At 42.5% G+C, this 134,353-nt stretch overlaps 3 protein-coding genes across 4 annotated transcripts; 1 reads left to right on the top strand and 2 right to left on the bottom strand.

Annotated features, from left to right (window-relative positions):
* Nucleotides 1–21,842: 21,842 nt before the first annotated feature.
* On the bottom strand, nt 21,843–23,767 carry LOC119658222 (ubiquitin-like-specific protease 1). Its single transcript, XM_038065487.1, has 2 exons — nt 22,940–23,767; nt 21,843–22,853 (listed from the first exon to the last, which is right to left on the bottom strand). Exons 1-2 carry the CDS (start codon nt 23,765–23,767, stop codon nt 21,843–21,845), a joined length of 1,839 nt encoding a protein of 612 aa, XP_037921415.1.
* Nucleotides 23,768–28,750: 4,983 nt separating this feature from the next.
* Nucleotides 28,751–109,819, top strand: LOC119658353. Of its 2 annotated transcripts, none has more exons than XM_038065711.1 (13): nt 28,751–28,932; nt 28,997–29,688; nt 40,707–40,932; nt 40,977–41,368; nt 46,014–46,165; nt 46,216–46,346; nt 46,408–46,493; nt 77,312–77,473; nt 94,365–94,553; nt 94,607–94,722; nt 94,786–95,434; nt 108,975–109,201; nt 109,263–109,819. In XM_038065711.1, exons 1-13 carry the CDS (start codon nt 28,800–28,802, stop codon nt 109,414–109,416), a joined length of 3,309 nt encoding a protein of 1,102 aa, XP_037921639.1. In that variant the 5' UTR covers nt 28,751–28,799; the 3' UTR covers nt 109,417–109,819. The 2 variants fall into 2 exon arrangements, with proteins under 2 accessions (XP_037921639.1, XP_037921640.1); XM_038065712.1 differs by having other exon boundaries at nt 40,992–41,368.
* Nucleotides 55,372–57,297, bottom strand: LOC119658354 (J domain-containing protein DDB_G0295729-like). Its single transcript, XM_038065713.1, has 2 exons — nt 56,531–57,297; nt 55,372–55,639 (listed from the first exon to the last, which is right to left on the bottom strand). Exons 1-2 carry the CDS (start codon nt 57,162–57,164, stop codon nt 55,611–55,613), a joined length of 663 nt encoding a protein of 220 aa, XP_037921641.1. The 5' UTR covers nt 57,165–57,297; the 3' UTR covers nt 55,372–55,610.
* Nucleotides 109,820–134,353: the final 24,534 nt, after the last annotated feature.

Consider the following 134,353-nt stretch of genomic DNA (forward strand, 5'->3'; position numbering starts at 1 on the left):
GCAATCCATAGTGACACAGGAAGTCTGCGCCTAGTATGGGGAAGCTGACATCCGCCAGGATGAAACGCCACGAAAACGTCCTACGCAAGCCAAGACTCACGTCTACTTGCCTATACCCGTACGTGTTTATGCGGGAGGAATTTGCTGCCGCAAGTTTGAGCGGTTGAGGGAAAAGTTGATGATGCTGGGGTACGGGAAGAACCGAAACTTCCGCACCCGTGTCGACGAGGTAGTTGCGCCTGCTGAGGGGGTCGAAAATAGTTAGGCGACGTGGTGCTGCGTTCTGGGTGGCCGCCGCCAAGACCCCCCGCGGACCTAGTTTTTTGCGGTAGGAGAGAATCTACACGGTAGCGTACATCTTGTCGCTTTATCCCCGAATGTGCGGTGGTACCAGCAAATCCCTGGGTCCGTGGACTGTCTTGACGACCTGCTACCTGATCGCCCTTTTCGGATGGCAGACCGCGAGCGTGCTCGCGATCTGGCGCCCGAACGCTGAGCGTCCAACGTCGCCCGCATCTCGGCCATACTGGCTGTTAATGCAGCAATCTCGCGCCTCAATTCACCCACCTCATCCGACGGTGGTTGAACGGCCGCCAAGGTTGGGCGTACGTACACCTCCTGGACCTGGTCGGCCGTCGCTGTCAGTTCCTCCAAGGAACCGGAGACGCAAGCGAGGATCGCCTGGGTGCCCTCCGGGAGCCGACGCAGCCAGAGCGACTTGATCAGGTCGTCGCCGATCTTGCTCCCACCCAATTGCCTGATTTCACGAAGCAATTGGCTGGGAGTTCGATCACCCAACGTTAAACCCGCCAGCAAGTGGTCTAATTTTGCCGACTCGCTTGCCGACAGGCGCCTGATCAACTCGCTCTTGAGCTGCACGTACGATGTCGACTTCACCACGTCGGACACCAGAAGTATGGACTCTTCGTCCAGGCCGACCACCGCGTAGTTGAAACGTGTCGCGTCCGATGTGATGCCGGACATTTGGAACTGTGCTTCCAAATGCATGAACCACAGCTCGGGGTTCCGCCGCCAAAACGGAGGGACGCGTACGGCGAGGGCGGTCACTTGCGGGTCCGATGGGCCTGCTGCGTCTTTATTGTCAAAAGACATCTTGTTTCACGAAAAGTACGAGATTGAGATGCAAACGCGGTGAGTTTATAACGACACGGCAGGCCGCACCCACAAATGCACGCACGAACGAGAAAAAACGAAGCGGACGCTATCCAGCGCAGAACAAAAACACCACCTAAAATGGAGGACTCGCGATGCCAAACACCTCCACGCCGTCTCTTGCAGCGATTTCAAAATTTTTTTATTACTATTTTTTTAACTGAATAAATAAATAAATATATATAAATGAATAAATATAGCTCCTCGACGGTGGCGCTGGTCGAGTTTGTCGGCTGTAGCTGCGGCGTTGGCGGTGCTGGGGACGTCCGTTTGTTGCTGTTGTTGATTGTTGTGGCACTGATGTTGTTGTTGTTGATACTGCTGTGGTGGCTGTTGCTGCTGCTGTTGATTTTGTGGTGGTTGTTGTTGTGCAGGAGGGCGTTTTTCTTTCTTGCTTGTGCTCCGACTCGGGATGTGGATGGATTTCTATTACTTGACAATGGGAAATCATCTATGGCGCGAGTATAGTCCAGAGTATATTCAGCATCCGAATAATTGCATTCTTCTTCAGTTGACTCATAGTCTCCATTTATGATCTCAAAACGTTTCTTGAAAATATCACGATGTCTTTCTTCCAAGCTGCGTTCCAATTCATAGACCTTACGATGAAATTCGGCATCAAGATGTGTTGTTATCAGTTGTAACTTTTGAAGGGCACGAACTTTTTTTTAAAATCGGGGTCATCAATTAAGTATTTATTCAGTTTTATTAAAGCTATTGCATTATTGTCACTAAATTGTCTTTTATATACAAAAATATTTAATTTAATTCAAAAGAAAAATACTCGTAAAGCGAATCGTTTGAATTGACATAATCATAGAACTTATCTTTTTTACATTTTTCTAAAAACGTTAGAGGCAGAAGTCAGACTCACTTCATTTATTTCTTTTCTGCCCCTAATTCATGGCACACTCGCCGGACCTCCACTCCAGTGTCGTGCTCCGCAAAGTTGATAGATCCGCGCCATCTATTCGTTGGCACTCGCAACATTCGAAATAAATTTCGAATGCCGCGAATCCTGCCGCGCCACACTATGGTGGTTTTGGTTGGGTTGATCCGCAGTCCCACCTTCCTGCACCAGGCACTAGTAATCCCTTAATCCAGTTTGGATTCTATCACATAGGGTATCTTCATATTTGCCCCTACAGATTAGAACAATGTCATCCGCGTAGCCCTGGACTTGTATTCCAGTATTAGTTAACACGTCCAGGAGTTCATCCACTACCATACTCCACATCAGCGGCGATAGTACTCCGCCCTGTGGACAGCCTTGAGTGGTGTTCATGATAATAGAATTTGTACCTGTTTGTACCTCTATTTGTCTGCTTTCTAGCATTTTGCCCATCCAGAGTGCCAGGGTGTTTCCCACTCCTTTGCGGCTCAGGGCATCCTGTATCTCTGTGTGCGATGTGTTGTCGAATGCTCCTTCGATATCCAAAAACGCGCACAGTGCAATTTCTTTTGTTTCTATGGCGTCCCGTAGTACCTCTGTCAGCTGATACAGAGCAGTTTCAGTTGACCTTCCTGCCCGGTAAGCGTGTTGACAGTGATGTAAGGGATTACGCTTTAGAACGTTAGTTCTAATATAGTTGTCTATGACCTTCTCCACCGTTTTGAGTACGAACGATGTTAGGCAGATTGGTCTGAAAGATTTAGGGTGAAAAGGATCCTTTTTACCCGCCTTCGGAATAAAGACCACTTTTGCCCGTCTCCACCACCCTCAGAAGAGACTCTAAGATAATTCCTAGGCCTCTCTGGATAAGTGCTGGGAAAATGCCATCTGCTCCGGGAGATTTCATTGGTTGAAAGGTTCCTACTGCCCATCTTAGCCTAGCTTCTGAGCATACCTCTTTTGCTAGTTTTCAGCTCTCTTTCCTTCCCCTTTTATTCGTTGTTGGGGTGTCAGGCAGATTATTGTCGCCTGCCGCTGAGGGGTAGGACCCCGGGAAATGAGTTCTGAGAAGCAGGTGTACCCTGTCCTCCTCATTCTCGGTGAATGTCCCATCTTCCTTTTTCAAGCAGACAGAGGATATTCCCCCGTCTTTGGCTACAGCCTTGTACAGCCTGGTTGCTTCTGTGATCTGTTCAATCCCTTCACAGAATTCCCTAAAGCTGTTCCGTTTCGCTTCCCTGATGGCGTTGCTGTACGCAGTCAGTGCATTTTTATACCTCCGCCAGTCCCCGGTTCGTTTTGCCCGGTTAAAGAGTTTTCGTACTTCCATTCTCATTCTGGCTAAGTTCCTGTTCCACCATGGTACATCCTTTGATGACTTGACTGTCTTGGCCGGACAGCTGGCCTCATATGTGTCAATGACGATTGTGTTGAGGTCTTCCACCACCGTTTCTAATTCTAATTCGCTCCTGATGTCACCGCTCCCTTGAAGGTGGGCAATGTTGTTGCTCAGGTGCATTGTGTAGGATTCCCAATCCGTTCTCTTGGGATTCCTTATTATTCTTTTTATTTCGGAGTTACCCTCAATGTCGAATCTGATTATCCTGTGATCAGACATTGAGGGTTCATCCGACACCCTCCAATTCCTGACCATCCCGTTCATTAGGGTATTTCCTAGAGTTATATCTAGTACCTCTTGTCTGGTACTGGTCACAAATGTTGGAGTGTTCCCTACGTTGTATATTTCTAACTTATTACTAAGAATAAATTCGAGAAGGTACTCACCTCTACGATTAGTGTCACTGCTTCCCCACACTTCGTGGTGGGCGTTGGCATCGCAGCCGAGAAGAAGTGGTAACGCCCTCTCCTCGCAATACTCCGTCAGCTTTGCGACTTGTTCCGGTGGAGCCCGGCTCTTGTCTCCTGGGAAGTATCCCGATGCTACAACTACCTCTCGAGTGCTTCTCCTGGCTTCCAATGAGATTTGGATAGCCACAAGGTCCCCGGTTAAGAACTCTGAAAGACATATGTATTTTAAATTACGTTTGAGAATAATGCAAGCTCTTGGTTTTTCACAAGAGGAGTCCCAAATTACCTGCATGTCTCCTCCTTGCAGACCGCGAATCTGCCCCCGGTACACCCAGGGCTCCTGAGCCAGCACTATTCCAATGTTCTCCTTGGAATTTGCCCTTGCAATCACTGCAGATGCAGCTCTCGCATGGTGGAGGTTTATCTGGGCTATCCTAGTGCTGGCCATTGGCTCCGTTATTGTTTGGAGCTCTTCTCCACTGCGGAGTGTCACCCTCCTCCTCCGACATGGCGCTTTCCTGCGCGTCGCTGTCCACCCCGAGCCCTAGCAGTCCTAGGTCTAGGTCGTCCAGCTTCTGCTCTTCACTGGGCAGCAGGTCTATTTCCCTGGTTGATCCCGTTCTTTCCGCCTCTATGGCTTCCGCGACTTCTTCAGGGACCTCGGTAAGTTTTCCACACGATGCCTCCTCCGAGGTCTCTTTCCTTGGCTTTTCCTTGTGCACATGCACGGGTATGTTGCCAAATCGGTAGTTGATATGACAACTCCGAGGTTTAATTGCCTCTAGGGATCGGTCATCTACCCCGATCGTGAGGAGTTTACCCTTTCCCTCCACCTTGCTTCTGAAGACTCTCCATAGTCGAGTATGGAGATCTTTGTTTTGAGCAATTGGGAGTCTCATAAGGTCTTCTGTTACTATTGCCGCGGCCTTTGGGAGAAAAACTGTCACCATGTGGGCTCCTGGTATATCATCTCCAGCACATGTTGACAGTTCCACCCCTTCCCAGCCTGACAATCTATGAATTATGGTTCTAACCCATTCTGCGTTACCTTCCGTCGCGCAGTCCACCAGTATAAGGCCTGGTCGAAAGCGTATCCCGGTGAACACCAGTTTCGACGTCCAACCCTTGATCATCTGCTTGACGACAAGTTCTTCAATGATTTCCTGTTCCTCCCGAGTGAGTATTTGCTCGGGAAACCTTTTTGGCAGTATGGCCAGTCGAATGCCCTTGACCGCACTAGCATAGCTAATGCCGGGCTTCCTGGGTCCTGCCTTCACTCCTGACCTGCCCGGGTTTTCTCCTCCCGTGGGTTCAGGTCTGGGTTTTTTGGGAGCATTCCCTTCATGCGGGCTGATCTCTGCTGCTCCCCGCTTTCTCGGCTCCGGTAGAGATGGCTTAGGTCTGTCCAGAGCCTTCTTAAGGGCCTCTTCTGGTTTCAGGCCTTCCTTCAGATAGCGCAGGTACCATTTAACCCCGGCGCCACTGAGACCTGTCTCCTTCCTGACGTCTGTTATATTTATCTCAGACGTGCTTTTGCTGGTCCCTGCTCTTTGAGCAGTGGTTTTCGTTGGCTGTAGTCCACGCAGTATACCAATGCTCACCTTGGATCCACTGCTTGACGTCCCAACTTCTCCCTTCTTGGGTGTAGTCGCCTGGCTTTCAGTAATTCGGAGACGTGCCTCCGCCTGATTAACCAGTTTTGGTGCGGTACGGGGCCCCGCTTTTTTGGTTTTTGTTTTTTTTTCCAGTTTTGTACTCATTTGATTCCCGCGAGTATGGGGGTTAAGAGGTCCGCCGTGCCATAGCCCCCCGTAGCACGGTAAGATCTAACTTACTCACTGAGGCGACCAGGTATCAGTGAGGCTCCGTTCGAATACAGTCAGTTACCCCCGACTGCAAACTATCCAATGGGCACGGTTCGCATGACACCCTGGATTGGGGGAGGTGTTTTTCGACTCCCCAGTCTAGGTCCGCAGCGTTTTGTTAATAGTAGGGTCACCTCGTACAGGGTGTGGCTATCACCACTCACTAACGGTCTTGGTAGACGAGAGGCTTGGCCCCTGAAAAGGCACACACCGTCCCAGAGGAGAGACAACTCATCCTTAGAGAAAGATAGGTTGGCCTCAGGGAGCTATGTTCCGCATCAGTCTATCCTGCAGTACACTGCTTGACCCCGTAAAAATGGTTATTATTATTATTATTTTGTTAAGGGAAAGTCGCACCGCGTCCTTGAAGAACTATTGTGCCCCTTTTACTGGTTATAGTGTACCTGTTGATCATAGTATCTCAAGCAGGCCAGTAACCGTTAGGAACTTTAGTATGTTCCCCACTTCTAGAAGTTTCAGCTTTGCATCTGGTATTAAGTGTTCTCCCAGATGTATCGACCTACTTTGCACAAGTGCTGGACACTGTCCCAGGACGTGCATAGAGGTTTCGTCCTCCTCCTCACAGAACCTGCAGGCAGTGTCCGTAGATATCCCTAGCTTCCCTAGGTGGTACTTCAGCCGACAATGACCAGTGAGAATTCCCACTATGATTCGGAGGTTCTTTTTGGTGAGGTTTAAGCAATCGTTTGTGCGCATGGGTTCGTATCCCCCAATAAGCACCCTGGACTGCTCCATCCCTGGTAGGCCCGCCCAATATAGTTCCCTCAACCGTTTTACTTCGTTTCTTAGATTCATAGCCATGAAACCGTTTCCGATTCCACAGAAGGGTTCTGGCCCGTATAAAGGCATCCCTGCTCCCTTCTTGGCTAGTTCATCCGCTGCCTCATTGCCTTCCAGCCCAGCATGGCCTGGAACCCAAAGTATCCAGACCTTGTTGGACGAGCCGAGTGTATTCAGTCTCTCAAGGCATTCCCATACCAGTTTAGAGTTCACCTGGTTGGACCTAAGTGCCTTGATCGCTGCTTGGCTATCGGTGAGAATAGCTATGTTCTGCCCCCTGTAGTTCCTTTGCAGATTAAAGGAGGCACATTTGTCTATGGCGTAAATTTCCGCCTGGAATATGCTAGTGTACCTGCCCATTGGCTCAAAGTACATTTTCCTTGGACCAATGACACCGGCACCCGCTCCCTCTGCTGTGAGGGATCCGTCAGTGTACCAAGTAATCAGTTGCTGGTTTAAGCCGTATGTCACAGCCACGCTTTCCCAGTTTGTCTTGTTACTCCAACGTGTTTCAAACTTCTTATCGAAGTGAAACCTCGTTGTCATGTTGTCCCTCGGTATCAGTAATTCGGGATACCGCCTAGAAAGGATATCAATCTTCCTTCGATTTAGGCAGCTCCCCGCCTCACTCATGCTACCGGCCATCCTGAATATTGATCTCCTTGCCTGCATCTGTATGTGCAGATGGAGAGGGGTTAATCCCAGAAGGACCTCCAGGGATGCCGTTGGGCATGTCCTCATTGCCCCACTGATACACACGCAAGCCAGCCTTTGGAGCTTATGTAATTCCCTGGCTTGTGTGCTGAGTTGGGTTCTTTCTGCCCAGATTACCGCTCCATAGGTAATCATTGGTCTTACTATTGCAGTATATATCCAAAGTAGTATCTTCGGGCTACAACCCCATTTTTTTCCTGCTATGGATCTGCAAGTCATCAGAGCCCTCGTGGCTTTCCGACAAGTGTTTCCGACATGTGTCTTCCAGAGTAATTTTTGGTCTAGCGTGATTCCCAAGTATTTGACCTCTGTTTCTCGTTTCACCTCCATATCATGTAATGTTATGGCTTTCAGGTGATCCAGCTTACGCCTCCTAGTGAATGGTACTATGGTGGTTTTGGTTGGGTTGATCCGCAGTCCCACCTTCCTGCACCAGGCACTAGTAACCCTTAATCCAGTTTGGATTCTATCACATAGGGTATCTTCATATTTGCCCCTACAGATTAGAACAATGTCGTCCGCGTAGCCCTGGACTTGTATTCCAGTATTAGTTAACACGTCCAGGAGTTCATCCACTACCATACTCCACATCAGCGGCGATAGTACTCCGCCCTGTGGACAGCCTTGAGTGGTGTTCATGATAATAGAATTTGTACCTGTTTGTACCTCTATTTGTCTGCTTTCTAGCATTTTGCCCATCCAGAGTGCCAGGGTGTTTCCCACTCCTTTGCGGCTCAGGGCATCCTGTATCTCTGTGTGCGATGTGTTGTCGAATGCTCCTTCGATATCCAAAAACGCGCATAGTGCAATTTCTTTTGTTTCAATGGCGTCCCGTAGTACCTCTGTCAGCTGATACAGAGCAGTTTCAGTTGACCTTCCTGCCCGGTAAGCGTGTTGACAGTGATGTAAGGGATTACGCTTTAGAACGTTAGTTCTAATATTGTTGTCTATTACCTTCTCCACCGTTTTGAGTACGAACGATGTTAGGCAGATTGGTCTGAAAGATTTAGGGTGAAAAGGATCCTTTTTACCCGCCTTCGGAATAAAGACCACTTTTGCCCGTCTCCATACCCTTGGTATGTAACCCAGTGCTATGCTCCCCCTAACCACCCTCAGAAGAGACTCTAGGATAATTCCTAGGCCCCTCTGGATAAGTGCAGGGAAAATGCCATCTGCTCCGGGAGATTTCATTGGTTGAAAGGTTCCCACTGCCCATCTTAGCCTAGCTTCTGAGGTTGGCCTCAGGGAGCTATGTTCCGCATCAGTCTATCCTGCAGTACACTGCTTGACCCCGTAAAAATGGTTATAAACTTCTCCATTTTGGTAGTCTACACACTCAATACGGTGTTCGCATTGCCATCTCAGAGGGGTTCCGTGATGCCATTAAAGAAGTCAAATGATTTAATGATCGACTGATGAAGCTTACTATTGTATCGGCTGATCGCATTATTCACTTCATTACCACGTATGCACCACGGACAGGTCGACCTGATGCCGAGAAAGACGCCTTCTGGCAACTTCTCAATGAAAAAACCTGCACGTGCCCACGACGACTATATCATCCTCTCCGACCTTAATGGTCATGTGGGTGAAAAGTAGACGGTAACAGGTGCCAACATTTAAGCACTGTTACTGATTGCAAAGTCGTTCCCTATGAGACCATCACACCTCAACATCGGCAGTCGATTGCCGTCCTGCGAATTAAGCCATCGATAAAACAGCGTGAGGAACGCAATGGCCTACGGCGCATTAAATGGGGGCGATTGAGAGAAACTTAGGTTAGGTTTGTAGACGGACAGGAAATTAGTTAGTTCGTGACGTTTTTGCCGACTGACCACCGAATTTATGTTCAGTAATACTACTTTAGTGGACATTACTGGGGGACCCTTGGCAGAAGAAGGAGAGGAGAGCGAGTCTCTTCTCCATCGGCGAGGAAAGGGAGTTGTATGTGGGGAGGAATGAGGTGAGTTGGGAGGCTAGATGGGTGGTGAAGGTGTTGAAGAGGGAGTGGATCTCGGAGTCGAGGTCAAAGGTGGGGACTGGGCGCGAGGCGTTCCTGGCCATCGCAGCGTAAGAGAGTGGTGGGGACGTAGGGTTGTACGGGGCGGGGACCTGAACGGGTTTTGGTTGAGGACCGGGTTTGGTTGGTGGAGCAGGGTTATGCTTTGTGGGGGGGGGGGATGGTTGTGTTTGGCGGGCGCGAGCTTGTACGAACATCGGGCAGTTGCAATAATTAGCCTCAAACTTGACGATGAAGTGGAACATCGCCCTGGCTTTCGTGAGAGTAGGCTGCTGGAATTTGGGAGAAAACGTTACAAGGAAGAGGTGGAGGGGTTTCGCGTTTCGTCGGGAGGAACTAGTCTCGTATTGACGAACGCTGATGGCTTTGGAGATGCCGAGGCGGTGTAGCTCCTTGAGGATTTCATCGGGGGAGTATGTAAAATCTAGTCCCCGGAGGACTAGGTTCATTGGTTTGAGGTGTGACGGAGTATACGTGAAGAAGGGGTGGTTTCCTTCTTTAAGTAAGTTTTTTGCAGATTCGTAATCTGCCTGGGAGGTGGCGAGAACGTGGATTGAGCGTACTGATGTTTTTTTTAGGGATATATTGTTGGGGATTGTGGACAGAATTTTGTTTGTGATATCTTTAGTGGTTGTGGGTTCCGTGCGGATAATTAGCGGGGGGATTTTTCCTGACTTACCCTTGGTGGAGTGGATTTGGCTGGTTGAGCGGCTTGCTGCGTGGTTGTGGTGGTTGTTATCGGGATGTGTGTGGTTGGTTGTTGTAGCTGTCGGGCTGCATGTTCGGTGACATTCGTTGCTGTTGTAGTTGGATGGGGTGAGGGTGTAGATGCTATTGCTGGGGCTATTTTTTGTTGTAGCTTCGGTGTGGGGATTTCCATTTCTGTCATGGATCGTTCTCCTTGGTTCTCATGATTTGATGTAGTTGCTGTGTTGGGTTGTTGAGCTGACTTGTTGAGGGCGATGGTGGATTCCACCAATGAAAAGCTGAACAGCGCAACGAGACCGTCGTACCGGCTTGTCATCTCCTTCAGGGAGGTCCTCAGTTCTTGGACCTGTCTCCGCAGGGCGTCTTGGTCGTCGTCGGACGTTTCGCGAGCCATGTCCGACTCGCTATCTTCTCGGGCGGATTCCCGACTGGCTTCGGGACTTGATGGAGCCTCGCTTTCGATGTCCCCAAGGGGATGAATCCTCTTGGGCTCAGGATCCATCCCCTAGGGCGACAGTGACCTGTCGTCAACCGGGCGCTTTGACATAGCGCCTCGTCACTAAATGTTTGATCGAAAACACTACGGTCGCGATTGTGTTTTGTTTTTCACTCCGCACTTTGGATTTTTCACTCGACTTCATTAGCACACGTCCGACCGTCTCGGACGCTTGACACTGACTGGAAATTACTCTTACGTTTTTTTGATTCCGAGAAATCAAACGAATTTTCCGTTTTTCTGTTAATTCCGAAATTTTCTTTTGTAGCTGACTTCTAGCTCAACACGAATGATTTTCCAATATTGAAGGTGTTCAGGAACATAGTTTTACATACATATTATTTGCTTTGAGGTGATAGTATAAGGTACATTCTCAGTCTATCACGAGGTCGTTTTGTAAGCAGTACAGTAAGTAGACTGGCAATATAAACCCATTTTTCTCCCCACTTCATCAGCTAAAATGCATCAAACAGTTGCATCCTTGTTGTTTATTATTAGTTACATTTTCATCAATCTCATTTCAAGAGAGGCATTTCGCATAGTCCTTCCTCTGAACCAGAACGATCGTAATAGTGCACCAATTGCACCTGTACGGCGACAGTTTTTTGGTTAGCGTAGTTAATTCAATTTGATTCGTACCCTTGCCTGTAGAAATCTGTTCAGATAAACAAGTAATTCCTGCGGAACTTTGTGGTAGAAATGAATCCATTTCGGGATTACCTTCGAATATCATCGGAATACCATTTACTGTGTTTGCAAAAGTTGGTTGCTCGCTGGCGCGCTTCTTTGAAGCTAGCTTCACCATTCTCCTAGCTCGAGAAGACATGTTTATCTAGAAGAAGTAAGGCGACCCTCTAACCCAACACTTTCAAAATCAATCTGAAAGCAGCATCTACACGAAATGAAAATTTACCTTTGCGTGTAATTAAAGAAAAATTCCATTTTTATTAAGAACAATTAAGTGTAAATTTAATCACTCAAGGACACTAAATTCTCAGAAACACTATGAAAGTCAAAATAAAATCGCATTAGGGAGTTACCTCCTTTGAGTATGGAAAACTGTGTCGATGGAGTTAGCTGAATTTTGTGAGACCTTTTAAACGTCACTTTGTCAGTTATTTCTCAGCTATTTGTGATTGGTTCGATACGTCTTTAAATTTTCTTTGATAATCAAATAAAAAACGTATTTTGCCGAAAAGTGGAGTTAGCCGGTTTGCAAATTAGACTGACAATTTTCTTTGAAGGACGGAGCAATCCGTCGTGAAGCCACTAATTCAGCATTCTCACTCGTTAAAATCAAAGGCGTATTTCGGATAATAAGAAATTCTGAGTACCTGGTTCGTCGAAAGTTACAAAGAAATCCACTACTAAATGCAGCGGGCATGGCAATTTGAGGGAGAATTGTATTCTCCAACGAGAAAAAGTTTAATTGGGATGGACTGGATGGAGACAACTACTATTAACATAATAAAGTAGTAATGGATAGAATGAAAAATTGAAAAATTTTCATTACGGTCTAAACCGACCACAGTTTTACTAATCCTGATTGCATGTTAAATAATGCAATGATAAATAACACAATAGGATTTTGAAATGAAACAAGTGAAGCATTGGGAATTCCCGAATATTCGCTTGACAATCTCTTTCATTCGCTCATACGTAATTTTCATCACAATGATATCGAAAGGGTCTCATAAGTCATTCTCTCATTATCACTCTCGTGGAAAAAGAAAATATTTTAATTCAACTTAATATTGGAATGACTGGAAAAGTTATAGTAGAAAAATATGGTGTTCGCACCTCAAGTAGAAGTAGCTTAAGTACTGAGGAAGAGAGTAAGTAGCTTTCGAAATACGTATTTACTAACTATTAAAATATATTGTAGTAGGAGCAAGCTACCTAGGTTTATTTTTATTTTTACTTCCTATATCCACCGTGTCCCGTAAGGAACTGTGTTAGGTTGTAACTCAATTCTCTAAGTTCCGATTGACCTATCACTCTTCTTATTTTTTTTCAGTTTTTGTCCCGTTCGCAAGCGGGGTAGGCTCGTCGTGCTCGTTTTTGCCATTTGCAATCGGGAGGCATTCAAATCTCCATCCAGCATATCAAGCCATCGTTGTTTCGGCCAGCCTTTTGGTCGTTTGTCATCGATTTTGATGTTCAGACAATCTTGGCAAGTGAATTCTCGTTGGCGCGATTTGCGTGACCGCACCATCGAAGACGCTTCTCTTGTAATTTTTCCACGATCACTGCAACACCATATTGATTGCGGATATACTCCTTTCGGATATGATCAAAACGTGTCACACCACTAGTTCAACGCAATATCTTCGTCTCCATTACTGCAAGACGCCGTTCATTGTCTTTTATAGTTGGTCAACACTCAGAACCATAGAGAGCGACAGGACGGACGAAATTGCTGTAAGTTTTAGATTTGAGACGTTCGTTGATATGTCGATCACAAAGAACATCAGTTGTGGGACGCCACTTCATCCAGGTTGCGATAATGCGTCAAGCAATTCAATAACGCAGTTCTCTATTGGCTGATAGCGTTGACTTGAGATATTTAGATAGTTCTGATCAGGTCACTGCGATTTCCTTTGCTCCAAGCAATAATAGACGATATGTCCTCATTCAATGATCCAAACATACTCTCCCGGTTGACACGCAATGTACTAGGCCGAGAGTCAGCCGGCGAATCAAACGAATACGCAAAGTCAAGGGTTCTGTCATCAGCAAAGCTGTGGATTGGATTGAAAGTGCTATTTAAGGATTCATTAATGAAGGTGAGAAAGAGGGTGGGTGATAGAACAGTATCTTGAGGTACCCCGGCATTTTGGGTATGAAGTTCTGATTCAATTGAACGGCCATTGAGGAAGCTTTCAATTCATTTGATGAGCTTGTCATCAAGACCAAACGCGGGAAGTTTGGCTAGGAGGGCAGGGTGCCATACTCTGTCAAAAGCCTTCGAAATATCAAGGGTAACAGCTTTGGCCTCGCCGTGATTACGAATATAATCATTCTATTTTTCGGTGAGAAGTGTCATCAAGTCACCGGTCCAGCGCATACGCATACGCAACGAAATTCGTATTACTTGTCTTTGATAAGGTGGTTTGAGTCAAGATAGGTCCTTAATTTAGAAATGATAAGTTTCTCAAAAATTTTTGGCAGAATTGAAGTTAATTCTATTGGCGGTGGTTAGAGGGATCATAAGTCTCTCCTTCTTTAGGTATGGGCTGGACATGAGCAATTTTCCAAGCCGATGGAAAGATACCCTGAACGTAAGATAGAATAATTAGTCTTTGCGGAGGTCTAGCCAGAGGAGAGGCGCAGCTTTTTAGGAGTATGGGCGAGATATCATCAGGACCAGTAGATTTGGATACATATAGCCAGTCAGATGGTGTTCTACCTTCCTGAATAATCCGATTAAAGAATTCACTGAGCCACAGTGTTGCGTCCCAGCTCTTCGCTTTTCAGAGTTCAGATGCGATGTCGTCAGGTCCTGTTGCTTTCCCTGATTTCATTCGTTTTATTGGTTCCTCGAGCGCAATGCTGACCACATTGCGTCCTACAATGTACTGTAGTGTACCGTTACGGCCTTGAATGAAGGGCGCTAACACACTTCAAGGCCCTGATCCAACGAAGGCCCTGATCCTGATCGCCAACGATTATTACTATTATTATTATTGGTTCCTCGACTTCAGTTGTGCTGACAGGCGGAACTGTTCCAAATAACGGGAGAGATTGTTCCGAGCATATTGTTTCTAACGACATTGGATGCATTTTCTTGGTGGGCCTGTCACGGATCCTGTCACCAAGGGAGATCAGATATTATACTTTATTCATCTCTTTCGTTGATCTCAGCATTTTATTTTTGTTTTACTGACGATAGTATGTATTTATAAAGTACGTGGCCTCAAACCCTCCGCATGTTTTGTTAATAGCATGGCGGAATTTACCGCACACTGATGAGTACATACACAGGTATATCCCGATTTATCACACTTCAACTTATATCATTTTTGACTTATAACACTCGAAAAATTAAGGAGCTTGCTTCGAGTTAACAAGTTTTTGCTTCGACTTATCACACAATTTTTAGCATTATGTGCATTCATATTTTTAATTGTACGCGCTTTCATTGTCGGAGTTCGTCCGCTTAGATGAAAGTGGATTGGAGGCAATGTGCATAATATGTTCAAGTTAAAATATTTCTTTCAATTACTGGCGTCGTTTGGGCATACGTATTGAATATACCTTTGAATGTTCACATAAGCGGCCGGTGTTTTCGATTATTAGAAGTATTTGAGAGGTGTGCATCTGTTTTATTGATTCCTTGTTTTCTGGATTCTTAGTTACCTATAAACATATTTGTTGAAAAGAAAGAACTTGGTGAACGTGAACAAACTTCGATGGTTTTGAACAAAAGGAACCACCAACAAATTATTTTGGTTTATTATGGTTGGTTTGCAAGTTTACATGAAAACGTAAGGACATTAGGAGATTATTCTTAGATAAATATTGAGATACGGTCAAAGGGTAGTATAGGTCCCAGGACGAAACGTGGATTGGTACACACGATGGAGCACAAAACCTGGGAAACACCTGCTGAACCAACACCAACAGCTCTACTACCAAACTTTATCTCCATCTCCACGTGGTGATCGTTGGGAGTTCCTTCTTCATGAAAAACTGCAGACGGAGAAGGATGAAGGAGAGTCTCCCGCGCCTAAAAGCGGGACAAAATGTACCAACTGGTCCTTCAGGTTGGGGTTTGGGTAGGGCTGATAACTCTACACGGAAAACTGATGTTACGAAGCCACGGAACGAGTCTGGGACAAAATGGATTTCACAACGACGAACCCACACTCTGCGTTTGCGAGGCGAGTTTAGAAATATAAGCCTCTTAAACGTTCACGTCCCTACAGAGGAGACTGCAGAATCGGAGAAGGATATCTTCTACGAGGCAGTTGAACGAACCCTCGAAGCTTGTCCTAAGTATGACATCAAAATCATACTTGGAGATTTCAACAGTTAAGTAGGGACGAAGCTCGTATTCAGGCGATAAGTTGGCTCCCATGACTGCGGATTATTCAGTTAGTAGTATCGCAAGAAATGGTTGTTGGAAGTACCTGGTTTGTGTGAAAAGCGGTCCACAAACATACGTGCGCCTCTCCAAACGGGACCACTTTCAACCAAATTGACCACGTGCTGATTGAACGAGGCCACCTCTCAGCCTTGATGAATGTCAGAACATATAGGGAGGACAATATAGGCTGGGACCACTTTCTCGTTGGCATAGTGCTCCGAGCACGAATTACGACACCACCTCCCCTCTGACAATCAGATGAGAGTGAATACCGAAGCCATTCAGAACACAGCCCTCTGCAACACCTATAAGGACGAAATGGATGCCGCAATAACCGCAGTCAACAGAGATCCCGGAGATGAAGCATTAACAAATGATCTTCACAACCAACTGAAGAACGTTATCATTGATACAGCCGCAAAAATACTTGATCAAGAAAAGTCGGAACGGCTGGTTTGACGTAAGCTTGCAAAGGAACGGAAGAATGCTGCATATCGAGTAATGTTGCATTCCCAAAGAACACAGGCACGAGCAGAGACTTATCACGAACTCCGTCGAGCGGAGATGCGACTTCACAGACGAAAAAAGGAAGCTTGGAAGAACCAACGAAACGAAATTGATAAAACTGACTAGGCTGACGCTGACCAATGTGCGAGGCCAGATAAAAGCAGCAGGATCACTTTCGAGACCATTCAACATCAACAACGGTCTATGACAAGGGGATGCCCCATTATGCGTCCTCTTCAACCTGGCCCTGGAGAGAGTGATACGCGATGCCGATGTAAATGCGAGAGGCACATCCTCTCTCAAGTCCACCCAACTACTCGCCTACGCTGACGATATCGACATCATGGGAAGAACAACCTGATATGTACTGGCGGCGCGAGATCTTGGGTTGCACATTAATGAAGACAAGACGAAGTATATGGTGGCAACGTCAGCACCAAAACCAAAAGAAAGAACAATATCGAATCGCACTGGTCAACCGAAAACAATGAAGATAGGAGACTACAACTTTGAGACCGTTGATAATTTCTTTATTTAGGGTCGAAAATCACAACCAATAACAGCTACGATGATGAAATCCGCGGATGGTTGTTATAGACCAACAGAGCCCATTTCGCGCGAAACGTGTCACCATAGGATCAAAGCTCTTACTGTACAAAACTATGATCTTGCCAGTCCTCATGTATTCCTCGGAGATTTGGGTTCTTAGCAAGAAAAATTGCGAACACTTGGCCGCGTTCGAGAGAAGAATCCTCCGAAGAATTTTTGCCCCCCTACATGAGGAGGGACGATTTCCTATAGGTAGTCTTCATAAAGACGACATCTATGAGTGATACCACGACCGTCTAGTTGTGGATAAAATCCGGCTCAACAGGATACGGTGGGCGGGTCACTTAATCCGTATGGATGAGGATGATCCCACCCGGAAAGTCTATAAGAACAATAGCTATGATAGAAAAAGAAGACGAGGCAGACGTTTCTAAGATGGGAAGATGGCGTAGGTCAGGACGCCCGACAGCTTTTAGGGATATCGAATTGATGGACCTCGGCGCAAAACCGGGATGTCTGGAGTTCCTTATTAGGGCAGGCATAGACCGGATACCGGTTGTTGTGCCGTTGATGATGATGAAACATTGAGAGCGAGTTAGTTAATTACACTTTCAGATAACGCTGGATAAGGATCCGTTGCAATCAAACGCAAGTATTGAAAACCATCTAACTATGTACATAATTATCTGACACATAAATAAATGAGGCCTTGTTAGTTTTCATTCAATCTTGGTAGTAGAACTCAAGTCTAAGGGACGCCTAATACGATATTGATTTGATTTCGAGTAAAAAATTAAGGACTAAAACTTGGCAAGAAACTTTCTTTTTAAACGGACCTTCATATTTTAAGCGACAATATAGTTTTAACAGAAAAAGGATCAAAAACCCACATAGCAGTATGGATAAATGATACAGCAGCTAAAAAGAAGAAGCAGAGGCAAGTTATTAATTTGAAAACAAAAATGGAGATAACTAAAGGTTTGGACGAAGGAGAGAGAGCCGCGCAAATTGCTGTTTCCTTAGGATTGAAGGCATGTGCTATCAGATAGATAAAAAGGAATGCGGAAAAAAATCGGGAGCATATTAAGGCGGGCATTTCTTCATCAGGAAGTACCATAATAACGAAACACCGACTCTTTGTATTATGTAAATTGCTGTATGCCTGGATTATCTATATGAACCAGAGAAACATACCAACTTCAACTGCAGGCAGCCACGAAAAGGCGAAAAGTTTGTTCAATACCATCAGACGTGAAAAAGAAGCCTTTGAATTTAATGCAAGTCGAGGATGATTCGGCAAGTTCAAATCAAAATTTGGCCTGCATAATTTGAAATTGTCTGGAGAAGCAGCTAGTGCTGATTATGAAGAAGCGAAAAAATTTCCCGACATGCTTAAAAGTATTATTGACGAAGGCGATTACCGTCCGAGACAAGTTTTTAATGTCGATGAGATAGGAGTTTACTGGAAGCGTTTACCACTACGTACACTTATTTCTACGGAAGAAGCCAGAACACCAGGCTTCAAAGTCTCCAAAGACACTGGTTTTGGGCGGAAATGCCGCTGGCGAATTCAAACTGAAACTTCTACTGGCGTACCATTCGGAAAATCCAAGGGCCTTAAGGGGGTCATCCTGTGCCGTTTTTTTTGGGCTTTTTTTAGAATTTTTTTATGAAGAACTGGAGAAAGATACAAATGCGAATTTAGATAGATTTATTAATATCTTGAGCGTGCATAGTAATTTTTCCTGCCCGATCACATAGTTCGTTATTGAAATACAGAGCAATTTATACACCCATCTCCAAAAAAGGTGTTCTTCTGCTGCCACGCTAGAGGGCGCTGCGATCATCTTAGAGGAAAAAAAGTAAACGACGTTTTAACGTACAGACTTAACTACAGTCCGCCAACTAGAATTATTAAAAAATATTAAAAACTAAATTTTTGGTGCCGTGTTAAACTTTTTGTTAGAATTTTGGCGTTTTTTACGGCTTCTTCAATGAATAAAAAAAAACTACTAAATGAATCGCAATTATCCTAGTTTGCGGACCGTAGAAATATGTTCTGAGTAAGTCGTAAAAATTTCAAAGAATTTGATTGGATAGATTTTGGGCTATGGTGGCAGCCGATTTTCAACATGTGGTTTCGAGAAAAACGCATTTAAAAAGTAGAATGTGATTTGTAGCCATAAAATTTTAACTGACCATTAATCTGCTATACCTAGTCAATAAACCTTAGGTTTCTTGAAGAAACACATGTACGGCCTTGGCTTCAATTCTAGTCCTTTTAGCGAAGTCATTCGAATGTCATTCAGACCGATAAATACGAGCTTTATTACGGCGATCGACATAAATCTGACATGTGACTTATCACGTGTTTAACACTATAATTTCCGAATGACGCTGAATATCAAAAAATCTCTTTGTCCATATATTCTACACTATATCTAGATACAATTGATGCAAACAAAAAAATTCGATTCCGCGGATCCAACACGTGGTATGACCCCCTTAAAAAATATTTCGAAAACCACCCTGCCAGTTATTTGAAGACATAATAAAAAGGTTTGGGTAACTTCGACGTTATTCGCTGAATGGTTTAGAAATGAATTTTATCCAGGAGGATAAATGTAGGAAGAACAACTTATCGCACAAGGTTTTGCTAGTAGTCGATAATGCCCCTGGACATCCTGCAACTCTCAAGCAAAGCGATTAAAATGTGAAAATGGTCTTCTTACCGTCAAATATCACTTCCCTGCTGCAACCCATGGACCAAGATGTAATTGCTACCTTTAAAGCATACTATCTGCATCGTCCGTCCGGATAGCTGAGTGGTTAGAGCGCAAGGCTGTCATACGGAAGGTCGCGGTTCAAATCTCACTGGTGGCAGTGGAATTTGTATCGTGATTTGACGTCGGATACCAGTCCACTCAGCTGTGAATGAGTACCTGAGTCAAATCAGATTAATAATCTCGGGCGAGCGCAATGCTGACCACATTGCCTCCTAGTGTACCGTTACGGTCTTGAATGAAGTGTTCTAACACACTTCAAGGCCCTGATCTAACATGGATTGTTCCGCCAACGATTATTATTATTATCATTATCTGCATCGAACTTTCAGGCAGTTGGTAGAACGTTTAGACGATATAATATTATAGCATTGGGTAAAGATAGGCAATTATCAATTAAAGAAATCTGGAAAAATTTTGATATTCTCAAGGCTGTTGAAAATATCGAAGCTTCTTGGACAGAGGTAACTAGTGGCACAATGCACAAAACCTTGCGTAAAATTTGGCCAGAAACGGTTGAGTCTCCTTCTGGCATTGATATCGACAGCGATTCAGAAATCAATATTTCTCTGTTGAGAAAGAGTCTTGAGATTGCGAAAACTATAGGTTTTGACCAAATCGATGAAGAGGATATATTTGACGTAATTAATACCCCTAAAGTGCCACTTTCTAATGAAGAATTGTTGAATATTGCAACAGATGACATAGAATTAGTACAACAAAATTTAGACGAAGGAGAAAAAGAGTTTCCAGCCAAAAATTGAAATTTTTGGAATTGAGAAGGCGTTGGAGTATTTGAAGGATGAACGAGACAATGAAAGAAGGCAGACGGTGTCCTTTTCAATAAGTAAAAGTGTTGAATGTTATCGGGAATTATACAAATCGAGAAAGCTTAAAGCAAGTCAGACAACTTTAATTAAATTTTTCAAACCGTCAACATTTGACGACAATTAACGAAGAATTATACTTTTCTTTACCCTATGCATATGAGCATGTATTTCTTACGCTTCGACTTATCACATATTCACACTTTCATGGAACCAGTTAACGTGATAAGTCGAGGTATGCCTGTATATATCCATATACATATCTAAATTGATAGCACGCAAGTTTTGTCGTCGGACGGTTGTGGGAGTAAAACAAAAAGAACAAAAAGTATTCAAAGAATATTCTTCTTTAAATCTAATTAACTTTATTTAAGTTCTAAATAAATGACAATTGACTTTGTTCAAGTTCGAATTTTTTTTTTACGCGGGTAATACTCTTACCGATTTTAGAATAACGACGGTATGTAATCAGTTTACTTTTATACATTTTCAAATTGCAATGGTAATCTAAGACTAAGAATTTCCGCGGATGGGTAAATGCAAAACTGCGACGTAGCGTCTGGCAGATTTCCGTTGTTGGAATTTTCTCATGAAATTTCAGCAACGTTTGCATTTACTTGTAGAATATTTCTTATTTGTTTGGAATTTGGAATATTATACATAACTTCCCTCCCCTTATAAAAAGAATTCTCCTGAATTCTAACAATTTTCGAAATATCTTTTTCCAAATTTTCAAAATTATTTAACATGTTTTCGTAAAATGGTAAGTATGATGAAAATTACAATTGTTAAAATGGTAATAACAATAAAAATACTTTAAAAATTTATATAATTAAGACTTTTGTGAAATTGAAATTGACTTTTTTGTGAAGTTTTATTTCTTCTAAGTTCTCGAAATTTTTGAAATCAATATTTTCAATTTGAGATTTTCTGTAAAATTATTAGCTTCTTCGTCTGTGTAAAAGAATCTATCTATGAATTTCATATTTCTGTTACTCAGAGTTTCGTTCATTTTAATAGAACAATTATTTACATTTAGCATAAAATTTCCATTGAGTTTGATGTTCCTATCATCGCACGTATTTACTATTTCTTGATTGCACATATTTTTACATAATATGGTAGTTTCATCTATTATATTTTCCTTACCGTTGGTTGTTTGTTTACAATTAATTTGCAGTTATTATTCGTTATACAGTTGCTTAAAAGTTTTAATTCTCTTTTGTATTGAATATTTCCATTGAATTCATATTTTGTTTCATTTATTTCTAAGATGTATATATCTTCCAAAACAATTTCGAAATTTGATTCTGTAGGCATTGGAGTAATGAGTTTATAGTTTACAATTTTGTATGAATCTGGGATTTTGATTGCGATTACTATCGTATTTTTGTCATGTTCAAGAAGTCCTGTCCCTACGTTTTTCAATTTGTAAAAGTCCAAATTCATTGTCTTAATTTCGTCCGTTGTTAGTCGTTATGGGTTGTAAAGTCAGAGTTGCTGTTGATATTTGTACAAAGGATGCCACGAATAGTAGGAATATGATTGGTTTTCCCTAGGTAAATGGTTAATTTGTTATCAGTTTTGGTAATTGTGTATAAAAAAAATTTCAAGACATTAGTTTTCCCTCAAGTATCTCTAACAAAATTTTCTTTCTAAGATATGGGATGTTTGTCTGAGATAAGGTTATGTCCTTATTCTTAGCTATATTTTCTGCGAATAAACAGGTGAAAACTCCGCAATCATTGCTGTTATCTTGCTGTGGAGCATCAGATATAGTTTGTTTTATGAAAGGTGTGTCTAAAGGTTTGTTACGTTTTTCTATAGATTCGTCATTTAGATATTTTTCCAAAGCGTTTAAAATTTCTGGGATTGGTTCACCCATTGAATCATAATATTTAATGCTTTTATTTTTAAAGTCGATTACTGCTAAGGACCAATGTACCTGGTTTACATGCATCGGTATTAAAATTATGTCGTAGGAGAAAATGTCTATCTTCCTTGTCCATCTTCTCACTGGTTTATATCCCATCTGTAAAAGTCGAGTCATGAAAAACGTATTGGATGCGTAAACTTTTGGGGTGTCTTCTGGATTTTCTTGACTACTCCTTTCTGTTATTAAGTTCACATAAAAATTTATAATATTGTCATTGAGCCATTTTCCTTCTGACAATGTGGTAATATCACGTCTAGTTATATTTAAATGGAATTTTGAAATAAGGACTTTATCTTGAGATATGTCATTTAGTGCCGAATTTATTTTGGATTCCTGCTCTTCAGTAAACTCCAAAATATTTTCTGATAAATCATCTTCCTTTTCCTCAGAAATGTCCATAAATTTAGGCGGCCTTTTAATGTTTGACAGATGTACATTGTGTAATTTTGCCTTTCGATATTTGGCTCTTTCTTTATGTCTCACGGCCTTGTAGTTTTTTATGAAGCCTGTTGTTCGTGTTTCCTCGTAGTTTTCTCTCTTTTCGTTTAACTTAGTTATGATTTTTTTCTTCGTATTGTCCAAATTTTCTCTGATTTTTTCAAAATCAACTTGATGTCTCTGAACTTCATTTGGCGTATGTTTTATCGTAGAGTGGTAACGATCATTATAATTTCTGACAGCTTGCTGCAAAAGTCTCCTTGGTGAAACTTTTGGTTTGCCAAATGCAAGGATTCTAAATTTCTCGGCCACCGTATTGTGAAGTCTTCTACTTCAGCGATGCCTGTGTGACTATGTGGTTTTGTTATATGGAGATCGGATTCAAGAAATTCTTTCACTTGAACTGCATTTAATTCGTTTCCAGCAACAATTTTGCTTGGTTTGCCTATTTTGGCGAAGTGATCTTCCAGTTTTTCTATTATTGTTATATGGTTCCTGTCATTTAAATAGTATGCCGTTCCAAATTTAGAAAATCTGTCTATGACAGTCATGAAAGTATGTTTCATAATGAAATATATATCTACTTGGATGATCTGATTTATATCGCTCGTGGTTTCTGAAAATTCGAATTTAGGCTTGATTGGTTTTCTGTCATATTTGACTTGTTGACATACGTCGCATTGATTGATTACGACATGGATAATATCCAGTAGTTTAGGATAATAAATTTTGTTCTTTAGACTATGAAATGTCTCCTGAATACCCGAATGGAGGCTTTCCCTCACATGATAAAATGATATTTGTTTTACAGCTTCTGTTTCCGTAAGAATGTCTTGTGCTCTGTGAGAACATCTGATAAATTTGATGGTGCTATTGTTGGAGAACATTTGTCTCAGTTTTTCTTGGACAATGTTACATTTCGTGTCCGCAATTTCCGAATAGATTCCCGTGGTGCCTTTTTTAATGTATTTCCTGAAAATCTCCCCTAGGTTCTCAAAGTCATATTCAGCTATGTAAATTATTCGCTTATTGTGAATGATTTCTAGCTCTATTGTTTTGTTATTTGTAAGGATGATCTGAGTGCGGTATTTATTCACGATCTCTTCCTTAATTGGAATGTGGTCTAGCAATTCTTCTTGTGCAGAATGGATTGTAGTCATAGTTGCAACTTCATTGTCTTCGATATTAAACAAATTACCTAGTGTAGTTCTGAGTGATTTTCGACTTTAGATGTTTCTTCATTCAGATTTTGATCTTCTTCTGCATGTTTTATTCGGCTTAGAAAGTCAGCAACGCGATTTTCTTTGCCTTTGAGATATTCAATTGTAAACTGATATTCACCAAGTCTAAGAAGCCATCTTTGATGCTGTGGGGAAATATCTTTACCCCTATACTTAGCGTGTAAGTACTTGATCGGTTGATGATCAGTGAGTATGGTAAATTTATTACTATAAAGGTAAGGACTAAAATATTTTACGGCCCAAAATATAGCAAGGAATTCTTTGTCCGTTGCCGAATAGTTACATTCATGTTTATTTAAGGTCATTGAGGCAAAACAAACTGGGTATCCTTCTTGCGAGAGCACCGCTCCGATTGCATATCCAGATGCATCAGTAGTAAGTTGAAATGGTTTTTGGAAATCCGGAAAACGTAATATAGGATGAGTACTTATTAATGTTTTCAATTTTTCGAAGGCTTCGATATACGTCGGGTCTTTAGTATTTATTTTATTGCCCTTTTTCAGGTATTTTGTAATTGGTTGAGCTACTTCGCATAATCACGTATAAACTTTCGGTAGAAGCCTGTTAACCCTATGAAGCTTCTAATCTGTCTTTCGGTTTTTGGTAATTTTAGCTGTTCAATAACTTTAATTTTATCCGGATTCGGCTTCAATCCTTCTTTAGTGATTACATGCCCTAAGAAGCTCGTTTCCTTTCTCAGGAAATTGCACTTGTCGATTTGAATTTTGAGCTGGTTTGCTTCCAAAGCTCGAAAGATATCTGTCAAGGATTTAATATGTTCCTGTAATGAAGTACTGAATATAGATACGTCATCCAGGTAAACTACACAAGTTTTATTGATGTAGTCGCGTAGTACATCATTCATGAGATGCTGAAATGTTGCCGGGGCGTTTTTCAGCCCAAATGGCATCCCACAAAATTCGTATAACCCATGAGGTGTTACGAAGGCGGTTTTGTGACGATCTTCCTTTTTGACTAGTATCTGGTGATATCCCTTCGCCAGGTCTATTGTCGAAAAATATTGGGCCCTTCCGAGTTTATCCAACAAGGAATCCATATTGGGCAGAGGGAATTTATCGTCAATAGTTATTTCGTTGAAGCGGCGATAGTCTACGACTAATCTAAATTTTTGTTGTCCTGAATTATCTTGCTTTTTCGGGACAACAATAAGAGGACTTGAATATTTAGAGGAACTCTTTTGAATTATTCCTTGCGCCTCCATTTCACGAATTTGCCTACGAACTTCCTCTTCGTGTTTGGGCGGATACCTGTACAACTTCGAGTTGATTTGCTCGTCCGTGATTGTTTTAATTTCGTGTTGTACGGTATGAGTACATGTTAGCTTATCATCTTCTTTGAAAAATAGGTGATCAAACCTTTCTACAAGTTTCACGATTGCAGGATATTCTTCCTTATTTAAGTGGTTTAGATTTAGATGTTGTAGATAGTTATTGTCTATATGTTCCAGTTGAAATATTTGGTTAGTTGGTGAAGGGTTATTTAGGAATTTAATGACTTGATTATTTAAAGTTATAGTGTTTGTTTCAAAGTCGATAATTGTGTTTAGGGCATTTAATAAATCTGCACCTATTAAAAATTGATATTTTCTCCTTTTCAGAGATTTTACTTTCCATCTGATTTTAGCTCCAAACGGTAATTTAAATTCCGCAGGTGCTCGTGTTTGAATTTCGTATTCAATCACATCTTTTCTAGTAATAGTGGAAAAATAAATTGGTTCAATTTTAACACATTTAAAATCTTTGACGTTTTCGTCTACAAGACTAAATGATGAACCTGTATCTATGAGTACAATATATTTGTTGTTATTTAAAGAAATTTGAATAAGGGGTAAACTTTCCGAGGCTAATTGATAAAAAAATTTGAGTTTATTTCACGGTGGGTGTCCTCCGTATCCGAAATATTATTGTTTTCTCTATTATTTTGCCATCGTTCACTTTCATTTCGAGTATTAGATTGAATATTTTCAATTTCCATAGGTTCTTCTCGATTTTGCCTATACCTGTCTGATCTATGCTGAAACGAGTTACCATTGTTATAGTGTTTAAATTGATTACTATTATTATTCCATTTCCTTGAATTCTGTCTAATTTGGTAGGAATTTTGGGTTTCAGTGTTTTGATTTTTTGATCGATTACCGCTTTCATTGTCGTTATGTCTGTGCGGTCTTGATTGTCTGTCTGTATTTGTTTCCTGATAGTTCCCATTTGGAAAAAATTTTTTGGTTTTATTTTTATTTTGATAATAATTAGATGTTTGCTTTCTAAATTCAGGTTTAATGCATTCAACTTCATATCTCCGCAACCTAAGAATGCCTATAATTTTATCAATATCACTTTCATAAAAAAATTTATCTAATACGACTCCCTGAGTCATTTCTTTTACCGTATTCACTAAAATCGAATTCACGTTTCCTAAATCTATTCCTGACGTATCTTTATAATATATTATTAATTCATCCGTTTTGTATTTTATCTGTTGAATTTGTTCAGCTAATTCATCAATGGAACTAACTTTGAGGTTTGAGATCCTTGTATAGATGTTTACAGGTTCTGTATCCGGTCTATAACGTAGTTTAAGCTGGATTTTGATCAGGTCTCAATTATCTGGCTCTGGAATGTTGATTATAGTATCCTTTGCCTATCCCTGGATCTTCTCGTAAAAAATAGCTCGAACTGCAGCTTTCCGCACGTCTTCATTAGCTATTCCGTTTAGGTAAAATTATATATTGCTAACAAAGCTATTAATGGTTACTTCTCCTTTTCCTGAGAAGCTGCTCATATACTTGATTTCTCTGAGCACTTTTTCCCTATGCTCATTTGTTGCTTGCTGTAAGTTTAATTGTTGGAGGGCCGTAGCCAATTGTTGTACTTGTTGCTCCCTCTCCTGAACTCGTTGTTGGAGTTCTCGAAAAGCGTTTTCCATATTGAACTCGTGAATTAATTTGCGGCTGATATTAAATATTTCACCTCTCTTCCCTTTTCTCTCCACTTTTAAGAAATGTACTCCAATCTACCTTTCTTTCTACTACCTTGAATTTTCTGTAATTTTTTTTATATAATTTGGTCCTTGGTCACTCACTGTCTCCCACAATTTTTTTTCTTTTCACTGTTTGTCAAAGTATTTCACTGTTTATTACAATTTTTCACTGTGCTTTCTTTCTATTCACTTATTAGTTTAGTTTCACTATAATCAGATTTCTCTTTGCCAGCCTCAACAGAGAGTTTAAGCAGCCTATTATGGCTTATCCTTTCGGACTTGGCCGCTCTGGTTTTATAAAATTTTTGATTAATTTTATTAATGTTCGCGTCGCGAAGCCCGTTTACTACCGAGTAACCTCTTCGGTCTTTCGATTTAATTAGTTATGCACTAATTACGGACACGACACTTGAACAATATTCCGGGTTTACCGAGTGCGCCAGTCTTGTCGTCGGACGGTTGTGGGAGTAAAAAGAAAAAGAACAAAAAGTATTCAAAGAATATTCTTCTTTAAATCTAATTAACTTTATTCAAGTTCTAAATAAATGACAATTGACTTTGTTCATGTTCGAATCTTTTTTTTCGCGAGTAATACTCTTACCGATTTTAGAATAACGACTGTATGTAATCAGTTTACTTTTATACATTTTCAAAATGCAATTGTACTCTAAGATTAAGACTTTCCGCGGATGGGTAAATGCAAAACTGCAACGTAGCGTCTGGCAGATTTCCGTTGTTGGAATTTTCTCATGAAATTTCAGCAACGTTTGGATTTACTTGTTGTAGCATATTTCTTATTTGTTTGGAATTTGGAATATTATACATAACTCGCAACTAAAGATTTCCACTTTACTGCATGTACCAAAGCATACATAAGTACATATACAAGTATAAAAGTTGAATACCTCTGGTACACTACCTGCAAAGAATTGTGGCTGGCTACTGATGGCATTTTGCTCTGTTTTCATTTAATTCCAAATTCGACAAGAAGAATTATTGTTCAAAGCGCCAAGTTTGCATCTAGACTGGCTTCAGCTAATACAACTGTACCTGCCATCTACCGAAGAGTTGCTACTCGAATAAGTGCGTCACGCTTCTCAAATAAGTGCATCACGCCGTAATCTTCTATAACTTTTTTAGTAATAGTTGGATTGCATTCAAAGGTTCGAGAATTGTGTCTCACTTGTACTAAGGCCAAGTTTCGTACTTCTAGAATGAACCTACGGGGCGTTTTAGGTAAATTTCTAAAATATAGTAATATGCTATTTTTAAATGTATTTGAGCAAATATAGTAATGCGGCTTGCGACATCTATGCGGGGTTTCCCATCCGTTTTCAGTAGTAAGTGATTTTGTGCAACGTATTCTGATGTTATAATCAACAGAATGTATAACTTTATGAATGGTTTGGCCACGTATTATGCCAGCTCTTATCCAGTAATTCGTCGATTTTCGTTTATTTTACCCAAAATGACTCTAAATTCTCGATTAGAAAGTTCTTTTGGTTTGCTTCATTTCCCACAAATGCTTTATTTTTATATTTCGTAATGATATGGTATATTAGGTGGTTGCATCTTGGTGGAATCAACTACGATTTTCTCGATAAGATTTCGCTATTTGATACTGTTAATGAATATGATTTGTACTTTCCATATTGATTTTGTTCAATATTTTCAGCACATTTTATAGAAGACTAAATATATCCTACTAGGTTTCAGTAAATATGAATAAGACAACAGTATTTCAGCAAAAATTTCGTTATTCCAATTAAATAAGAATTATATTATAATTATACGAGTACATTATATTTATACATTTTTGTCTCTAGCAAAATCTCACTATTTTCATTTTTTTGTCCTTAACTGTATATATCGATCAAACGAAAAATGAAAATGAAAAAATTTACTTCGTATTCGTGTTGCTTCGAGTGAGATTCGATTGTGCTAAGTTTACGGAATGCTTTTCCAAAAATATTGCCGAAAGAAAAAAGTTGAAGTGAAGCCTGGTGCTATTTTGGACCAAGTAATTTCGCAGTCCTCATCTACTGCGAACAAATGCCTATTGTACAAATTGGCGAACTACAAACGAGGTGAGCCCTGTGAGAATTTTACAGTTTTCAATCTAATGAAGAAATTCGGATTTCTGGAATCCAGGTGGTGACCTCATTGACGCTATCCAAACCGGTGGGCAAATTGCTGTAGAGCAACTAATCCGTGAACAATTCAGCGTGTTCATGTATAATGGCGGTCGAGGACAGATTATCAACAGGGCGGAATTTCTGCGTTGGAAATATCGAGATAATTGCGAAGTTATAATTCCAATAGAGGCTTCCTTGTCTTATCATGATCCGCTTGGAAAATGGCAGGACCATAAGGCATGCTGGCAAATGCAATATCGAGGCTCATTGGGAGAGAGTTTATTACATGTTCTCATAATTTGTGACACGAAAATTCATACCAAATTGGCAAGAATTCTTCTGCGAATATTCCCTATTTTGGCACTCGACGTTATGGAAGGAGAAGAATATCTGGGAGCAAGTGCCCTCCATTTAGCCATTGCTTACAGTAATAATGAGTTGGTTGCTGACCTTGTTGAAGCGGGAGCTATAGTTAATCAACGCGCAATTGGCAGCTTTTTCCTGCCACGGGACCAGCAAAGATCAAAGCCAGCGAAATGTACAGATTATGAGGGTTTGGCATATTTGGGCGAGTACCCTTTGGCATGGGCTGCATGTTGTGCTAATGAAAGTGTCTACAATTTACTACTAGAGAACGGGGCGGATCCAGATTTGCAAGATTCTTTGGGTAACATGATATTGCACATGGTTGTTGTCTGCGATAAATTGGTAAGTCCCTTTTTATATGGATATAATATATGTATATGAAACTAAACTTACACGGTTCAGTTTTTAAGGTTTTGTGTAGATACAAAACCTTATTAAAGTCGATTCTATGTCTGTCTGCAACACCAGATTTACTCGATAACGGCTAAACCAATTGTCACGCAATTTAGCAAGAAGGTATGATCTGTGAATCCCTTTACATATAGCCAGTGGCGCCATTTGGTGTTGAGTTTGAGGGTGGGCCCCCAGACATATGAAAGGGGGGTGAACGTTTTTTTGGCAGATTTTGTCATGTGGGGTATCAAAGAAAAGGGCTTAATTAGTACTTTTCGAAAATGATTTTCCTTTTACATCATTATGGCCAAGTTGTATTCTCAAGCCCATCTCGTGAGGAGGACAGAATATGGAGGATATGTAGAAGAAAGAGAAGGGTTCTCTTTTTCTAACTCCGTTAAAAGACTGCGGTTACTATTCCTCTGAACGATAGGGTTTAATTATTTATTCCCGCAGTGTTAAAAGAGGTCCTCTCTCTTATGTGTTTGTTATGTTTCTACAGGGTGCGGCAGCATAACTTCCGTTTTCCAAAACTCAATAAAAACTATTGTATGCATCGGAAAATATTTATTTATTTTTTATAATGTAGGTACATGTCTAAAGTTTTTATTTATATTATTTTGAAGACCAAATCTGTTAGGTGACGTCCCCCATTCTCCATACATTGCGTAAACCGATTTCTGGCGTTTGTCATGACTCTTGTTAGCATAGCAGGTGTTATGTTGGCAATTTCTTCTTGGATGTTGGTCTTCAAATCTTGTAGGCTTCTTGGACGGTTCACATAAACACGGGATTTCAAAAAACCCCATAGAAAAAAATCACAATGGGACAGATTGGGAAAGCGTGCCGGCCATTCTAAATCTCCTCTAATTGAGATAAGGCGCTCTGGAAAGTGTTCCCTCAAAACAGCCATCGATGCTCTTGAAGTATGTGCTGTCGCACCGTCTTGTTGGAACCAAGTGTCCCCCAAATCCAAATTTTCTAGCCGTGGGGAAAAAAAATTCTGTAGCATGTTTCCATACCGGTCCGAATTCACTGTCACTGTAACCTCATTTTCCTCAAAAAACCAGGGACCAATAATTCCAGCTGAGGAAATTGCGCACCACACTGTGACTTTGGGTGAATGCAAAGGCTTTTCATGCAATTCTGGAGGGTTGGTGTCAGCCCAGTAGCGCATGTTTTGTTTGTTAACCGACCCATACAAATGAAAATGAGCTTCATCGCTAAAAAAAAAAACAATAGCACCCTCGGGAACGACATCAAGAAGAAGCTCACACGCGTTCATCCGAGAATTGAAGTCACGTTCTGAAAGTTCCTGCACTATCGCCATCTTATAGGGATGAAAATGAAGATCATCACGAAAAATTCTTCTCACAGAACGATCGGATAGTCCAAGGGCAGATGCATGTTTGCGTGCAGAACGCCGTGGCGATCGCAACATTGACGCTCTCACTGCTTCAATGTTCTCCGGTGATCTAACGGGCCGAGGGACTCCAGTTCTTCCTTTTGTCGCACTTGCAGTTTGTCTGAATGTAGTGACCCATGTAACAATTGATTTGCGATCTGGGACGGGAGCCAACGAGGCTAAATTAAAGCGATTCCGAAATGCACGCTGTCTTGCAATAACCGAACATCCGCTTGAAAAGTAAACCTCAACGGCAAAGGCACGCTCCTCACTACTCCAACGCATGATGGCGACTGAACCATGTCGGGACCACAGTAGATCTACTATAGGCAGTACCCTTACAAAAATGACCCCACTTGCAAATGTGCTTGCAGAAGCTTATCTGTACACATCAGAGACGCTAAACAAGGAAAAGGCATAATCTTCGTCAAATCGTATTGGTAAGAGAGAGATCGGTGAGCTTTTGCTATTCTGGTACTACGGCGTGCTCATCCATATAGCAAGAAGTTGTTTCACGTATTCACTTATACATAAGCAAAAACTTGCCAATCTCACCAATACATTGGCAGGTCCGGGCGGTATGTCAAACACAGCTGATCGGGTTTTCGGTACATCTCGCTCATGCTCAAGGGCAAAACAATTTGAAATCGTGTGTACTCGCACTGATTTCCCCCCTTGAGGGGCAAGGGGGAGTGAGGTAGCTGTCTAGTATCTAACTGTGGTCGTGGGATCTATAAGAGATTTGTTTTGCAAGTCTACCAGCAACCCATAGTGACACAAAAAGTCTGCGCCTAGTATGGGAAAGTTGACAAACAACTCAAAAATTAATTAATCATGGCCTGCTCCGCCACAGAGAACACCGATGTTGGCCACTGTCAATCGAATTAACAACATTCGAAATAAATTTCGAATGTTGTTAACCCCGCCGCGCCACATAACCATCTCCGAGAAAAATTCGTATGACTAATTTACATCTCCACCGGATGAAAATTATTCCAGTTCTACTGCTCGCCGATTTTGAAAACATAGTTTCAAGCAAAACGCGTTTGGAATTTAAAAACAACATAACATTCTGAAATCGCGACAATTTGGTTCATAATTTCTTTTAACTTAATTCTGCTTTTCTATTTGCGTCTTTGAGTCTATTAGCTATATTGGTTTTGTGTTTCCCTATGTGAGGGACTAGTATAGTGACTAGTATCTAACTGTGGTCGGGACAAAACTTTACAGTATCCCCTCTTGAACGAGACCACTAGCGCTCCGCTATGACATCAACTAACTGAGTGGCGCGCATTTTAAAAAAGGAAGTTATGCCGCACCCTGTATATGCGCAGATATTATTTGCAAAAGATCTCCGAAAGTATTTGTGTCCATCTTCAAAAATTTTTTAAAATTAAGAGGGGAAGTTAAATGTGTTTCTTAAGTTAGACCGGCTAACAGTCGGGCGAGATAATAATACAGATAGATGCAGTATCACTTTAATGGCATGTTACTCGTGCCGTTTCCAAGTTGTAACTAATTTTTGAACAAAATTTCTGTATCTGAGAAATAGAATAGCACAACGCAACGTTGTGCAACACACCTTTGCGCAATTCGTTTGACGGTGAATGCTATCGTCATAATGAAGTTTGAAAGGGGATAAAAGGGGTATGCAGGAAGAAGAGGAAGGTCCCTATTTTCTAGCTTCGTGGAAGAATAATTGCGATCACGCCAACTTAAAAAGTTATGGCGCTCCAAATTGGGGCATTTTTGGGGTAACTTTTTAATAATAATGCAATTTCTTTTAGACTTTGCAATAGTAAGCCGTACGCTGGGATGTTCGTTCTCGTTTGGGTAATCCTGGAATGAATCTGAGGTTTTTTTAATAAATTGTGGTAATTGTATATTATTATTAATTTAGTTTGAAAAGAAGTGGTTATGAGATGTATTTTGAGGCCTGGGTTTCATACAGCGACATCCTCATGTTTCTTTTTAGATTTTTTGTGTGGGTAGTCTCAGAATGAAACCGGTCTCATTTCAACCTCCATTCTCCTACTTTATCACAACCGCTATATTCCGGGCAGAGATTCTGCACACCCTCTTCACGTTAATGGGGATTCTCCTTTCCACAAATATGCCCAGTAAATTAAATCTCAATCGTTTAGCCGCTCCCTAGAAAGTGCGTGTGACGGGTAGACATTTAGACAAATAGTAAACTGAATTTAATAAGGTTTTATTTTCAAGTCGAAAAATTCTACAGTGACGTCCACTCTGTCGCCCTCTATGGTTGTGAGTGTTGACAAAAGATATAAACTATATATATAAAAGAGAAGAGATTGTAGCATATAATTTTTGTTGATTAAGACTGGCTTGCTAAGATTCGTCTGAGCATCGAAGTTGATGGGAAACGACCAAAAGGTCAGCCTAAATAGCGGTAGCTTGATACCTTAGATAGTTATTTGAAAGTCTTCCGACTGTATATCGTTTGGGCCTTCGAGAGAACAAAATGGCGTAACCGATTAAGACGAGCCGACTTCGCTTCTAAACGGGATAAAGGCTGGTAAACCTCAAGATGAGCCATCCTGCTAAGGGCCCATATGTCTATTGACGACGAAGTTAAGCAGATAATTACGATAGACTACTTCTTACCAATGAAGACTTTCAGGTGGGCAGAATGTGTTCCGTAAAGCTAGATCAACCATTAATGCCATCAGATTGGTTATTAATTTTGGCTCACAGAATGGGTAGTATTAGCAAAAGTGGTCATCCTTCATGTGAGAAATGCATTCAATTCGGCCAGTTAGAAACAAATGCGATAAAGGCTTTTGGTATATTTGTAGGTAACTTATAGCCAGGGTAGTGAGCTCACGCGGGCTAAATTTTGGAAGAGGTATTGCAGATCTCATCTTACGCTCATAAACTGAGTGCAGTCTACAAGAGGACAGCCCTAGGGGTATGCTTTGCCTTCAGGACGGCATTCATCATTTCGGGAATGATGCATCATCGTGGCAGATGAAATGACGAATACAAAGAATGTTCATTTCTCCTTTATTGTAGGCAAAGAAAGCCGAGAGGGGGAGATCTGTAAATAAATGGCATTAGCGGAGGAACATAGGCCGATACATATCATCAGGAAATGGTTGGCAATAGAGCATGCTGACACTAATTACAATTTCACTAAATTTCTCACGGGGCATGGAGAATGTCGCTTGTACCTGGGCAGGTTCAATTGGTCCCGGAGGATCCTTCTATTCTCCAAAATTCGTTGGAATCGGGGTGGTTTTATTCTCTCAAAATCGCACAGTGTCTTTTGAAGCTTTGCCCCTCCTCAAAATAAGGCGGGCAGATATACGAGCAGACAGTAAACCGTTTTTAATGAGGTTTTATTTTCCGTAAAACCTTAACAAGCCGAAAACCGGAAGCAAACTGCTTCAGGTATGTTAGACTTTTTGTGCATTTCTTCTGTAAGAATACTTTTATGATCAACTGTTCTATTTGTGTGTAATTCGTAATGTATATACATTTTGTGTAATGTATATTCATTTTAGTATGATATTGCGATTCATTGGCTTGAGGTTCAGTAAATTCATAAGAAACGGTTAACTTTGATCTGGAATAGCTTTGAAACCAAGGCGCTTGCCTAATTCCGAGAAAACAGACTCAAACTTCATTCCTGGGTCCGTGATGATTACGGCTGGTACACCAAAGCGCGGGATCCATCCAAGATTGAGGGCTTCGGCACATGATTGTGATGTAATGTCAGTCGGAGGTATTGCTTCAGGGCACCTACCTGCGATGATTGTGTGGCAATACTTGTATTGGTGAGAGCCTCGCAAAGGGCCAATTATGTCAAGATGGATGTTATGGAAGCGCTTGGTCGACCGAGGGAATACGCCTACTTTCTTTTTTATGTGCTTGTTGATTTTATACTTCTGGTCCTTGTTCATGGACCACTAGAAATATTTTCCCGCGACTAACTGATTTCTGATGCGTGGGTGCGCAAGATCGCGCACCACTTGTACAAATCGGCTGGAATGAATGGTCTAGGTCACTTGTCTGAGGTCCCGTAGAGTAAGTAGGAGTTTGAGCTGAAGATAGGAAACTCCTTAAACTTGTATATGGAGTTTGCCCCCGGGCTGTGAGGCTCTGTGTTGTCTTTCTGCGCTTCGGTGATTGCCGTATATAGCCCGCGGCGGGGACTGAGCCCTCCGAGATTCGAGACAACGCAACATTGTTTTTACCAGGTACCTGTTAGATGCCGTGTTGGCCCATTGTACTCGCCACCCCCATCTAACGGAATATTCCGGATTCGCTTACGTATCACAGGATTTCCGTTAGTTGATGTGATGCTACCCGTAGCAATTGGAGAACGACGGTACCAAAGATCTGATGACCCATTCACATAGGAAATGCTCCGTGGATTCCGCTTCCTTATTACAGGAGGGACACGTATCATCGTGAATAATTCCTATTCTGATTATATGCCCAGCTAGTGCATTATGGCCTGTCAGAAATGCCCACAATACTGCTGTAAGTCTTCCTGCTTTTCGACAGGATAAACTTTGTAGTACGTATGTTCAGTTCTGGCAGGAAAAGTTTGTTGTGTTTAGCAGGATTTAGGCTCTGCCAGTTGTCATTGTGGGAAGCTTCTTCCCAGTTTTTGAAAACAGCCTTAGCCAATGTTACTGGTCCCCTAATTGCTGGTTTCGGTCCCGGCAGGGGGGAGATTGGCCCCTCTTTCACTAAAGCATCCGAGATTTCAATTCCCTCTACGCCACAGTGACCAGGTATCCAGAGCAGTTCCACCATGTTGAATCTAGAGATAGAGTTCAAACTGCCGCAAACTCCAAACCTTCAACAAATATTTACCTTGATTTTGCGTATCAACACCGTCATCGCGTGTCAGTGCTGGGCATATTTGCATTCGTAAATACAAATACGAAGTTTAGTGAACTCGAGCACAAAGCGAAGACTGCTGTGTGCTTTGAAAGGACCGCGGTCTGCAAAAAAGAAGATGTGGCTCATGTTTCTGGTTCTGGGCGTTGTCAGGTCTTCAAGGAAGAGTTACAGAAAGCAAAAAGTCAAGCAAACATGCACACATTTGACGTAAATGTTGCTAAGGAGTCTTTAGTGTTAGCAGTCGATGTAAGTTACTGGAAAATTTCACAGCCAGTGATCATCATTACATTTCCTTCGACAATGAAAATCGGCTCTTCCGAATATTCTGCCGTCCGGCAAATAGCTACCGGTTGCACATCGGAAAAATCGACGTTGTTAAATTTGTCAAAACTCTCACAGGAGGGGTAAATCAGCGACAAGACTCAGGGGCAGACAGAAGAACTGCAACTGAATTGCTAATTCGTTCAAAAATGAGCCTTATCACCGGATCTTGTAATGCATCGGCTCCCAAAAGGAAACTGCGTCCCGGGAAATTATCCACACTGTGCACTGGTAGACAGTTGAAATTGCAGGCGTATACAGGAATTGCCTTAGACTCACTCGTACTCGGCGCATTCAGCGCATGTTTGACAGCTGGTGTTTTCCCTCCAGCGGTTCAGGAATCTATCCTTGGACCCTTGGAATGCCTTATACGATAGCCTTCTATGACTTCAGATGCCTAATGATCGCATCTGGTCGGATACGCAGACGATACTCCGGCAGTAGTTATCACACGTACGGTTGAGCAAGCTCAGTGCACACTGGGAATAGTGATGCGACGAGTAAGCAGATGGATGGCTGAGCATGAATTCTTCCTAGCTCTGAGAAAACCGAAGTCGTTGTGCTGACCAAGGAGGCAATTCCAACAGTCCTCCTTTTTCAGATTGGTGGAACCATGGTTTCGTTGAAGCCGGCGGCAAAGTACCTCGATATGTAAAAGAGGAACGAAGACGGCTACGGTTTCGTATCAGGGCAAAGGCACTCATCGGACGCTGCCTCACCTTCGCCCTAGGAGCAGAGTGACCGAAGCGGCTCGCAGATGTTATACGCTCCCTTTTATAATTCGCAAAACACAACAATGTTGTGAATTATATTAAAAGTAAATCCGCCCATAGTTCGGACCAAAGCTTGGCTCGAGCTAGACCCTTTTTTTTAGGAATTGGAGAGTCCTAAGTCCGCATCCTCTTGATGCTGGGGCGGGCCAAATGGAGAGCAACTTGCTCTCATTCTTTATAGTCCACGGACTCCTCATTTTGACTTTAGCAACCAGGTTTTTGAACCCTGAGAGGGACGAAGACGGCTCCGGTTTCGTACCAGGGCAGAGGCAACTCATCAGACGCTACTTCACCTCTGCCCTGGGAACAGCGTGACCGAAGCGGCTCGCAGATGGTTTACGTTCCCTTTTATAATTGGCAAACATGACAAGGGTGTGAATTATATTCAACGTAAATCCGGCCACAGTTCGGACCGGCTTGGCCGGAGCAAGACACTATTTTTTGGGGAATTGTTGTGTTCAAATCACAAAAAAATAGCTATGTCACAGTAAGCTAAATTAATACGTGCATCCACACCATGATCTAGTTATAAGCATTTTCGCACAAAGCAAATATTAATTATTACAAAAGAATATCAGTTCAAAAAAATGCTGAACATGCGCTTGTGCCAGAATGAATGAATAGGTCATGTATACATAATATGTAAATTGTAAATTGCTTAGTTATAAGATTTTTTGTATAAAAACAAACGAATAGCAATTAAGGTTCCAGTTCATTACAAGCAAAAGCAGTGCCAAAATCAGTGTGGTTTCTTTTATTTCTTCTTGCTTTTTCTGTGTGCAATAATCTAAGGATTATTGTATTTATTCCGTCAGCCCATCACAATTTGAGGATTGCTATCCGCCCTTTTGAACATGAGGAGTCCTAAGTTCGTGTCCACTTGATGCCAGACCGGACCAAATGGAGAGCAATTTGCTCCCACTGTTTATGGTCCACGGACTCCTCTTTTTGAGTTTAACACCCAGGTTTCAAGACGGCTACGGTTTCGAAATCATTATAGGCACGCAGATCAGCTTCTTCGAGCAGATTCGCAACAATGTTTGGGATTGGCGACTGAGATCCAATGTCGGAGGTCTCTAATTCAGCAGGCATCGTCCGTCCTCCTTTACGGTTCCGAAACATAAGCTGACTTTTTCAGTAAGGTAATGTACCGTAAGCGCCTAGCGCAAGTATAAAGACGAGGGGCTTTGCGAGTTGCGTCCGTCTATCGTACCGTCTCGGAGTCAGCTCTAATGGTTTTAGCGGGAGTTATTCCAATCACTCTCCATTTTTTTTTTTTTTCGAAAAACAACAATTTTTTACTTCCTAGAATGAGTGAGTATAAACTTATAGGTAAATTAGGGACTACCTTAACAGTTAAACTTAATCTAAGGTATAATATAAAGCTTAAACTAACTTATTACTAAAAAGGTTATATGAAAAAAATATTTACATTGCATTTTGGAGGAAAAGTCGAAAAAACCTCCACTTGTTGAGCATATATAAAAACAGGATGGGACTGGGAGGGAAAAAGGACTGGGGTAGGATGGGAGGCATGCGGGAGAGGGATGGGAATTAAAAGCTGGGAGGGGTGCTAATGATGGGTAGGTTTAAAAAATTGGGAGTCGGAGAAATTGCCTGTGTAGAAGACTACTCTACCTAGGGGATCGAACAGACGGTTCTGGGACTGGAGGGATAAAAGGATCTGGGGGAACAGATGAGTCCGGAGAAGGTTATCTTCAACGATCTCGATCTGCATGGCATTGGCGACAAGAGGATTGGGATGGGATTGGCACTTGACCAGGAAGTTGAAGGCAAGACGGGCAAGGTAGGCGTCGATGCGTGGGGTTTGGCAGGACTCATAGAGGATCTGGAAATGTACTTGGAGCGGTCTTCGATCTTAAAGATGTTGGCGCAGTGGCGAAGGATCCTGCGCTCTCTGAGGCGGAGTCGCTCCATTTGGGATAGGGAGCAATTGGACCAGAAAATGAAGCCGAAGATGAGGAGCATTTTTCCATTTGGTGGGGAAGTGAGCGTTGAGGATCCAGTGGTTGATGATCGAGGAGAGTGTGGTGGAAATGTTGGGGCGCACTTTTTTAAAACTATGGAAGGGATTTTGTCAAGACCCACTGATTTTTTGTTCTTGGAGGCTGCAATTGCAGCTTCCACTGAACTTGGGCTGATAAAGTGGATGGGAGAAACATTATCATGTTCATCGGGATGGATAAGGGGTTGAGCAAAAGGTTTAGGTTGGGACTGGGTTGGCAAAAACTTGGTGTGGATTGAAGTTTTTCTAGGGTTTCGCTCACAACACATTCGAAGTGTTGATCGCGAATGTGGGGGGTGCAATAGTGCACTTGAAGGAAGTGGTCGGTTAGGATGTTCACCTTTTCGGGAGTTGAGATATTCTGTGGGAGGATGGTGGTTTGCTGGGAGGACTTGCCTAGACGAGGACAAGTTTTTCTGAGTTCCCTGAAGGTATCAGGGTTCAGCTCAATGTTGGAGAGGCGTTTGTGGAGGTGGTTGGTGTAGAGTGTTCTATTGTGGATTGACCTGTCAAGGGAAAGGATTTCATTACGGAGAGGAAAGGATTGCGGAGAGTATCTATTCCTAAATAGCCACTGCCTTAGGGTACGCTTGTATTTGATAACCACGAGGATATCGTCTGGGAGAGAAATAAGGTTGCGGTAGTTGAGGGACCGAGAAGGTTTGTCACATACTTGCTGAATTGCTTCAGTGTACTGACGAACTGTCCAATCTATAGTGTCATTGGAAACTGTTTAGTTGGTAGGGAGGAGGAGTGGTTCAAGTCTGGATTTAAGGGTGCGATGGATGAGTTTCCAGTTCGCCTTCTGGAAGTCAGGGACTAAAGTGGGAGAGGGCCTGGTGGCTCCGTCGGGGAGTGAAATCTCTAAGACCACGGCATCATGGTCACTGATATCGGGGGCTGTTTCTAGGAAGGGATAAGTATTGGGATTGGGTTTGATGGTGAGGTTGTTGCTGATTAGGAAGTGGTCAAGGTAGGAACAATCACTCTCTATGCTGCCGAGTGGAGGCTTATATACCTCAGGAAAGGCGGGGGAAATAAGGAAGCTCTCGCTTGTAAAGAGATGGCCCGTATTCTCTGCCCATGGCGGGAACCTTGGGAAACAGAATCGAAAGGTAGATGGACCGCGCATCTCATAAAAGACGTGCGCCGAAAGCACGGTGAAGATGACTATTACCTAACCCAGCGCCTCAGCAGTTGAGAAGGTTATTTCCTTTATTGGCTAAGTATTTGGTGAAAAAAAGACAACTACAGACTTCAGTATTTTATCTTTTCTGAAACTGAAGAAGGGACAGTTGGCCACGAACTATTGTATTTATTCTTCTTTGTTTCACCAAATTCTTAGTCAATATAACGCGTGCAGGGTGCTTCGATGACGGGCAATCGCGAGGACGCTGGCGCGGAGTAAGACTCCGTTTCTGGCGTGTGGGCTGCGTCGGCGGCGAGCAATCGTGGAGCACCACATATCTCTCAGTTTGCTGACGTTGAATGCCTAAAGTAGTGCGCATATTTTAGTGTTGTTTGCTTATTAATGAAATATTATTAATACGACGTTTCTTTTAAGGATATGTTCGGCTATGCTTTGCGTCACCCTCGACATCCAGCGCGGAACGGAATAGTCAACACAGCTGGCTTAACACCTCTAACGTTAGCTTGTAAACTTGGCCGCGCTGAAGTTTTCCGTGAAATGTTGGAGCTATCATCTCGCGAATTTTGGAGGTATAGTAACATAACTTGCTCCGGATACCCGTTAAACGCTTTAGACACACTTTTGCCTGATGGCAGAACTAGTAAGTTATTCTTTCGAAAAGGAATAAACAATTCGAAAATAAAGTGACCTTAATCCTAGATTGGAACTCAGCCCTGTTCATAATTTTGAATGGAACGAAGGAGGAACATTTAGATATGCTAGACGGGGGAATAATTCAGCGGCTGCTCGAAGAAAAGTGGAAAACATTTGCAAGAAATCAATTTCTTAAAAGACTTCTTATACTTTTCATACATTTATTCTTTCTATCGATATCTGTTTACCTAAGGCCAGTTTCAGAAAACGTAGAAAACCGGCATTACACTGTGGAATCAAATGACAAAGAAGGAATTGATGTTAAAAAAATAATTCGTTACTGTTGTGAACTAGCTACAATTGCCGGCGTGCTGAGCTATGTTATCTTTCAGCAAGGAGATGAAGTTAAAAACCAAGGGATAACCGCTTTCTTGAAACAATTGGTAAATATGCATTAATTTTCATGTTGGATATTTTTTATTAGGCAAACTGTTTATTCTGAAATTAATTTAGATTATTGTTTTATTATTAGTTTTATTGTTTTAAGCTTATTTTTAAGTTTACGATACGGAATTTTTCTCATAGTGCTATAGGTGAAGTGAAAATAATGCAGACTTTCTTGAGGCACTCTTTTGAGTCGACCCAGCTAAGTGAGTAAGTCGAAATGACTCGACTGACCGAAAAGTGTCATATTTCTCACCAAACTTGTAAGTTAAACTCAGCATTTTTTCCCACCTTGTCTAAGTTCAAACGGTGATAAAATTCTAATTATTAAATGAACGCAATAAAAAAGGTTCTTTATCGAATATGGCAATAGAATAACTTCGAATCTACTATTTTAACATACAAAATATATAGATACTTCTCTTAAAAGCTCTCCAGGACATGCAAATAAATTTATCATCTCTTCTATTGTGTAGGAGCTATCCATTGCTTTACTTAAGTGACATATAATTTAGTCGCTGCTTTAGCTCGCTACAGTAAATTTTTTCGACTAAAGCCCGTCATCCACATTCAATTCGGCCGTCAGTTATGCCGGGAAAGCCCGCAATGTACCCGGCCGCCATTAGAGATGAAAAAATAATCCATGTCCGGTACAAACTGCATAATGAGTGGTTCAACTCTGGATGTGGAAAGCCTTGAGATCAAAATTTAAGATATTTTTGTGTGTAAGCATTTATCATTATTTATTTCAGAAATGTTCACCAGCGTTAAAGGTGCCCATTAAATTCTAGCTCAGAGCTTAAAGAAATATGAAATTCTCACTCACAGTCTAAACAAACATGTCTGGCCGGTTGGCCGAATCGTTTTTCATTCGATAGCCGGCCTCCTAAACAATTCAAGTTGGTAGAAAAACTACATACTACGGCCGTCGGTCAAATGCAGGCTTTTAGGGAGTAACTGACAGGCCACACAGGACGTGGATCGCGTTTAAGGAGGTCATCCCGTGTGAAGGCCGTTTTTTTTCGCCTTTTTTTGAAAAATTATTTTCGAGGACTGGATAAAGATAGAAACGTGATTTTTTCACCACATTTTTATTGATATCTCTAGTATATCTGATATCGTAGCTAGTTTTTGGAATACGTGTCAATTTATGCACCCATCTCCAAAAAAAGGTGTTTTTCTGCTGCCACGCTGGAGGGCGCTGTGTTCATCTGAGGAAAAAAAACTAAACGGCATTTTAATGTGGACAATATTCCAGGTCCGCAAACTAGGATAATTAGAAAATATTAAAAGGTAAATTTTTGGTGGGCTTTTAAACTTAATTTTTTGGATTTTGGTGTTTTTTACGGCTTTTTTTATGAATAAAAAAAACGACCCGTCCGATTGCAATTATCCTAGTTTGCGGACCGTAGAAATATGTATTAAAGAAGTCGTGAAAATATCAAAGAATTTGTTTGGATAGATTTTGAGCTATGGTGGCAGCCGATTTTCAAGATGCAGTTTCGAGAAAAATGCATTTGAAAATTTAAATGTGATTATCAACAGTAAAATTTTAATAATAATAATAATCCTTGGCACAACAATCCATATTGGATCAGGGCCTTGAAATGTGTTAGAGCACTTCATTCAAGACCGTGACGGATCACTACAGTATACTGTAGGAGGCAATGTGGTCAGCATTGCGCTCGCCCGAGATTATTACCCTGATTTGGCTCGGGTACTCATTCACAGCTGAGTCGACTGGTATCCGACGTCAAATCACGATACAAATTCCACTGCCACCAGTGAGATTTGAACCGCGACCTTCCGTACGACAGCCTTGCGCTCTAACCACTCAGCTATCCGGAATTTTAACTCACCATTAATCTGCTCTACCTGGTCCATAGAGAGCACCCTCCGTTTCTTTAAAAAAGTCTTGTAAGGCCGATTGTTGCTCTCTGGTTTCAATTCTGGCTCTTTTAGCGAGGTTAGTCGACCGTCATTCGGACCGCCAAATTCGCGCTTCATTACGGCGGTCGACATAAACCTTACATATGTGACCAGCTTGACATCCGATTGTCACTAGGATTTTGAGAATGACATTGAATCCTTCATTGAAAATAATTACAGCCAGAAAAGTGGCTATTTCTACGACCTTACCCCAGAATGAAGGTGTTTAGGAGCGAAAGTCCAGATCAATGCATTTAACGACTCATTGTTATTCTGGGTCTCTGCTCCTAAACATCTGTTCAAGAGATCATCTCGTGACAAATCTTCATTGATTGGTTTGATGACTGTTTGAACTTCTTCAGTCAAATGTACCTTCTTGTGGTGGAAACTATCCAGTTCTCCTTTAGCTTCCGCTTTGCGCTATTTGCACCAATGTCCTCGCCTGCTCGACAATTTTGATGCTGAGGGTTTTCATTTGTAGAATATTTATGGAAGAAATTTGCCCAAATTTCTTGCTTCATTCCTTCTATCGAATTTGCGTGTCGACGAATAGCTAGCCCAAAAAATGTAGTGAGGTCGTTAATAACCTTATCAGTAAGTTTTCCAGCCCCTTTTCCACCAATGCCTTAGTGATTCTTCTTTGCATTTCTAAGCCGCGTTCCCATTCTTTTCTCGACATGTCCTACGCATTCCTTTTTTACTGCTACGTATATTTTATCATTTGCAGAAATTTACAGAAATACCGGAGAAAACTCCAGCAAAATCCAATATACAATATACAAAACTTATCGCAATTGGAACATCCATGTTCATGCTTGCTAAAAGTTTCTTTGCTGATGTTGATGCGAAGTACTTTTTCTTCTCTGATAAGTATCGATTCCCATGAAATACTCGTTTTTTAGTGCGAGCATGACGTTGAAAATTAAAGCGATCTCCCTTCGTACAACCCATTTAAAAAAATCATTGAACACACAAATAGCACAATACTTACAACAAAATATAACTGAGCTATAGCTTGAAAGCCTTTCTGTGCTCACTCTAGTCTGGATTATCCTTTTTATTCCAAACAGAAAATAAGTTTAGACAATTGAACAGCTTTCCATCTTTTTATATTTATATCTGTGTTCGAATTTATAAGGCTCATGTAAAAAACTAACAGTTAAAAAAAGATTCGATGCTCTTTCTTATCGAGTACTCTAGTCGCGGCTGCAAACTCCTTACCTGTTTAACGCTGTAATTTCTGAACGACTCGGCATATCGGAAAATCCCTTTGCCCACGTATTCTCTACTATATATAGATACAATTCTTGCAAAAAAAAATCGATTTCTCCAACCCGACACACGGGATGACCCCCTTAAGTGATTAATGTCCCGACAACAGGTCCTCAACAATCTAGATCGAGCTGACCACCGGTCCGCCTTATCTCCCAGTTCAACTCCCATAATTTTCGCTGTCAAAATGGACCCCACCGTCCGCATTTTCGCTCTAATATTTATATTTTTTTTAGCTTTTTAACTTACCCACACGCTGATCTAAGTAATCTCATTACCTCCGGTGCTGCGGTGGTTGCCGAACGTAGGGCGGTTAGTTTAACGCAGAACTACAAACGGCTTGGGGTGCAAGTGGACCCACGACACCAGTTATCTATATTTTTTTAATTTTGAGTAAATAAATATTATTTGTGTTTTTCCCATTAATTTGAAACGAAAATGTCATGAAATGCATTTCTTCAGCTACGATGATGAAATCCGCGCACGGTTGTTGTCAGCCAACAGAGCCTATTTGAGCTTACAAAGACTGTTCCGCTCGAAACGTCTCACCATAGGGTCAAAGCTCTTACTCTACAAGACTATGATCTTGCCAGTCCTCATGTATTCCTCGGAAACTTGGGTTCTTAGCAAGAAAAATTGCGAACTCTTGGCCGCGTTCGAGAGAAGAATCCTCCGAAGAATTTTTGGCCCCCTACATGAGGATGGACGATTCCGTAGCCTGCACAATGACGAAATCTATGAGTGATCCATGACCGTTCGGTTGTGGATAAAATCCGGCTCAATAGGTTACGGTGGGCGGATCACTTAATCCGTATGGATGAGGATGATCCCACCCGGAAAGTCTATAAGGGAAATATCTATGGTAGAAAAAGAAGACGAGGCAGACCCTGCCTAAGATGGAGCGATGGCGTAAGCCAGGACGCCAGACAGCTTTTGGGGATATCGAATTGGTGGACCTCGGCGCAAAACCGGGATGTCTGGAGTTCCTTATTAAGGCAGGCCTAGATCGGATACCGGTTGTTGCGCCGTTGATGATGATGATGAAATGTTGGGATAGGAGTTAGCAAATTGAAAGGAGTAAATTGGGAAAGCTAAGGGATGGCAAAACGTGAGAAAAGGATAAAACGTTGTTGGATATTACTAAATACATTCTCTCGTCAGATTGTCCTTGGACGAGTCGAATTAAACAACACACATGTCGCAAAGCTGCGGAGACGACAGGATGCTCGTCGTTCAGTTAGGCAGTTTCATAGAATGAATCCAGTCTTACTTTAAAACTCTACATTCTGATCTCTTCTTCCTTTACTTTGTAACTAACACCAAATTAAAACCTGTTTTAGAAAGCATTAATTAAGACATTTCATTTGGTACTCCACATGCTTAGAAAAGCAGAGTGTACATTACCTTGAATCGCAAGTAATATAGCATGTTTTTTCATTCCAGTCACACGCTCCAGCCAAAGCCATTTTTCTCGTATCAAATTTGTTGATTTTGGCTTGCATCCCTTTTCGAATAATAGGTGACACAGACACCGAAGAAGCAATTTTAGTATTCGCAGTTCCTGGTAGTTGGTTTCTTCTAATGTTTTTTGCAGGGTAATTATCATGAAGAATTCATTGAATAGAACTAACCAAATACAATTTAGGGCTGTCCGCCTAACCGGTCCGTTTGTGACAATGATATATTCCATGTTGACTGGTGATATGTTCACGTTTGGAATAATCTACACTATCGTTCTCGTTGGATTTTCTCAGGCATTTTTCTTTTTATTTAAAGGTGAGCTACTCCAAATTATTATAAATATTTATCTACTCAAATGCAACTTATAATTTTTTAGGGCATCCTCAGATCCAGTCAACCCTTTTCAATACTTATCCGAGTACGTGGATGGCACTTTTTCAGACGACGTTAGGAGATTACAATGTAAGACATTTCACTATTAGCACTTCTTCAAATTTTTATGATTTCTGATTTATCTTTTGAGTTATCTAATGTGGAAAAGTTGAAATCCCTTGGAATCCATTCTTAATTTAAAGTTGTATTCATTCTATATTCAATGGACTAGATTTAGAAAACAAGTCGAGACACCGGAAGTGGACGCTTCAAGTATGAAAGGTTTTGTGCATTTTTTTCATAAAAACATTTCAGTGGACATTTGTCCGATTTAAAACCTACCATTTAGAATATATATATAATTGGGGAAAACAATTCAAATTCTTTTAATGGGACCCCAGGGACACGAAGACAGTACCCAACACGGTTAAGGGTCGTTCAACAACATCAGAGCAGCTCTTCGCCCTTGGATGTTTTGGCGGTTATGTCGTCAACCACCAGGGACGGGAGACCTAGGCGTCGTATGGTTTGGACGAACCAACTCAACGAATTCATCGTCCGCGCCTATTACCGGACGGATTTGGAACGGAATCCATCAGGGTACAGACATCGACTACATGACGCGTTCATAACCCGATTTCCGGAGCTAAGTCTTGTTCCGGAACAGAACGTCGTCAACCAGTACCGGGTGATCGTGAATAACAACCGAGTTGCCTTACCAACTAGGCAACAAATCTTCCAAGAGGTTTCACTTGAGCTCGGGCTGGAGTCATCAAATTACCGGACTAGTCAAAGGAGTAACACAAGTACTCCACCTGTCCATAAATCCAGTAGTCAGGAGAAGCTTAGTAACTGGGGATGTCGACCCAATTTATAATGAGGCTTTGACCGCATTCCAGGTCGCATTCACAGAGTATGCTGAGACTCTCCCAGACGCTAGGCCAAAGATCCCAAAACTGAAGTTTACTTCGGCAACTACTAACATCATTGCTGTCGTTGACAGAATTTTGGCTGATCGTTTGGCTAGCGAGATTACTGCTACAGAGGTTCACAGCCTGATCTACGTTGCAGCTGCCACGGTTATTCGTCTCCATAATCGACATCTTAGAGCGAATAACAAAGGTATGCCCGGAAGGACTTTACCGTTCTGTGTGTTTCGACTCAACAAATGAGTCGAAAAGTTGAGAAAGGAGATTGGTCGTGTGACGCAAGCACTCCTTGGAAATCCATCACCGAGAGTGCATAGATGCGTTGCGAACATCATTGGAAGCTACCATCTGTCCAATGATATGCCAATCGAAGAAATCCTCGAGGTGCTGAAGCAGAAACTTGCGGTATGCTCAAATCGCATCCGTAGGTATCAGAAAAGCTATCAGCGAAGGACAGACAACACCTTGTTCTTCCAGAACCAACGGGGATTCTACAAAAATCTCACCAACTCAAGTCGGGAAAGCAACCTCGATCTGGATCAGGCGGAAGACTTCTGGAGAAGTGTTTGGAGCGAATCCAGCCGTTGCAATTTAGAAGCAGCGTGGCTCCCACACCTTATGCGTTCATGCGAGGCCCTCCCCGAAATGACCATGCCTGACGTAACTGAAGTCGACGTTGAAGCAGCCCTTGACAAGGCAGGTAACTGGAAGGCGCCAGGAGTTGACAAGATTCACAACTTCTGGCTGAAGCGGTTCAAGAGCACTCACAGGATATTGGCAAATCAATTTAATCAGATGATTGCTTATCCTGATTTAGTTCCACCATTTTTCACCAAGGGGATAACTTTCCTCATCCCCAAGGAACAGGGTGTCTCTTGCCCTTCAAAATGTCGACCAATTACTTGTCTTCCTACCGTCTACAAGGTCTTCACTCCAGTTCTGTGCGCGAACATCTCAAAACATCTTGATGTTCATAAATTGATAGCTGAGGAGCAAAAAGGATGCACAAAAGGCTCCCGAGGCTGCAAAGAACAGCTTGTAATCGATACGGTAGCTATAAAGCAGGCTGTCCACCAAAAACGAAACATCTCGTTAGCCTACGCCGATTATAAATCAGTCTTTGACTCCATATCAAATTCGTGGTTACTACAAGTGTTTTGCTTGTATAAAATCAACCCGAATGTCGTTCTTCTACTGAGAACAGTAATGTAGAATTGGAGCACGAAGCTATCGGTATCTTCGCAAACATCAGGAGAGATACCAATCAGGCGTGGCATTTTCCAAGGCGATTCTCTAAGCCCACTGTGGTTTTGTTTGGCTTTGAATCCGCTATCCCATCTTTTGCATGAAAGCAAATACGGGTTCCAAGTCAAGCATGGCATATTGTCGAAATGTACATTAAGTCATTTGATGTACATTGACATCAAATTGTATGCCAAAGACTAGAACCAACTTCGCTCCTTGCTGGACATCATCCAGTTTAGCAGGGATATCGGCATGCAGTTGGGTTTGGAGAAATGTCGCACAAAAACAATTGTTCGGGGAAAACACACCGACAACGAAGGATACAGCCAAAATAACATCCGAATTGAGGGTATGGATTCGGACGACGTGTACAAATACCTCGGCATATTGCAAGCAACAACACCTGCTGTGGCAATAATCAAATCTAAGTTGCTGGGGGAATTTGAACGGCGTCTGGATCTTGTCCTTAAAACTGAGCTGAACGGGACAAATAAAATCATGGCAATCAACACCTTCGCCATTCCCGTCCTTCTATACACTTTCGGTGTGATACAGTGGAGTAATACTGATTTAGAATCTGTCAATAGACGGGTAAGGGTAGTTCTTGCAAACAACAACATGCACAATAGAGCTGCCGAAAAATTGAGGAACACTATTCCACGTCATCAGGGAGGAAGGGGGGTGCTTGATTTAAAAACGTTGCACTACAATCAAGTGCATTCTCTTCGTGAGTTTTTCTATGAGAAGTAATCCTCTAGCCAAATACATCAGGCTACCATCATGGAAGATAATAAATTATCTCCTTTGAACTTGAGAAGCAGAGAATGGGATCCCATGTCGAATGTTACTTCAGTCCAACAGAAGATCGATATGTGGAAAGAGAAACCCATTCACGGAGGTCATATAAAAAATTTGTTGTTGTCAGGCATTGACATCGAAGCCTCCAACAAATGGTTGACAAATGGTGTACTTTTCTATAAGACCGAAGCATTCCTAACTTCAATTCAGGATGCTTCGCTCCCAACAAAAAATTATAAACGGTACATTCTTCACTACTCCTTAATCACTAACTCCAGTTGTAGGTTATGCAACTGTGAAGAGGAGACCATCCAGCACATAACATCTGCGTGCAAGATGATGAGCAGTACCGAGTACACCAATCGTCATAACTCCGTCTGCAAGATTCTCCATCAAAACCTTACGTTGAAGTATAACTGAGTGGTAACCTACCATCCTTACTATAAGTATACTCCGCAGAGAATCTTGGAAAATGATCGGGTCAAACTACTGTGGGATCACACTATTGCCACCGACCACAGTGTTAATCATAACAGACCCGATCTAGTTCTGCTTCTGAAGGAAGAACGAGCGTGCTTTATAATCGATGTAGTCGTACCGTTAGACCGGAATACTGTTGAAAAACAGCACGAAAAAATCCGGAACTACGACCCATTGGCAGACGATATGAAGCAGACTTGGAGACTACAAAAGATCGAAGTAGTCCCAGTGGTAATTTCAGCGAACTTACATAAAGCGTTGAAAACGCTCGATCTTAGGGCTGCAAAAAGCGGTTATCCTTGCAACCTGTGCTAGCCCGAAGAATCCTGTCCGGTAACAATCTGACCTAATGGGTTTCAGTCTTGATCCGCACTGTCTTCGATATAAGATCCATGTCTCTATAGTGTAGAACCACCGCGTCATTGGCTGAAGTGTTTGCGACAATTGGGATGTAGGAATACATTTTCGCATGGTCGCACACAGTTTGCGTTAAAACGCATCATCGCTGTGATGCGGGCCTTTGGATGTTGCCTTCAGCCCATCTTTAGGTTGGTCGCCCCTCGGTCCGGTTGGGCGGGAAGAGGGTCCGTGGGCTTTTTTAACTATATATACATATGTGATGAGAGAACATCCACTTTCGCGTGATTTTCAAGTTTTGAATTTACACAAAACCGACAACTTTGACCTATTATAACTTGGTTAGTAATAGTGCGATTTCTGCCAAACTTAGCAGAATCATACTTTATGTTATAGTCTACATTGCTGCTGGTGATGCTATGATGAACTTATGGGGGGTTTTGCAGTCAATCACTAAAAATTGTAGTAATATACTATTATTAACGTTATGTGAACTGATATCAATGTGGAGGGTATTTCGGAGCCTAGGCAACATATAGTGACAGCTCTCCGTTGTTTTACACAAAACCTTAAAAAGAACATTTGTTTAGAACTAGTAGAACCGTTAGAAGCTAGAATTTCATTCACCAATTTACAAAGGTGATCTCACACCCATTCTATACGGGACGAAGGAAGAATCATTATGGTATAGATGCCCTATAGCGGTTCTATAATAATCACTCTTCATAGATGTCTGATAGTGCGTGAGAATACAGCAGAATTGAAGTCGGAAGTGAGTTTTTAATTCAAAAATATTATTCGAAGCGTTGCTAAAAGTTAGGTTTAAATAAAAGACAAGCGAACATTAATGGTGGCAACAGTAGCCAGTGGGATAAAACGGTCCTGGGAGAGTCCATCAGAGACAAGCTAAAAATCACTGAAATGGCTGTTGGCTGATAAGGATATTGATAGATCAGTTCCCGAAATAGAGCAAGTACCGAAAAAAATTAAAGTACCGCCTCACGTTGTAGCTCCGTGAACTTTCACGGAGACCATTCTCGCCATGCTTGGCGAACTGAAAATTGTTAAATTTTCTATTAAAATTATGACAGACTTATTACAGATTATTGCAGACTTTTGCTAGAGGATATTGCGGATTATAATAAGTTATTGACTTACCTAGCGGCCAGAAACGTTAAATACTTCACTTAGCAGCGGCCAGAATTACGCCCCATCCACATATGGTTATCAGGGCCTCATGACATGCCCTGCGAACAATTAAAGAAGTATTTGAAGGTCGACCTCAACATTCCCTACTTGGATGTAAAAAAATCAAGTGAAATAAGGAGGTGCTAAATAAAATCGTTTATCTCCTCTATCTGGAAAGGGGAACGAAATTGAGTTCGCTCAGAGCGAATAAAACTATTATATTATGCAGGAGATGGTTTTCCCATTGTCATCTCACTACGAAGTGCATGATTGGTAGGGGAGAACATCACTTTTCGCATTGCGAATTTAACGATCGAGAGCCTAATCGCATCAAATGCGCCAACTGCGGGGAACGTCACATAGCCAGCGACAAAGAAGGAAACTGCTCAACTCAACGTTCAATCAGCGAATTTTAGCGATAATCTTTTCTCTGCACAGGAGCTTCTGCTTCTATCACGGGAACTTTTGCAACAATTATCCCGTTGCAAAAATAAAAACGAACAATTCGATGCCTTAGTTAAATTAACTATCAAATTCTACTATAAATGATTGATATGGACGGCTAGAAGTCTAGCAAATAAGAAAACTGAATTTTTCGAATATTTATCGACAACTAAAATTAACATTGCATTAATTTCGGAAACTTGGTTGACGAGTGACAGTGTTTTAACGGATCCAATTTTTTTTTAATATAGAAAGTATGAAAAGCAATCTGCCTCGCTTCTGATAGATCCACTCGGTGACACACCGGGTGAGTCTTTCTCCTTGATCAGGTGAAACACCTGCTCAAGTCAAAACCAAGTAAAGTTCGCCTTTCAAGTCTGTCAGTATGTCGATTGGGTGAAACACCGAATGAATCTGTCTTCCTTAATTGGGTGGAACACCGAATTAAGTTTAGTCCAGTCGAGTATATTTCCAAATCTTCCAGCAGCATCACTGGAGAAGAATAATGACTTAGTTCTTCGGGACTTGAAAATACACTGAATTCTTTATTTTCATTTCATTTCATTTCATTTATTTACTGATAGTGACTTACAACTAAACAATGATTACTTAATGCTAGCTTAATAACGGCTAATAGATCTTAACGCTATCAAAAGGGTGACTATTACATAGTTTGGCCAACCCGACCTTCTCTGTAATCTACTTTACTGTGTATATTTTTATTTATACATCGATCTTGACAATTTATAAAGCACTTGGCATTTTCAAACTGCGCCCGCACTAAAGGCGCGAGAAGGTGAAATTTTACTTACTTAACCTAGTTACATATAACTTAACCTAACTTATTTTAACTTAACCTAATTTAATCTAACTTAATCTAACTTAATCTAACATAATTAATCCTTAACTAATATTTACAATAAGCACATTACAATTTCTTGTGCTTATCCTCTATCCACCCCTACCAGGCAAGGAGTTTCAAAAAGGGTTAGGATTTTGGGTCTTAGAGATGAACTCACGATTTGGCAGGGCCTTAAGAATGTGGCCAATGGGGAGGTTTTACTCTGTTGGTAGAGTTGCCGAATTAATGGGTTGGGGTGGTCCTCCGTTCTTTCGAAGAACCTTTCCATTATTGTGAGAACGTGTTCTCGAAGTGGTTTGACTTTGGCTCGCCTATACACTTCGGCGTTTTTGCCGATCTTTTTTGTTTTCCAGTTGTAAGACAAGCCTGTACAATGTCTAAGGATTCGGCGTTCGAATGACTCGCATTTTGCCATTGCTTGGTTGGAGCAAGAGATCCAAGTTGGTGCTCCGTAACAGATAACGGGTCTTATAAGGGCCTTATACAGGGTCAGTTTGGTTTTGGTGCTGAGACCTACTGTCTTGCGAAGAAGATAGTAGATGCTACTGACTGCACCGCGTGCCTTGCTGATAGCGAGCTGAAGGTGGGGTTTGAACTTGAGGAGTTCGTGCAGGGTTACTCCCAAGTATTTGATCGAAGTAGATCCGCTCACTGTGGTGTTCCCGATTCTCATTTTCAAGCGTTTAGCTTTCTTATGGATGCCTCTAGAACCTAAGTATCTAGATTTTCTCCTAAAGGTGCAGATTTGCGTTTTTCCCTCATTAATCTTGATTCCCCAACTACGGTAGTACCTGCAGAGATTTACAATGTATTTCTCAACCGCTTTGGCTGCCCTGTTGGGGTGGAGGTTCGAAGCGAAGATAAGCGTGTCATCGGCGAATTGAATCAGTTCAACGCCGTCATCAGGGATCGGAACGTCAGCCGTGAAGATATTGTAAAAGGTTGGCCCTGAAATGGATCCTTGCGGTACACCCGACGTTACCAGCAAGAGATCGGAGAATTCATTCCCCACGCTGACATAAAAGTGCCTATCTTCGAAGAAACTTAACGCAAGTCTAATTATCGGGACAGGGAAGTCATTATCTATCAATTTGTATATAAGTCCGTTTACCCACACGGAGTCGAAGGCCTTTTCCAAATCTAACGCACATGCTACTGTGGGTTTATTGTTGACGTTAAGTCTTGAGACGACAGTGTCGTGTAGGTAGCTCAGCGAGTGCTGGGTTCCGTGTTTAGAGCGGAATCCGAACTGGTGGTCAGGGATAACTTTGTTGAGATTACAATGCTGGACTAGCCCAATTGTCCATGCTTTCTCAAACAGTTTGCCAAGGTTCGATAATAGGGAAATGGGCCTGAAATTGCTTGGCTCGTTGGAGGTTCCTTTCTTTCGGATCGCAATAATTTTTGCCACTTTCCATGTGGATGGAAAGTAGCCGTTATTAATACAGTTGTTGAAAACTGCTAATAAAAACTTCAGTGAGGCTCTGGGGAGGTTCTTTATGACGAAGTTCGGGATTTCATCAGGCCCGGCTGACCTTTTACCGTTGAGGTTTCTGGTTAAGTCGGTGAGTTGAGGTAAACTCAGAAAATGTTGCGATTCCGATGGCTTGACTGAGGTGTTGGTTGTGGTGAATTTTGTTAGCTTCTTGGAGCTCTCAGAGACGAAGGCCTTGATTGTTGAATCAACAATCGACGATATAGCCGGGTTGTTTTGAGGCGGAGGGGAATTGAGCTGAGTCTCAAAAGATTCCGCGAGAACTTGCGCTTTCCTAGCGTCACTGCAGATGTGCTCCCCGTTCTTGGAGAGAGCGATATTGCGGGACTTATGTTTGCCGGTTAGCCTGTTTATATGCTGAAACATATCTGGGCCGGGCTTAATATCTGCTAGTTTCCTTGTCAGTTCTTTGTTGCGGAAATTCGCCACTCTTTGCCGAATTATTGTACTCAGACAATTAATCCGGGAAAGCAATGCTTTATACTCAGCATTAACTTTATTTCCGAGTTTGTGGAAAATCCGTTTGAGTTTCCTACGCCATATTTGCCTGACTTTCATGTGGAGCATGATATCGTGAGGGGCTGAGTTATATTGTAACTCGTCGACTTTGATGAGCCTTGTGTTTCTGCGTGTAGCAGTATTAATGGCATCTGTGGCCAAGGTGATGGCTTCGTCGATCTCCATGTCTGATAGATTACGGTCAGTTGCGAGTTTTTTCAAGTTCAGCCTTGGTGCAAGGTCTGCCTTGAATTTGTCCCAGTCAGTGTGGGCGAAGGACCTTACGGTGGTCATCACTCGCTTTCGCAGTTGGGAGGACGAGGACAGTTTAAGTTGTACTGCGAAATGGTCAGACATGCCTGGTAGAGTAGTGCACGATATTACTTCAAAGTTCAGGGAAGTTTCCTCAGATAGGAGGAAGTAGTCAATGGTTGATTGGCTACTGGGTCTTGTCGGAGTATCTGGCAAGACCAAATCGACATAGGCTGGCGAGTAAGGGTCTTGGATCCATTTAAGCAGGGTTTCCCCATTTTTATTTACTGCCGTATCGCCCAAGGAGGTGTGCCTAGAGTTGAAGTCGCCACCGAAAATGAGGTACTTGTATTTTAACTGGAGATTGCCCAAGATCTTAAGATCTTGTCCCAGTTGCTCATTTAGACAGTTGCATTTGATGTAGACGGAAACTACCAAAATCCGTCTGCCATCAGTAGTTTTTACTATTGCCGCCGTAGCGGAAGAGGTGAGCAGGTTTCGTATAACGACTTCCTCAAATTCATAGTCTTTTCTGACTAAAAGGGCAGCGCCAGTGTTGTTGTCGTTCCGGATAATATTATACCCGGTGAATTGCACGTTATGCCTGCTATTGAGATGAGTTTCTGAGACGCAGTATAGGTCTGCTTTCAGACTGTCAATCAACACTTGGGCAGTGGCACGTTGGGCGTGTGAGATCAGGGACGCGGAGTTAAAGGTGACGATATTTAACTCCATAAGTTCATCAGAAGTTTTATTGCAGCGAATTGACGCTGCTCGTTGGTGGAGGCCGTCGCGAGGGATTGCACCAATTCGCGGAAGGCGTTTGGTGCGGGGGTGGGAGCAGGTTGTGCTGCCACTCTTGGTGCAGAGTTCCTGGCAGCTTGCGCGTACGATACGCTGGGTCTGGCAAAGCTTTGTGACAGTTGTGTCACTGCGTGCTTGGCTCGGGAGCTTTCGTTCGCTCTTCTTTGCTTGGCAGCTTCCTTCCTAGCTACCATTTCTTTATAAGCTGGGCACCCGCGGTAACTCGCTGGGTGGCCTGCTTGCCCGCAGTTGCAGCAGAGTACTCCTTCGGCTGCAGTCCTCGTGCATTCCCCACGAGGGTGCGCTTTCGAGCACTTGACACATCTGTGTACTATTGTGCAGTTTTGGGCAATATGTCCGAAGTTCTGGCAGTTGTAACACTGCACTTCTTCGAAGCTCATGACTTTCTGCCAGGAGATCTTTTGATGAAGGATGTATCTAACCTTCATCACTTCGGTGAGCTCTTGAGAGGGCTCGAACGTGGCTATAAATAGTCCCGATTGAGATTTCATCGGGAGAGCAGGGACTTCTCTATGCAGAGCTTTGTCTCTGCGGGTGACCAAGTTCGCCACCGTGTTGAGTTTGAACTCAGGGTGGTCGGCTTGCAGTTCCTGCAGGATGTCCGTGGGGTCCGTTTCCCTGTGGAGCCCTCGGATAATTAGGGACTGATTTCGCAAAGAAGGCGGGGTCCGGGTTGTGGCGTTAAGCCCTTGCTCTTTAATGAGCGCGAAGACCTGGGCGTGTTCTTCCGCCGTCTCCGTAAAGATGAGGGTTCTATCCGCCCTCGTGTTTTTTAGGGATGCTTTCAATCCCTTGGCTTTAATTAGTCGGAGGAAATGGGGCACGTTTAAATTGTAGTCGGTAATGGCTGGAATTTTAACTTTCTTGGTTTTCAAGGACGGGGAAGGATTTGCGGATGGCTGTGGTGGCTGTGGTGGGGCGGTTACAATTTTCGCACTAACCTTACTTTTCTTTATGCTTTTCCGGCTCCGGACAAAGTTGAAGGGGTCCTCATCGATGATGACCTCAGGGAAGGATGCAGGGGATCCCACGATGTCCATTGCGAGGGCTTCCTGCTGTTCCTGTTGTTGCGGTTGCTGTTGTTGATGCTGTTCTTGTTGTTCTTGCTGTTGTTGGTGAATTCGTTGCTGTTGGTGAATTCGTTGCTGCTGAGCTGGTGTCGGCCCAGAGCGGACCGTCTCCTCTAGCAACGCTAGCTTCTGCTGCAGTTGCTGGATGAGCAGCTGCTGGCACTCTAGCTGCTGTGCCATGGCCGCTCTTTCGCACTTCAGGTCTGCAATCTCCTTTTGCAGACCCGAAGTTCCCTCGTTGTCGTCGGGGCCCGTGCTCCCCTCCTCCTCGGATGACATCTCCCCTGGGAGTATTATCTTACTCCTCTTGGCGGACATTCTGTCCCCAAGCCCGTCCTGCGTGGCTGTATATCGGTTGCTCTTGCTATCTGAAATAACAAAAGAATTTTGTAGTTAACTTTTCAATTTTCTGTACAGTGTCTCAAAATTTTTGAGACGCACTGTAAAACGTGTACTGGACGATATTTCCTTTAGGTATCTTCCTCCACTCTGGCAAATCACTTTTCACTTTTCGTTTTGTTTTTTCTTTTTTCCGAACACTCGGTGCAGTGATTTTATCACCGCGCACTGTAATTCACTTTTCTTCTTTATTCTCTTCATCACATCTGTTCGCTTCGAAGTTTCGGAGCGAACTGAATTCTTTATTGATTGATCTCGCTTAAATAGTAACAAAAGTGCTTACATTCTAATATCAAAAAGTATACAAAATGCTTACTTGCTATGTAGAAAAATTACGAATTGCTTACATGCTAAATATGCGTGCATGCGGAGAATATTCACCTCCGATATGCAAATATTCTTTGCATACACCGGATGCGCGAGCAGATGGGTTTTTTTGACTGCTGCCTGAACACAATCTAACCTAGGAACAACAACTATTGAATCTATTGGAGTAAAGGTTAAACTTCAGTGTGGCTCAGATTTGGATATGTGTGTGTGTGTGTGTATGGTGGGGGAGAAGCTACAGCTTCTGAGCACTCAGGCCGTGTTGGCCTATTGTACTCGCCTCCCCCGTCTAACGGAATATTCCGGATTCGTTAACGTATCGCAGGATTTCCGTTAGTGGATGTGATGCTACCCGTCGCAATTGGAGAACTTGGGCACCAAAGATCTGATGCCTGATGCGTCCATAGGCGGGGCATTCACATGGGAAATGCTCCGTGGATTCCGCTTCCTCATTACAGGTGGGACACGTATCATCTTCGGTAATTCCTATTCTGAACATATGCCCAACTAGTGAATTATGGCCTGTCAGAATGCCCACAATACACCTACAAGTCCTCCTGCTTTTCGACAAGATAAACTTTGCGGTACGTATGTTGGGTTCTGGCAGGAAAAGTTTGGTGTGTCGAGCAGCATTTAGGCTCTGCCACCTGTCATTATGGGAAACTTGTTCCCAGTTTTTGAAAACAGATTTAGCCAATGCTACTGATACCCCAATTGCTGGCTCCGGTCCCGGCATAGGGGAGATTGACCCCTCTTTCGCTAAAGCGTCCGAGATTTCATTTCCCTCTATGCCACAGTAACCAGGTACCCAGAGTAGTTCCACCGTATTGAATCTAGACATAGAGTTCAAACGGTTTCTGCATTCCTAAATGATTTTCGAGGTGATCAAAGGACTGCTCAATGCCCTCAGTGCAGCTTGACTGTCACTGCAGATTGCGATGCGCCTGCCCTTCAACCGCTCGTCAATCACCCAGTTTGCTATCCTTAGCATCGCATAAACTTCGGCTTGAAAAACCGTTGCATATTGTCCCAAAGGAAAAGCCCACTTCTCGTTTTTATTCGAGAGGTAGACTCCGGCTCCAGAACCCTGTTCTGTTTTTGAGCCATCGGTGTAGAAGACTTCCGTATATTCCTCCACGCATTCCTCTGGGTCTTCCCAGTCCTCTCTATGCTTCAGGGTAACTACATATCTTCTACCAAACAGATGTATGGGGACACGAGAATCGGAAGGCATTGTAAGAACTGGATTCAGTCCTCCCAGTAACTCTTCCAATGCTCTGTGCCCCCCACATCCGTTGTTTTCCCATAGATCTAATCGAATTAGCCTATGAGCTGCTCTCATTGCAGTGCTTTGAATAAATATATCCAGGGGCTGCAAATTGAGTAGTGCATTCAGAGCTGCGCCGGATGTCGTGCTCATGGCACCAGTGATACCCAGACAAACAGTTCTTTGCAGTGCGGCTAGTTTACGGTGAAAACCTTTTTGTCTCACCTTAACCCACCACACTGCGGATGCATATACGAACATCGGCATAATGATGGCAACGTATATCCACATTACCACATGAGGTCTGAGTCCCCATGTCGAGGCAAAGGTCCGTCTGCACAGCCCATAAGCTGTGAGAGCTCGTTTCATATTTACCTCTACATGTTTATTCCAAAGAAGTTTTTTATCTAGAGTGACCCCCAGATATTTCACTTCTTCGGAGAGTTGAAGGGTAGTACCCCTCATCTCAGGGAGACAAAGTCCATCCAGTTTTCTCCTTTTTGTGAATAAAACTATTGTGGTTTTATTTGCATTAACTGACAAACCATGTCTAAGGCACCAGCTGTCTATCAAATCAACGGCACGCTGTATATTCCTACACACCGTTCCAAGATCCCGATCAACAGGAAGTACAGCCACGTCATCGGCATAAGCTTGAGCGTGTATTGGCAAATTTTGCAGTTCGCATAGCAGTAAGTCGATCAGCATACTCCACAGAAGTGGTAAAAGCATACCTCTTTGGGGGCAGCCCTTCGTTGCTTCTGTAGTCAGGTAGCGATCGACCCCTACCTCAGCGCACAACAATCTTTGCGTTAGCATAGCATGGATCCACTTAATTAAAGCATCATCAACACCATGCGCTCTGGCGGCATCACAAAGTTTTTGAAAAGGCGCACAGTCAAAAGCCCCTTCAATGTCCACGAACACCCCCATCGCGTACTCACCATTCAAAGTTGCATCCTCTATCTTTGTGACCAAAGAATGAAGAGCAGACTCACAGGACTTTTCACGTTGGTAAGCATGTTGGTTTTTACTAAGTGGGTGTGACCTAAGTGCGTTTCCACGAATGTGACGCTCCACCAGTCTCTCCTAACCTTTCAGCAAGAATAAAGTCAAGCTGATCTGTCTGAAGTTCTTTGGATTAGAATAGTCATCTTTCCCAGGTTTCGGTATGAAAACTACCTTAACATGTTGCCAAGAAGAAAGCACGTAGCCCAGAGCAAGACATCCTCGAAAAATATTTCTTAGAGGTCGCTCTAAATGCTCCATACCCTCCTTTAGCATTGCCGGATAGATGCCATCCATGCCAGATGCTTTGAAATGTTCAAAGGACAGTATGGCAGCTCTCACCTTTTCATGGGTAACAACCGCTTTCGCAGTGTTCCAGTTCCCCTTGCAACACTTGCGTGTTGAAGGGGTTGCACGAACCGTCAACTGTCCCCCTACCACTTCTCTCACCCGTTCTCCCGGGTGGTGTACTTCCAGGGAGGTCTTATGGATCTTTCGTCGTAGAAGATCCTAGCCCCCTTTACTGATCCAATGCCACAGATTCTGTTAAATCGAACCCACGGTTCTTGCACCAGAAAGATATAGGGGAAATCCTGTAGCTTTGTCATTCTCGCTGCTAACAGGTAGGAGGGAGCTTTGGCATGCTGCAGGTTGATTTGACCAATCTTTATGTTTTTCGACATAAACTTAGTATATTGTCTTATGGAAAACAGTTAGAAGTGTATGCGGCAGTCCGCGCATGACAGGGTTTCCCCCACACCATACCGGCAGAGACTCGATCCCCTCGTGATTGATTTCTCTGAGAAAAGCCGTACTTGGAAGTACTGCAATTCCCATGTTCTTATCCACGAAAGATCTCATCTCATCCCGCAGAGCATTCGTCTGTTTTGCACTTGGCACCTTACTTGGTTTGCGGTGTCCGGGTTGCATAGATTCGATCACTCGAACTGGCATCAAGTCAGTTCCGTTCACGTCTCTGGCTTCCCTTCCTTCCGCCTGTTCCAGTTCCAGTTCGAATACCAAGTTGAAGCCCTCCACGTTTGTAGATTGGTCCTTCCTGGCATTCATGAACTTTACCCTCCAGTGTCCAAAGTCCATGCCCGGGTTCTGTTCACCCAGCATGCGGATGATGTCCTCTGCCTTCCTTCGAGCGCCCGGTAGCCAACATCCGACATGTTCTGTCCTGCGTAGCTCAGTGTTCACGATAGTGAACTTGGGCCGATCGCCGGAACTCAAAGTTGGGATTACCTGCTATAGCCGCTTTAAGGCAGCCTCGTCAGCGCACTCCAAATGGAGAAGCCCATCACGAAAACCTTGATCGTTAAATCGTGTCTTCGTTCCAGGCTCCAGCATTTTTTTCCACAGGCATTCCCGGAGGATGGTAAATTGTCCCTCTGACATTTTGCCATCCTTGGAAGAAACTCCCACGGCAGCAGTCAGAACAGAGGCTGCAGCTTCCGCCTACGTCCTCTTCCTTCCCACCTTCGTGTTCGTATTCCTGTAAGAGGGACCAGCTTCATTGAGATCTCTCTCGCTGATTTGATCAGCTCCCGGCACACTGGTCCTAATCTCCGCGAGACGCGTGGATATAAGCCCTGGTGCGGAGCACAATAAAGCGTTGGCCACAGCAGATGTGTTGGTCTTACGCTTCTTGCGCGCATTACCGCTGACAGAAGAGTCTGGTGCGTCCATTGTGGATCTTACTGGAGTTTCCAGTTTATCTCCACCTTCCGCCGGAGATTCCGCTTCCTTGCGTCCGATTTCTCTGGGCGTTACCGCGCCTAGTGGTACAGCCACGTCCATGTCCTCATTCCCAAGGTGCTTCATCTTCCTTTGTAGTGCTCTCTTCTGCCGTCGGCTTAGGGCCTTTCCAGGTTCACGGTGTCCAGACCGCTTGGATCCATTTCCACATACTGGCGTTAAACCAGTAGCGTCCACGTCACCAGCATCCCGTCCTTCCGCTCTTCCCGGTAAGGATGAAGGAGAAGGTTCTGACAGGCAGGATTCAGCCTGTAGTCCCCCCTCCTTAGTGGCCGAAGTTCCCTTCTGCCGGGCCTTCCTCTTCCGGGCTGTAGTACTGCGGACGGGCCGGCCGTAGTCGGATTTCCAGTTTCTCCCAATTTGAGAATTCCCGTACTTTCCTTTCTGGCTAACTTCGCCGTAGGCACTAAATGCACTGAGTCGGAAAGTATGCCTTCTACAGATTGATCTATAGGCGAGTATGAATGTGGTGAGGCCTCCAAAATCCGCGCCTCGGCCGCGACATGATTGCTAATGTTCGCGGGTGGATTCGAAGTCCGTGACTTCTTACCACTTGGAGAGTTTATATCTATGGTTTCCATATTCATATTTTGGATACCCTTAGAGTAGTAGTAAACTACTACAGGCTCCCCCACCACGACAAGGTGGTGTCCGAAGGGGAGAGAGATTTTGGATATAATTGCATAAATTGAGATTTGGATGTAATTGCAACTTATTTTCCAGGTGGGAATTCTAACGACATCAGCAAGAAATTATTTATCAGCGATATACTTAAAAGTTGTAATTTAAATGGAAATTTTCTCATTGGTGGTGAATTCAATTGTAGAAATACTATTTGGGGCTGCAAGAAAAACAACAAATGGGGTAATATTCTACAAAACTACACCCAAACTCACCCCGTCTCACTGCTTTTCGCGGGTTAACCAACATACGTCCCATTTAATAAAAGAGCTTTGGCATCAAATCTAGATGTGGTACTGCATAATGTCTAGAATATCTGTATTGCATTACATGTTGTTAACGAGCTCAACTCTGAACATTTGCCAGTTATATAGTTCTCAGGAGGTATTAAGCAAACAATTTTTCTATAATTTCAAGTTGGCTGATTGGTCCAGGTTTCAAAACAGTTTAAACGCTGATATTGACCTTGCACAGATTTCCAAATCAGATATTGCATGCGCCGATATAATATATATATATAATTGAAAATTTTCTCATGTTTTTTGAAAACTTGATACATAAGGCTATTAATCGTAGTGTCTCTAAAACAGCTGTTAAAAAAGTTATTCAAATTTCATTCTACACAGAAACGTCTATAAACGTAACTGTCAAAGACACAGAAATTCAAGAGTTATTCATCATCGTTAGAAACAATCATAGAAACAATATGTTGAGCAAACTTACGAAAGGAGACAAACGGTTTTGAAACATTGTTCGAATATTAAAAAACAAAAGTGTATATATTCCGACATTAGAAGATTGTAGGCAGGTTTATATAGCAAAAAAAAAGAAGGCGAACCACCTAGCAAGTGCATTTTCTAAAAACTTTTGCGAAAACGAGAAACTGCATGATGCAGTGACAGAAATTGAGGTCGAACGGACAATTAGGGAGTGGAACACACTCTCCATGTCTGAAAGCTTCCCAAGGATTAAACCGAAGATTATACGGGAAATCGTCTAACCCGAAGGTATCCACGGGCTTTGATAGCATTCCACACATCTGTTAAATAAAGTTGCCAAAAAAAGCATTTGTATTTCTTCAAATGTGGCTATTATCCAACTGTTTGGAAGTTAGCAAAAATATCCCGAAGCAACATCTTTTCGATTACGTGGAATGTTACGTGTGTATTTCTTTTATAAAGACATTTGAGTTTGAATTTGTCTTGTATTATAGTAATACTATTATATTATTATTTATTTGAAGGAATTTCGGAGCCTAGCCATCATATAGTGGCAGCCTCTTGACTTTTTTTTTCAGATTTTTCGGTTGGGCAGTTTCTGAGAATGGCCAAGTTAAATAAATGATCACTTTTGTCTTACCCAAAACCTTAAAAATTATGTCAAACGTACATGGATTTAGCAAAAGGCATTCAACGGACGGACCATCAGTTAATGCGTGTCAAAAATGCCGTTGAATTAGCTTTCAGTGCAAAATAAGCTATGGCCTTAGTGTGCCTGGATATAGAAAAAGCTGTTGACAGAGTTTGGCACAATGGTTTGCTCTACAAGCTCATAAAGGCAAACTTTCTTCTGGGGTGAATAGTTTATTGGTAGATCATTCAAGGTACATTTTTATAATAACCTTTCGGAGACCCAGAATATTAAGACAGGAGTTCCACCAGGTTTATTTCTGGCCCCACTGTTATACCTTATATACACACATGAGTTTCCTGAAGCAGACGGTATACAAGTTGCAATATTTGCTGACGATACTGCAATTTATACAGTAGATACCAGCAACAGGTATTATATTAGAATATTTTAAAAATAGAAAATTAAAATCAAAGGATAAAAAACTGAAACCATACTTTTTACTAAACGTAGATATATTCCTTATATACCTACCTAAGATTTATCCATAAATGAATGTAAAGTGAAGTGGACTAAACAGCTTAATTATTTGGGGTTTACGTTCGACAAATCTCTAATTTCCAAAGATCACATTACCCATACGACAAATAGGGTTGATAGGCTGATTAAAGTTCTTTACTCATTAATTAATAGAAAGTACCAACTAAGTTTGGCAAATAAGCTGTTAATTTTTGAAACGATTTTTCAGCGCGCAATTTGCTATGGAGCTCCAATTTTCGTTAATCGCATACCACAAAACTTCAAATTGCACAAAATAAAGTGCTGAAAATAACCGTTTGAAATTCTTCAGCACGAAAGCACTGAACTCTTTAGCTAAAGTTGACTTAATTGATTCAGTAATTCACTAATTTACTTATCGGCAAAGAAATTTTATGATGGGATTTCACATGAACATAATCCATTAATATATTCTTTAAGGTAAACAATTACCTTATAAAGTTTAAATAGGTTAAGTTAGAATTAGTTTTAGTTTTACTTAAAGTTCAAAAACTTTTTAGTTCCCACTTTCCCCTAAATTAAGACTCTGAAGATTAAGCTTTGTTAAAAGTATTATGACATATTATTGGCAATAAATTATACATCATCATTATCTCATAATCACTTTTCCTCTAAGGCAGTAAATATACTGCTGAGAAGGTGATTTCCCTTTAAGTTAGGGATAAAGAAGGCAATGGTTCCATATCTGCAAATTTTGAAATTACGGAAAGGCAAAGGACATGTTATCAACGCCTCGGATGAAGGGAACCTTTTCGGTAATGATCTTTGCCTATCGAATATTGATACGAGCATGTTTGGTTTTCGGAATGTGTAGATACTCCTAAACAACGATGTCAAGGTCCTTAAAATACTTACTTTCTCCTGAGCAAAGTAAGATTATTGAAAGCTGGAAAACAATTCTCTTCCTCTTGCCGCACTGATGCTTCATTTTTTGACTGATCAATTTGGTATCCCTAAAAACTGTCTGACGTCCTGACCTGCGCCATCGTTGCATCTCAGACAGGGTCCGTCTCATTTTCTTTTTTACCATAAATATTGCCTTATAGGTTTTTCGAACTGGATCGGCTAAGAACCAAGCTTTCCGAGGAATACATAAGAACTGGCGCTGACGTTATCACCATGTACTTCATCTTGCCATTCATTAATGTGCGGCCCGATATCTCGCGTCGCCTGCTCGATCTGAATAATGTGAACATCGTCAGCTTAGGCCAGTAATTGGGTGGACTTGAAGAGGATGGTGCCTCTCGCATTTATGTCTGCATCGTGATTCGCTTTCTCCAGAGCCAGGTTGAAGCGAACAGGGTTCTAATAGGGTCCATATACTGTCGAAAATAATTTGCTAATGTATGGACAGGTTTGCAATGCGTTGGGCTACGATGAGTCTGGTCCACTTCGTTGCGCAGTATTTTCCAGCTGCCGGCTGAATTCTAATTTTGGTAAAGGTTGAAACCCCATCCCGGAGAGTTTATAAAGGGGTAGATGCCTGCTCTTCAAACTCGATCGAAACTCGTAGCGATCACCCTCATTAAAAAGTTATGATCACTCAAAATGGTTTTTTTTTATGTCAACATGGTCAAGTTTAAAGTTTCAAGCCTATCCTGGACGGAAGCAGTTGGCGAAGAAAAAGAAAAGTGCTGTTTAATAGATTTAATGCTCTTATGGGCGTTCCCTTGATTACCCCTAATACCTTCATTAGCTCGCCTATTCACAGGGTGCTGAAGGTCCAGAGAAGGATGCCGTGTCAGGACAGACAAGAGACAGCAGACGGGGTGAAGAACCTAGATTGGGAACAAGGTTTTGGAGTAAACTTCACTTCCATACCCGGTGAAATCAAAAGACCGAACTATTATTGACGTTTACTAAAAATGAGTGTTATTTTAACTAAATTTTACAGCTAATACTGGACAATTGGGGACGTGGTGGATCTTCGGCTACCAGATACAAGCGCCCAGTCTCCAGGGAATCTAGTCTTAGGGAATTATTAAGCTTTACCTCCTACCAGGCGCCGCTGATCTTAGCGACAAACAAATCGAGAAATTCATTGGAGAATTGGTCATTGCAAGCTATACGGTGGAATCCACGGAGCACCCGAGAGTTATTAAAGCAGAGGAGGCTCTCGTGTATCCGCCTTTGTCGTTCAGGAGATATTCGATGACCATCCCAGACAGTTGAGCCTTAACACTGGTCCACACTTCCGGCGCTACAGTATGCGAAATAATTATATCGGATAGTGATGATTTTTTGTTATTTGATCGATTGCTCCATTCATAATTGGTGAAAAAGTGAACATCACTGAAAAATGAATTAACGATGAATACCGTTATTTAGAAACATACTGTTGCAGCGCCATGTGCTGCAGCACACGACTATTATTTGCATAGTGTTCGTGGTGCAGCGCGAAATATTACACTGAACAAAGGGTAAGTGTTCGATGAAATAGTTATATTTCTGGATTTTTTGTATGGAAAAGTAAAGAGTAGGAAAAACTAGACTTGTCTATTTCCTATTTATTAGCGAATCGATTTTCGCAATAAAAAACATTTCAAAAGGAAAAACAATGCTGCGAAGTGTATTCTTAAATGCGAATGAACGTATGTAAGTTTAATTATTCGCAATTGTAGGGGTATTCTGTTCCTGCTGGTAATCGAAATAAGCGCACTGGAAAAGATTTTCTGAAAAATCCGAAACATTATGGGAAAAAGAAGCGATCTCGTCATCCACATAAAATTGAAGAAAGGACGAGAAGACAAATAAAAGATCTTAGTCTAAAGAAACAAGTTAGCTAATCAGAAGTTCGTCAGTTTTTAGTTTTACCTGTGATAATAGGACGTGCTCAAAAAAATTTTGTGCAAAGAGGAAGACATCAAATGTCAAAAAAATCGCCAGAGCCTCACTTTTCACTCTGTCAAAAACTGGCCAGTTTGAGCATCGCTAAAAAGTACGAATTTTGTGATACCGAGTGCCAATCCGTCATCTTTAGTGATTAAACAAGTCGGGAAACCGGAAGCTTGACGCTTCAGGTATAAAAGGTTTTGTGTTTCCCTATGTGAGGACCATAACGTAGTTCTCCATTGGCTTATAGCATTGACCCGAAATATTTAAATCGCTCAGTTCTGGGCAGGTTACCATCACTGCCAGAACTCAGCGATTTAAATATCTGGAGGGGCAGATTACTGCCATTGAAAGAACTGAGCGATTTAAATATCTCGAGTCAATGCTACCAGCCAATGGAGAACTGCGTAATGAAATGTTTCAAGCATTAACGCCACCTGGATGAAGTGATATTCGGCAACTGGTGTTCTTTGTGATCGACGTATCAGCGCACGTCCCAAATCTAAAATTTACTGCAATGTCGTCCGTCTGTCGCCCTCTATAGTTTGAGTGTTGACTATAAAGGACAATGAACGGCGTCTTGCGGTAATGAGGACGAAGATGTTGCATTGCACTGGTGGCATGACACGTTTTGATTACGTCTGAAATGAGAATATTCGCGATCGATATGGGTTTGCACCGATCGTGGAAAAACTGCAAGAGAGGCGTTTTCGATGGTATGGTCACGTAATTCAGGCTAATGAGGATTCAACAACCAGTATTGGTCAGAACATCGAAGTCAATGGTAAGCAACCAAAAAGCCGGCCAAAACAATGGTCGCATGATACACTGGATGGGGATTTGAAGGTCTCGCCATTACATCCTGATCAGGCATTTGATAAAATAAAATGACGAAACCGATCACGACGAACCGACCCCGCTTGTGAACTGAAGGCTGAAGAAAAAGAAGAAGATGTGAGGAGCGGTGAGCCTGACAGTTTCGTGTCACATAGTTAAAAATTCTATTGGCATCTATTTTTTAGAAAGTCTTCTTTTTCTTCAGCCTTTGTCCCGTTCACATGCGGGGTCGGCTCGTCGTGATCGGCTTCGCCATTTGGCTCTATCGAATGCCTGATCTGGGTGCAATCTCGAGGCTTTCAAATCCCCATCCAGCGTATCAAGCCACCGTTGCTTAGGTCTGCCTTTTGGTCGTTTACCATCGACTTCGATGTTCAGACCAATCTTTGCAAGTGAATTCTCGTTTGCACGAATTGCGTGACCATACCATCGAAGACGCCTCTCTCGCAACTTTTCCACGATCGGTGCAACTCCATAACGATCGCGGATATCCTCATTTCGGATGTGATCTAAACGTGTGACGCCACTAGTCCAACGTAGCATCTTCGTCTCCATTACCGCGAGACGCCGTTCATTGTCTTTTATGGTCGGCCAACACTCAGAACCATAGAGAGCGACTGGACGGACGACATTGCGGTAAATTTTAGATTTGAGACGTTCGTTGATACGTCGATCACAAAGGACACCAGTTGTGGAACGCCACTTCATCCAGGTTGCGTTAATGCGTGAAGCAATTTCATAACGCAGCTCTCCATTGGCTGATAGCGTTGACCCGAGGTATTTAAATCGCTCAGTTCTGGGCAGATCACTACCGCTGACAGTGATTGTGCCTGTTTCATGGGGATCGGTCGTCAGAAATTCAGTTTTGTTTAAATTCAATCTGAGACCATGTTGCATGAGGCGATCATTCCATTTTTGGACCAGTTGCTCGAGATCATTTTTGCTATCAGATGCTAGGAAAACATCATCTGCATAAAGCAGTGTGTAGGGCGCTGGACGTTGGATATCCCGTGTGACGGTGTCCATAACAAGGACAAAGAGGAGTGGTGAGAGGGCACTTCCTTGATGAACTCCAACAGAGACACGAAGCGGTTTTGATACACCCGCCATACTTCGAACTTTACTTTTCGGATCGTGGTAGAGCAATTGAACCCAGCGCACGAGTTCTTCTGGCACGAAGTGTTGTCGTAAAGCATACCAGATGAGTTCGTGTGGTACACGGTCAAACGCTTTCTCTAGATCCAGAAAGGCAATGTAAAGAGGGCGATGCTTCTCACGGTGTTTCTCCATGAGTAACCGCGCAGCGTGTATTGCGTCAGTAGTTCCGCAGTTCTTGACAAATCCGGCTTGATTCACGGTTATTTCAACGATTTCGCGAATACGGTTGTCAAGAATGCGTTCAAAAATCTTCATGGTATGGGAAAGTAACCGGATCGGACGGTAATTTGAACATTCTGCTGGGCTACCTTTCTTTTTCCATATTGGAACAGTAGTACTTTCTTGCCAGTCAGATGGTGTTCTTCCTTCCTGAATAACCCGGTTAAAGAGTTTAATATTATTAGCAAATGCCAACAATTTAACCAACATCAAATATAAAAATATAACAAGTCGGGAAACCGGAAGCTGGACGCTTCAGGTATGAAAGGTTTTGTATATTTCTTTTATAAAGAGATTTGGGTGTGTATTTGTCCCATTAGCATGTAGCACGTAAAATATGCATATATTATGTGAAAATAGCCACTTTCAAGTGATATTGACATTCGTAGTCTCGAATTTGCAGAGAAGCGACTGCTTTGACCTGGTATTACTTTGTTAGTAATAGTGCGATTTTCACCAAATTTGGCAGGACCATGCTCTATGCTGTAGCCTATATTGCTGCAACATTTTTGTGATTTTAGGGTGAATTTAAAGGGGGTTTTCCTGTCAATTACCAAAAATTATAGTAATGTACTATTATTAACTTTATTTGAACAGGTATCGGTATGAAGGGTATTTCGGAGCCTAGGCACCATATAGTGACAGCCCCCTGATTTTTTTCAGATTTTTCGGTTGGGTAGTTTCTGAGAATGGGTTCGTTAAAAAATGACCACTTTCAACCCTCCGCACCCCCCACCTTTTCAACAAATGTCAAAACTAAGACTGGCTTCAAAAAGTACTAATCGAGACCTTTAATTTGATACCCCACATGACTATATTTGATGAAAAAAAAATTTACACCCTCCCTTTGCATGTATGGGGACCCCCCCTTAAATTCGTCGTAAAAGGATGTAACTCACTATATGCGTGAGCGTTCACAGTTCCCACCTTTCTACCAAATTTGGTGCCAATCGCTACAACCGTCTCCGAGAAAAATGCGTGTGACGGACAGACAGACAGACAGACAGACAGACAGACGGACAGACAGACAGACAGACGGACAGACAGACAGACGGTAAACCGATTTTAATAAATTTGTAAAACAAAACCTTAAAAAAAGGCTAGGGAGAATTAGATTCTTCTTGAATGGAATTTTAATATTTCACTCGAATTTCAATTATTCTCGTTAATTATGACCTCAGCATCTTATTTGTATGGCTTAGAACGCTGTTAATTAGCACGAAATTGTTAAGTTTGACCTGCTATATCTTTCCCAATAATAGTTGGATTTTCATGAAACTTGGCAAGTGCATATGCACGAGGCTGTCCTCTATGTCGGTGCAAAATTTAGTACACTTAGGATGAACTTAACGGGAGTTTTTTAGTCAATTTCTAAAAGTTGATAATATACTATTAGTAAATTTTTTGAGCAGATACCGGAATAGGACATCCCTCGAAGATTAGATTTCACATAAGTGTTTTACACAAAATCTTAAAAAGTGCTGCAGATAAATGCGACTTTAATATTTCACGCGAATGTCAATTATTCCGTCAGCATCTGATTTGCATGGCTTTGGAAGCGGTAAATTCGCGCGAAATTGCTAAGTTTGAACTGCTATAACTTTGGCGTTAATTGCCAGATTAACACGTATATACGAAATATTGTCCTCTATGCTGGTACAAAATTCGGAAGTCCTAGGATGAATTTAAGGGGGGTTTTTCAGTAAATTTCTAAAAAGTAGTAATATACTATTAGTAAGTTAATTTGAGCAGATATCGGAATGGGACATATTTTGAGGCCTAGATTTCATCTAGGCGCACCACCCTGATTTTTTTTCCGATTTTTAGGTTGAGTAGTTTCCGAAAATGAGTCCTGTCTCACTTCAAGTGCGTACATTTTGACTCCAATACTCACGCACTTTGCAATTAATGCCAAAACTAATGTCAGTTTCGGAAAGTACCAATCGAGACCTTTCATTTGACATCCTACAAAACTATATTCGGTGGAAAAAATTTTTGAATCCCCCCTTTGCATGTATGGGGAGCCGCCCTTTAAACTCCACCTAAATTTATGCCACTCACTGTATGCGTGGGATTTCATAGTTCCCATCTGGCCACCAAATTTCGTTCGGATCGGATTAGCCGTTTTGGAGAAAAATGCGTGTGACAGATAGACAGACAGGCATTGAATCGATTTTAGTTTTGTTTACACAAAACCTTAAAAAAAGGGAAGTTTGTATGATGCTGATTGTTTAAAAAGTTTGGGGAGTTCAAGCAGAGTGTGAAAAATGAGAGTATGGCGTTTGAATTAAACCCATTTATTTCGAAACTTTTATACTTGTCCGGTATATTAATTTCATTCGGCCTTGTTTATTTTTTGGTGTTGTTATGCATTACTATTTTAATGAAATAAGCATTTATTATGTAATGTCTTTAGGTCCTCATTGCAAAAATTAAACAAAAGGGAAAAGAATTAAATGATTTTGTAATAAATAACATTTGTTACTGTCCAGTATTTCGTGCTCTGTTGTTTACCGTTAGCGGAGTTGTTGTCCGCTAGCGTCACACGTAAGTGAATACTGGCCACATCGCTGAAGGGTTTCGCTGTTTGGAGGTCGACGATTGCCTGTGTGTGGCTTAGCGTTCGAGCCCTTCCACACTCTCCTCCGCTTGAATTTGAGATCTATAAAATTGAGAGCTGTGGGCTTCGCCTTCTGTTCGCCCGTTAGGCGTTTGCTGTTAAATTCTTCATCAATCGCAATTAACGAGGCCCTTTTTATCCCTCTTGCTGACAGAACCGGTTTCTTCTTCGTAATCTTGTTGAGATTCCAAGCTGAAAGTAACTGCTCCGTCTGCCACCTCGCTCCGGGAGGTCCCTTCGGTTGTTTTCAGCATAACGTCACTACGGCTGGTATCGATTGTACTGCTCTTGACGACCAGTGCCTCCTGGTTGGATGCCAGCAGTTCATCTTCCGATGATGCGCCTGGCATTACCATCTCTTCTTCTGTTGTCGGTTTTTTGTTTTTATTAGTCCATGTCTTGGTCCCATGTGTAGTCCAGGAAGAATGACCACTCTGGCTAGCTGGTAAGGGTCTTATTTGAAACTGAAGGTGCTCTAGGTATTCAGAGTTCGCTTACTAAAGACCAAGCTTCCCATTGTCCACGCAGTCCTCGCCCCTAACACATTACCATTAGGCAAACAGGTCCTCGTAAGTGGGATGAGCCTACCCTCAGCCCGGCTCCACACATTCTTGGCTCGTCCAAAGACGATTTTCAGTGGCCACCGTGAGGAGGTAGGGTGAGAACTTGCTGAATTACACAATCTTAACCTAAAGCATAATCAGACCAGGTTGCCACTGAAATGAATACATAAACAAGTCGAGAAGCCGGAAGCTTGATGCTTCAGGTATAAAAGGTTTTGTGTTTCTCTATGTGAGGAGCATAACGCAGTTCTCCATTGGCTGATCGCATTGACTCGAAATATTTAAATCGCTAGTGCACGAAATTCACAAAAAATGGCAAAGTGCCACCCCCTATAACTACTAATAGTTGGATTTTCTTCAAACTTGACCAAATTGTGCATTATGTTATCCCTTACCGCTTGCCCATACCAAATTTTGTACTTCTGGGATGGACATAAAGTGGGTTGCCTGGTAAATTTCTAAAGTGTGGAAACACACTATTATTAACTTTGTTTGTGTAAATATCGGAACCGGATGTATTTTGAGGCCTAGATTTCGTAGAGGTGCACCACTGTGATTTTTTCCAGGTTTTTTGGTTGGATAGGTTCTGAGAACGAAACCTGATACACTTTTTAATGGTCATATTTTGAGTCCTCGCTTCCCTATATTTCACCCGATATCAAATATAAAACCAGTTTCGAAAAGTACTAATTGTACTAAAATGTTGCACCCTTCATTCAAATGTATGGGGAGCCCCCCTTAAGCTTAACATAAAATGACGCCACAAAACGAAACGAAAGATTACCTCTGGTATGCTTCCTTCGCAATCTAGGCGCCAAAACGTTGTCATGGATTTGGTTTTTAAAACTACGAGCCCTGTTCTCGCCACCATTTCGAGAATCTGTTTCCATCTGGAGTTTGGGTGAGGTATGTCCCATTTAAGTGCTTAGTTCACAGTTTCAAACTTTTAGAGTGCATTTTAACATTACCGATTACGAGTGCGCCTGGCGAATATAACTTCTCTACACCAAAATAAATTTTAAATTATTCGAGAAATTCTACAGCCGAAGAAGATTGTTTGCTTCATCTGAATGTACTGTGACACATATACATACTTTATAAGCCCACTGCAAAAGTTTTCTTATCTGATCTCTTATGGAATTTAAATTCAACACCGATATTTCGGGAAAAACTTGAATTCGTCGCTAATGGAAATTGTTTTATATTCAGCAAATTATTTCAGAAACAACTTGTTCACTTCTTCAGTTCCGGGTGTATACGAAGGCGACTGGAACTGAAAAAGGGGGTGACATCGAAAAGGATAAGAGTCCTGGCGACCAAAAAGGAGAGACACCATCGAACTCGAGGAAAAAAGCCCACGAGAAAAGATGGCAAATTCCGAGCTGCGTGACACCCCTTTCTGGGGAAAAAAGGGTGACGAACTCTCCAATGAGGCGGAAAGCAAGTCATCCCACCGGAGAGGACGGACGTCATCCGAAAGACAAGAGTAAAGAAAGAAAGCCTACTCAAGAAGGGCCGGGTGGTCCTACGGAAAATGAAGACTACTACTATCGCCCACCGAAACATCCTCATGGATGTCAAAAATGTCATAATGCAGATGGAACAACTGCTGGACCCTATTGCACACCAGCGAAACTCCTGGATCACAGCCGAAGTGCAGCCAAGGAAAAGGCACCTCGCCAGTACAGCCCCTAGTCGTGCAAAACGCAGCCTCAGTTTCCTAATTTATACACAATTTACATATACTTAGTAGGCCTGTGCTTTTAGGTACATATGAATGTACAGTGTATGGGAGAAAATATTATGCAATTTAAAATGACAATAAGTAGTAAGCAATGATAATGTGAGTAAGTTGTACAGTATTTTACACTGTACTCCCCTCAGTAAAACAAAAATAAAACGCTGACATCAGGGAAAGAGATAAATAGAGTATAGTTGGAGTTATTCCACTATGCTAAATCCTACCTGATCTCTCTTGGTGACAGGCCCCGCGACAGGCCGACCAAGAAAATGCATACAATGTCGTTAGAAAACAGATGATCCGATTGAGTCACAAACCTCGGAGAAATGCTAGGGCGTCCACCTTACTCGACGCGGCAGGACGGGCCCCGGTCCTGTCGAGAAATGTGCAAGGTTCTTGATGCATGGACGGCGTCAGGACGTAAGCAAGTTAGTCCGATCAAAAGGAACAAAACAAATACGTGTCTGCACGCTAAATGTTGGTACCCTAACTTGAAAGACCGAGGAACTCGCAAGAGCCCTTCGGAAAAGGCGTATTGATATTTGCGCTTTGCAAGAGCCAAATGGCGAAGCGGATCACGACGAGCCGACCCCGCTTGTGAACGGGACTAAGGCTGAAGAAAAAGAAGAAGAAACCCGATGGTCAGGTGCCAAAAGCTGTGACATTGAACGCGAACGCTGTGAAAATAGCAATAAACTTCTCTATTTTGGTAGCCCATGCGCTCAATATGGTGTTGGCATTACCATCTCAGAGGGTTTCCGTGATGCCATTAAAGAAGTCGAACGATTTGATGATCGGCTGATGAAGCTCACCATTATATCAGCTGATCGCACTATTCACTTTTTCACCGGGTACGCACCACAGACAGGTCGACCTGATGCCGAGAAAGATGCCTTCTGGCAACTTCTCGATGAAAAGACTTGTCACGTGCCTGCTGCCGACTAATGGTCATGTGAGTAAAAAGGCAGACGGTAACAGGTGCCATAGGGAAAGGGCTTTTGAGCGCGCAATGAGGGTGACGAGCGTGTAATCGATTTTGCGGACACCCATGACCTTGTACTTATGAATACATGGTTCATCAAACGATTGTCTCATCTTCCTACTTTTTATAGTGGGAACAGTAAAACGCAAATCGACTACATTCTCATAAGACGCTGACATTTGACCACTGTCACTGATTGCAAAGTCGTTCCCTATGAGACCATCGCACTTCAACATCGGCCGTTAACAGCGTGAGGAATGCACTGGCCCGCCGCGCATTAAATGGCGGCGATTTCGCGAGAAGAATGAAAAAATCACTCACGCGATTATCAACCATTATGAATCTGGAAGAATCATTGAACCAAACGAAAGACATGATCCACAAAGTGGTCTCTGCAACCCTTGAGGTCACCAAACCGGGTAAGCGGTACATCAACCGAGATACTTGGCTTTAGAATGATGATGTTCAAATGAAGGTCGGTGAAAAGAAACACCTCTACCACAAATTTCTCGACGATAAAACACTGGTCAATTGGCAAATTTATAAGAATGCCAACCGGGAAGCAAACAAAGCAGTCGCTGTCACCCGGTCCGGACCATTACAAAAAGCTTTACGATAAACGTTAGACGAACATGTCGCGTTGGACTAGTGGCATGACACGTTTTGATCACATCCGAAATGAGGATATTCGCAATCGCTATGGGGTTGCATCGATCGTGGAAAAATTGCGAGAGAGGCGTCTTCGATGGTATGGTTAGATAATTCGCGCTAACGAGAATTCACTTGCCAAGATTGGTATGAACATCGAAGTCGATGGTAAACGACCTAAAGTCAAAACAGCGGTGGCCTGATACGCTGGATGGTGATTTAGAAGCCCCACGACTACATCCAGACCAGATAGAGCCGCTTGTGAACGGGACAAAGGCTGAAGAAAGGAAGAATAAGAGAGCGATATGTGATGATGACGTAGGTGCTCAGATGATTTTGAGGTGGGAAACGGAGTCCTCGCGGCTTGCATCTTGTCACCGACATTATTAGGTCTTCTTATCGGTGACGTTCTTCATGTTGCCTTATTCGGAAGACATGGAGGAGTTCGATGGACCCTGACTTCTTTGCTCAAACACCTTGACAACGCTGATGACATCTGTTTGCTCACCGCGTCATGGACTGTGCCTAAATGGCTCTCGATTTAGGAAGAGTTGGAGAGTAGTAGGAGTAGTAAAATTGGACTGAAAATAATAATAATAATAATCGTTGGCGCAACAATCCATGTTGGATCAGGGCCTTGAAGTGTGTTAGAGCACTTCATTCAAGACCGTAACGGTACACTAGGAGGCAATGTGGTCAGCATTGCACTCGCCCGAGATTATTACCCTGATTTGGCTCGGGTACTCATTCACAGCTGAGTCGACTGGCATCCGACGTCAAATCGCGATACAAATTCCACTGTCACCAGTGAGATTTGAACCGCAATCTTCCGCATGACAGCCTTGTGCTCTAACCACTCAGCTATCCGGACACTGAAAATAAACAAAAACAAAACCAAGGTGCTCAGTTAAATGGGTCATCGAATTTTCTCCATCTGCATTAATGGGCATAGATGAATTTTTATATTCAGGAGGCGTCGTTTTACTGATGGTGGCACCGAACTGGATGTTGCTCGACGCGTTAACAACGCCAACAGCAAGATCAAGTTGAGACTTTTCTGTGCTCGTCTTCCTTCTGCGGGTAGCAAGGGAATCTGAATCGCATTTGAGGTAATCGATAGCGATGGTGCGTAGCTACGTTTAACGCGATATACCCCACCAAGGGATAAATGAGAACCATATATATATTCTCCTCATTTTCAACCCAATGTTTCGTAGCATTTCGATCGATCAAGACAAGACGATCCCGCTTCTAAACTCTTCTGCCAGAGTTAAGGTCGATGTCGACAATTACTCATGGCTATATATGGTGGACAAAATTTTACACCCTGGCCCTCTTCTCCTTTTGCAAGACCTCCTTTCGGAATTTAACACAACTTGATGCCATTTGTTTTCCACCGAATGTCATGTCAATACTTGAAATAGGTGTATGTTCTGTGTGTTTGTGTTTCAAAAAGTGTTTCCATTATTTTTGTATTGTGCAAAAGTGATCAACTTCATATTTTTCTCTTTCAGTATCCTGATTTAAACAACACGTCCTATCCAAATCTTGCGAAGACTGTCTTTGTTATATTTATGATATTTGTCCCCATTCTTCTGCTCAACATGTTGATTGCTATGATGGGTAATACGTACGCGCACGTCATCGAACAGTCGGAAAAAGAATGGATGAAACAGGTAAGAACCGTTGACATTTTTTTTAGAAAAAACTTGTAATTCATACCATTTATAAATAACGAAGCCAATCTGACACAGTTTATCTGGATGGCTCAGGTGGTTAGGGTGTCGTGAAGCGAATAGCGGAAGGTCGCGGTTATAATTTCGCTAGAAACAGAGGGATTTGTTATCGTGGCTGAATGTCGGATACCAGTCGATTTAGCTGTGAATGAGTAAGCGAAAATCAGGGAACGCAATCTTGACCACATTGTCTTTTACAGTGTACTGTAGTGCACTGTTACGCTTTTGAATGAAGCGCTCTAACACGCTTCAAACTCTGACCCGATTGGATTGTTGCACCAACGAGTTTTATTAATATGACACATTCTTTAGTTAAACAGATTGAATTAGCATTTCATCACTCGCAAAGCACTCCATGACGGATTATGGCTCCAAACAAAAGTGAAATTTAATTTAGACTTAGGGCTTAAGTGAAATAAAGCCCCAACGGTCTCTCTGCACCATGCAATTGCTGTCGTCCATACATTCATATTAATAAAATCCTAGGAATCTGTGAACTTCCACTATAAGTGGAAGTCGGAGGTGGGTGGGTGTGACAATTTGAGGGATATTTTTCCACTCTTGATTAATTCATCAAATAACACCTAAAAAGCTTAATCAACAGAAAGCAAATTTTCGCTCATTATGGAGTTTAGATCGCCGCTCCAACTGCTCCTCAACGAATTCGAGAAGTCTTCCGACAGCTCTACGCAAGGGCATTCCAAAGAAATTAATGGCTGTTATCAGAACGACATATGAAGGCGCAAAATCTCAGTGGAATTTGAAACCCAAAACAAAAGTAAAGTTCTTAGTTTGACTGTTCATGGCACTCTTCCTATTTACTTTACGAGGGGAGAAGACATAAGGACATTTTTAGAATCGATTTTTTTTATTGAATATATTTTCTTCTTTTTTCTTCAGCCTTTTTCCCGTTCACAAGCAGGGTCCGTGATCGGTTTCGCCATTTTATTTTATCAAATGCCTGGTCTGGATGTAGTCGCGAGGCTTTTAAATCACCATCCAGAGTATCAAGCCACCGTTGTTTCGGGCTGCTTTTTGGTCGTTTACCATATATGCATGGGGTGGTATACAAACCCAGCCCTCAAATAGTAGTTGTCCATTGTACTTGCACCCCTTTTTTTAGTGAATATCCCAAGGCTGTTTACAAAGGCAGAGTTTCCGTTAGCAGAAGTGATACTACCCGCCACAATAGAAGTATATTAGCATTAAAAATCTGTGGGGAGATGTGTCTACAGCTAAAACAATCATCTAGAAACTGTTCTTTGGATTTCGTTTCCTCCTTAGTCTAGTTGTTAAACCCGAAAATCGGATGTGACCTCCGAACGCGCACTTTAAAAAAACTTAAATCAATTCGTTTTGAGAATGAAGGGGGTCCTAAGTCCGCATCAACTTGATGCAGGACCGGACCAATTGGGGAGCAACTTACTCCCTCTTTTCTGGTCCACGGACCCCTTGCTTAGGGCTTGCACCCAAACTTTTTAAAAAAAGTCAAGCGACGACGGCTTTACGGTTTCTTATAATTGGTCCGGTCCTGCATCAAGTTGATGCGGACTTAGGACCCCCTTCATTCTCAAAACGAATATTTCAGCTCTGGCCAAGCTCTGGTCAATAAGGCGGATTTGCGCTCAATATAATTCGTAGGCATGTCGTGTTCTACGAATTATATAAAGGAGCATTCAACATCTGCGAGCCGCTACGGTCACGCTGCTCCCAGGGCAGAGGTGAGGCAGCGTCTGACGATTTGCCTCTGCCCTGGTAAGAAACCGTAAAGCCGTCGTCGCTTGACTTTTCTTAAATCAATTTCCACTAAAAGTTACCGATTTTACGTTATCTGCCGTTCCATTCTTTTTGTTATCTAATATGCGTTGTTTCTGCTTAATATGATTTCCAGCCAGGATATTCACAGTACTTCTGCATATTTTCGCGTTTTGTTTGATTGTGAGGAAAAGTGTGGTAGTCACAGCGGTTTTTGCTTCTCGTCCTGGATGCCCCTTCCCGCTGCTTCCAGTCTTAAATGGCAGCATTCGGCATTGCTGACGTAATTTATTATTTGATTTCAGGCCGAATTTTACCGATGACACGATGTAGAGATGCGCTGACGGAAACACAGAACTTCCGAGTAATAGTGGTGGCAATTTTTCCGAATAGTTCTTTCAATTCGTTGCTGGTGCTGAGATAACAGCATTTCCAGATTTTGCACAGAAAAGCAAAGACGGTGTTAGCGTTGTTGATGCGAGGAGCGAGATCAAGTTCGGTGGCCCCATCAGCATCAAGAATGCTCTACGCATATGGAAATGGTTTGCTGCACTCAATATTCTGTTCAATAGTGCAAATTGATGGTGATAGAGTATAACCTGCAACTAAACTGACAATCGCTTGAAAATCGTTTAGTTTAAAAAAAAATTGTTTCAAAGGCACATTCATTTCCTAAAACGAAAAAAAAATCAATTTTTCTTAATAAATGTGTTCTAAAATATCACAGAAATATATACCCCATCTGTCTGTCTGTCTGTCCGTCACATGCATTTTCTTCGGAGACTGTAGTAACGATTGACACCAATTTGGTGGAAGGGTGGGAACTATAACCGCTCACACATGTGCATGTGCAGTGAGTTACATCCTTTTACGTCGAATTCAAGGGGAGATCTTCTTACATGCAAAAAGGTGGTGAAGATTCTTTTCACCAAATATCAAATGAAAGGTCTCGGTTAGTACTTTTCGCAACCGGTCTTAGTTTTGACATTTGACATTTGTTGGAATGGCGGGGATTCCGGAGGGTCAAAATTGATCATTTATTTAACGGGGCCATTCTCAGAAGCTGCCCAACCGAAAAATCTGGAAAAAAACAAGAGGGTGCAACTATATGGTGGCTATATTCATGTATGCAGACCTTCCTTAAGTTCAACGTAAAACGATATAACTCACTTCGTGCACCTTTCTATCAAATTTGGTGTTATTCGACACAACCATTTTTGAAAAAGGGCGTGTGACAGACAGACGGACAGATAATAAACCGATTTCAGTGAGGTTTTGTTTTACACAAAATCCTACACCCTATATCAGTTTCGGTATCGGTACTATTCAAGCCCTTTCATTTGATTCCCCGCATGACCATATTCTGTGAAAAATAATTCACACTCCCCTTCAAACTAAACAGAAAATGGCGCTACTCGCTGCATGTAAAGAGACACACAGACTACTTGTTGTCACAAAATTTCGTGATAATCGGTTCAGACAGACGGACAGGCGGGTCGGTTGCTGCGTGTGTGGCAAACGAACCGTAACTTGGCTACCAACTTGGTCACGCGTCCGTGGCCGCTATAACCTTCATGCAGCTTAGAGCAACAATGGTTGAGCTGTACGAATTCATTAAGGAAAAGCACAACATACTCCAAGCCATTAGGTTCCTCTATAATAGGTCGCAGGAAGAGGAGAAAGTGCACGTCCAAACAGTGCTACAGACGACCCAAGTGATATCTAACCGTAGTGCCATCGGCCAAAAGAGTGCGAGAGAAAGATAGTGATCCTCTGGTGAATCATCAGGTGTCTAAGAGGAAACAAATAGGGAAACCGGACGCTTAGACGCTTCAGGTATGAAAGTTTTTGTGTATTTCTTTTATAAAGAGATTTCAGTGTGCATTTGTCCCATTAGCATGTAGCACGCAAAATATGCATATATTATGTGAAAATATCCACTTTCAAGTGATATTGACATTCATAGTCTTGAATTTACACAGAAGCGACAGTTTTGACGTAGTGTAACTTCGTTAGTAATAGTGAAATTTTCACCAAATTTGACAGGATCATGATCTATGCTGTGGCCTACATTGCTGCAAAATTTCTTGATTCTAGGGTGAACTTAAGGGGGGTTTTCCTGTCAACTACTAAAAATTATAGTAATGTACTATTATTAACTTTTTTTGAACAGGTATCGGTATGGAGGGTATTTCGGAGCCTAGGCATCATATAGTGACTTTTTTCAGTTTTTTCGGTTGAGTAGAATGGGTTCGTCTAAAAATGATCACTTTCAACCCTCGCCTTCCCCACCTTTTCAGCAAATGTCAAAACTAAGACCGGCTGCGAAAAGTACTAACCGAGACCTTTAATTTGAAAGTACTAAACTATATTTGATAAAAAAAAAATTACATCCACCTTTTGCATGTATGAGGACCCCCCGTAAATTCGACAAAAAGGAAAAGAAGAAATCGAAGTTGCGAACTCGCCCAGAGGCAATCACTAACTCCAGACGGGCAATCTGTCATACGCGGAGATATGAAAATAGGTCGATGCTGACTCCAACCAGAACGATCTAAGCGGAAATGTTAGCAAAATCCGAAGGACCTAGGAAGGTAATCTCATGTTTGAGCTGAAAAAGTACAGCAGGGGTAAAACTGATGGCTTTCGTAACTCGCTTGTGGGGAATATCACAGTACGGGCCGAATATCATGAGATCTATATACAGTGCAAGGATCTCGTTGAAGTAGCATCCAGAGACGGAATTCGCACTGCTTTGAGAGAGCAATTTAAGTTGGAGGAACTATGTGAAGAACCCATTGTGAGTATTTTTTTTTTTATGGATGGAGGTGGAAATCTTAGAAAGACGCTGCTGCGCCAGGTTGCAGCAGTGTGTGGGATTCACACCCACTAAAACCACCCCCACTCTTCCGCCCCTCCCCGCGGGACCACCGTGAAGTATTACTTCGCGGGGGAGGCTCTGGTTCGCTATACCAGCTCGTTCATGTCACGTCTCCGTCGCGCCGCCTTCCGAGCTCGATCCAACTCCAGGAGTTTTGTCTGCACCACGGCTACTGCCTCATTTACCGCCATCCAGTTTTCCTCCGACTTCAACATCTCTTCCACCAGGTTGGAGGGCTCGATGTCCGCCCCTAAGATGCTGTTCAACCTCCTTTTCTGCTGCAGAAATCTGGGACAATGGAACATAACGTGCTCCGGGTATTCGAGTGTAGCACCGCATTCAGGACAGTTGGGAGACTCGTCCAACTCGAAGCGATGCAAGTACTTCCCATAGCCACCGTGTCCCGTAAGGAACTGTGTCAGGTGGTAATTCAATTCTCCGTGCTTTCGGTTGACCCATTTCTCCATGCACGGGATCAATGTATGGGTCCACCTGCCCTTGTCGGAGTTATCCCATCGTTGTTGCCACTTGCCACACAACTCTCTCCTGATGGCTTTTCGGAAATCCGCATTCACCTTGGCTGGATTTGCCTTCCGTTTTTCGTAGAGCCAGTGTGCCTCGCTCGCTAGAAGATCTATAGGGATCATTCCTGCGATAACACACACTGCCTCCGTCGACGCCGTCCTAAATGCGCTGCACACCCTTAGCGCAATTGGCCGGTATGCCGAACATATCTTCCTCCGGTTGACAGCGTGGTTCAACGCTCCCGCCCAGACAGAGGCCGCGTATAGCAGGATCGACCTCACCACTCCCGCGATGAGTAGCCTGCGACTATACTTCGGCCCTCCCACGTTAGGCATCATCCTTGCAAGGGATGAGCTGGCATTTGCTGCCTTCTCTCGCGCATAATCCAAGTGTCCCTTGAAACTCAGCTTGGTATCGATCATCACCCCCAGGTATATTCGTAACCATGACTTGATGGTATGAATGGCTTCATTTGCATAAAGCTCCACGTCCTCGGGATGCTTTGCAATTGCAACTACCGCCAAGTCGTCCGCAAAACCAATCAGCGTTGTCTCCTCCGGCACGCGAAGGCCAAGCACTCCGTCGTACATTATGTTCCACAGCAGCGGTCCCAATACAGAACCTTGAGGCACACATGCTGTCACAATGTACGCCTTCGGCCCGTCGTCCGTCTCGTACCAGAGAAGTCTGTCCGAAAAGTAACTCTCGATGAGCCGAGCCAAGTAACTAGGAACACCCAGTTTGGCCAAAGCGCCCTTAATCCAGCCCCAGTTGGCTGAGTTAAAAGCATTTTTGACGTCCAGCGTCACCAGAGCACAGCATTTGCCCATGGCCATTGTATTTCGAGCCAATTCTACGACCTTTGCTACTGCATCGACCGTAGAACGGGCTCGCCGAAACCCATATTGCCGCTCTGAAAGACCACCCGCAAGCTCGATGAACGGGAGCAGCCTGTTGTATATCACCCTCTCCAACGTCTTCCCCATGGTGTCTATAAGACAAATAGGGTGATATGAAGAGGGCACGCCGGGTGGTTTTCGGGGCTTCGGTAGCAACACCAGCTTCTGCCTCTTCCACTGGGCGGGAAACACTCCTGCCGCCATGCACGATTCGAATGTGCTTGCGAACCCCCTTGGTCTGGCCTTGACCGCCACCTTCAGAGCCCTGTTCGGAATTCCGTCCAATCCCGGAGCCTTGCTGTCCCCAATACGTCTGCAGATTTCCCAAAGTTCCTCTTCGGTAACATCAGGGATCGAGAAGACGTCCTGCTGAGCTGCCAGTTGGGGTTCTCTTTCGTCCTACTCCTGCTGCGGGAAAAGAGTTGTAATTATTTGCAACAAGAGCCGTGGGCATGTCAGCTGAGGTGATTTTCGTCCGCGGATCTTCTTCATTACAACTTGGTAGGCTGTACCCCACGGATTCTTATTAGCCTCCATGCAGAGCTTCTGGTAGCATTCCCGCTTGCTTCTCCGAATGGCCTTCTTAAGGTTGCTTCGCATATCCCTGTATTCCTCCTCACGCTCCTGGTACTCCGGCCTTTCCCTTGTCCTGTGGGAAAGTCTCCTCGCTCGAAGACAAGAGGATCTCAAGGCAGCGATCTCCGTGTTCCACCAGTAGTTTGGCCTCTTGCCGTGGTGCAAACGTCGTCGTGGCATCGTAACGTCGCATGCTTCGGTTACACGCTGAGACATCTGTGTGACCCTTTCCACCGCTGTTCCATCCGGATCATGGGCTCCCTCCAATGCGGCCAGGAATGTCTCCTCGTCGAAAGCTCCGATAGACCAGCCAACCGCCTTAGCCTTTCCACCTCCAGAGCGTCGTTGACTGCTTCCCCGGTTTCCAATGTTGAGGAAGATGGCCTGGTGGTCACTGTGGGTGTAGTGCTCACTCACTTGCCAAGCCATCCCCCTCACCAGTGAAGTGCTAACAAATGTCAGGTCAACGATCGAACCCGACCCTCTTCCTTGAAAGGTGGGCACGCATCCAACGTTGGCCAGCACGATGTCCAGCTCCGCAAATGACTCCAACAGAATTTGACCTCTGGTGTTCGTCGATCGGCTTCCCCACTCCAGGGCCCACGCGTTGAAATCGCCCGCAATGATTTTAGGGCTGCGATCTCTAGCATCCAACACCAGACTGTCTAACATCTCCTCATATTGTGCTAAGGTTAGCACGCCCTCTTTCCCACTACATAACATACGCCGTGGATCTCCGGTGCAATCTTTGATGAGATGGCCCTCTTCCCCACACTTCCTGCAACTCCTCGACCTATCATGCTGGCTAGTGCATGCCGCCGCAAAATAGCCGAAATCGAGGCATCTGAAGCATCTCTTTAGAGAGATTTGCTCCCTGAACCTGCACACGACCCAACCTACTCTTACCTTGCCCGCGGTAATTAACTTAATAGCTGATTCCGTCGGCAAACTAATAATAGCGGTCTGTGTGCCACCATATGCCTTCTTCATCCTTTTTATGGCACTCTGGTCTATGTCGCCAAGGTTGAACTGGTGCTTTAGCGCAGCACAGATGTCCTCCCGTGAGGTGACTTCATCTAGGTCCTTACATTCAACCACTATCTCCTGTTTCCGAGCTCTTACCTCAGCTTCCTCTCCAAGTACACTTTCCACCTTCCCGCGGAAGTTATCGGCCGACTTGTCGGCGGATTTACTTAACTCCAGCATCAGATCCCCTCTGTGTTCGCCTGATACGGCTCACACTATCCCCCAAATCCTTCAATTCCGGGTCTGACTTCACCTTTCGGAGGATGTTGGCATAGGACATATTTCCCTTCTTGGAAATAATTATTATTTCCGGGCGGAGCTTCTTTTTGTCCTTTTTCCTCTTGTTGCTCACCTTAGTCCATTGTTCGGGCCTCCGGGCGTTGGTTTCTTCCACTTTTGTAGGTGTTGTGGCTGCAATCGTGAGATTACCGACTTTCGCGGGTACTCTCGCCGGTTCCGCCTTCTTTAGTGAAGAGGCTTTTTTTCTTCTTCGGGACTTGCTGTGGTCCAAGAGACTCGCTGGTACCGTCTCTAGCCCGTTTTCCTGTCTTCCCGCCTGCCTTATCTCGGGGAGGCGTCACCTGCGTTTTCCTTGCGACCTTGCCAACTGACGCTTGGGAATTCTTTTCTTCGAGTGCCCTTATATAAGACAATTTAATGCCTCTTATCAAGGCTCGAATATTTTGGTGGATATTCCGCCTCTCCTTGATGAACTCGCACAGTTCATTTATTCGTTCCCCGAGTGTAACGAACGCCATTCCGGTATGTTCCCGTTTGCTTTCGCGCCTTGTGCCACAAGGAATGATCTCGATTAAGGGACTATTCGTATTTCTTTCAGAGTCCCGCGACGAATCTCGACTACCAAAAAGAACCATTGTTCTCGGTGGTGATCTCCCAAGCTTCGAACTCCTCCTAAAGGGATCCGGTGTGGACCTAATTTCCACTCCACCATTATCTCTTGTAGCATTAGATGCCACAGTAGCCAAGTTTCCCACTACTGAGGCACTGCGGTCGTTGGATATCGACGGCCGGGAGCCCGCTTGCTCACTCCCAAAAACCGCCGGCACTGGGTTTCCGAAGCCCTGCACCGTAAAAAAACTACTTTTCTCCTCTTCCATATTTGGTTTAATTTCTGGGTGTCCTTCCCACGGGTGGGCGTTTACTTCCCACCTACCCGGCCTGCGCATAAGCATGCCCATACACGCACATCTCCGGATGCGTGCATGTGCATGCCCATGACACATTCGCCGAGCATTCCCTTATCCGCACGAAGGGACGCGCCTGATTGGAGATTTGGCAACTCCGCACAGGCCATTGTGAGTATGAGGAAAGCCTATGATAGTGAAGGCAGCGGAGAAGCTATTAGCAGCAGAAAAAGTTCAAATCTCATGCCGGCTGAGAGAGTACATTTGATTAAAGAGGTGCTTCAAGTGCCTCATGTTTGGCCACTTTGCGAAGGCATGCACCATCAACATCGATCGGTCCTATCGATGCAGAAGGTGCGAGGAGCGAAACTATATTGCCAAGGATCAAATTGGTTACTGGCTTGGTTAAAAGGTTCACTGAAAGAGAAATCCCGTTAAATTATACATCGATTATTCGTATTGCTGGCTAATGTCGGTCCCCAGAATAAAATTTTCTTTATTTTACACTCGCGATAATTTTACTAAGATGAAGATTACTTCCCTATATTTCGTATCAAATCGTCAGTCTCTTGATCATATGAATCATCGGAATTCTACTGTACCAGCAAATATTGCGTGGTAATAACCACGAATGTGAAAAATGCGTTCAATTCGGCCAATTGGAACCGTATACAGAAGTCCCTGGCAAGGATTGGTGTCCCCACTTATCTCACTGCCATTGTGGACAGCTACTTGCCAGATCGGACGCTCTGATATAACACCGATGATGGACCCAAGGAGCGGATTCTCTCCGCGGATGTCCCACAGGGCTCAGTATTGGACCCACTTCTGTAGAACATCATTAACGACGATATTCTTAATTTTTCAGTTTCGGTGGTGGGCTACCGCCGAAAACATTGCACTGGGTTGTGGTTGCAAAGCATCTCGAAAATGCTAAGTTGCATTCTTTGGAATTAGTGCTGCTAAGATTTGGTTGGCCAGCGCTGGGCTGGCGGAGGGAAAGACGGAAGCAGTCCCCATCACCAAGCGCCGAAGAAAAATTTCGCTCTCATTAATCAATTATCAAATACTTAAGAGCGATGTAGAAGTAAACCTCAGTTTTAGGCAGCACATGGAGTCTATTAGCGAAAAGGCATCCACTGCCAGTATGGCTCTAGAAAGAATGATACCGAATGTAGGAGGTGCGCGTAATACTTGCAGGCTGCTTGTAGCTAGGGTGATGAGTTCCATTATGCGATCACAATTTGGGGAAAAGCGCTGTATGTTGAAGGCAATTCACATAAACTGAGTGCGGTCTACAGAATAACAGCTCTAACGGTGTGGTTTGCCTTCCGTACCGTCTCACATGATCCAGTGTTGGTCATCTCAGATATGGTGCCAATTGACATACTGATAGATGAGATGACGACCCTATATATCATCAAGTCCATCCCTCTTTTATCGGAAGCGAAAAAACGAAAAGGAGGGGTCTATAATTAGATGGCAACCGCGATGCGGCCACTCAAACAAGGATCGTTGGACACACAGGTTGATCCCTTCCAAAGGAGAGTGGCTGGAGAGAAAACATGGTGAGATCAGTCATTATCTCACCCAGTTTCTCAACAGCCATGGGGGATAACAACAATATCTATACCAGTTTAAATTAGATACCTCCCTGGTTGTCGAAACTACGACGGGGTCCCAGAGGACAAAGCGCACGTATTCTTCTAATGTGCGAGGTTCGCGAAAGGAAAGAGGAACCGAGAGGAAATTCTAGGTGGAGTGCTATCACCAGAAGGATTGGAATGCGATCAAATGAGAAAAGCGGAATAGTTGAGGAAGGCGCGATTACCATTATCGCGAGTAAACGGAAGATGACCTAGATAAATTAAGCTAACTCCGTCCCGTAATGTAATGCCTCAAGGTCATTCCACGGAGTAGGGGGGTATGATGGTTTGACGCTTTCAGTTGCACCATGTTTTCATCAAGTTTAAGGTCGCCTATGATAGCATAGCCAGGGTAAAACTGTACACGGCCATGAGAGAATTCGGTATCCCGACGAAATTGATAAGACTGGCTAGGTTGATCCTGACCAATGTGCGAGGACAGATAAAAGCAGCAGGATCACTCTCAAGACCATTCGACATTAATAACGGTCTACGACAAGGGAATGCCCTGTCATGCGTCCTCTTTAATACGGCCCTGGAAAAATGATCCGTGGTGGTGAGGTAAATGCGAGGGGTACGATCCCCTTCAAGTTCACCCAACTACTGGCCTATGTTGACGATATCGACATCATGGGAAGAACGACCCAAAACGTACAAACTGCTTTCATCCAGATCGAGCAGGCGACGCGAGATCTTAGACTGCACATCAATGAAGACAAGACAAAATATAAGGTGGCAATGTCAACACCAAAAACCAATAAACCAACAACATCAAACCGCACTGGTCAAATGGGAAGAATAAAGATAGGAGACTACAATTTTGAGACCGTTGATAATTTCTCCTATCTAGGGTCGAAAATCACAACCGATAATAGCTAAGACGATGAAATCCGCGCACGGTTGTTGGCAACCAACACAGCCGATTCCAGTTTACAAAAACTGTTCCGCTCGAAACGTCTCACCATAGGGTCAAAGCTCTTACTGTACAAGACAATGATCTTGCCAGTCCTCATGCATTTCTCGGAGACATGGGTTCTTAGCAAGAATAATTGCAAAATCTTGGCCGCGTTCGAGAGAAGAAGAATGCGAAGAATTTTTGGCGCCTACATGAAGTGTGTCCGGATAGCTGAGTGGTTAGAACCCAAAGCTGCCGTACGAAAGGTCACGGTTGAAATCTCACTGATGGCAGTGGAATTTGTATCGTGATTTGACGTCGAATACCAGCCGACTCAGCCGTGAATGAGTACCTGAGTCAAGTCAGGGTAATAATCTCGGGGGAGCGCAATGCTGACCACGTTGCCTCCTACAGAGTTACTGTAGTGTACCGTTACGGTCTTGAATGAAATCCTCTAACACACTTGAAGACCCTGATCCAATATGGATTGTTGTGCCAACGATTATTATTATTACATGAGGATGGACGATTCCGTAGTCTACATAATGACGAAATCTATGAGCGATACCACACGATATGGTAGAAAAAGAAGATGAGGCAGACCCTGCCTGAAATGCAACATTGTCGTACGCTAGGATGCCAGGCAGATTTTAGGGATATGGTATTGGTACACCTCGGCGCAAAACCGAGATGTCTGGAGTTCCGTATTAAGGCAGGCCTAGACCAGATACCGGTTATTGCGCCGTTGATGATGATGATGATGATGACATAGCTAAAAATACTAAATATTGCTTCACATTTAGCCAAACTCCAAGGTACACATATGTGCATACATATCTCGCATCTTCATGCATTTCCACTTTACTCCGTGAGGAAAAGCATACACACGTCTATTATATTAGTTACCACCCGCAAGCTCTATTAATACATACATACAAATAACTAAAAAAAAAGCCAAAATAGGAAAACTGAAACGCCCACCTGGACTTCGCCGTTCATATAAGTTCACTTTATATGATGATGACGTCATACACGTTTTAGGGTGCAATAAATTTGCCTGAAATGCGAAAATTTAACCTTCCATAATTTTGTTAATAAATGCCATCAAACTTCAGAGTTACGTCCTATATTATTGCCTATGCCGATGCCAAATTTCGTACTTGTTAAGTGGGGTTAAGTTCATCGAGCGCAATGCTGACCACATTCTCTCCTATAGGGTACCATAATCCTGTAGTGTACCGTTACGGTCTTGAGCATACACAACTAACACACTTCAAGGCCCTGATCCAATTGGATTGTTGCGGCAATGATTTTTATTATTTTTATTAAGTTCATCACAGAGGCATAAAATTTGGCATCGGCATAGGTAAATTTATAAAACATGTTGTGACTCATTAAGGCAGGACATTGCTAAACTAACTCAACTCAGCTCTGGCAATGCCAGCAGTCGGGTGAAGAGTGAAGTGTAGAGGGTTTACAGGAACTATGCCATTCCCAGCGAGACACCCATAGTTCAAATTCTGTACACACTAAAGCAGAATCTTTCTGTCATATGCAGTCGGTTATGACGGTATGGCGGCGTGTCCAAAATGCAACATACGCGAGGAACTAGCGGAGCCTTTTCAGATTTCTCAACAAATCCCAACAGAGCGTCCAGACCGTACAGCTTTCGGTAACGGAAGCGAAAGAATATTGGGAGGTCTTTGGGGGTTACCCGCCCAGGATGCTGAGTATGCTGAGTGGATGACCACCGAGGGCACCCGCCATGCCGAAGAGGAAGTTCGACGAGCCATAAACAGCTCGAAAATCTGGACGGGCCCAGGTTCGGATCGAGTGCAAAACTTCTGATGCAAAAAGTTCAGCAGTATACATGATCGATTGGCACACAGCATAAATCAGGTTATTAGTCGGCCGCAGTAATTTCCACCCTTTCTCACTGCGGGGATTACCTACCTTATCCCTAAAAGGGACACGGTGCAGGACCCCACAAACACAAGACCGATTACTTGCTTCCCGACCCTCTACGAATTCATAACGTCCATTATTAGTGGAAAGGTCATGGAGACAAACAATATTTTGTCATTCTGGGCTGCCGACTTGGGTCAAGGGGTTTCAAAGAGCAAGGAGGATCATTATCAACTCGGTAGTTGTAAGACAAGCAACTCGAGGCGAAAGAAACCTCCTTAGTTGCTATATCGATTATGCCAAGGCTTTCGATAGCATGCCGTATACCTAGCTAATCGATGTCCTACATCTGTGTCGCATTTATCCCAAACTAATAAAGTTTTTGGCAACAGTCATGGAAGTGTGGCATACCACCTTATCAGCGCGTACATCTGAGGGTGCTAATACTTCAGAGCCCATCCATATACGGAGGGGCATCTTCCAGGGAGATTCGTTGAGTCCCCTTCGGTTTCGCATGACACTGAACCCCCTTTCATGGCTACTGAATGATGCTAGAGGGTATGGTTTTGCAATAAAATATGGCCTACGTGCTAAGTGCAAACTGACACACTTGATGTACTTAGATGACATCAAGCTATATGGAGGTGCTGGTGACCACCTTATAAGAATAGACATGTTCAATCGTGATATTCAAAAGGAATTTGGATTAGACAAGTGTCGAATCCAAGCCATCCCCAAAGGTCATCACGAGCCGCATGCCAGTCATAGCATCGAAGCTATGACCGAGACAGACTTCTACAAGTACCTAGGCATTCTACAAGGAACCCATTCTCGAGTTGGTGATCTGAAGGATACTCCGCTGTCCGAACTCCTGCGACGTCCTGGTACTGAAATGGCATTTCTCGGGGAATAAAACAAGCGCATTGAATATATTCGCAATTCCTTCACTGATTTATGCATTCGGAATATTGCCATGGACGAAGACCGATCTGGAAAACGTCCAGTGGCGGATATGGCCAACTGTGTAAAATCCCGAATGCATCATCCAAACTCTGTCGTGTAGCGAATGAACCTGCCTCGTGACATCGGAGATAAGGGCGTGGTTGACGTTGCGGCCTAGTCGACTCGCTGGGCATTTATTTTTACAGCAGGCGAGTCCTTTGCATGTGGCTGCCTGTAAGGCAGACTGTGGACCGACTCCACTTAACTTAAAGGATCGATCTTTCAATCTCTGAGCGGGGTGAAGTCGGACCAAGGGCGGATCGATGAATGGAAGTCGAAGTAATGCGTCTTTGGCAACCATTTGCCGATTTGCATTTGTCGAACAGATGGTTGTGTGTTGAGGAGCTCTTTACGGAGACGGAGGGGTTTATGTATGCCATTCAGGATGGCATGGTCGCCACTCGAGTTTATAAAGAGCTCATAATGAAATGAGTTAGTGAACGGGACAAAGACTGATAAAAAGAAGAAGAGTGAAAGAATGGGTGGAGAACGACCAGTGGCCAATCTGTGGTTCGGCGTTAGAGATGGCTGCACTGTTATTGTACCGGTGCAATACATCACCAGGCGTAATGCTGTATGCAAGGTGGTCCATCAAAACCTTGCATACAAGCATGGGCCAATCACGGGAATATGTCAGGTTTACCGATATGAGCCGCAAGGAGTACTTGATACTTTTTTTTTCTTCGTCAGCCTTTGTCCCGTTCACAAGCGGGGTCGACTCGTCGTGATTGGCTTCGCCATTTGGACCTATCAAGTGCCTGATCTGGGTGCAATCTCGAGGCTTTCAAATTCCCATCTAGCCTATCAAGCCACCGTTGTTTAGGTCTGCCTTTTGGTCGCTCCGTCACACGTTCCTGAATTATAATCAATCAATCATCTTTTACTCTTTGTGAAAGGTTTTGGGTTCCCAAGATTTCCAAACGAATGGAAGCAGCAGATCTGCAGAAACTGCTAGCTCAGCAGCTTTACTCCGTTTGAGTGCATTGATGGTCGAAATCATTCCCCGTCTGTTTGGAGGAACAGTCTGCACGCGCATATTACGGGGGCTAGCCATTTCATCCACAAAAGGAGGAACTTCTCTGAATGTGATACGGTTGAGAACTGTGGTCGGTAGAGCCACCGCCGCTCTTGTTGCGTACATCCAGAAGACAGCTCGTAAATGTACTGCTGATCGTATAGTGTCCAATTTGATTGGACAATGACCAATGACGAAGTGAAGGAAGTTTCTATCCGAAAACCTAACACTATTATCGTTACGGTCACCAAGACCATGTTTCTCCAACACATATCCGAGCAAGGTGTTGACAGCCCCACCTTGGCACTCAGATCACCCATCACGAGCAGAATGCCACCATGAGGTAGACCCTCCTAAACTACGTGTAATTATTCTTAGAGAAGTATCCTTCTCGGCTATATCTGAGACTATCATTGGTGCATAGCAATGTGCAATTGAAATGCTCCTTAATCTGGGCCGGAATTTCGCATACCGAATCCTGTCAGAAACCAGCTCCCATGTCAAGAGCCGCCAGTAACGATCCAATATGGGATTCCCGAGGAAAAATACACATTGCGCAAAAGGAAGACGAATACGACGAAGACGACCCCCAATACTTTTTTTGTATGAGGATTCCAGTCCCGCATCCAGCTGATGTCGGACCAGACCAATTTGGAAGAAACTTATTTATTTGTGGTCCACGGACGCCTCTTTTTTGAGCCAAATACTCAAAAATTTAAAAAATTCAAAAAAAGGACTGACAATTTCGTCCTGGGCAGAGGGAGCTCATTAGACGATGCCTGTTTGAGGATTGAAGGAGTCCTAAGTCTGCATTCAGTTGATGTCGGACCAGACCAACTGGGAGGCTTCTTCCAAATTTGTCATTGCCATTTGTTTGCCATTAAAGGGGCGATTACCACCTGTAGTCACGCTGTTCCCAGAGGTGAGGCAGAGTCTGATGAGTTGCCTCTGCCCTGGACGAAACAGTTAGTCACTTTTCTGAATGTTTTCCCTCAATACAGTTGTCGAAGAGTTTGTGCAGATCTAAAAACCAATTATATTCCGTCTTGGTAGTCAAAGTCGTAGCCGTGTGGTATAAAGCATTGCTGACGCTTCGATAGCAATTAAGTTTCCAAATTTTGCAGGTTTGCTAGCCCACAGATTCCGATCCCTTTTAGGTGCTTTTTACGACAAACAGGGAAGACAGAGAGTGTTCTAAAGCCCCAACTCACGGGAATTAGAATACCAATACAAAATAAACATCAGTGAGGTAACTTCGGTTCTGTTCTCGACTGGATTTCCCCTTTGCACCCATTATCTACCGGAGATTTTATCTTGTATAACAATTGAAGATGTTATCCTTATCCAGTCCTTATTGGACTAGCCAAAGAGAAAGGTTTATCCTTCACATTATAGGTAAGTCAATGACAACCCAGAAACTCGAATCAGTTCCAGGAAACAGTTGATGATCACGTCATTGAATTGAAGCCATAACTTACTCCGAATTTTCATCAGCAACGAAGACTGCGGAAAACATAACGAACTAAGGATAATATTCTTCTTATACATACCTATTTTCCAGTGGGCAAAAATTGTTGTAACTTTGGAACGTGCAATTCCCCAAGCAGATGCTCAAAAATATCTCGAAGCCTATTCAATTCCCCTGGGCCCTTCCGATGATTCAGGCTTCGAACAACGTGGCGTTATGGTTATTAAAAGCAAAAGTAAGACCCGAGCCAAGCAACGAAAAGGTGCTGTCAGTAATTGGAAGGTAAATTAAAAAGTTTAAGACTGCTTGCTTATGTTAATATTCTGCCTTTGTAGAGAGTTGGTCGAGTAACGCTCAGTGCCCTGAAGAAGCGCGGGATGACTGGCGAGGAGCTGAGACGAATTATGTGGGGAAGAGCATCAATAACCAGTCCTACTAAAGTTTCAAAGAAGTAGGATCTACTTAATCTTTATGGATTTCAATTCATGAAAACGCATTTTCATATTTGTCATAGGAAGTTGAAGGACCCATACAATATATTTTGCGGCACAAATAATGCCATTGGAACTGCGATCGACGTGATGTCATTCACACATGATATTGTACTATGCGCAGAAAATCCAGAACAAGAGCAAAATATTAACAATTCCAAACCGGCCGCGAATATCGCGATTGGAAAACCGGTAATTAACACAACTGTAAATCGCACCTCCTCGTCTGTTATAGATCCTCTTCGTGAACTTGTTCTAATGTCGGAAACTGGGACGTCCACGGATACCAATTATTTAAATAGTGTCCAGCAGCTAGCGAATCAGGCATCGATATTAGTTCAAGCAGTGCCAGCTATTCCAGATATTTGCAATTCGAGCAGTACGAAAGCTACGTCACCAAAACATACTCAATTGCAAACGGGTACCGAAATTACGAACATGTCGTCAATTTTTCAAGATCCTAAAGACATAATTGATCCGAAGAAGGAAAAGGCTTTTCTGAAACAACTAGAAGTTCTTGAAGATACAGAAGATAGTGATGGGTTCATCGAAAGACCAATACTTGGGAAAATCTCATTAATTCGTCGAGCAAAATCAGCTGTGACTAGAACGTCGTTCGCGAAGAAAGCGAATAATCAGCATCCACTGTTAAACTTAGCATGGGACCAACAGGTACATTTACAGAATAGTTAAAAGTTGTCTTGATAAAGTGGCAATTACATTTGTATCATTCCTTTGTGGAGAATATTTCTTATCAAATTGTTGACTATATCACGGTTTATTATATATGACAAGCAGTGTTGTTGGAAGTGAAAAAATTATCATCATCACTTAGACATGCCCTAGTAACGAGCCCCAAACATCCAGGATCAGCACCAAAGCCCACCAATTCGATATGCCTAAAAGCGGTCTGGCGTTGTGGCCTATGCCATCGCTCCATCTGAGGCAGGGTCTGTCACGTTTTCTTTTTCCATCATAGATATTTCCCTTATAGACTTTCTGGGCTGGATCTTCCTCACCCATACGGATTAAGTCGCCCGCCTAACGCAACCTATTGAACCAGATTTCATCCACAATCAGACGGTCCTGATATTGCTCGTAATTTTCGGAAACGTTCAGTCTCATGTAAGGCGACAAACATTCTTCTGAGGATCCTTCTCTCGAACGCGACTAGGAACCCAATCCTCCGAGGAGCATATGAGGACTGGCAAGATCATTATTTTGTAGAATAAGAGGAACAGCTTTTGTAAGCTGAAATTGGCTACCAACAATCGTGCGTGGATTTCACCATCGTAACTCTTATCGGTTGTGACTTTTCACCCTAGATAAAAGAAGTTATAAACGGTCTCAAAGTTTATCTGAATGTAATTATGCGGTATTTATAGCGATTAATCTATTTGAAATAATAACAACTGGTGTTTCCTATTCCCAAGTGTTAATTTATTGGTCTTGCAAATACCGATATTTCGGGAACCACTTGTTAGCACTGATGAAGTAAACAAATGGTTCCCGAAATATCGGTGTTTGCAAGACCAATAAATGAACACTAGCGAATAGCAAAAACAAGTTTATTATTCTCATTTGACCAAAGATCATTTGATAATGTTGCTCTTTGTATTAGTACTAGTGCCACCATCCTGCTGGTGTTATCTAGACTCGCACATTGGTCAGTGTCACCCTAATCAGTCGTATTAATTTAGTCGGAAAACTAAATTCTCTCATGGCCATGCACAATTTTATCCAGACTATGCTATCATAGGCAACCTTAAGTCAATGAAAATATGCTGCAACGGATGGTCATATTCCAACAGTTTGGCCGTCGCTGATGTGCCGTAAAGAGCCGAAGAACGAAGGTAATGTAAGCACCTTTCAAAAATGGGGTCTGCCTCAGTGGTAGACTTGACCTTTGTCAACCCTGCAGTGACGCACAGTATGTACTGGCGCGTGGAGCACTACATACACACTAATCACCAGACAATCATCTTCAAAATATGGAGGAGACCAAAAGCCGAGGACAGCAGGCTGGTCTATAAAAGCATTGGATTAACAAACCTTCATGAAAGTGCCACGTAAAAACCTCTTCATGTGACACAATGCATCTCCAGAGCATGTAGTGTGTTAATGCATAGGGAAGGCACATTCTCCAGTAGAAAACCCAACTAACGGTGGAATAGCCTGAAAGGCAGAGGCGGATTCAATCTGCGAACGACCTCCCATAGCAGGCGAAACAATCCGGTCTCTTTTACCGCGGATGTGTGAGGAGGTTGACGTGTAATCGTAGGTTCTCCCCGTGCATCAGATCCACTGATCTGCAGCGAACTCTTCACGGACATCTACACGGAAGCTAAGCATAACAGAAGATGCCAACGTTCTAGCACCCCATTGGACTGCAGATTGTATGCGTTTGAATGCAAAGAGCTTTCCGAGCTCTGTGAAAAGAGTAAATTCGAATTGCAAGTTGATTTAAAGATGAAATTAACTTGATAAAATAATTAGCTGGTACGCTTTCAATAACACTATAAAGGTATGGTTTGCTCCACAGATTTCGGAACATTGACTGACATCGTTCCATCTCAGGTAAAGTCTGCCTCGTCTTCTTTTTCTACTATGGATATTGCCCTTATAGACTTTTCGGGCTGGATCATCCTCATCCATACGGACTAAGTAGCAATAGCAACCTATTGAGCCGAATTTTATCCAGAACCTGATGGCCATGGTATCGCTCATAGATTTCGTCATTATATAGACTATGGAATCGTTCTTCCTCATGTAAGGGGCCAAAAATTCTTCGGAGGAATCTTTTCTCTAAGACGGCCAAGAGTTCGCAATATTTCTTGCTAAGAATCCAGGTCTTCGATGCATACATAAGGACTGGCAAGATCAAGTCTTGTACAGTGAGAGCTTTGACCCTATGGAGAGACGTTACGAGCAGAACAGTTTTTGTAATTTGAAATAATTAAAACTTGCTTTTTCAATTCACTAGTATTATTTATTGGTCTTGAAAATACCGACATTTCGGAAATCACTTGTTCCCTTCATCAGTACTAATAATCTGCTCTTTATGAAAAAACTAATAAAAAATTGTGTCCGCTTAGCTGAGTGGTATGTACGGAAGATAGCGGTTCGAATCTCACTGGTGGCAGTGGAATTTGTATCGTGCGTTGTTTCGGCCTGTCTTTTGGTCGTTTACCATCGACTTCGATGTTCAGAGGAACCTTAGCAAGTGAATTCTTGTTAGCACGAATTGCGTGACCATACCATCGAAGACGCCTCTCTCGCAATTTTTCCACGATCGGTGCAACCCCATATCGATCGCGGATATCCTCAATTCGGATGTGATCAAAACGTGTGACGCCACTAGTCCAACGTAACATCTTCATCTCCATTACCGCAGGATGCCGTCCCTTGTCTTTTATAGTTGGCCAATACTCAGAACCATAGAGGGCGACAGGACGGACGACATTGCGGTAAATTTTAGATTTGAGACGTTCGTTGATACGTCGATCAAAAGAACACCAGTTGTGGAACGCCACTTCATCCAGGTTGCGTTAATGCGTGAAGCAATTTCATAACGCAGTTCTCCATTGACTGATAGTGTTGATCCGAGGTATTTAAATCGCTCAGTTCTGGGCAGATCACTGCCGCTGACAGTGATTGTGCCTGTTTCATGGGGATCGGTCATCAAAAATTCAGTTCTGTTTAAATTCAATCTGAGACCGTGTTGCATGAGGCGATCATTCCACTTTTGAACAAGTTTCTCGAGATCATTTTTGCTATCAGACGCTAGGAAAGCATCATCTGCATAAAGTAGAGTGTAGGGCGCTCGATGTTGGATATTCCGCATGACGGTGTCCATAAGAAGAACAAAGAGGAGAGGTGAAAGGACGCTTCCTTGATGAACACCAACAGAGACACGAAGCGATTTTGATACACCCGCCATTCTTTGAACTTCATTTTTCAGATCGTGGTAGAGCAATTGACCCCAGCGCACGAGTTCTTCTGGCACTAAGTGTTGTCGTAAAGATGAGTTCGTGTGGTACACGGTCAAACGCTTTCTCTAGATCCAGAAATGTAATGTAAAGAGGGCGACGCTTCTCACGGTGTTTCTCCATGAGTAAACGCGTAGCGTATATTGCGTCAGTAGTTCCGCAGTTCTTGACAAATTCGACTTGTTTCACGGTTATTTCAACGATTTCGCGCATACGATTGACAAGAATGCGTTCAAAAATCTTCATGGTATGGGAAAGTAACCGGATCGGACGGTAATTTGAAGATTCTGCTGGACTACCTTTCTTTTTCCATATTGGAACAGTGGTACTTTCTTGCCAGTCAGATGGTGTTCTTCCTTCCTGAATAACCCGATTAAAGAATTCACTGAGCCACAGTGTTGCGTCCCAGCTCTTCGCTTTCCAGAGCTCAGATGCGATGTCGTCAGGTCCTGTGGCAATTTCATTCGTTTTATTGCCTCCTCGACTTCAATTGTGCTGACAAATGTCGGCAATTATTGTGGAAGTGGAGGATGAGCAAATTTTTCAGTTGAAATTTGCTCAAAGTATTCTCGCCATCTAGCCGTTGCGACTCGACGGTTGGTAAGCAAAGTACCGTTCTTGTCATTAACTCAACAGAAGTGTTCGATATCCTGTGTACGTTCATTACGGCTTTTAGCAAGTCGATACAGATCTCTCTCGCCATCCCGAGTGTCCAGTTTATCGTAAAGATTTTTGTAATAGTTGGCTCGGGTGACAGCGACTGCTTTCTTTGCTTTCCGGTTGGCATTCTTATACATTTACAAATTAGCAAGGGTTTTATCGTCGAGAAATTAATTAATTTCAACATCATCATTCCAAAGTCAAGTATCTCGGTTGATGTCCCGCTTGCCCGGCTTGGCGACCCCGAGGGTTGCAGAGGCCGCTTTGTAGATCGTGTCATTTGGTTCCACGATTCTTCCTCATTCGTAATGGTCAGTAATCGCGTGAATGAGATCGTTTCTTCTTTTTTTTTCACCAAATCGCCACCATTTAATGCATCGTGGGCCAATGCGTTCCTCACGAAGTGTTATCGGTGGCTTAATTCGCAGAACGGCAATCAATGTTGGATTCGACGACCCATGTATTCATAAGTACAAGGTCATGGGTGTCCGCAAAATCGATTATACGCCACCCTTATTGCACGCTCCGAACCCCTTTCCCTCATGGCACCTGTTACCGTCTGCCTTTTCATCCACATGACCATTAAGGTCACCGGCAATGATAATATACTCGTCAGCAGGCACGTGGACAAGTCTTTTCGTGAGAAGTTGCCAGAAGGCATCTTTCTCGGCATCAGGTCGACCTGCCTGTGGAGCGTTCGCAGTGAAGAAGTGAATAGTGCGATTAGCTGATATAATGGTGAGTTTCATCAGCCGATCATCAAATCGTTCGACTTCTTTAATGGCATCACGGAAACCCTCTGAGATGGCAATGCCAGCACCAGATTGAGTGTGTGAACTACCAAAATAGAGAAGTTTATAGCCATTTTTACCGCGTTCGCGTTCAATGTCGCAGCTTTTGGCACCTGACCATCGGGTTTCTTGCAGAACGCAGATGTCAATGCACCTTTTCCGAAGGGTTCTTGCGAGTTCCTCGGTCTTTCAAGTTAGGGTACCAACATTTAGCGTGCAGACACGTATTTGTTTTGTTTGTTTTGTTCGGACTAACTTGCTTACGTCCTGACGCCGTCCATGCGTCAAAAACTCTTGACCGGGGCCCGTCCTGCCGCGTCGACTGAGGTGAACGCCCTAGCATTTCTCTGAGGTTTGTGATTCAATCCAATCATCATGTTTGTAACGAACAATGGCGTGATATGCGTGACGTCTGAGGTCATAGATAGCGATACTCAAGCGAAGATAATTGCCTTTCGGAAGATATGTCTATATATGATATGAAAATATATAAGTGACGACTACATAGCATATTCAATGATTGGCATGCAAAGTGTATAAGAGGGTCGCATAACTGTATCTCTTAACCAAAGAATAAACCAAAGGGCGGAATGTGTTCTCGACAGAGGTCCTCAGCACATAACTGTGGTGTAATTTGAAATAATAAAAAACTTGTTTTTTCTTATTCGCTAGTGTTGATACCTTTTATTTTTGCAAATACCAATATTTTTATTATTTCAAGTAATTATTCGTTGGAAACACCGCATAATTCCACTCAGATAAATGTGGTGTAATATTCTTCAGTGGTATTGCCTCAGGCCACTGCATAAACCAATATACCTATAATGTCGAAATGTATGGTGTGGAAGCGCTTTACACCTAACTCTTTCTTAGCATACCTAGTGACCTTACACCTTTGGTACGCAATACACTCAGAGCTCACGTCCTTGTCCATGTACGGACAGAAATATTCGCTTGAGACTACATGGATCGTTGTCCGAATGCCGAGGTGCGCAAAATTGTGGACCGAGCGACCTATTTCCTTAAGCAAAGCGGCTAGAATATAAGGCCTAGGTTCCTTTTCGGAGATCTACCAGTAAATAGAAGAAAGTGAGCCGAAGCCTAAAACTTGAATTTGGAGTCCGAATTAAGACTCTGAAAAATTGCATCATCCCTCTGGGCCATAGGGTTTATCAAAAAATCAACTGCGGCTAGAGTGTTGACCTCAGAGACCCGAAATAAAGCATCAGCGACTAGGCTGTCTTTACCGGACATATTTTGAATGTTGGGTGTAATTTGGCTGATGTAGACTGGACGCTTTATTGGGCTTAAGGCATAAGTTAGAGGCTTATGACCCGTGAACACAGTGAACGACCTGCCTTCAAGGGAAAAATGAAAACACTTGATGCCTAGATAGAATCATAGGCGTTGCAATTCCAATGAGCGTTGAGCTACAGGGATTTGGTATCCAAGGTCGAGAAAACAGGGCAGTTTATTAAATAATGCGGAAAGTCTTGGATGAGTTGAATGGGGTACCGGTCCTAAATTCTGGGAATATAGGTGTCTATAATCTCCACATGGTCGCCATTCCTGTTGGAAGGTGTGCATATAACCTGCCTAAGTAGCGGTTCAAACTCTTTCCGCGCAACAGCAAGCGTCAGGGTTGGTAAAAGACGCCTCTTCGAAAAGGTTGATTAGCCAGTAGTGTTCATGTGGTAGCGAACATCGTGCTTAACTGGTTCCGAGAGGCTGCCCTCAGTAGATGTGCTCGAATACGTGGGTCGCCACTGTCTTCAAAAACGATTGAAAGAATGCTGGGTGGGCAAGTTAAAATTTTCCCTGACGAACTAAGTGAGGTTGTGAGGTTTGACAGGCTGCGTCTAATATGGAAATAGTGATATCAATCAACGCCATGAGAAGATCTTACGCAAGCCAAGTCTCACGTCTACTTGCCTGTAGCCGTAAGTCGCAATTGGCGTAAAATTTGCTGGCGCTAATTTCAGCTGCTGAGCTGTTGGTTCTGGGGGCGGGGTGGAGACTTAAGCGCTCGTGTCTACTAGATAATACAGCATAAGGCGACGTATTTCTGCGCTTCGGGTAGACGTCGCCGCGTCCTAGGTAACACATTTTTTTTCAATTCGCGATAAGCGTGATTGAATTGGTACATTTACTGGTACGATGGTACCAGTAAACGCCTAAGTTCGACCGCGGCGCACAGCTTCCCGAAACCCCCCCATTTCTTAAGCCGGACATCGTGCGTGTATGCAACCGCTCGTCATGATAACCAGCAGCATACCAATACTATTAGTTCCCCAATATTCCCCGCGGTGCGTCCTCTAACACCCCAGAAGCTCGCTGTTGCCCGGAAAGAGTTTGAACAACTACTTAAGCAGGGTATATGCAGACCTTCCAACAGCAGTTGGTCATCTCCATTCCATTTGGTCCCCAAAGGCAATAAAAACAAGTTTGCCATAATCAGCTTGCGCATTTAGCCTTTTCCGTCGTTACGTCACATGCTATGCAAATGACGAAATGGTGTATTTGGCCTCATCATGGTTCTCTTCCGTGTCATCACTTCACATTTGTGTAAACCGCAACAGATGTCGATTTGCCACAAACAACAAAATAATAAATAATAATAAACAAGTGTTCTCGTGTTGTGTACAAGAACACTTTTGGACTAATGTGTCAACACGGAAGGGTCAAAGATAGATGAATTAAAGAATGACATTACTTTTGATTTTTTAGGATTCGACAAGTCTCCGAAAAGAGCTAAAGTGTTTTAATGGAGAACACTTTACACGCGCGGTTGCTCTCTAATTCACCATTAGTAAGGAATAGTGAAAATTATATAAGTAAATTAGGAATAGAGCAGTTAAAGTATAATATGGTTTTTTGAAAATAAAGCAAGTTTTGAAAGTGGAAACGCGGGTGTTTGTAATAAGTTCAAGACTCGGAAGTTCACAGTGGAGCAACGACGGAAGTGGTAGTATTAAATCTACTAGCTTTTCCTCTTCAGAACTAGGAATACCATACCGTTCCAGAGCTAAGTTTCGGCAGCCCGGAACGAGAGCAACCACGGCCACCAAAGTAAAATCCAGGAGCTAGTGCGCGAGCTTGGCCAATGCCCAAGCAGAATAGCCCCTGGACGAGGCCGCCTAGGATATCGCCGAAACAGATTGCATCATAGAAAAAATTTCCGTCATTAGTGAAAATCAGGCGGGTAGCCTATTGGCGACGCTTACGAACAATGTGGTTAGACTAACAGCGGCTGTAGACGCTATGAGTTCGAGAGCGATCTCGAATTTGCTCAATGCACGCCTCGAGAATTGGGCGTTTGGGTAGCCGCGCCGGTATACATCGAACTCCGGCGTGCGCTGGCATTATCGTTGATTTGCGGATGAATGCACGAAATGTACCAGCCCACGCACTTTTAACGCGACTCCAAAAAACCGAATCTGCTGGGGGCCGCGCCGATGTCTACCCGAAGTGCAGTAACACATCAGTATACGGCACCCTTGGTAGATGCAATTATCTGGTAGACACAGACACGGAAGGCTCGATCCTCTACATCTCCAGAACCAACAAACTATTTCCCCAGCAGCTAAAATTAGCGGCAGCAAACTCCATGCTCATTGCAACTTACGACAACAGGCAAGTAGACGTGACACATGACTTGCAAGCAGCAAACTCCACGCTCATCGCGACTTACGACTACAGGCAAGTAGACGTGACACATGGTTTGCCTTTGCCAGGGACTCCACACAACTCGGTTTTGCGTCGAAGTCCATCAATTCAATATACCTAAAAGCTGTCTGGTGTCCTGACCTAAGCCATCGCTCCACCTCAGGCAGGGTCTGTCAAGTCTTCTTTTTCTACCATAGATTATAGACTTTCCATACGGACTAGGTGATCCGTCCGCCGCAACCTGTTGAGCCGGAATTTATCCACAGCCAGACTGTTGTGGTATCGCTTATAAACTTCATCGTTATATTTTTCTTGCTAAGAACCCAAGACTCGGAAGAATATATGAGGGCTGGCAAGATCATTGTTTTGTACAGTAAGAGATTTGACCCTATGATGAGACGTTTCGAGCGGAATAGGTTTTGTAAGCTGAAATTGATTCTATTGGCAGCCGACAACCGTGCGCGGATTTCGTCGTCATAGTTGTTATCGATTGTGATTTTCAACTCTAGATAAGAGAAATTAACAACGGTCTCAAAGTTTTCCTATCTTTATTCTTCTTGTTCGATCTGAATGAATGTAGACTACTCATCTCGGCTTGTTCTTCCCCTAATGCCTGACTGACATCAGTGCCCCAATATTAGGCACAAATTTCCTGTGTCACTGTGGACTACTGATAAATATGCAGCGTAGGTCCCTGATAGAGCCACAACGTCTCTTCGGTCGTTAATTTCACCCTGCTCTAACAACAAGACTCTTTCTATTATTTTTGAGGACGCTACCGGTCTATGTATTCGCGTACTCCTCCAGAAATATCATAACATTACTAGCGAATGATGCCCAGCACCATAAAAAACCATCTAAGCGTTTGAAAACACTAAGCAACAGCTAGTAGACGCTGCTCTTTTGGCATTCCTCCAGTAAGTTGCACCTCTGGCCGTGTCCGTCAATGCCTCACGGAGCAGCAGTTGCTGTTCTGCACCAAAGGTGGATCAAAGCTGGCAACCGTTGGATTTCTTCTTAGAACATTTGAATCCCGCTCCCGGATCTCCGGGAACAACATCACAGCCACAGTCGATTTTCCGGTAAAGGCTGCAGCTCAGAAGAATGAAGAACTTCTTCAGAGCCTGGAATCGGGCTCCAAATGCAAGTTCAAGGAATTCCCTATTTTCGGCTCACATTCTTCTATCTACTTCGAGACATTTGTAAAGGGACCTAGACCGCTCTCGAAAGGAAGTGTTTCGCTCGGTGTGCGATCTTGCGCATCCTGATATTCGGACAAAAAGCCGGTTAGTCTCCAGCAAATATTTCTGGCTGCCCATGAACAAGAGCGTAAACTCTTGGGCCAGAAAGTGCATGGCATACCAAAATTGTAAAGTCACTAGACGCCACACTATACACTTCGACATTATAGCCCTTTACGAGACTCGCAGTATTACCTCATGATCACTGATCAGTTAACGCGGTGTCCTGAGACAATACTTCTGAAGGACATAATAGCCCAGTCATATGCTGACGCCCTCTGCTGGAAGTGGACTCCGCGCTCTGGTGTTCCCACTGTCATCACAGACCATGCAAGGCGATTTGAATCTGCGCTCTTCTCGGAGCTCGGAACGCTCCTGGAATTGAAACGTCAGCAGACAACAGATCGATGGCATTGGACGCTGAAGGCAGCCATTATGGCGCACGGCGAACCGTCCTGGCCGCAGGTTTTGCCTTTTGTTCTGCTTGGCCTCCGCACAACCGTCCGGGCAGAGTTTGCTTACAGACCTACTGAGCTAGTGTACGGGGAGAACTTTCGGCTCCCTGGCGACGTGGTCCTCGATAGGAGAGGTGGCCTTGGAAAGGTTTGTTGCGCCTACTTCAGGAGGCCATTCCTTAATTCAAACCACCTCCGCCATCTCGTCACATTTAACCCGCGCTCCACACTCCAGAGGAATGTACCCATTTTCAGGTGGGGACGCACTCCGGATGCCACTGCAGTCATCATGCCACGAAGCCAATTGGAAAGAGCGGACCTACTGTGAAAATTAAAAAAAAAAAATTTTGCTTGTCATTCGAGGAGGGAAGAACTCCTCGCTTAAGATCATTTTAATAGGATTATAAAAGTTGTGATTGAATAAATTAATTTAAATAAAAACAAAAATGGTTTAATTAAATTATTTTACTGTAAACGTCAGGAGAAACCCTTCCAGATTGTAGGTTGGGGTTCTTGCACTTTCTTGGCTTTGGGTGGACCCCTTGAACGCCTTGTTTCTGGACTATCGAACGGCACGTTGAATTCGTTGTTTCGGTTGCGATTTTGGCTTAATTTCAGCATAGACTGGGCAATCTCTGTAGTTAGCCGTGAGTGGTCCACCACAATTGCTATAGTTTATTTTTCTTACAATTAGTTGTTGCGTGCACATCTCCACAAACACTGGGTAGATTGCAGTATGTTTTTATGTGACCAAATTCTTGACAATTCTTTTGCTGAACCGGCCAATCCTTTTACGCGGTTCTTTTACGACAATTCTTCAATGAAATAGATAGCGTAGATTATACGTTGGATACGTTTCGTCCTTCTTAAATGTTAATCCATCAGATTCGAGTTCCACTCGATAGAGCGGCAAGGGAACTTTATCGCGGTTTATAATATTATATGCTTACCTCACCTCAAGTATTTCATCATTCAAAGCTTCTTTGATCTCTGACAAATCCACTCCTGGTTCGAATCCTCTTAGCAATATTGTAATGCCCTTGGAGCTTTTCAATTGGTATGTGTAGTACTTTCTACCTTCTTTTTCAAAAAACTAACTATCACCGCTCTGTAGTTGTTATCGTCGTATATTTGAACCTTCGTTTCATGGATCGAACCTTTGATGAGTGGGACTACGTGGTAAGTGCTTTTCCCAATTAATCTAAGCAGTGCAAATCTATTTTGATTTGGGCTGTCATTTTTGTCAGGTTTCGCTAACTTCCGAGTAGTTTTACTGTGATTGCGGCGCGCCTTCGCTTACGTTTCGTTTGGAATGTTTCTTTCACATTACCAATTTGCTTCTGTTGCTTCTTCAGAGAATTTTTTCAAAAACTCGTCTTGCATAATTTGAATGTGCCATTGTCCCAGACTACTAAATAATCGCTCCTTTTGCATTGGTGAAGAACATCCCAGACTAGGCTTTTTCCATGACTTCATATCGCAATGCACAAAAGCATATAAAAATCGCTAAAAGAAAATTTTTCTTAACGAGAGATTGAACTCAAGGTCTAACGACTGACAATTATACACTCTGGCATTAATCTACACCGGACTTACTATTCGTGGTGCCTAGACTTTATTGAAAACTCCCACTAAACTGGGGTAGTTGCCCCCTCTGGTAGGGAGTAATCGTCGAAATGTTTTTACGTCCTATGAGAATATAGTTGATTTGCGTCTTATCGTTCCCATTAGAAAATCTGGAAGAAACAACCGTTCACTAAACGATATACTGACAAGTACTAGGCGTCTTTCCCAATATCGAAATTAATCGTGCGGTCAACTGAAATAATAGTGGACTTCATCAAACGCTCGACTCCTTTAATGATGTCACGGAGACCCTAAGAGATAACAATACCGATTATAGTGAATGCGTGGGCTTCTAATGTAGAGAAATTTATAGCCGTTTTTACCGCTTTCAAGTTTCATATCGTAACTTTTGGCACCATTCCATCGAATTCCTTGTAGAGCGAAGATATCGATGCGCCCTTTCGGAGGGTGCAGTCATGTAATTGTGTAGAGCGGACTATTTTGCTTATGCTCTGACACTATCCATTCGTCAAGCATCTTTGTACATTTCTCGACCGGACCGCGCCTGCCCATGCCGCGTCAACAAAGTATTTTTCTAGACTAGTATTTCTCCCAGGGCTTGTTAATTAGCATGATATTTATTTTGGAACCTGTCACCGGAAACTATATATATATGTTTGTGTCATCCCCTGATCTTAACATTTTATTCTACTGGGGAAAGTACTAAGTGCATTGCCTTTTTCGGGGTAAATTTTCTACCTTTGCTGAGGGCCGATAACGGAATAAATAAGTAAATTGGGACTTTGAATTCCACAGAGTCTCCCTGGACCGGTACAATATTTATGGGTCAGCGATTCTTATTTTTCTTTGCATGGAAACAAAATGTATGAAATTCCTTTAAAAAGTAAGAAACGCCGAATTTAATGTGCTCAGAATTGCTTGAAGGTTTTCTTTTTATATATTTATTTATAAAGATAACAAAAATGATCAAGAAGAGTAAAATACAGTTTGTTTATTCGTTATTACTTAAAATATTTTTCCAACATCAGAAAAGTAAAAAAAATGAAAATTCTTGATTCATAAAGCAGAGGCGACTACATTCGCAAATTCACTTCATATAAACTTTACTATGCGAGAGTGCGTGTGATCACGGTTGGAACGAAAGGGAGATGCGGTCCCTCTGTCTCCAAACAGCGGGACTCCCTCACCGCTGGCTCTCCACTCTCGTGGCGAGTTCTAGAAAAGCCGCGGAGAGCAGCGGCGGCGTCATCCATCCGCTCGTATCAACAACATTCGAAATATCTATCTGCTAATCCTGTTGGCCCACAGCTTCAGTTCCTACTCCTTTATTTAGGCTTTTGGACCCATAAATTATGTAAATAATATGGCAAAATTGAGAAACAATAATTGTGGCACTTTTATATAATAACCTCAAAATAGCCTCCATCCCCATACCTGTTGAAATAAAGTTAATAATAGTCTGCTGGTATACTTTGTAAATCTACTGCAGATCCCCCTAAAGTTCATGTTTTAGTCATAAAATGTTGTGATATAGCTCATCATATATAGCATAATACTGGAAATCTTACTATAATTAGCAAAATTGTTTCTACAGAATAATTTTACTACACCCTAAAGCGTCTGTCAGTACATATCAAAATGAATAAATTAGCATACTTGCTTCAGCAACTTACATATCAAAAGTGCTAAACTTTCACTTTCCATTTCGTTTACTTATTTATTACTATTATATTACTAGGGCTCTTTTTACATGAAGAATTTATTGTTGAACGAATGAGGTTTCATTTTAGTTTTCTAATTCTTAATTTTTGGTCAAAATACAGCGTAACGGCCCCGAAGAAGGAACCGCAGATGTTAGAGCATGTATACAACTTGATGGCGAATCTAATAAAGAGGGGAGAGATACATTTGTCACTACTGAACCGAGTGAGCCGGTAGCAGTCAGTGATGTTAGGAGAAAAGTTGAGCAGCTTCATCTGAAAGAACGTCAGTCCCAACCTTCCGAATGCAAAGTATCCAAAACTAATCGAGTGAGGGGTAACAAGAACAGGTACAATATGTTATGACGAAAGACAGCATTATTACATAATTATTTTTTTTGTATTTTTCAGGATATCTCCGGATAACATCGAAAAGAAAGCTGCATCCAAAAGAGGAAAGTCCGCTCCTAATCAGTTCAAATGCACAAGAAACTCACCGCCAGATCCACTAGAACCCTGGAGTACTCGTGAACTAACGAACATTAACAAAATTTTGGAATCATAAAATAGACAAACGTTCACATGGGTGTTTTCTTCATTTTCTATTATATTTTTAGGAGATTTTAACTCGAAACCACATAAATAATAATGTGAAACAGAAACAACTTTTATTTCAGAAAAATTATTTAATGATAATATTTATTGATTAGTGGTGCAAATATTGATCATTATTACTAGCAACTCTTTGCTATTTTTCACGTTTTTTTCTAAATTTATTCACTTAAATGCAAAACATAATATTACCATCAAAGAAATCTAAAAAATGGATTATAAATTATATTGACTTTGAAAGCCATCACAGTTAATAATTATTGATAGATAAAATTGAATAAATCACTATAAACTCAAACACAGCGGAAGGCGACAACTATTCGCCGAAATATGAATACTTGCAAAAATAAAAAAAAAAATGAACCTACCAGTTTAGATTTTTTATTTGGAGTTACAAAACAAAACTTACTTAAACGCCCTAAATGCAGGTTTTTGTTAATAAGTATAATAACGAACACAGAATTGAGAAATATCCGAGTGAAATTATGCGGTGTTTTCAACGATTAATTATTTGAAATAATAAAAGCTTGCTAACAAGTTAGCACTGATAAAAGGAACAAGTAGTTCCCGAAATATCGGTATTTGCAATAATAAACATTCACACCAACGAACAAGAAACAACAAGCTTTTATTCTTTCAAATTGAGAAATACTCAAAATGATTGTCCAAATTGCCTATAGTCAACCGAGTGGATTAAGGTATTCCACAAAACTGAAAAGCGCATTTCATCATTCCGGTGTAGTTTAGTTTTTCGGTCGACTATAATAAAATTTAATTACTCTGGTCGTTATAAAGCGAATGGGGCGAGTTACGGACTCATAAAGAACCACAAATAAAACAAGTCGGGAAACCGAAAGCTTGAGGTATAAAAGGTTTTGGCTTATAGCATTGACCCATTACTGATATTGCCAAAACTGAGCGATTTAAATATCTCGAAGGGCAGGTTAATGCCATTGCCAGAACTCAGTGATTTAAATATCTCGAGTCAATGCTATCAGCCAATGGAGAACTGCGTAATGAAATTGTTTCACGCATTAATGCTACCTGGATGAAGTGGCATTCCCCAACTGGTGTTCTTTGTGATCGACGTATCAGCGCACGTCCCAAATCTAAAGTTTACTGCAATGTCGTCCGTCTGCCGCTCTCTATAGTTCTGAATGTTGGCCGATTATAAAGGACAATGAACGGCGTCTTGTGGTAATGGGGACGAAGATGTTGCATTGCACTGGTGGCGTGACACGTTTTGATTACGTCTGAAATGAGAATATCCGCGATCGAACGGGTTTGCACCGATCGTGGAAAAACTGCAAGAGAGGCGTTTTCGATGGTGTGGTCACGTAATTCACGCTAACGAGAATTCAACAACCAATATTGGTCACAACATCGAAAGTAATGGTAAGCAACCAAAAAGCCGGCCAAAATAATGGTGGCTTGACACGCTGGATGGGGATTTAAGGGTCTCGAGATTACATCCTGATCAGACATTTAATAAAATAAAATGACGAAACCGATCACCACGCGCCGACCCCGCTTCTGAACTGAAGGCTGAAGAAAAAGAAAAAGATGTGAGGAGCGACGAGTGCACGACAGCTCCGTGTAATATAGCTAGAAATTCCATTGCCCTCTATTTTCTAGAAAGCGATTTAAATAAATCATTTGATGGAAAGCCCTGTGTTGATAATGGTCAACCTCATACGCTTCACACACTGAGCTTAATATTATTAGCAAATGCCAACAATTTAACCAACATCAAATATAAACAAGTCGGGAAACCGGAAGCTAGACGCTTCAGGTATGAAACGTTTTGTGCATTTCTTTTATAAAGAGATTTGAGTGTGCATTTGTCCCATTAGCATGTAGCACGTAAAGTATGCATATATAATATTATGTGAAAATTTACACTTTTAAGGGATATTGACATTCATAGTCTTGAATTTGCAGAGAAGCGACAGTTTTAACCTAGTATAACTTTGTTAGTAATGGTGTGATTTTCACCAAATTTGGCAGAATCATGCTCCATGCTGTAGCCTACATTGCTACAAAATTTTGTGATTCTAGGGTGAACATAAGGGGGGTTTTCCTGTCAATTACTAAAAATTACTGTAATGTACTATTATTAACTTTATTTGAACAGGTATCGGTATGAAGGCTATTTCGAAGCCTAGGCACCATATAGTGGCAGCTCTCTGATTTTTTTCAGATTTTTCGGTTGGGTACTTTCCGAGAATGGGTTCTTTGAAAAAATGACCAATTTCAACCCCCCGCACTCCCCACCTTTTCAACAAATGTCAAAGGCGGGCTTCGAAAAGTACTAACCGAGACCTTTCATTTGATAACCCACATGACTATATTTGATGAAAAAAAATGTACACCCCCCTTTTGCATGTATGGGGACCCCTCCTTAAATTGGACGTAAAAGGATGTAACTCACTATATGCGTGAGCGTTCACAGTTCCCACCTTTCTACCAAATTTGGTGCCATTCGCTACAACCGTCTCCGAGAAAAATGCGTGTGACCGACAGACAGACAGACAGTAAACCGATTTTAATAAGGTTTTGTGTTTACAATAAGGTTTTGTGTTTACACAAAACCTTAAAAAGGGCTAGGGAGAATTAGATTCTTCTTGAATGGAATTTTAATATTTTACTCGAATTTCAATTATTCTCGTTAATTATGACGTCAGCATCTTATTTGTATGGCTTAGGATGCTGTTAATTAGCACGAAATTGATAAGTTTGAACTTTTATAACTTTGACACTAATAGTTAGATTTTCATGGAACTTGGCATGTATATGCACGAGACTGTCCTCTATGCCGGAACTCCGCCATGCTATTAACATAATATGCTGGTCCCAAGCCCAGGTAAAGGAGGAGGATTTGAGGCAACGTACTCTGTACTATCCTCAGTAAAACAAAAATAAAATGCTGAGATCAGGGAAAGAGATAAATAGAGTATAGTTGGAGTTATTCTACTATGCTAAATCCTACCTGATCTCTCTTGGTGACAGGCCCCGCGACAGGTCGACCAAGAAAATGCATAGAATGTGGTTACAAACATGATGATCGGATTAAGTCACAGGCCTCGGAGAAATGCTAGGGCGTCCACCTCAGTCGACGCGGCAGGACGGGCCCCGGTCCTGTCGAGAAATGGGCAAGGGTTCTTGACGCATGGACGGCGTCAGGACGTAAGCAAGTTAGTCCGCACACAACGAACAAAACAAATACGTGTCTGCACGCTAAATGTTGGCACCCTAACTGGAAAGACCGAGGAACTCGCAAGAGCCCTTCGGAAAAGGTGCATTGACATCTGCGCTCTGCAAGAAACCCGATGGTCTGGTTCCACACACTCAATATGGTGTTGGCATTGCCATCTCAGAGGGTTTCCGTAATGCCATTAAAGAAGTCGAACGATTTGATGATCGGCTGATGAAGCTCACCATTATATCAGCTGATCGCACTATTCACTTCTTCACCGTGTATGCACCACAGACAGGCCGACCAGATGCCGAGAAAGATGCCTTCTGGCAACTTCTCGATGAAAAGATTTGTCACGTGCCTGCTGACGATTACATAATCATTGCCGGCGACCTTAATGGTCATGTGGGTGAAAAGGCAGACGGTTCGGAGCGCGCAATGAAGGTGGCGAGCGTATAATCGATTTTGCGGACACCCATGACCTTGTACTTATGAATACATGGTTCATCAAACGATTGTCTCATCTTCCCACATTTTATAGTGGGAACAATAAAACGCAAATCGACTATATTCTCATAAGACGCCAACATTTTACCACTGTCACTGATTGCAAAGTCGTTCCCTATGAGACCATCGCACCTCAGCATCGGCCGTTGATTGCTGTCCTGCGAATTAAGCCACCGATAAAACAGCGTGAGGAACGCACTGGCCCGCCGCGCATTAAATGGTGGCGATTTGGTGAGAAGAATGAAGAAACGGTCTCACTCATACGATTGCCAACCATTACGAATGTGGAAGAATCATGGAACCAAATGAAAGTCACTATCCACAAAGCGGCATCTGCAACCCTCGGGGTCACCAAGCCGGGTAAGCGGTACATCAACCAAGATACTTGGCCTTGGAATGATGATGTTGAAATGAAGGTCCGTGAAAAGAAACGCCTCTACCACAAATTTCTCGACGATAAAACGCCTGCTAATTGGCAAATTTATAAGAATGCCAACCGGGAAGCAAAGAAAGCGGTCGCTGTCACCCGAGCGAACCATTTCAAAAATCTTTACGATAAACTGGACACTCGGGATGGCGAGAGAGATCTGTATCGACTTGCTAAAAGCCGTGATGAACGCACACAGGATATCGAACACTTCTGTTGTGTTAATGACAAGAACGGTACTTTGCTTACCAACCGTCGAGCCGCAACGGATAGATGGCGAGAATACTTCGAGCAGATTTCAACTGAAGAATTTGCTCATCCTCCACTTCCACAATCATTGTCGACATTTGGAGCAGTTCCACCAGTCAGCGCAACTGAAGTCGAGGAGGCAATAAAACAAATGAAATCGGGGAAAGCGACAGGACCTGACGACATCGCATCTGAGCTCTGGAAAGCGAAGAGCTGGGACCCAACACTGTGGCTCAGTGAATTCTTTAACCGGATTATTCAGGAAGGAAGAACACCATCTGACTGGCAAGAAAGTACCACTGTTCCAATTTGGAAAAAGAAAGGTAGCCCAGCAGAATGTTCAAATTACCGTCCGATCCGGTTACTTTCCCATACCATGAAGATTTTTGAACGCATTCTTGACAACCGTATTCGCGAAATTGTTGAAATAACCGTGAATCAAGCCGCATTTGTCAAGAACTGCGGAACTACTGACGCAATACACGCTGCGCGGTTACTCATGGAGAAACACCGTGAGAAGCATCGTCCTCATTACATTGCCTTTCTGGATCTAGAGAAAGCGTTTGACCGTGTACCACACGAACTCATCTGGTATGCTTTACGACAACACTTCGTGCCAGAAAAACTCGTGCGCTGGGTTCAATTGCTCTACCACGATCCGAAAAGTAAAGTTCGAAGTATGGCGGGTGTATCAAAACCGCTTCGTGTCTCTGTTGGAGTTCATCAAGGAAGTGCCCTCTCACCACTCCTCTTTATCCTTGTTATGGACACCGTCACACGGTATATCCAACGTCCAGCATCCTACACACTGCTTTATGCAGATGATGTTTTCCTAGCATCTGATAGCAAAAATGATCTCGAGCAACTTGTTCAAAAATGGAATGATCGCCTCATGCAACACGGTCTCAGACTGAATTTAAACAAAACTGAATTTTTGACGACCGATCCCCATGAAACAGGCACAATCACTGTCAGCGGCAGTGATCTGCCCAGAACTGAGCGATTTAAATACCTCGGGTCAACGCTATCAGCCAATGGAGAGCTGCGTTATGAAATTGCTTCACGCATTAACGCAACCTGGATGAAGTGGCGTTCCACAACTGGTGTCCTTTGTGATCGACGTATCAACGAACGTCTCAAATCTAAAATTTACCGCAATGTCGTCCGTCCAGTCGCTCTCTATGGTTCTGAGTGTTGGCCGACCATAAAAGACAATGAACGGCGTTTTGCGGTAATGGAGACGAAGATGCTGCGTTGGAATAGTGGCGTCACACGTTTAGATCACATCCGAAATGAGGATATCCGCGATCGTTATGGAGTTGCACCGATCGTGAAAAAGTTGCGAAAGAGGCGTCTTCGATGGTATGGTCACGCAATTCGTGCAAACGAGAATTCACTTGCAAAGATTGGTCTGAACATCGAAGTCGATGGTAAACGACAGACAGAAAAGGCAGACCTAAGCAACGGTGGCGTATCAAGCCACCGTTGGATGGGGATTTGAAAGCCTCGAGATTGCACCCAGATCAGGCATTCGATAGAGCCAAATGGCGAAGCCGATCACGACGAGCCGACCCCGCTTGTGAACGGGACAAAGGCTGAAGAAAAAGAAGAAGAAGAAGACTGTCCTCTATGCCGGTGCAAAATTTAGTACACCTAGGATGAGCTCAAGGAGAGCTTTTTAGTCAATTTGATAATAATATACTATTAGTAAATTTATTTGAGCAGATACCGGAATGGGACATATCTCGAAGATTAGATTTCACATAAGTGTTTTACACAAAGCCTTAAAAAGGGCTGCAGATAAATAGATTCTTCATAAATGCGACTTTAATATTTCACGCGAATGTCAGTTATTCCGGGTAATTATGACGTCAGCATCTGATTTGCATGGCTTTGGAAGCAGTAAATTCGCGCGAAATTGCTAAGTTTGAACTACTATAACTTCGGCGCTAATTGCCAGATTTCCACGAAATTTAGCAGATATATACGAAATATTGTCCTCTACGCTGGTTCAAAATTCGGAGGTCCTAGGATGAAGTTAAGGGTGGTTTTTCAGTAAATTTCGAAAAAGTAGTAATATACTATTAGTAAGTTTATTTGAGCAGATATCAGAATGGACATATTTTGAGGCCTAGATTTCTTCTAGGCGCACCACCCTGATTTTTTCCGGATTTTTAGGTTGGGTAGTTTCCGAAAATGAGTCCTGTCTCACTTCAAGTGCGTATATTTTGACTCTTTACTCACGCACTTTGCAATTTATACCAAAGCTAATGTCAGTTTCGGAAAGTACAAATCGAGGGCTTTCATTTGATATCCTACACAACTATATCCGGTGAAAAAAATTGATGAATCCCCCCTTTGCATGTTTGGGGAGCCCCCCTTAAAATTCCCCCTCAATTTATGCTACTGGCTGTATGCGTGATATTTCATAGTTCCCATCTGTCCACCAAATTTCGTTCGGATCGGTTCAGCCGTTTTGGAGAAAAGTGCGTGTGACAGACAGACAGACATTGAATCGATTTTAATAAGGTTTTGTTTTACACAAAACCTTAAAAATAAATTTTGCTTGTCATTCGAGGAGGGAAGAACTCCTCGCTTAAGATCATTTTAATAGGATTACAAAATTTGTGATTGAATAAATTAATTGAAAATAAAAAAGAATAAATACTTAAAAAATTTAAATAAAAACAAAAATAGTTTAATTAAATTGTTTGACTGTAAACGTCAGGAGAAGCCCTTCCAGATTGTAGGTTGAGGTTCTTGCACTTTCTTGGCTTTGAGGTGGACCCCTTGAACGCCTTGTTTCTGGACCATCGAACGGCATGTTGAATTCGTTGTTTCGGTTGCGATTTTGGCTTAATTTCAGCATAGACTGGACAATCTCTGTAGTTAGCCGTGAGTGGTCCACCACAATTGCTATAGTTTGTTTTTCTTACAATTAGTTGTTGCGTGCACATCTCCACAAACACTGGGTAGATTGCAGTATGTTTTTGTGTGACCAAATTCTTGACAATTTTTTTGCTGAACCGGCCAATCCTTTTACGCGGCTCTTTTACTACAATTCTTCAATGAAATAGATAGCGTAGATTATACATTGGATGCGTTTCGTCCTTCTTAAATTTTAATCCATCAGATTCGAGTTCCACTCAATAGAGCGACAAGGGAACTTTATCGCGGTTTATAATATTATAAGCTTACCTCACCTCAAGTATTTCATCATTCAAAGCTTCTTTGATCTCTGACAAATCCACCCCTGGTTCGAATCCTCTTGGCAATATTGTAATGCCCTTATAGCTTTTCAATTGGTATGTGTAGTACTTTCTACCTTCTTTTTCAAAAAACTAACTATCACCTCTCTGTAGTTGTTTTCGTCGTATATTTGAACCTTCGTTTCATGGATCGAGCCTTTGATGAGTGGGACTACGTGGTAAGTGCTTTTCCCAATAATCTAAGCAGTGCAAATCAATTTTGATTTGGGCTGTCATTTTTGTCAGGTTTCGCTAGCTTCCGAGTAGTTTTGCTGTGATTGCGGCGCGCCTTCTCTTACGTTTCGTCTGGAATGTTTCTTTCACATTACCAATTTGCTTCTGTTGCTTCTTCAGAGAATTTTTTCAAAAACTCGTCTTGCATAATTTGAATGTGCCATTGTCCCAGACTACTAAATAATCGCTCCTTTTGCATTGGTGAAGAACATCCCAGACTAGACTTTTTCCATGGTTCATATCGCAATGCACAAAAGCATATAAAAATCGCTAAAAGAAAATTTTTCTTAACGAGAGATTGAACTCAAGGTCTAACGACTGACAATTATACACTCTGGCATTAATCTACACCGGACTTACTATTCGTGGTGCCTAGACTTTATTGAAAACTCCCACTAAACTGGGGTAGTTGCCCCCTCTGGTAGGGAGTAATCGTCGAAATGTTTTTACGTCCTATGAGAATATAGTTGATTTGCGTCTTATCGTTCCCATTAGAAAATCTGGAAGAAACAACCGTTCACTAAACGATATACTGACAAGTACTAGGCGTCTTTCCCAACATCGAAATTAATCGTGCGGTCAATTGAAATAATAGTGGACTTCATCAAACGCTCGACTCCTTTAATGATGTCACGGAGACCCTAAGAGATAGCAATACCGATTATAGTGAATGCGTGGGCTACTAATGTAGAGAAATTTATAGTCGTTTTTACCACTTTCAAGTTTTATATCGCAACTTTTGGCACCATTCCATCGAATTCGTTGTAGAGCGAAGATATCGATGCGCCCTTTCGGAGGGTGCAGTCATGTAATTGTGAAGAGCGGACTATTTTGCTTATGCTCTGACACTATCCATACGTCAAGCATCCTTGTACATTTCTCGACCGGACCGCGCCTGCCCATGCCGCGTCAACAAAGTATTTTTCTAGACTAGTATTTCTCCCAGGGCTTGTTAATTAGCATGATATTTATTTTGGAACCTGTCACCAGAAACTATATATATATGTTTGTGTCATCCCCTGATCTTAACATTTTATTCTACTGGAAAAGTACTAAGTACATTGCCTTTTTCTGGGTAAATTTTCTACCTTTGCTGAGGGCCGATAATGGCATAAATAAGTAAATTGGGACTTTGAGTTCCACAGAGTCTCCCTGGACCGGTACAATATTTATGGGTCAGCGATTCTTATTTTTCTTTGCATGGAAACAAAATGTATGAAATTCCTTTAAAAAGTAAGAAACGCCGAATTTAATGTGCTCAGAATTGCTTGAAGGTTTTCTTTTTATATATTTATTTATAAAGATAACAAAAATTATCAAGAAGAGTAAAATACAGTTTGTTTATTCGTTATTACTTAAAATATTTTTCCAACATCAGAAAAGTAAAAAAAATGAAAATTCTTGATTCATAAAGCAGAGACGACTACATTCGCAAATTCACTTCATATAAACTTTACTACGCGAGAGTGCGTGTGATCACGCCGGCGGTTGGAACAAAAGGGAGTTCTAGAAAAGCCGCGAAGAGCGGCGGCGGCGTCATCCATCCGCTCGTATCAACAACATTCGAAATATCTATCTGCTAATCCTTTTGACCCACAGCCTCAGTTCCTCCTCCCTTATTTAGGCTTTTGGACCCATAAATTATGTAAATAATATGGCAAAATTGAGAAACAATAATTGTGGCACTTTTATATAATAACCTCACAATAGCCTCCATCCCCGTACTTGTTGAAATAAAGTTAATAATAGTCTGCTGGTATACTTTGTAAATCGACTGCAGATCCCCCTAAAGTTCATGTTTTAGTCATAAAATGTTGTGATATAGCTCATCATATATAGCATAATACTGGAAATCTTACTATAATTAGCAAAATTGTTTCTTCAGAATAATTTTACTACACCCTAAAGCGTCTGTCAGTACATATCAAAATGAATAAATTAGCATACTTGCTTCAGCAACTTACATATCAAAAGTGCTAAACTTCCACTTTCCATCTCGTTTACTTATTTATTACTATTATATTCCTAGGGCTCTTTTTACATGAAGAATTTATCGTTGAACGAATGAGGTTTCATTTTAGTTTTCTAATACTTAATTTTCGTCAAAATACAGCATAGCGGCCCCGAAGAAGGAACCGCAGATGTTAGAGCATGTATACAACTTGATGGCGAATCTAACAAAGAGGGGAGAGATACATTTGTCACTACTGAGCCGAGTGAGCCGGTAGCAGTCAGTGATGTTAGGAGAAAAGTTGAACAGCTTCATCTGAAAGAACGTCAGTCCCAACCTTCCGAATGCAAAGTATCCAAAACTAATCGAGTGAAGGGTAACAAGAACAGGTACAATATGTTATGACGAAAGACAGCATTATTACATAATTATTTTTTTTGTATTTTTCAGGATATCTCCGGATAACATCGAAAAGAAAGCTGCATCCAAAAGAGGAAAGTCCGCTCCTAATCAGTTCAAATGCACAAGAAATTCCCCACCAGATCCACTAGAACCCTGGAGTACTCGTGAACTAACGAACATTAATAAAATTTTGGAATCATAAAATAGTCAAAAGTTCACATGGGTTTTTTCTTCACTTTCTATTATATTTTTAGGAGATTCTAACTCGAAACCACATAAATAATCATTTGAAACAGAAACAACTTTTATTTCAAAAAAATTATTTAATGATAATATTTATTGATTAGTGCTGCAAATATTGATCATTATTACTAGCAACTCTTTGCTATTTTTCACGTTTTTTCTAAATTTATTCACTTAAATGCAAAACATAATATTACCATAAAAGAAATCTAAAAAATGGATTATAGATTATATTGACTCTGAATGCCATCACAGTTAATAATTATTGATAGATAAAATTGAATAAATCACTATAAACTCAAACACAGCGGAAGGCGACAACTATTCGCCGAAATATGAATACTTGCAAAAATAAAAAAAAAATAAAAACCTACCAGTTTAGATTTTTTATTTGGAGTTACAAAACAAAACTTACTTAAACGCCCTAAATGCAGGTTTTTGCTAATAAGTATAATAACGAACACAGAATTGAGAAATATCCGAGTGAAATTATGCGGTGTTTTCAACGATTAATTATTTGAAATAATAAAAGCTTGCTAACAAGTTAGCACTGATAAAGGGAACAAGTAGTTCCCGAAATATCGGTATTTGCAATAATAAACATTCACACCAACGAACAAGAAACAACAAGCTTTTATTCTTTCAAATTGAGAAATACTCAAAATGATTGTCCAAATTGCCTATAGTCAACCGAGTGGAGTAAGGTATTCCACAAAACTGAAAAGCGCATTTCATCATTCCGGTGTAGTTTAGTTTTTCGGTCGACTATAATAAAATTTAATTACTCTGGTCGTTATAAAGCGAATGGGGCGAGTTACGGACTCATAAAGAACCACAAATAAAACAAGTCGGGAAACCGAAAGCTTGAGGTATAAAAGGTTTTGGCTTATAGCATTGACCCATTACTGATATTGCCAAAACTGAGCGATTTAAATATCTCGAAGGGCAGGTTAATGCCATTGCCAGAACTCAGTGATTTAAATATCTCGAGTCAATGCTATCAGCCAATGGAGAACTGCGTAATGAAATTGTTTCACGCATTAATGCAACCTGGATGAAGTGGCATTCCCCAACTGGTGTTCTTTGTGATCGACGTATCAGCGCACGTCCCAAATCTAAAGTTTACTGCAATGTCGTCCGTCTGCCGCTCTCTATAGTTCTGAATGTTGGCCGATTATAAAGGACAATGAACGGCGTCTTGTGGTAATGGGGACGAAGATGTTGCATTGCACTGGTGGCGTGACACGTTTTGATTACGTCTGAAATGAGAATATCCGCGATCGAACGGGTTTGCACCGATCGTGGAAAAACTGCAAGAGAGGCGTTTTCAATGATGTGGTTACGTAATTCACGCAAAGGAGAATTCAACAACCAATATTGGTCAGAATATCGAAAGCAATGGTAAGCAACCAAAAAGCCGGTCAAAACAATGGTGGCTTGATCCGCTAGATGGGGATTTAAAGGTCTCGAGATTACATCCTGATCAGGCATTTGATAAAACAAAATGACGAAACCGATCACCACGAGCCGACCCCGCTTGTGAACTGAAGGCTGAAGAAAAAGAAAAAGATGTGAAGAGCGACGAGTGCACAACAGCTTCGTATAATATAGCTAAAAATTCCATTGCCCTCTATTTTCTAGAAAGCGATTTAAATAAATCATTTGATGGAAAGCCCTGTGTTGATAATGGTCAACCTCATACGCTTCACACTCTGAGTTTAATATTATTAGCAAATGCCAACAATTACACACATCAAAATAAAAATAAAAAAGGCTAGGGAGAATTAGATTCTTCTTGAATGGAATTATGTATTGTATAATAGTTAGATTTTCATGGCATGGCATGTATATGCACGAGACTGTCCCCTATGCCGGTGCAAAATTTAGTACACCTAGGATGAGCTCAAGGAGAGCTTTTTGGTCAATTTCCAAAAGTTGATAATATGCTATTAATAAATTTATTTGAGCAGATACCGGAATGGGACATATCTCGAAGATTAGATTTCACATAAGTATTTTACACAAAGCCTTAAAAAGGGCTGCAGATAAATAGATTCTTCATAAATGCGACTTTAATATTTCACGGGAATGTCAATTATTCCGGCTAATTATGACGTCAGCATCTGATTTGCATGGCTTTGGAAGCAGTAAACTCGCGCAAAATTGCTAAGTTTGAACTGCTATAACTTTGGCGTTAATTGACTGATTTCCATGAAACTTAGCACATATATACGAAATATTGTCTCCTATGCTGGTACAAAATTCGGAAGTCCTAGGATGAATTTAAGGGGGGTTTTTCAGTAAATTTCTAAAAAGTAGTAATATACTATTAGTAGGTTTATTTGACCAGACATCGGAATGGGACATATTTTGAGGCCTAGATTTCATCTAGGCGCACCACCCTGATTTTTTCCGGATTTTTAGGTTGGGTAGTTTCCGAAAATGAGTCCTGTCTCACTTCAAGTGCGTACATTTTGACTCCTTACTCATGCATTTTGCAATTTCGGCCAAAACTAATGTCAGTTTCGGAAAGTACAAGTCGAGACCTTTCATTTGATACCCTACGCAGCTATACCCAGTGGAAAAAAAATTTTGAATTCCCCCTTTGCATGTATGGGGAGCCCCCATCTGTCCACCAAATTTCGTTCGGATCCGTTTAGCCGTTTTGGAGAAAAATGCGTGTGACAGACAGACAGACAGACATTGAATCGATTTTAATAAGGTTTTGTTTTACACAACCGTAAAAAACCAACACATGGCGTACGGATTACACCCAAGACAGTACAGTACATTATACTAACTATACTATACTATCCAAATAAAGATATTTGAAATAATAAAAACTTGGTTTTCCTACTCGCTAGTGTTAATTTATTGGTCTTGCAAATACCAATATTTCGGGAACCACTTGTTCCCTTCATTAGTGCTAACAAGTCTATTTGGAAGATCAACTAACACTAGCAAATAGGAAAAACAAGTTTTTATTATTTCAAATAATTTAATCGCCAGAAATACCGCGTAATTACACTCAGACGGCCTAATAAAGAATCTATGTTAATTTGCAAAGTACTTTTTGTGTAAAACAAAACCTTATTAAAATCGATTCATTGTCTGTCTGTCTGTCTGTTACAAGAACTTCTCTCCAAAACGGCTAAACCGATCCGAACGAAATTTGGTGGGCAGATGGGAACTATGAAATCCCGCGCATACATTAATGTAAATGTACGTAGAATTTAAAAGGACTCCCCATACATGCATGGGGATGTAAAATTTTTTTCACCGCAATAGTCATGTAGGGAATCAAATGAATTGCCCCTAATGACTCCTTTCCAAAACTGATGATAATTTCGCCATCCAATGCAAAATTCACGAGTCAGGAACCAAAATGTGCACACTTGAAATAAGACAGGACTCAATTTTGGAAACCACTCAACACAAAAAATGGAATGGGGTGATGCGCTCATACGAAATCTGGGCCTCAAAATGTGTCCCATTCCGATATTTGCTCAAATAAATTTAATAATAGTATATTACCAACTTTTCGAAGTCGCCCAGAAAACTCTTCTTAAGTTCATCCTAAGGGTAGTATGTATGGGCAAAGTGGGTTTTTGACATTCGGAGTCGTTCGGAAATTATAGAGTTAAACACGTAATAAGTCGCAAGCCAGATTTATGTCGATCGCCGTAATAAAGCTCGTATTTATCGGTCCGAATGACGTTCGAATGACTTCGATAAAAGAACAAGAATTCGTATTTCTATCTTTATCCAGTACTTCACAAAAAATTCAATTCAATTCAATGTCTGTCTATCTGTCACACCCGAATTATTCGGAAACAACTAGACTGATTGTCGCAAAATTTGATGGGAATATGTGTAGCAACTGGCGTCATTTTGGGTTACGAAAGGCGGATGTAACATTTTTTTTACAGAATATGGTCATGTGGGGTATTATTTGGAAGCGCTCAATTAGTACCTTTCGAAACTCGTCCCATATTTGTTATCTAGTGAAATGTAGGGAGAAAGGGCTCAAAATATAACCCTCAAAAAGTGTAACAAATTTCGCTCTCAGAATCGAAAAATCTGCAAAAAAATAAAAGAGGTGTCTAAACAAAATACATTCCGATAGCTGCATAAATAAAGTTAATAATACTAATATAATAATAATAATTGCGCTATCCCTTCACTGGCTTATGCATTCGGAATATTGCCGTGGACGAAGACCGATCTGGAAAACGTCCAGCGGTGGATACGGATGACTACCTCCAAATTCCGAATGGGTCATCCAAAATCTGCTATGGAGTGGATGAACCTGCCTCGTGACATCGGAGGTAACGGTGTGGTTTACGTGGCCAAGTCGACTCGCTGCGCGCTTATTTTTACAGCAAAAAGCATGTGGCTGTCTATAAGGCAGTCCTTAGTCCTCTGAGTGGGATGAAGTCCGACCAAGAGCGAATCGGTGAATGGAAGTCGAAGGCAATGCCTTTGGCAGCCATTTGTCGGTTTGCATTTGTCGAACAGATGACTGTATGCTGGGGAGCTCTTTGCTGAGACGGAGGGATTCATGTGTGCCATTCAGCATGGCGTGGTCGACACCCGAACTCATAAAAAGCTCATCATGAAAGAACGGATGGATAATGACTAGTGCAAAATGTGTAGTTCGGTGTTAGAGACGTTGGACCATCACATTTCTGTCTGTACTGTTATGGCGCCGGTGAAATACATCACCAGGCATAATGCTGTATGTAAGGTTATCCATCACAACCTTGCATACAAATATGGGCTGATCATGGGAACATGTATTGGGACCGGCAAGTTTTGATTGATTGCCATATTCCATAACCGCAACATCGAACGGAAATACGTGGAGAAGAAGATGAATTATGAGCCACTGGCTCGGCAAATCAATGAAATTTGGCGTCTCGAGTGGGTGGTTGTAGTTCCCATAATATTTTCAGCTACAGGTATTGTACCTAAATCCCTCACCGCGTCCCTTGATGTCCTGGGGCTTTCGCACAGTCTGGTTGAAACCATGCAGAAGTACACCATTCTGCATTTGTGCTCGATGTTGCGGAGAGTCCTCGACGGATTGTCCCATTAACCTACCACCGGCCACCACCACCAGTGCCCCTTTAGTTTTTAAGCAGATAGGATCGAACGAACCTAAATGCTTGGCACTTAGTGCTACTATTAGCTAAAATTCGGCATCTGCCGAGATTGTGACAACTCGGAAATAAGAATAATACTTAAGTTCATGCTGTAGCTACAAAGGCATAACTTTGGGACGTTTGACATTTCATGTGAATTTCGTGCATTCTAAAACGTATATATGAAACAGGCATATGTATGTATTCAAAGGTAGATGTTAATGCAGCTTTCGGGTAGTAACTAATTCAGACAGATATACAGGGTGCGGCAGCATAACTTCCTTTTTTAAAATGCGCGCCACTCAGTTAGTTGATGTCATAGCGGAGCGCTAGTGGTCTCGTTCAAGAGGGGATACTGTAAAGTTTTGTCCCGACACGGTTCAGTCGCCATCATGTGTTGGAATAGTGAGGAGCAGGCCTTTGCCGTTGAGGTTTACTTTTCAAGCGGTTGTTCGGTTATTGCAACACAGCGTGCATTTCGGAATCGCTTTAATTTAGCCCCGTTGGCTCCCGTCCCAGACCGCAAATCAATTGTTACATGGGTCACTACATTCAGACAAACTGCAAGTGCGACAAAAGGAAGAACTGGAGTCCCTCGGCCCGTTAGATCACCTGAGAACATTGAAGCAGTGAGAGCGTCAATGTTGCGATCGCCACGGCGTTCTGCGCGCAAACACGCATCTGCCCTTGGACTATCCGATCGTTCTATGAGAAGAATTGTTCGTGATGATCTTCATTTTCATCCCTATAAGATGGCGATAGTGCAGGAACTTTCAGAACGTGACTTCAATTCTCGGATGAACGCGTGTGAGCTTCTTCTTGATGTCGTTCCCGAGGGTGCTATTGTTTTTTTTAGCGATGAAGTCCATTTTCATTTGTGTGGGTCGGTTAACAAACAAAACATGCGCTACTGGGCTGACACCAACTCTCGAGAATTGCATGAAAAGCCTTTGAATTCACCCAAACTCACAGTGTGGTGTGCAATTTCTTCAGCTGGAATTATTGGTCCCTGGTTTTTTGAGGAAAATGAGGTTACAGTGACAGTGAATTCGGACCGGTATGTAAACATGCTACAGAATTTTTTTCCCACGGCTAGAAAATTTGGATTTGGGGGACACTTGGTTCCAACAAGACGGTGCAACAGCACACATTTCAAGAGCATCGATGGCTGTTTTTAGGGAACACTTTCCAGAGCGCCTTATCTCAATTAGAGGCGATTTGAAATGGCCGGCACGCTCTCCCGATCTGTCCCCTTGTGATTTTTTTCTATGGGGTTTTTTGAAATCCCGTGTTTATGTGAACCGTCCAAGAACCCTACAAGATTTGAAGACCAACATCCAAGAAGAAATTGCCAACATAACACCTGCTATGCTAACAAGAGTCATGACAAACGCCAGAAATCGGTTTACGCAATGTATGGAGAATGGGATAGCTGAGTGGTTAGAGCGCAAGGCTGTCGTACGGAAGGTCGCGGTTCAAATCTCACTGGTGGCAGTGGAATTTGTATCGTGATTTGACGTCGGATACCAGTCGACTCAGCTGTGAATGAGTACCTGAGTCAAATCAGGGTAATAATCTCGGGCGAGCGCAATGCTGACCACATTGCCTCCTAGTGTACCGTTACGGTCTTGAATGAAGTGCTCTAACACACTTCAAGGCCCTGATCCAACATGGATTGTTGCGCCAACGATTATTATTATGGAGAATGGGGACGTCACCTAACAGATTTGATCTTCAAAACAATGTAAATAAAAACTTCAGACATGTACCTACATTATAAAAAATAAATAAATATTTTCCGATGCATACAATAGTTTTTATTGAGTTTTGAAAAAAGGAAGTTATGCTACCGCACCCTGTATTTGTACATTAAACCAGCGGTATACAATATACGTACTTTATATATACATATGTATGCTTTTGTGCACGAAACAAACCGGAAATATGATGTGTACCATCAATTTATATATATGCTAAATATGTGTACGATCAATTTATATACATACATAAGATGAACACAAAACCTTTACACCCAAAGCGCCAGCTTCCGCCGCAATGACTTGCTTGCATCTGTTATCTTCTTCACATTTTCTAATAATATTGAACATCGAATGTGAAGCGTATGAGGTTGATTATTTTCAATACAGTTTTTTCCATCAAATTATTTGTGTAAATGGCTTTCTAAAAAATAGAGGGTAATTGAATTTTTAACTACTGTATGTACACACGGAAGTGTCATGCCTCATCGCTCCTCATATAGAGAAGCAGAAACCATTTATACCTGAAGTGTCAAGCTCCCGACTTCCCGATGTATGATTGCAGTAACTGAAAAGATTTAATTTAAAACAAATAATGACTTAAGCCACGAAAAATCCACCTAAGCTGCATAAAGCCGCAATAACCTGCATCCAAGCCATCTTCCTTAGGGTATAGAAAAAACATACAACTAAAAGAACTTCAATCAACCGAAATTTAATAAACGAATAATAAGGCACATGAAGAATACTCTGAGACCAGCTACCAGGAGTAGCGTTAAGATTACCCCGTGTGTCGGATTCCAGAAATTGTTTATTTTGGCATCAATCTAGATATAGTGTAGAATACATGAGCAAAGCGATTTTTGATATTCGGATTCATTCGGAAGTTACATCGTTAAACAGGTAAAATGTCATATGCCAGGTTTATGTCAGTCGCCGCCATAAAGCGCGTATCGTTGACTTCGCCAAAATCATAAAAATTGAAGCCAACGCGACTAGATATATCAGATTCATGGCCAGTTAAGATTTTATGGTTAAAAATCGCATTCTAATTTTTAAATGCGTTTTTCTCAAAACTGCATGTTGAAAATCTGCTGCCACCATAACCAATGGGCGCCAAAGATAGTCCAGTAACCGCAGACGAAGTCCTGGACGCGCCGAAAAGCGTCCGGGGGTACCGCAACCCCCAGTGCTGATCGAATATCCAACAAGGCTCTGAAGCCTGCAATAAGAACAACACCAAGCATGTTCACACGGGTATTGACAGACTGCCTAAAAGAAGGGTCTTTCCGCGCAGAGTGGAAAAACCAACATTTTACAGAACTATCTGCCTTCTGAATACAATAAGCAAAGGCCTCGAGTAGATATATCCAAGAATTAATATGGGAGATTTTGGTCGGTAGGGGTCCGCCATGCACAGTTTGCTCAGTTTATCTTTCAGTTATGGCGTCACACGTGATAAACTGCGCAGTTTGACTGCAGGGGTGTAGGTCGTTTAACGGAATATCCCAGATTCATTCATGTGTCGCAAAAGTTCTGTTAGTAAAGTAGTACATCAACATCAACAAGCTTATATCTAATGCATCTGTAGGCGGGCACTCACACAGAAAATGTTCCGTAGATCCCACTTCCTTATGTGTTGATATGCATAATATAACATAAACAAAAGCCTATAAACATAATATTTCTGATAGTGTTCTTGCTTTTCGACTGGATAAACTTTGCAGTGTATTGTTTCGCAGTATAAAGTTCACAATAAGTTTGGAATACTATTCAAATGATCGTTAATTCACCAGATCGTTGCTCTTGAGATCGCATTTACTTCAGCCTGGAAGGTCCTTATAGGTTGCCCCTAGGCATATTGTCGTTTTCATAAAAAAAGTAGATCCCTGCTCCAAAGCCCCTGTTCTGTTTTTAAGGCGTCGGTATGGAAGACTTCAATATATCCCGCGACGCATTGCTCTGAATCGCCCCGAGTTGGAGAACAACTTTATATCGTCTACATACTAATCAAAGTTGTATGATTCAATTCTCCCAATATCTGTTCCAATATTCTGCCCTCATGTTCGTATTTGCGGAAAGACCTAAACGAATTAGTCTATGAGTTGCTCTGCTGAGCTGCATTACCCAGTATATACATATATAATCCAACAAGCCCACGAAGCCTCTTCTCGTCTAACCGGACCTAGGAGCCAACCTAAGCATCGGTTGGAGGAAACATTCAAAGGTCACAGCGGTGATCCATTTGAAGGCAAAATGCGTGCGACTATGCGAAAATGCGGTTCTAAATCGCAGAGACAGGTAGATCGTAAATGAAAGACAGTACGTAGTTTTTAAAATGGAATCGACTAGGCCAAACTGTTAACAGACAGGACTGTTCGGACTATTACAAGCACATCTTTTGGCATTTCTCTGTATAGGCCGGTTATTAAGTCGAACGTTTTCAGTACTTTATGTAAATTTTGCTTGATTAATCTCGTCACTGAAATTACAACAAAAACTACTTCGATCTTTTGTAGTCTCCATGTCTGCTTCCTATCTTAGTTTCCGAATTTTTCTTGCTGTTTCTCAACAGTGTTCTGGTCCAACGGTCCTTGAGAAGCAGAACTAGATCAGGTCTATTGTAATTAACACTGTGACCTGATCATTTTTCAAGATTCTTGCGGAGTATGCTTATAATGAGGATGATAACTTGCCAATAAGTTATACTTCAACGCAAGGTTTTGATGGAGAATCTTGCAGATGGAGTTATGACGACTGGTGTAATCGGTACTGCTAAACATCCTGCACGCAGATGTTATGTGTTGGATGGTCTCCTCTTCACAGTTGCATACATACAATTGGAGTTGGTGATTGAAGAATCGTGAACAATGTACTGTCTATAATTTTTTGTTTGGAGCGAAGCATGCTGAATTGAAATTTGGTATTCTTCGGTTTCATAGAAAAGTACACCATTAGCCAACCATTTGTTGGAGATTTCGACGTCAATGCCGAGCCACAACAAATTTTTTACATGACCTCCGTGAATGGGTTTTTCTTTCCACATGTCAATCTTCTGTTAGACTGAAGTAACATTCGACATGGGATCCCATTCTCTGCTTCTCAAGTTCAAAGGAGATAATTTATTATCTGCCATGACGGTAGCTTGGTGTATTTGGTTAGAGGATTGTTTCTCAAAGAAAAACCCACGAAGAGAAAGTACTTGATTGTAATTCAATGTTTTCAAGTCAAGCAGCCCCTTAACTCCGCCATGCTATTAACATAGTATGCTGGTCCCAAGCCCAGGTAAAGGAGGAGGAAAGAGATAAATAGAGTATAGTTGGAGTTATTCTACTATGCTAAATCCTACCTGATCTCTCTTGGTGACAGGCCCCGCGACAGGTCGACCAAGAAAATGCATACGATGTCGTTACAAACATGATGATCGGATTGAGTCACAAGCCTCGGAGAAATGCTAGGGCGTCCACCTCAGTCGACGCGGCAGGACGGGCCCCGGTCCTGTCGAGAAATGAGCAAGGGTTCTTGACGCATGGACGGCATCAGGACGTAAGCAAGTTAGTCCGCACACAACGACCAAAACAAATACGTATCTGCACGCTAAATGTTGGTACCTTAACTGGAAAGACGGAGGAACTCGCAAGAGCCCTTCGGAAAAGGTGCATTGACATCTGCGCTCTGTAAGAAACCCGATAGCCAACAGCTGCGACATTGAACGCGAACGCGGTAAAAATGGTTACAAACTTCTGTATTTTGGTAAACCACACACTCAATATGGTGTTGGCATTGCCATCTCAGGGGATTTCCGTGATGCCATTAAAGAAGTCGAACGATTTGATGATCGGCTGATGAAGCTCACCATTATATCAGCTGATCGCACTATTCACTTCTTCACCGCGTATGCACCACAGACAGGTCGACCTGATGCCGAGAAAGATGCCTTCTGGTAACTTCCCGATGAAAAGACTTGCCACGTGTCTGCTGACGATTACATAATCATTGCCGGCGACCTTAATGGTCATGTGGATGAAAAGGCAGACGGTAACAGGTGCCATGGGGGAAAGGGGTTCGGAGCGCGCAATGAAGGTGGCGAGCGTATAATCGATTTTGCGGACACCCATGACCTTGTACTTATGAATACATGGTTCATCAAACGATTGTCTCATCTTCCCACATTTTATAGTGGGAACAATAAAACGCAAATCGACTATATTCTCATAAGACGCCAACATTTTACCACTGTCACTGATTGCAAAGTCGTTCCCTATGAGACCATCGCACCCCAACATCGGCCTTTGATTGCTGTCCTGCGAATTAAGCCACCGATAAAACAGCGTGAGGAACGCACTGGCCCGCCACGCATTAAATGGTGGCGATTTGGTGAGAAGAAAGAAGAAACGGTCTCACTCATACGATTGCCAACCATTACGAATGTGGAAGAATCATGGAACCAAATGAAACACACGATCCACAAAGCGGCATCTGCAACCCTCGGGGTCACCAAGCCGGGTAAGCGGTACATCAACCAAGATACTTGGCTTTGGAATGATGATGTTGAAATGAAGGTCCGTGAAAAGAAACGCCTCTACCACAAATTTCTCGACGATAAAACACCTGCTAATTGGCAAATTTATAAGAATGCCAACCGGGAAGCAAAGAAAGCGGTCGCTGTCACCTGAGCGAACCATTTCAAAAATCTTTACGATAAACTGGACACTCGGGATGGCGAGAGAGATCTGTATCGACTTGCTAAAAGCCGTGATGAACGCACACAGGATATCGAACACTTCTGTTGTGTTAATGACAAGAACGGTACTTTGCTTACCAACCGTCGAGCTGCAACGGATAGATGGCGAGAATACTTCGAGCAGATTTCAACTGAAGAATTTGCTCATCCTCCACTTCCACAATCATTGTCGACATTTGGAGCAGTTCCATCAGTCAGCGCAACTGAAGTCGAGGAGACAATAAAACAAATGAAATCGGGGAAAGCAACAGGACCTGACGACATCGCATCTGAGCTCTGGAAAGCGAAGAGCTGGGACCCAACACTGTGGCTCAGTGAATTCTTTAACCGGGTTATTCAGGAAGGAAGAACACCATCTGACTGGCAAGAAAGTACCACTGTTCCAATATGGAAAAAGAAAGGTAGCCCAGCAGAATGTTCAAATTACCGTCCGATCCGGTTACTTTCCCATACCATGAAGATTTTTGAACGCATTCTTGACAACCGTATTCACGAAATCGTTGAAATAACCGTGAATCAAGCCGCATTTGTCAAGAACTGCGGAACTACTGTCGCAATACACGCTGCGCGGTTACTCATGGAGAAACACCGTGAGAAGCAACGTCCTCTTTACATCGCCTTTCTGGATCTAGAGAAAGCGTTTGACCGTGTACCACACGAACTCATCTGGTATGCTTTACGACAACACTTCGTGCCAGAAGAACTCGTGCGCTGGGTTCAATTGCTCTACCACGATCCGAAAAGTAAAGTTCGAAGTATGGCGGGTGTATCAAAACCGCTTCGTGTCTCTGTTGGTGTTCATCAAGGAAGTGCCCTCTCACCACTCCTCTTTGTCCTTGTTATGGACACCGTCACACGGGATATCCAACGTCCAGCATCCTACACACTGCTTTATGCAGATGATGTTTTCCTAGCATCTGATAGCAAAAACGATCTCGAGCAACTTGTTCAAAAATGGAATGATCGCCTCATGCAACACGGTCTCAGATTGAATTTAAACAAAACTGAATTTTTGACGACCGATCCCCATGAAACAGGCACAATCACTGTCAGCGGCAGTGATCTGCCCAGAACTGAGCGATTTAAATACCTCGGGTCAACGCTATCAGCCAATGGCGAACTGCGTTATGAAATTGCTTCACGCATTAACGCAACCTGGATGAAGTGGCGTTCCACAACTGGTGTCCTTTGTGATCGACGTATCAACGAACGTCTCAAATCTAAAATTTACCGCAATGTCATCCGTCCAGTCGCTCTCTATGGTTCTGAGTGTTGGCCGACTATAAAAGACAATGAACGGCGTTTTGCGGTAATGGAGACGAAGATGCTACGTTGGACTAGTGGCGTCACACGTTTAGATCACATCCGAAATGAGGATATCCGCGATCGTTATGGGGTTGCACCGATCGTGGAAAAGTTGCGAGAGAGGCGTCTTCGATGGGATGATCACGCAATTCGTGCAAACGAGAATTCACTTGCCAAGATTGGTCTGAACATCGAAGTCGATGGTAAACGACCAAAAGGCAGACTTAAGCAACGGTGGCTTGATACGCTGGATGGGGGTTTGAAAGCCTCGAGATTGCACCCAGATCAGGCATTCGATAGAGCCAAATGGCGAAGCCGATCACGACGAGCCGACCCCGCTTGTGAACGGGACAAAGGCTGAAGAAAAAGATGTTGTGTTTATGTTCTTTGTTGAACATAAGCGCGATTGATTGATTTTATTATCAACGAATTTTGCAAAGTTTGCTTCGAATTTCAAAAATTGGAAATCCAATATATTTGAGACTTTTCTGCCGATTTTTATAACGATGGACTTTATTCATAGATATAGTATCGGTCCAAGTGACGTCATTGGGAATTTGACGTTCCGTATTGATATTACCTAGTGTCTAGTCTAGTGTGTGTACAGTGTATAGTACGTACCTGTGACTTGACTACGGCTTTAATAGGCGTATGCTGATTGGCCTCGGCCGCCATGATCCCGTTGGACTTTGATCTTTGTAATTCATATTTCGAACGGAAAGTCACTGCGGGGCGAACTGTTAAGGCATGTGCAAAGTGTTTCTAGCGAACTCAACTGCAGTAAGAAATTTTGAGTTGAGATTCTCTCAAACTACAGTCGCTTCTATGATTTCGTCTCTCCCAGAAATACATTGCGCAGCCTTTCCTGCGTTCTAGATATTCATTCCGTTTACAAGAGTGCTGTCAAATCGACAGGAATGACCACGACGAGCGGGCGCCTCTCGGAGGTGTTGTGAGCGCTGAATGGACAGACTGATGTGGTCGCGAGCGCTAGCTGGGCCGGCTAAAGCTTAAAATACAATTGGGATGCGTGCGTTGTGGCCACGAGAAAAGCTCCGATCCGTATGCAGGTCGGGAAAGTGAACTGCTGACAGATTACACCATTTGCAATTTGGCGGTGCTTTTCGTTTTCGGCAATCACCTTTAGATATAATTAATTTGAATGAATTCGTTTTGCGAATTACATTGTAAATGGTCGCTTTCATTAATTAAAATTGAATTTCGGCCGGAGGTATGTGCACTCTTAGTGACATTCAATTTTCATAACATAAATATAGGAAAATGGATACTCTAATTGGACAAACTTGAAGTGTATGTTCGGATGTTATATTCCGTGATTTTGTGTGGGGACAATCGATCTGCGTGCATATTTCATGTTATAAAAATCATACAATTAATACCACTAAGTATGCACATACCTCCGGCTTCAATACAATTTTTATGAATGGAAGCAACGGTACTAATGCAAGTGACATTAATAATT

Source organism: Hermetia illucens, chromosome 5 (genome assembly GCF_905115235.1).
Source record: "Hermetia illucens chromosome 5, iHerIll2.2.curated.20191125, whole genome shotgun sequence".
NCBI lineage: Eukaryota > Metazoa > Arthropoda > Insecta > Diptera > Stratiomyidae > Hermetia > Hermetia illucens.

What these genes read in the sequence shown, in the direction of transcription:
- LOC119658222 (XM_038065487.1), bottom strand. Translation starts at nt 23,767, where the DNA reads ATGACTACAATCCATTCTGCACAAGAAGAATTGCTAGACCACATTCCA. An exon ending in GTCACACAGGCATCGCTGAA is followed by an intron (nt 22,854 to 22,939) that starts GTAGAAGACTTC and finishes AGACTTTTGCAG; the next exon opens with CAAGCTGTCAGAAATTATAA.
- LOC119658353 (XM_038065711.1), top strand. Translation starts at nt 28,800, where the DNA reads ATGCTTTTCCAAAAATATTGCCGAAAGAAAAAAGTTGAAGTGAAGCCT. An exon ending in CCGCTTTCTTGAAACAATTG is followed by an intron (nt 41,369 to 46,013) that starts GTAAATATGCAT and finishes TTTTCATTCCAG; the next exon opens with TCACACGCTCCAGCCAAAGC. An exon ending in CTTCTAATGTTTTTTGCAGG is followed by an intron (nt 46,166 to 46,215) that starts GTAATTATCATG and finishes AATACAATTTAG; the next exon opens with GGCTGTCCGCCTAACCGGTC.
- LOC119658354 (XM_038065713.1), bottom strand. Translation starts at nt 57,164, where the DNA reads ATGTCCGCCAAGAGGAGTAAGATAATACTCCCAGGGGAGATGTCATCC. An exon ending in AAAAAACACGAGGGCGGATA is followed by an intron (nt 55,640 to 56,530) that starts GAACCCTCATCT and finishes CCTGATCTCACA; the next exon opens with CGCCCAACGTGCCACTGCCC.